The 135,977-nt window shown below is 52.2% G+C and overlaps 3 protein-coding genes across 7 annotated transcripts in view; all 3 read right to left on the bottom strand.

Annotated features, from left to right (window-relative positions):
- LOC308562254 (CDK2-associated and cullin domain-containing protein 1-like) overlaps positions 1–1,392 on the bottom strand; it is a 14,919-nt gene extending 13,527 nt beyond the window's left edge. Inside the window, exon 1 of the mRNA XM_081148186.1 lies at positions 1,303–1,392. Coding sequence (XP_081004312.1) covers positions 1,303–1,344 — 42 coding nt within the window. The 5' untranslated portion in view covers positions 1,345–1,392. The remainder of the gene's footprint in view (positions 1–1,302) is intronic.
- A 44,281-nt stretch (positions 1,393–45,673) lies between these two features.
- On the bottom strand, positions 45,674–60,048 carry PCMTD2 (protein-L-isoaspartate (D-aspartate) O-methyltransferase domain containing 2). Of its 5 annotated transcripts, none has more exons than XM_081148188.1 (6): positions 59,875–60,048; positions 57,287–57,623; positions 55,453–55,555; positions 54,162–54,333; positions 51,111–51,234; positions 45,674–48,660 (listed from the first exon to the last, which is right to left on the bottom strand). In XM_081148188.1, exons 2-6 carry the CDS (start codon positions 57,591–57,593, stop codon positions 48,284–48,286), a joined length of 1,083 nt encoding a protein of 360 aa, XP_081004314.1. In that variant the 5' UTR covers positions 57,594–57,623; positions 59,875–60,048; the 3' UTR covers positions 45,674–48,283. The 5 variants fall into 5 exon arrangements, with proteins under 5 accessions (XP_081004314.1, XP_081004316.1, XP_081004313.1 ...); XM_081148190.1 differs by having other exon boundaries at positions 45,674–48,721; XM_081148187.1 differs by lacking the exon at positions 59,875–60,048 and adding an exon at positions 58,349–58,435.
- Positions 60,049–68,695: 8,647 nt separating this feature from the next.
- MYT1 (myelin transcription factor 1) lies at positions 68,696–121,618 on the bottom strand. The gene is made up of 23 exons (XM_081149091.1): positions 121,389–121,618; positions 108,920–109,017; positions 101,809–101,863; positions 100,306–100,336; positions 95,803–95,865; positions 94,928–95,175; positions 92,957–93,661; positions 91,186–91,320; positions 90,560–90,650; positions 90,256–90,369; positions 89,182–89,396; positions 87,601–87,725; positions 86,814–87,074; positions 84,244–84,398; positions 83,206–83,268; positions 83,031–83,099; positions 78,842–78,904; positions 78,516–78,599; positions 74,793–75,014; positions 73,707–73,798; positions 73,007–73,110; positions 70,823–70,966; positions 68,696–70,527 (listed from the first exon to the last, which is right to left on the bottom strand). Exons 3-23 carry the CDS (start codon positions 101,861–101,863, stop codon positions 70,387–70,389), a joined length of 3,180 nt encoding a protein of 1,059 aa, XP_081005217.1. The 5' UTR covers positions 108,920–109,017; positions 121,389–121,618; the 3' UTR covers positions 68,696–70,386.
- Between the last annotated feature and the right edge of the window lie 14,359 nt (positions 121,619–135,977).

The following is a 135,977-nucleotide window of genomic DNA, read 5'->3' on the forward strand; positions in this document are numbered from 1 at the left end:
TCTGGTCTTCTGTTTCTGGCAGCCAGAAGCATCCTGATTAGAATTACTGATAAGTCAAAACAATTGAATTTGTTCATGTTTAAATGTTAACTCAATGTACAGGAACGGAAAACGCAAAGAGGAATGTTAACAAGTTGCTGATTCTCTTAATTCTTAACACAACTTTTTTTTTCTCTTTAAAAAATTATAAAAATAACATGTACATGGTTAAAAATTAAAACCATGCAAAAGGTTATACAATAAAAAGAACTGTCCCACGGCAGGCCCTCTGTCCCGTTCCAAAAGGTCCCACCCTACACTGGGAAAACTTCTGTATATTCTTCCTAAAAGCTTGCTTGCATATGTGGATATGCTTTTTTCCAGAAGAAAACACACTTGCTAATGGAGAAATATTACACCCTGCTCTGCATCTTACTTTTCCACATAATGTCTCTTGGGAACGATTTTTCTCTAAAATAACATAACACGTCATTATTTTTAACTGCGTATTTTTCAACTGTAAGTATCTTCCATAAATTACTTAAATAATGGCCCCTGGTGATAATGGAAATTTCTCCCAGTGTTCCGTTTTGTATGGCTTTTTTCTAGTTGTTTTGGTTTTTTTTCAGTGAAGTATATCTTATGGAGCATAAATAAATCATTTTGAAGATGGGTATAAGACATACAGCAATCTCTATGCTATAGAATACAGGATCAACCTACACACCCCAGTCCCTAATCTAATAAGCAAAGAGGAACTGGGATGATGGCTTCACTCCATTGGGATAACGAGCCCCTCCACTTGACAGGAACACTGACATTAAGATTCTGCAACTTGATATATTTAAAGGGAAGAGGGACTAATCGACAAAGTCAACAGACCACAAATTATACTCGAGGCATAATTCTCCAAGTGGAAGAAATCATCAGAACGCAAGTAAATTTTGTCGTTCCATTTTTTTATGAAATGACTTACTTGGCATTTATCATACTTCACATTTTTAGATACACGTCTTAATTCTTTTTCTGAGGACAAGAAATCTTTCTTATACATCTTTATTTTCCAAGCACAATATCTTCCATATGGCAGAAATAAAATAAATGCTCAACAGGTTACTGCTGACATTCATGCCTAATTGTGTATATAGCAATATTATTTATGGAACTTTAAAACAGAAAAGGGGTAAATAATTCTTCTATGGCAACACTTTCAAACATTCCTAAAATAGATTAATTTCCATTTCCACCATAACATATAGCAAAAGAAAAACAGAACATGCTTCGCTCTTGATGCTTAGACCAGTAAACCAAGCTCTAACTTACCATATAAATGAAAAGAGGCACAATGCTCTGCAATGCTCCCATACACTGTCCAAGAGCTATATTAAATCTTTCAATATAGAGATCTGGAGGGCTGGCCTGTGAGAAAGAACATAAATGTAGTAATTCCGGGAAACCAGGCCTACAGACCTTCTGTCAGTCTAAAATGCAAATGGCTCTTTCTACAAGCTTAGAATTCATGTAGGGAACTCTCCTTACTTCTAATTGGGCCTCCACATGCAGTACTTACCCGTTCGGGATACACTAGTGTTTTTTATTTTTCTTAGTCCCCCTAAATGCCTGCAAATTGAATGTTATCTCCACTTTTACCTATGAAGCAACTGGGGCTCAAAATATTTAGTCACTTGACTACAGTCCCACAGCTAATAAGCAGAAGAGCTAAGTCTCAAACTCTGGTTAATCTGAGTCCTTCCGCCTACTTACATTCCTCTTTCAGCGCCTTGAAACCTTTAGAACAAAGTTCAAATTTCCAACTGAGGGCACACTGTTTACCTCTGTGTTCATACCCGCTCCTCACGCACAGCCCAGCACAGCAAACATGTGGAACTGGCAGCAGTTACCCAAGTGTGACGTGCTCTCAGGCCTCCCTGACCGTATCTTCTGCCTGAAGTCTTTAACGCCCCCAACCAGCTTCGCCTGGCTAACTTCTGTGTGTCCTTCAAGATTCGTCACTTCCTCATAAATATCTGGGATATATGGCCTCCCAACTGGGCACTATGACACTATTCACTTCTCCCACTGGGTGGTCTCTGTCCCTAAACTTCAGGTCCCTGCAGGGCAAGATCTACATCTTGCCTTTGCAGCTTCAGTGCTGACCACAGAGCCTGGAACACAGTAGGTATATATAGAGGCACGTCTTGCAAGGACAGAGCCTTGCTTAAATCTAAACTTGTTGAAATCTAGCCCTAACCTAGCCTTGTTTAGATCTAAATTATTTTGCTATTGAACAAGGCTGTATGGCATTATGCAATTCATTTAGTCCTCTGAATTTCAATTTCCACACATAAAATAGGAAAAATACTAATTGTGCTATTTCTGAGATGAGTTTAGATTCAAAGAAAATAATGTGTAAGGGCTCACATGAAACCTGTTTATTTTATGAAGACTCTCTTCAGCCCTGTCTTGTGCGGGGGTGGTGCCAATCCCAACTCTTTTATCATGAAATTTTCCAAGTCTTTGTCAGATAATTGTATTTAAAGGTTCTCCCTAAATTGCTTTATCTCAGGTATGAAAACCCCACGGGCAGCCACCCCTGACTCCCCTTCCTGAAACGCCAGGCTGCCCGTGGTCCCTCCACCACGGCCACAGATTATTCTAGCCATCTTCTACAGCAGCTGGCAACTGACAAGTGTCTTATAGGATAGTCAATAAACTCCTACAAACATAACAAAAAGGTAAGACCACCCAATGAAAACATTGCCAAAAGCTTGAACGAGCAACTGACAAGAGAAAGTGTACAAATGCGTAACTAGCATAAAAAAGGTGTCCACTGCATCGGACACCAGGAAAGTGCACGTTAGGGTTGCCCAGCAGAAGGGCTCCATTTAAGGAGTTTATACACTGTTGTGGGTGACCGGCCAGAGGAGGGGAGAGGGTAAAGGGGGGTGAGTGGCGATGGAAGGCGGCTTGGCCTGGGGCAGCCGACACACTGTGCAGAGTGCAGACGATGTGCTGCACAATTGGGCACCTGAAACCTATATAACTTTATTAACCAATGTCACCCCAATAAATTCAATAAGAATGTAAAACATAATAAAAATTTTTAAAATAAGGAGTTTATACACTGTTGATGAGAGGGCTTATTGGTAGTCATGTTGGAAGATAGTTTGGTATTTTAAATAAAATATGAATATTTGTATATTCTATGACCCAGAATTTCCACTTCTAGGTATAAGTTCCAAGAAAATGATGACTGCATACACTAAGAGACATGCATGAGAATATCAATAGCAGTATTATGGTTTCAACCCCAAATATCCACCAACAGTAGAGCAGAGGAAGAATCGTATGTCCGTAAAGTAGAACAGCACTCAGCCATGGGAGCGAGTGGACCACAGCTGTGGGCAACAGTCTGGATTAACTGCACAAAGAATACTGGAGAAATTCATCACAAAAGAGTACCAGTTAGATTATTTCATTAATCCAGAGTTTAAAATAATCCCAATTGATCCCCAGTGTTGGCAATCAGGAGAGTGATTGCCTTTGGGGTGTTGTCACTTGGAGGTGTCTGGAGGGGCCCATAGGATGCTGGCAGTGTTTCATTTCGTGACCTAGGGGACGATTACGCAGGTGTGTTCATTTAGTGATTACTTTCTCTAAAAGTGCTTCCTGTCCACTTTTCTGCCCGTTTCAGTTGTCTGCTGCTACGGAACAAACCTCCCCAAACTCAGTGACTGGAAACAAGTAATCATTTATTGTTTCCACAGATCCATTATTGGGACAAAGCTTAGCATGCACAAGTTGTCCCTGTCCCCTGCTGTGCCCTGGCTTGAAGAGTTAGAGTGACTTGGACTTACCCGAGGACTCCTTCACTCCAGGTGTGGCAGGTAATGCTGGCTGTTGCCTGGATGTACAGGGTGCATTTCCATATGGCTTGTGGACTCTATTAGGGCCCAGTGGCTGGGTTCCAAGGCTCTGCACAACCACAGGGCAGGGCAGGTAGGCATGACATTTTATGACCCACTCACTTACGATCGCTTCCACCATATTGCAATGGTCAAGGCAATTGCAGAAGTTCCTCCGGTTTCAAGAGGAGGGGCACAGCCACTCCACCACTCAGCAGGAAGAATGTCAGTGTCACCATAGGAAGAGCATGTGAGATGGAATGTACCACTGTGGCTTTCTTGAGGAAATACAATATGCAGCTCTGTGTTATAGTTTTAAAAAGCATCACAGCAGCCCTGGCCGGTGTGACTCTGTTGATTGGGCGTCATCCTTGCATGGAAAGGTTGCCGGTTTGATTCCCGGTCAGGGCACATGCCCAGGTTGCAGGCTCAATCCCCAGTAGGGGGCGTGCAGGGGGCAGCTGATCGATGTTTCTCTCTCACATTGATGTTTCTCTCTCTGCCTCTCCCTTCTTCTCTCTCTCTAAAAATCAATAAAGATATATTTTTGAAAAAGTATCACAGCAAAGAACTGGCAAGCTAAAAAAGTATAAAATAGCAACCTCTGCTGGTAATTTGAAGTCGAGGGAGTCCCTAGGACAAACAATCATTGCAGGTACAACATGGTGACCTCCATGTCACCTTGGGTGTCCCCCCATCTCCCCAGCTTCTGGGAACGGGTGACTCTCATTGATACTGATGAAAGGGTTGGAATTGTCCACACCAGCTGTGCTCACAGGTTCGTGCCACCATGATCCCCTGGCGGAGATATGAAAACACAACTTTGCAAATCTTCCTGTTTACAGTGTGGCAGGCCTGGGGGAGGCCTGAGCCCCTTCCTTTCGGGCAGGTCCCCGCCCTGCGATGCTGCTGGTCTGAGGCCCTCAAGGAGAAGCACTGATTGGGGAGGTGTCCCTGGCGCTGGTCACCGGAATCCATCATCAGAGCAGCACCACAGTGATTAACAGGGAACCAGTAGAAATGCGGCTTCCTCCAGGAAGCCTGTCCTGATGCATCAAGGCCCTGTGGCCCCTGCACCACCCCCAGGTCCCCCACAGCGACCACTTCTGATCGCATGACCCACTGTGCGACCTTAGGTTGGGGAGCTGGGGAGGTGAGAGGCCACTTCACTTCTGTCTGTAGCCCCCACAGGGAGCCAAGCGCTTGACGTCCCCAGACACTCAGTCACTTCAGAGGGAGTGACAATAAATACAGTGTGGCAATTACTTCTGTGGGTACCAGAAAGCTATGGAAATAGCTAGTATGCCTCACAACATAGAATCCACAAAAGGCTAGAGAGGTGTGGGCTGAAATGAAAGAGATAATGCAGCGTTTCCAATTCAGGCTCAAAGGAAAAGGCGTTTGGAAGAGTCTGTGTTGAAGCTGATGTGGACATCTCGGGGTTTTAGTTAAATCTCAGGTGAGTACGAGCCAACAGTCTGAAGTAGCAGATGGAGCATCTGATAAACCAGGAGGGGAGAGTATTTATACTTAGTAGAGTCATATTATTTGCTACTTTTTGGTTTAAGGACAATAGCAATGTCTGAAGGAGAAGAGCCCAGTAGGAGCAGGTACCAGAGCCAGGTTACCTGGAAAGGGGGAGTCTTCTGTGTGCTCCCGTTGAAACTTACTTCTGGAAGGTATACTGATTTTTTTTTTTTTTAATTGAAGACCTGAAAACGTTTAAATGCAGGTTCCCTTTTTCTAGCTGGGAGGAAGCTATAGGCAGGTTCTCATTATCACGGCCACCATTGAACAGGGGCCTCCGCTGTCCAGGCCTCCTTTCGCCGGCTCCTATTTTCAGACGGATCTCTCTTGCACTGAAGGTTCTTGAGCTGAGCCTTAGTCCAGGGGAGGACGTTGTCGAGGGGAAGGGGGTTTAAATGAAAACCATTTACTTTTCCAGCCATTGGTATAGAGGTAACCGATGTCCTGTTACAGAGAAAAAAACCCTGACAAATATTTCAGGAAATATTGGCATTTAAATAACTAACATTTAAAATTGGAAAAAGGTGTCAGTTTCAGAAAAGAAATGAAGACTGGAATAAAAAGAAATGGGAAAATGCTGGCTGGTGGAGCCTCCCCTCTCTGAAGATGGATTGGGGAGATGCCAGCAAAGCCCAGAGAGAAGCTGGTGCTCTTTTCTCTGTTATGATGTAATCTATTCCTATTTTTCTTGTGTTTCCCGACCACTCATCTTCTGTTTTCCTTGCTGGGCATTTATTTAGGGGCCACCGACCCTCCAATCCCAGGCTCCGTTCTTCTTGCCCGTGGTCCCCTTGGAAGGAATCTTTTCTCGCATCATTAACCGTCACCCTGATGCAGCTCATTGTAGTGCAGGGTCAGGCCCACGTTTCCCTCATCCCACACCTCCCGCGATGCTGTGCCGTCCACTCCACCCCGCGGGTCTTATCAGGCACAGACACCCGCCTGACTGCGCCCCCTCATTGCTCAAGGCCCAGCTTGTGCATTACCGGGTTCAGAAAGCTGACCCACGGTTTTGCAACAGTCCCCTCTTATTTACATCATTGCCCCAATATTGTATCAATATCCATATCTAAGCATCATTTTAGATAGTTCCAGAGTTGGCTACACTGTAGATACATTTTCAGTCTATTCCAAACATTTCTGCTTTCCTTGGAACTTTCTCCTGGACTGAGTGATTTAGCTTAGTTTCCAAATATTTCAAAAATTTTCAGATAGCTTTCTCGTTAATTTTCAATTTATTTCTAATATGGTCAGAAAACTTGCTTTGCATGATCTCAGTTCTTCTCAGTCTGCTGAGGTTTTCACAGCACAGGATAAGGTCTCTCCTGGTCTGTGCTCTGTGTTCTTGTACATGCGTGTTCTGTGCGTGTCGGGCTGCGGGTTCTAGAAAAGCTAACCCGGTAAATGGCTGTTCGGGTCCTCTGTGTCTTGGTGACTGTTTTGTCTCCTTGTTCTGTAAGTTGTTGAAGGAAGAATGTCGAAATACTCAACAGCAATCGTTTACTTCTGTTATTTCTCCTTTCAGTCTATCAGCTTTTGCTTCGGGTATTTTGAAGCTGTCTTGTAAATATATACAGATTTGAGATTTTTGCTCATTTTGGATGAATTGGCCCTTTTGTCACTTAAGTACCTCACTTTTTGGACAGGTTCACAAAAATGAATTTGCAGTTTGTTTGGATTTTTCTTATTGTTACTGTGGGAGCAGCAGTCTCTCCAACTACATTCGATACAAAAGCCGACTTTATTTCTTGTATAGTCAATTTTAGGTAAACATATCTTTAAAAAATCTGGTAACAAAAATTCTGTTTTTAAAATTTTCACTATCTGGCGTAGATGTTAGAAGCAAGACTGGAGATTATTCGCGTTGTGTTTCCCTCAGTGACAGTGGCCAAACTCCGGGTAGGTTTCCTTTTCCTCCAGTGTAGCCCTGACTCCAAGTCCATTTCCCCCAACCAGTTATTGCAACACACAGGGCTCCTTTACCTAAAAATGTCACAACATGATTAACTTAGAAACCCAACTGCCCAGCACATAAAAAATATAATCTAGTGCACTAAAATTCAAACTATAAGAAATCAGTCAGGGTCAGTGCTGTCGGGTGACGTCCGAGGCAGAACTGGTCACTTCACAGACTTTCTGCTGCTGGGGATTCCAGCAGCCAGACCCCACCCACAATGCGATAGAGAGCACAGGACGCAGAAGGGCAGGAGCTGTCACTTCTCCGTTAAACGCGCGGTTCCAACAATGACACAAGGAAGCAGGATTGTCTCAGAGGAGCCTGGATGAATTTTTTTATCACATAAAACAGGACGAATTAATTTGAAATAGGCTCCCTTGGCTCCCCATTTCGAAACCTTGTGGGAGTTTTTAGATGCACTCCTGATAGAAGCCGGCTCGCCAGCACTCGGTTGCTACAGAGACGGTGTCCCTGCCAGGGCCCTCCATGGCGATGCCTGACGCCCTCTCGTTTGGGAAAGCCAGCCCTTTACAGTTACAAACGTGGGGTGTGGGGGAGAGACTATGAAGATGGTCCAACATTTTCCTACGTCTCATAGAAATGCTAACAATCTCCGTTGAATGAGGTTGGGTTACTCTCTCCCGAATGGGTGGTTTTTACCTGAAAATTTCTGTCAAATTGAGCTCCAACTGCACGCGGTAACTATGCTGGGGTGTTGATGGCGACTTCTAAAGTACCTCTGACCCCCTGGCCTGTGTGGCTCAGTGGTTGAGTGTCCACCCATGAACCAGGGCACATGCCGGGGATGCTGGGCTTGATCCCCAGTCGGGGGCGTGCAGGAGGCAGCCGATCCATGTTTCTGTCTCTCCCTGTCCCTGCCCAGGAAGCTTGGTGAGACCACCCTTCTATTTGTTTTGGTTTCCCATCAATGTGCTACTTTCCCCACATTTCCTGGGATTGGAAATAAAGGACATCGATGGTAACAGACCTGCCCTCCTTGCTTCAAGTCCCATCCACAGTGAACAGTTTCTGTTCAAATCAGAATTCTTGGGACAGAGCGTGTCTGTTGCTTTCTAATTTAATTTTGTTTTATAAATGGGGCTCCCTCTCCTTGGTTTCCCCCTTTTGCCCTTCTGTTCCCTGGAATCTCTGGATTCTCTCTCCCTCCCCTGCCTCATCTATACAGATGTTGCCCTAAAGTTTTAGACCTAGGCTGTAGAATAACTTAAAGCCCCACTGTTTCCTCTACAAATTATTAACTACACACAAAAAAGTATGATTTCTAGATGAAAGAAGGACATGGGGACAGAGAGTGACAAATCTTTCGCTTTTACTGCAAACACCTACATTTTCCTCGAGCATTGTCGTTTTCAACGTGGCTCTTAGCAAAGGTGTATTAGAGCTGGAAATCCCCACACATGGTGCAGAGAATTCAATTTTGCTGCTAAATCACAGCAACATTTTCCTCTACCTTTGAGGACAGATGGAGACCTCACCATACAATGGTCCATTTCATGACTTTCAAAAAGAAAATGTCAATTTTGTCACCTTGAAAATGGAACACCAAAGACACAGGTCCTGCATCCGCCAGGGAAGGTCAGCAAGGACAATAAAAATCACATCTTTATTAATGAATGTTTAAAAAGCGACATGGACAAAATAGACGCAGAAAGGACAGTGTTAGCAAGAATCTAGAACAAAGGCTGCACATTACATTTGAAGGAAAATGCATCACTCATTTTAAACCTGGAATTTTTAAAAATGGGCAAAAGCTTTGAACAGGCTCTTTACAGAAGAAATTGATAGGTGACAAAAGACAAAAAACAAAACAAAACAAAACAAAACCCTAAACAAATACAAAAAACACTTGAGGCAGTTCAGCATCGTTAGTCCTCAGGGAAATGCCCATTGTAACAACAGTGAGACATCACAGTCCGTCTGAGTGAACTAGGTCTTCCTGACCACCAGAGGGAAATGTCGGGTGGTGTGAGTCCCCAACATCCTCCAGATCTTAGAGGTCTGGACACTCACGTCCTGAAGGCAGGTGCAGGCAGGTGGGAAACAGAGTCTCCTTCCCCTGCTCTGAATTTCTTGGTTGGTCCTGACCCTGGAGAACCCAGGGCCCACCTGAGTCACTGTGACCCCAGCAGTGTCCCTGGACCTGACCGGGCAGTGGGGTGGAGATCTCACTCCTGTTTAAGATTTTGATTCTTCCAGGAGGTGCCTGGGGTAAGGCTAGGCCAAGCCATCTGAGCGTTTGCTCAGTACCTGAGGGCCCTGCCCAGTTTCCACAGGAGGGTGACTGCCCAGCAGACACTCACCTGGAGGCATCCAGAGCCCCAACCTCACCAAGTACCCAGGTCACGTTCCCAGCCCCGAGCTCATCCTGATTTGGAGGAGTTCGCCTTGCTGCACTGAAGGAAGATCTCAGGCTGTGGGAAGGTTTTCCAGACCCCGAGGTGGGGAAGTAACTCTGGCCTGATTCGGGGTGCAGCCAGTGGGTTGGCAGCGGTGCATGGGTCTCGGGACCCCAGCCATGCACCTGCTTCAGAACCTGCCAGGGCAACTCTGCAGGGGCTCCAGCCTCTGAGGGGGATGGAGCCTTACTCTGCTGTAGCTCAGGCCCTCTTTTGCATTTCCAACTCTGCCCAGGTGAAGCAGGCTGGAGGAAATGCGTCTCCTGGCTGGTGACAGAGACGGCAGCTTGCAGCCAGTTCCTGGCCGGTGACCTCAGGGTATCAGTGAGCCTTTCCAGCAAGTGAAGCGCATTTGGAATCCAGGTGTACAACACTGTTAAGTGTGAATGAACATAAAATACGAAGAATCGATTAAAATTGGTGTGTTTGTTGAAATCAACACGTTGAAAATATATTCATATAAACAGAATTTTAAAAAACACACTTCTAGTTTTGTATCATGTCATAGACAGGTGGTGTCATTTTACTCTTGGGTTTTAAAGTTTGCTTCTGTATGCTTGAAATATTCAGATACTGGGCACACTCGCGACAGCGGCTGCCCTCACACAGCACTGTCCCCTCCCGCCATCGCGGCAGCCTCTCCCGACCCTGTCCCACTCCCGCCATCGCGGCAGCCTCTCCCGACCCTGTCCCCTCCCGCCATCGGGGCAGCCTCTCCCGACCCTGTCCCACTCCCGCCATCGCGGCAGCCTCTCCCGATCCTGTCCCACTCCCGCCATCGCGGCAGCCTCTCCCGACACTGTCCCACTCCCGCCATCGGGGCAGCCTCTCCCGACCCTGTCCCCTCCCGCCATCGGGGCAGCCTCTCCCGACCCTGTCCCACTCCCGCCATCGCGGCAGCCTCTCCCGATCCTGTCCCACTCCCGCCATCGGGGCAGCCTCTCCCGATCCTGTCCCCTCCCGCCATCGGGGCAGCCTCTCCCGACACTGTCCCCTCCCGCCATCATGGCAGCCTCTCCCGATCCTGTCCCCTCCCGCCATCGGGGCAGCCTCTCCCGACACTGTCCCCTCCCGCCATCATGGCAGCCTCTCCCGATCCTGTCCCCTCCCGCCATCGGGGCAGCCTCTCCCGACACTGTCCCACTCCCGCCATCGCGGCAGCCTCTCCCGACCCTGTCCCCTCCCGCCATCGGGGCAGCCTCTCCCGACCCTGTCCCACTCCCGCCATCGCGGCAGCCTCTCCCGACCCTGTCCCACTCCCGCCATCGCGGCAGCCTCTCCCGACCCTGTCCCCTCCCGCCATCGGGGCAGCCTCTCCCGACCCTGTCCCACTCCCGCCATCGCGGCAGCCTCTCCCGATCCTGTCCCCTCCCGCCATCGGGGCAGCCTCTCCCGACACTGTCCCCTCCCGCCATCATGGCAGCCTCTCCCGATCCTGTCCCACTCCCGCCATCGCGGCAGCCTCTCCCGATCCTGTCCCACTCCCGCCATCGCGGCAGCCTCTCCCGATCCTGTCCCATTCCCGCCATCGGGGCAGCCTCTCCCGATCCTGTCCCCTCCCGCCATCATGGCAGCCTCTCCCGATCCTGTCCCACTCCCGCCATCGGGGCAGCCTCTCCCGATCCTGTCCCCTCCCGCCATCGCGGCAGCCTCTCCCGACCCTGTCCCCCTCCCGCCATCGGGGCAGCCTCTCCCGATCCTGTCCCACTCCCGCCATCGGGGCAGCCTCTCCCGACCTTGTCCCACTCCCGCCATCGGGGCAGCCTCTCCCGACCCTGTCCCCCTCCCGCCATCGGGGCAGCCTCTCCCGACCCTGTCCCCCTCCCGCCATCGGGGCAGCCTCTCCCGATCCTGTCCCCTCCCGCCATCGCGGCAGCCTCTCCCGACCCTGTCCCCCTCCCGCCATCGGGGCAGCCTCTCCCGATCCTGTCCCACTCCCGCCATCGCGGCAGCCTCTCCCGACACTGTCCCATTCCCGCCATCGGGGCAGCCTCTCCCGACCCTGTCCCATTCCCGCCATCGCGGCAGCCTCTCCCGATCCTGTCCCACTCCCGCCACAGCGGCAGCCTCTCCCGACCCTGTCCCCTCCCGCCATCATGGCAGCCTCTCCCGACCCTGTCCCCTCCCGCCATCATGGCAGCCTCTCCCGACCCTGTCCCCTCCCGCCACAGCGGCAGCCTCTCCCGATCCTGTCCCCTCCCGCCATCATGGCAGCCTCTCCCGACCCTGTCCCCTCCCGCCATCATGGCAGCCTCTCCCGATCCTGTCCCCTCCCGCCATCATGGCAGCCTCTCCCGATCCTGTCCCATTCCCGCCATCGGGGCAGCCTCTCCCGATCCTGTCCCATTCCCGCCATCGCGGCAGCCTCTCCCGACCCTGTCCCCTCCCGCCATCGGGGCAGCCTCTCCCGACCCTGTCCCCTCCCGCCATCGTGGCAGCCTCTCCCGACCCTGTCCCCTCCCGCCATCGGGGCAGCCTCTCCCGACCCTGTCCCCTCCCGCCATCGGGGCAGCCTCTCCCGACACTGTCCCCTCCCGCCATCGGGGCAGCCTCTCCCGACCCTGTCCCCTCCCGCCATCGGGGCAGCCTCTCCCGACCCTGTCCCCTCCCGCCATCGGGGCAGCCTCTCCCGATCCTGTCCCCTCCCGCCATCGCGGCAGCCTCTCCCGACCCTGTCCCCTCCCGCCATCGGGGCAGCCTCTCCCGACCCTGTCCCCTCCCGCCATCGGGGCAGCCTCTCCCGATCCTGTCCCCTCCCGCCATCGGGGCAGCCTCTCCCGACCCTGTCCCCTCCCGCCATCGCGGCAGCCTCTCCCGACCCTGTCCCCTCCCGCCATCGCGGCAGCCTCTCCCGACCCTGTCCCCTCCCGCCATCGGGGCAGCCTCTCCCGATCCTGTCCCCTCCCGCCATCGGGGCAGCCTCTCCCGACCCTGTCCCCTCCCGCCATCGCGGCAGCCTCTCCCGACCCTGTCCCCTCCCGCCATCATGGCAGCCTCTCCCGACCCTGTCCCCTCCCGCCATCGGGGCAGCCTCTCCCGACCCTGTCCCCTCCCGCCATCGCGGCAGCCTCTCCCGACACTGTCCCCTCCCGCCATCGGGGCAGCCTCTCCCGATCCTGTCCCCTCCCGCCATCGGGGCAGCCTCTCCCGATCCTGTCCCCTCCCGCCATCGGGGCAGCCTCTCCCGACCCTGTCCCCTCCCGCCATCGCGGCAGCCTCTCCCGACCCTGTCCCCTCCCGCCATCATGGCAGCCTCTCCCGACCCTGTCCCCTCCCGCCATCGGGGCAGCCTCTCCCGACCCTGTCCCCTCCCGCCATCGCGGCAGCCTCTCCCGACACTGTCCCCTCCCACCACAGCGGCTGCCTCTCGCTTTACTTCCCAACACTCCAGTAAGCGGCTGCCTCTCGACACAGCCCCACTCGCAACAGTGGGTGCTTCTCGATGCCCAGACGGTGACAGCGGCCGCCTCTCGCGATGCCGTCCAACTCTCGCGATAGTGGCTGCCTCTGGCCACACTGGCAGCCTTTCCCAATAGTGCCTGCTTCTCCCAACATTTTCTTTTCAGGATCCTGCCAACCCTCACGGTGATGGCTGCCTCTCCCAGCAGTGCCCGCCTTTTCTGGCACGTTCTGCTCTCAGGATCCTGCCCAACTCTCCCAATACTGGGAACCTCGTCCAGTAGTGCCCACCTCTCAAAATAGTTCCTGCCACTTGTGATACTGGCCGACTCTAGGGACCCTGGCAGAATCTCAGGACAATGAATGCCTCTCACAACAGTACCTGCCTTTCGAGATACCGGTTCCCTCTCGAGCTGATGGCTGCTTCTTGATGCAGCGCCTGATTAGGAAGCACTCTCTGGAATAGTAGCTGATGCTGTCCATAGTAGCTGCCTCTTGTGACATTGCACAGCCCTATGACCTTTGTCCTTGGACCCTTGAACTCTGACCTCTGACCTATGCATTTAGACCTCTCCCCTAAGACCCTGGAGTCATAGTGAGAGAGAAACGCACTTCACACTTAACACACACACAGCCAGGGAAGCACAAACATTTGGAGCTTGTGCAAGTTTGCCCTGGTACTTGTTGCCTCTCCAAGTACCTCCTGGGGAGGCCTGTACTGGATTAAGAATCAGAGTTTGCTGAGCACATTCATGTACACTGGGTGTCACTCATTTAAACAAGCATTTTTAGGATACTTGAGCATCTTCAATTTGAATACAATGATCTCTCTGCTAATTACAAAAGCATGACTTATTCATTAATATTAGGACTCTGCTTGGTCTGTGTGGTCTGAGAATGATTGTATTGGAAAGGAGTAAAGCTGCTTCCGTGCACAGAAAAAATTCAAAATTTTTACCCGTTCTGACTGGATTCTTCCCAGTCAGGGTAAACAAGCCAATCTCACCAAGTCTTTTTCGGGGTTTCCTTTGTGTCCTAGTGTCATTCTGTCTTCCTTTGGATACAGCTTTGACAACCATGTGGGCCTGGGTACAAGAACACCAAAAACATTTGGATGAGGAATGTAAGGGCAATTCGTTAATGTCATGTTCAATCCATCCTTCTTCTGGTCCCAGGGTTCAGGTTCCAAGCTTCTGAGAGGCAGTGGCCCTCACTGGCCTGGGTGTCCTTTCACCATCCCTGCAGGGTATGCCTAGAGGTAGCAAAGTCCCAGAATAGGCCTCTGGGTACCATCATATCAGTTATTTATCTCCTGTAAAATGCTTTGGGCAGGAAGATGGACCAAGAGAGGTCCATACAGGCCAATTTCCCTGTGTGAACCGCAAGGAGCATCCAGCTGGTCAGGAGGAACCAACACCCACAACTGATAGTGTGTTCGCTTCAGATATCACCTAGGAACTGCATGTGGGTTAACTCCTTAGTAATCTCTGCATTATTCATTTCCTAGTGTGAGCACATGCATTCACTACAGTGGATTGTCTAGATTTCACATCCTCAGTTAGAGCACTATTTCTGGACTACAGAGATCCCAGGGGTGAATCTTCTGGTTACCCATTCATCCTCAGTTATGTAGAAGCATTCCTCTTTACAAAATTGAACGTGAATCACACAGCTTTTAAATCTCCAGTCACACAAATGGGATCTATCCTGTCAAACCAGGTGGACTGATGACACCCTCTCTACCCAACCTGAGTCCCAGCAGGTGTACTCTTATAACTCACCTGGAGTTTGCACTGGACCCCCACACCATGATCGCCTGTGGTCTTTGCTCTACCTGCCTCACTTCTGTCTGCTCTGACACTCACAGATAGGGGTGCAACCCCTGGTCCTCCACCTGATCTCCCTGTTTGGGAAACAGCTCTGCTGAGCTGGGCTTTGAGGACAGGAGCCCAGTGGCTCAGCATGATGTCATTATGAGGAGGCCTTTCCTTCATCCATTCATGTGAATTCATCCAGTAACTGCAGTGAGGCCCTGGCAAGGTCCATTGTCCTACTCGACTATGCGGATGAAATTCAGTATGTCTGAAAACACAGAGAATGTTTCCCATTCACAGGCTCAGCTCTGAAATGGGACATGTTCCTAGCAGCATGGGGCCTAAAAACAAGCCAGTGGTGAACAGATTCAAGTTCAACCTCAGAGAACCATTAAATACCCTGCCTTTCATTCAACTGGCACCCTTCACATCTACTCTTCACCCTTATCTACTCCACTCTATTGTAAAATAGGCTCCCCAGACCCCACTGGCCTCTAGAGTCCAGCTAAGTTTGTCCAACCAGACATACTGGCAGGAGTCTGGGATGACATAGAAAGTTTCTTTCCCGCTCTGCTTTAGAGGATTCTCTGGAAGCTTCTGGGGCCTCTTTGGTGTGTTTTGGTGGATTCTCTGGAAGGGGACCTGAAGCTTCCAGAGAATCCACCACACCTGCAGTGGCTCCTGCTTAGAGGAGAGGCTTCAGCTTCACCAGGTAGAACACATCCTGTGCCTCCTTCATCCCTCAGTCCCTCCAGTCCCAGGGTCACTAGCAATCCCATCATTATGCAGATATCTGCCTTCAGTCACATCCTTTGTCTACTTTTCAGCTTTTTCCTCTCATGCACCATTACCTGTGCTAAATTTACTGTTGAAAACCACATAAAACGGCTGATATTGAATTGAATCTGTTTAACAAAAATTACAATCATGGCTGTTTTGGGCAGACATCCAGGGAGGTGGGGAGGGCTCTCTGTAAAAGAGGAAACAGGAGGCAAATCAAGTTCACTGTCATTTTGAGGTAGTTATTGTTTGAGAGATAGGAATGAAAGGTGCACACTGGGTTTTGATAGCTGAAGTTTGGAAGCCCATGCAGAGCACGTCCCTGGAGATCTCCAGGAGACCCGGAGAACATGGGGTTTTGGCTTCAAGGCTAGATTTCCTGGGATCAATTCCCATCTCATCTTCCACTGTGACTTAGGGTAAAGTACTTGGCTTTCTCAGCTGCAGGTTTCTGATCTGTAAGATGTGGCGGTTGGAAAGTTTCCATGGCTTATTGGGGGCTGAAAGATAGAAGCCATGTAAAACAGCTTCGTGCCTGGTGCCAAAATTCTTTACTATCTGGTGTTTGTCATCATGGTTACTACAGCTGTCCTGAGCAAGTCACGTAAAACGTGAGGTGGGATTCTCCACTTTGCCCCCTAAATGTTCTTATTCAGGTATGCGGCAAAGAAATCCTCAGAAAAATGAGGGCAGGAAAACAATTCTCAGCAAAAGGATTTAAAAGGTATATAAAATTTAACTTCAAAATAAAAATCTAAGGCCCTGGGTGGGTGTTCGGTTACTTAGAGCATCATCCCTCCACAGCAACGGTGCAAGTTGGATCCCTGGTCAGGGCACATACAAGAATCAACCAGTGAGCGCGTAAATAAGTCGAACAAAAATGGATGTTTCGCTCTCTCTCCTTCTCTCCCTCTGTCTCTCTCCCTAGATCTGCCTTCCTCCCTAAAAATTAATGAAAACTTATCCTCAGATGAGGATTAAAATAATAAATAAAATAAAAGTCTAAGAATAAAAGGGATTTTTGAGTAAAGAACTCGATGAAGGGTAAATGACAACTACTTTACGTTATTAACTTGTTGCTATACTTTCAACTGATACATGAGCTAGAATGGTTTCTACTCCATCACAGTGGTCCAGTCCTGAGAGAGTGCTCTTAGACAGTTGTAAGTGATCATTGAGTTCAACAGTGTGCTCTTTGGGCCATCATGTTGAATTTTGAATAAATATTTTGAATACTGCAAGAGAGTCAAAATGTTTCTGTAATTTTTTGTGTGGTTTTATTTATTTATGAATTTATTTTGCATTCTTTCATGAAAGTATTATTGAAAAATCTAGCTACTATGTTCATCTGGATCATAACACTTTCTCTATCATCCATGCTATTTTAATCCTCACACCTTGGTACATTTGTTCTTGTGCAAATACAAACTTATTCTTAGTAATTAATGTGCTCTTGCCACAAAATATATCGCTGTGTAATATAATAAATACTTGATACCATGAAGTCCAAACCTAACATTTCTGTGTTTCCTCTCTACAAAGCCATGAATGGCATGCTCTGCCATGACATCTCCACTGAAAACAAATTATCTAATGGTGGTTAGAGGAAAGAGCTGTCCTAACAAGGAAGAAAATCGTACCCAGAGAAGCCAAACCCACCATCACGACAGACCATTACATTTTAACATTTCATAGAAGAGAGAAGCTCTCTGCAAAGTGTTTCTCTTGTGTATTTATCCAAAGACTGAAACATCCTCAAAATAATGCTTGTATTTTACAAGACACAACGTGAAACTAATGCCTTTCTAATGAGAAGAGAAAATCAGTATTGGAACAGTGACGGTTTAAGGTTTCAAGTAGCAACTCATTGTGCACACCTGGGTGGAGCAGTTTGAAATGTATTCATATGAAGAGCAATTTGGGCAATGTTTTAAGCCTTCCCAAAATTACTAATAAAGATGTTATCCAAATAATGAATATTGGAACATGCGACTCAGAAAGAGACCATTATATGATCCAACTGGAAGATTTCAGCATCTACACAATATTAAGTCCACGATGAGTGTTAAGTCCACGATGTAAATTTAGGGCAAAGAGATAAAATGCATATATTTCTCTGTGAAAGAACCTACAGTCAAGACATAGGTACTAGCTTCTTCAAAGTCTTTTATAAAAGTGTATTTTAGTGTTGCAATGAGTTTTGTGTTGAATTGTTTAAGAGAAAAGGTGATGTAAACAATTGGAATGTTTTATACTTAGAGTATCTTGAAAAACATGGATTTGTAGCCCAAATTGCTTGTATTACATGAGAACCCACACAAGGTAACACGTGGTAAACCATGTTCTTACAGTTAATGCCTTTAGATGATAATAGACACTTGAAAATGGGTGCATTTTGCAGTGAAATTCAACTATGTATTATCAAATGTTCATTTGAGTAGGTTCTTAGAGCTAATGCATGGATTACTTCATGTCACCATGGAAATCCTTACATTTTCAGAAGCTCATAAGAAAGACTATGAAGAAGAAAGAAGTTTCAGTGTTTCATATCATTTAACTTGCCTAAAAGAGGTATAACATTTCTGTACACTGCAGGACAGATGCATACTCTACATATACGAAACACAACTTTTAGAGCGCAATCATGATTAAAAGTGAAACACATAGGCAATGTGTAATCCTTGAGTAACAGGAACCATCGCTAAAGTCCATTACATTATAAAACTTCATAAAACAGAGCATCGCCTTGCAAAGGACTAATCTTGTGTATTTACATAAAGAATGAAACATCCTCACAATAATGCTTATATTTAATAAGACATAATATGTAACTAATGCCTTTGTCATAGGAAGAGCAAACCTGCATTGGATCAGTGTATATTGAGGGTTTCAAGCGGCAGCTCATAATGCACACCTGGATAGGGCATTTATTCCTACAGTTCATGATTAGGAAAGTTTTAAGCCTACCCAAAACTATGAACAGAGATGTTATCCAGATAATGACTGTTAGAACTTGCCTCTCAGTGAGATGCGGTTATATGACACAACAGTCCAGAAGGTATCAGAATTCTTCACCATACTAAATGTGTGTTAAGTCCAGAATGGAAATTGACTGCAAAGGGATGAAATGCATGTATATGTCTTTGAAAGAACCCTCAGTCACCGCATTGGTACTTGCTCCTTCAAGGTCTTTTGAGAAAAGTGTATTTTTACTGCTGGAATGAGTTTTGTCTTGCATTGCTTTGCCTCTAGCAATGGTGATGTACAGTCTTCAATGTTATATACTTAGAGTATCTTTAAAAACAAGGATTTGTAGCACAAATAACTTGTAATCCAAGTAAACCCACACTAGGTATGAAGTATAGCATGTGTAGCTCTCCTTTCTTCTGTCCTTACAATCGCTTCTTGGAAGACAAGCAAGAGCAACGAAGTGTATTATGTAGAAACAATGACCTCTTCTCTTCTCCTGGCACTTTATAAAAGATTTCTGCCCACAAAATTCCAGGGAATAGCTAACCAAAGAAGGATAATTAATGATTATCTTAGCTTTTGCATATTGCTTCACTAGTTCTCCCACCTGCTTCCTCCTTAACCAAACACACTGTGGTTTTTGTCTTTCTATTCTCCCTGCAAAGATTCTCCATTGCTGTGAGCTTTGAGCTTTGTTTTGGACAGGAGCCCACTCGCAGTAGCCAGCAAACAGACTCCAAAACAGTCAAATTGGTCTCTGTGTGTTAATCTTGCATAAGACAGGTTTAACATTGGCATGCCCAGCGAGATCTAATTTTAAAATTTCTTCAGGTCACCGGTACTCCACAAATGGCCTGCTGGGGAACTTCCCGTCACAGGGGGGTATCCCCTGAAGAAGTTCCAGGGCCCCATGATGAGGAATTTTACTCTGCAGATAAAAAGCTGATGCCCTATGGCCATCTATCCATTTGGAGTCCCTCAGGACACAGCTGGAGGTAAGATATAATTTTAAGTTATTTCCTGGTTAGACTTGTCTCTGGATTCTCACCAATGAGGGCCTGACATGCCACTCTATTTGCGTGGGGTCCCTCCTTGGGTCGGGACACAGACGGAGGGATTTACTTGGTTCTGAAAATCTGTTCATGGGGGAGACTGATCACCTCCCCAGACCTATAGAGTTCCCAGTCAGGTTTTGTCAGGTGGGAATGTCAGAACCTCTGAAAGAGTGTAATGTGAATGTGTCTGTAGTCACATAGCTTTCGCTAGGGGATTTGAATGGGCCCTAATCTGCTTCCGTAGTCGGCCACAACGACATAAAGGTGACTGAGCTTTGGCTGACCAGGCCCGGGGTTTATACAGGTGCACTTTAGTCAAGGCTGAACTAATTCACCCCGAGGCACCAGACGGACAGGCACCTGAGAGGGTCCTTTCGGGGGCTTCCCCTTCCCTTTGTTTGTCTCCAGTGTTAATACCAGACACTCTGGAAGGGGCAGAAAGAAATTATTGTGATCTTGATGCCTAGTTCCCTTTTTCAGGACATTCTGTCTCACTCTGTATCCTTAATTTCAGATATATTAGAAGATATTTCTTGGCTTAGTCTGCCCTCCCTCTCTGTTGATTCCATTTTGTCCTGGGTCATAGACCTGGTGTTTCAGCGCAGTCTCTGTCTCTAGTCCCCCCTTGAGACTCAATTCTTTACTTTCTTTCTCCTTTTTTGTCTCATCCTGCACAAAGCCTGACTGATTTTCCCTTTTTTAGAATGACCAGACCCAGCTTTTGCCTTGTTTTGATGACGTCAAGAGTCTTTTCCGTTCTTTTTCTCTTGAGTGTGCTAATTGTCTTAATTAGTTTCACTATGGGTGGGGGAGGTTCAAAAATTAATACCCCCTCCAGTGCATGCTCGACCAGTGGGAGGACGCTGGTTTCAGTCAGTGGGAGATGGGGAGCCCCTCTCAGGACACATTCCAAAAAGTCTCTGTGAATTAGAGTGGCTGACATTTGGTGTCGAGGGGGCCTGGCATCGGTTCAATTGACCCCCGGGTGACAATACAGGTTTGGAATGTCATCATGGGTCAACCAGGACACCCAGATCAATTCTCATACATTGATATCTGGCTATACCTGACCCAGAACCCACCTCTTTGGCTCAGAAAGTGTGCCAAGGTCATGGGCATAAAAATCCTTGTCACTAGGACCGCTTTTCAAGAGGCAAAATCACATAAAGGAAGGTCTCCCCCTATCCTCCAATACACCGAGTCAGAGGACCCTCCACCACCCTACAACCCCAGTCATCCTTCCTTCGGACTCCTACCCTCTTCGCCGACTGACCCTTCAGTGCCTCCCTCCCTTCCTCAGACCCGCGATTCCACCTTAAGTGCCACGCAGGTGGTGCTGCTATCCTCTGGCCCTGTCCCCCCCCTGTCGGAGGCCCTGCTGGAAGACAGGGACTCAAGGGGAAAATCTCCTTTTCTTGTTCACATTCCCTTCTCATCTAGCGACCTATATAACTAGAAAGCCCAGAATCCCCCTTTCTAGGAAAAACCACAGGCCCTTATCGGGCTACTAGGGTCTGCGTTTCACACTCACCATCCCATTTGGGATGACTGTCAGCAGCTTATGGTTACCATGTTCACCTCTGAGAAACATGAAAGAATTGAACAGGAGGCTCACAAAGCAGTTTTAGTCCTGGGGGGTAGGGGGTTCCTTAGAAGAAAATGAAGATAGATTAGAACAATCTTTTTCCACAAACCGGCCAGAGTGAGATGCAAACAACTCCATAGGAAGGGGTGCATTGGACAATTTTCACCAGTACCTCCTAGCTGGCCCAAAAGGGGCTGCCCAAAAAACAATCAATCTGTCCATCCATTCCACTTAGAATCCAGGAGCCCATGGTGACTCTCGATATAGGGGGCACCCCAGGAAACTTCCTAGTAGGTACTGGGGCTACCCACTCTGTCCTCACCCCACCCTTAAGGCCACTCTCCACTATATCTAGGGGGCTACTGGAAACTCCAAACAATATCTTTGGACATTCCAATGAATTGTTGACCTAGTGAAGAATACAGACACTCGTTCTTTTTTTGTAATCCTGGACTGTCCCTATCCATTCCTGGAAGGGGCCTCCTCCTCAAACTTCGAGCCACCATCTCCATGGAGGACACTGCGCCTTAAGCCTCTCAGAACAGCAGGCCACCCGGATTTTAGTTACTCCTGTCCTCTCCAAGGAATATCTCTTACAGGACAGATTTCCTACCCGACCAGTCCAGATCCTTATCTATTGGAGCTACAGTGGCATTTCCCTGAGCTTTGGGCCAAAACAAATCCCCAGGGATTGGCTGAGCACCAGCCCCCGGCAGTCATTCAACCACCCTGCTAAGGATATGTCAATATCCTATGAGCCAGGAAGGAAGACGGGGAATAACCCCATACATCAACTGCCTAAGGCAGGCCAGAATTCTTGTTCCCTGCCTAACCCTATGGAACACTGCACTGTTACTGGTACGTAAGCCACAGACAAAGAACAATCATCCAGTACAAAACTTACGGGGGGGAAATCTTCAGGTAGAAACCATACACCTTACAGTACCCAACCAGCACACCCTCCTTAGCCTCTTACCACCTAGCCAACATCATTATTCAGTCCTTGACCTCAAGGATGCTTTCTTCTCCATCCTGCTTACTCCTGTTAGCCAACCCATTTTGGCCTTTGAGTGGCTAGATCCATCTACTGGATTCTCCAGCCAACTTCTTTGGACCCAGCAAGCTCAGGGGTTTAAGAATTCCCCTACATTATTAGATGAGGCACTAGCTGAGACCTCACTGACTTCTGGCAGAACCATCCCTCCTGTACCCTACTAGAGTACGTAGATGACTTACTCCTAGCTGCAGACTCACAAAGTGAATGCCGAGTGACCACTGTACACCTATTACAGCATCTACAAAGTTTAGGGTACCATGTCTGTGCCAAGAAGGCCCAACTCTGCACCACTGCTGCAACACACCTAGGCTACCAGCTCCAAGAAGGTAAGCAGACACTTTCAGACATCCGAACACAGGCCATCCTTCGGATCCACACCCCCACCACCAAAAGACAGATACCTGATATCTTAGGGGTGACCGGATACTGTTGACTATGGATCACGGTTTTGCATAACTAGCCAAGCCCTTACACACCCTGAAGGGGGAGCGGAGGAGAAACCCTAAATTGGACAGAGGCTTTTGAGAATTGAAAGCAGGCTCTTGTATCGGCCCCTACTCTAGCCCTGCCGGATTTATCTAAGACACTCCACTTATTCATTCACGAATCTAAAGGAATTGCCAAAGGGGTTTTAACTCAGGCCCTAGAGCCTTGGAGGAGGCCTGTAGCTTACTTGTCAAAAAGACTCCATCCAGTAGTGTCAGGATGGGCAGCCTGCATAAGAGCAGTTGCGGCTATTGATATTTTAGTCAAGGAGGCTGATAAACTTACTCTCAGACAGCAACTTACTCTCACTGCTTCTCACGTGGTTGAAACTCTTCTAAGGGGAACCCCTGAGAGATAGATCTCCAGCTCACGAGTGGTTCAGATTCAAACCTTCCTCCTAGACCAGCTGCGCTTCACCTTTAGCAAAATCCAGGCCCTAAATCCGGTGATTCTGATGCCCAATGATGATGGGGCCCTCCCAGTACATAACTGCGAGGACCTTCTAGATCTGACAGCCCGCCAGGCCTGACCTCACGGGTATACCCCTCACCAGCCCGGATTTAGAGCTCTACACAGAAGGGAGCAGTTTTATAGAGGAAGGAATCCGGTATGCCGGGGCTGCTGTAGTCACACAGGAGGAAACCATCTGGGCCCGGGCCCTATCACACGGCACCTCGGCCCAGAAGGCCGAATTCATTGCCCTAACATAGGCACTCAGATGGGCAAGGACACAACTGTCCACATATATAAGGACAGCCGATGTGCTTTAGCCACGGCTCACGTCCATCTAAATATTTATAAGGAAAGAGGACCCCTAACTTCAGGAGGGAAAGAATTGAAAAACAAAAATGAAGTATTAGCCCTCCTAGAAGCCATTTGGTTCCCTAAAAGACTTGCTCTAGTTCACTGCCCCGGAACCAGAAGGGGCAGTCCAAGGAGGCACGGGGACATTGGGCTGCCACCTAGCAGCGCAGGAAGCAGCGAAAGCCCCCATCCGGCCTCTAGACATTCTCCTGGCCTTGCCAGACCCAGTCTTACCTGAATCCCCCATTATTCTTCAGAAGAAATAAAATTAGCCATAACTAAGCAGGCTGCTAAGGACAGAAGGGTCGGCACCACTTACCCTCAGGCCAGCTATTTTTACCAGAGGCAATAGGAAAGGCCCTTGTCTCCCAACTACACCAGAGCACTCATCTAGGACAATTTAAATTATCAGAACTCCTAAGGGAAAAATATTTCTTCATTAATCAGAAAACCATAATAGAATCAGTCACCTCCAGGTGTTTAGCCTGTGCCCAGGTCAATGCCAGGCAAAGAAAACACCCTCTTCTAGGTGTACGAGCACGGGGATCCACACCTGGAGAGCATTGGGAGCTTGACTTTACAGAAGTCAAGCCCCTATTGGCCGGGAAAAAGTATCTCCTAGTCTTAGTAGATACATTTTTGGGTTGGGTTGAAGCTTTCCCCACCCAAAATGAAACTGCCCTAATGGTAGTCAGAAAGCTCCTATCCGAAATCATTCCTAGATTTGGCCTACCCATATCCCTAGGATCAGACAATGGACCGGTCTTCAGGGCGCAAATATTCCAACTCATAACAAAAGTCTTACACATTAATTGGAAACTCCACTGCTCCTATCGACCCCAGAGCTCAGGGCAGGTTGAGCATATGACTGCAACCCTAAAAGAAATCTTAACTAAATTTATACTAGAGACTGGTGAAAATTGGACCCCTAGCTCTCCCACAGGTGAGATGTACTCCTTACAAGGTGGGTTTCACCCCCTTCAAAATTATGTTTGGAAGGACACCCCGTCTTCCTCCCTGGGTACAGGCAGAACCATTAGCTGAAATCCATAACACCTCTCTACTCAAGTTTCTCCAAACTTTACAGGATACTCAGGCTAAAGCACATCAACAAGTTCCCAGGCTCTCGCTCTACCCTCCTTGGACTTGTACACCTTTCCAACCTGAGGACTCGGTGTGGGTTCAAACTCACCTGAAAGATGGACTACAGCCTACCTGGAAAGGACCCTTCCTCATCATTTTAACCACATCTACAACTGTCAAGGTCCAACACCTCTCTACCTGGATCCATCACTCCTGCCTCAAGGCAGCAGTCTTCAGATGGACATCCCAGCCAACTGGCAACCCACTCAAGATAAGACTAAAGAAGGGAGGGTTCTCCTTCTTAGCATCAATAACCCTCATTTGTCTAATTTGTTCCCTGGTACCTACATCTGAAATATCCTATTATTGGGAAGTTTGAAATGGAATTTCAGGAGCAATTCTAGCTAACCAGACAGACCCTAGCTGTAGCATAAACCTCACCATTCAAATTGATCTATGTACCCTTTTCAAAAATATCCTCCCTAAAATACCCTCAGCAGCCCATATTATAGTCCCAGTACTCCCGGGTGTGGGCACCCCTTCCTGGAGTGAAATTGACAATCTATTGATTTTATTTATGTCCAGGGACAGGCCCTGGACACCCCAGGTGCTCCAATCCCTCATAGTACTTCTGCCCTAGCTGGGGTTGGGAAACAATTGCTCCCTGGGTTAAGGACAGGGACATGTTTGTAAAAATTGGGAGAACCAGAAGACCCACCAAATGTACAGTAGGACAATGTAACCCTCTTCCCCTCCATCCCCAGGATAGAAGCCACTCCTCTTGGCTCACAGGCGGGACTTGGGGAATCTGGTTCTATCTAACTGGTTACAATACTGAGACTCTCCTCACCATCCAGAAAAGACCCAACCCCCAGGAAAAGTGGCCCATAGGGCCCATAGCCGAGCTAAAGCTTCCCATTCCTACAGCACCACCGAAACCCCCTGTCCTGACCCATCTAGAACAACAGCCTAAGGCTGCTAATCCAGCACCCTCAGAAGTGCCCCTACTCTCCCTCTCTACTGCTATGCCACCTACTCAATTCAGCACACCCTGACTTAGCATCTGACCGCTGGCTTTGCCTAGTCTACAAACCTCCCTACTATTCAGGCATAGGAGTATCTCTTCCCCTAACCCCGGACTCAGATTAGTCCAAGTGCCAGCAAGGCCCCCACCACCTCCCGCTAGGAGATATACAAGGCCCAGGGTTATGCCTCCTCACTGCAAATAAGTCCAATACCCCCAACCCATAGTCTAACCTCTGTAACACACCTTATACTTTAATTCATCTTTCCCCTCCTCTAGTCAGTACTTCTCAGCCCCAAATAATACATGGATTGCATGCAACACAGGCCTAACTCACTGTCTCAGTTCTGAGGAACTATAAGACCCCTGAAACCCTGTTTTCTGTTTCCTTGTATATGTCCTACACAGGTCTCTATTTACACTGGGTCAGAGGGGGACACTCTTATTTTCCCCCCTGAAAGTTTAACTCATTGGAAATAAACACCCTCCTTCTCTTCCCCATTTTAGCAGAACTCGGCATAGCCGTATCTGCAGCTATAAGCTCCGCTGCCCTAATCACCTCTGATCTCCACATCCTTGAACTCACTTAACAGGTTAAGACTGATCTTAGCCACTTAGAGGCCTCAATAGCTGCCCTTAATGAACAGGTAGATTCCCTGGCAGAAGTAGTTTTTCAAAACTGCACGGGGCTGGAACTCCTCTTCCTACAGCAAGGAGGCCTCTGTGCTACCTCAGGGGAAACCTGTTGCTTCTATGCTAATAACACTGGTATCATTCAACAACCTCTATCCCTCGTACAGAAAAATATTGAAGAGCGTAGAAGCTCTCAGTCCTGGCACCATCATATTTTTAATTGGTCCCCTTGCCTCACAACCCTCCTGCCCGTGATAGCTGGGCCCTTAGTCTTCCTTATACTCACCCTTAGCAGAGGCCCCTGCATCCTGAGCCACCTGGCATCCTTCATTAGAGACAGAATTCACTCTGTAAACCTCATGGTCCCCAGAACGGAGTATAATCTTTGTCTTTAGAAGAATGAAGGATTTTATTCTTATCACGTCTTACAAACAGGCGTGGGGAATGAAGTGTGGCAGGTACAGCTCTCCTGTCTTCTACCCTCACAGTCGCTACTTTGAAGATAAACAAGAGCAACAAAGTTTATTATATAGAAACAATGACCTCTCCCTTTCTCTGTCACTTTGTAAAAGATTTCTGCCCACAAAATTCCAGGGAATAGCCAACCAAAGGAGGTTAATTAGCACATATCTAAGCTTAGTATATTGCTTCGCTAGTTCCCCCACCTGCTCACCCCTTAACCAAACAGGATGTGGTTTTTGCTTTTTATTCTCCCTGCAAAGACTGTTGGAGGCTGTGAGTTTTGTTTTGGGTTGGAGCCTACGCCCAGTCGCTGGTTAATATGCTCCAAAAGATCAATTAGGTCTCTGTGTGAATTAATCTTGCATAAGACAGGTATAACAGGTAACTCTTCTTCAACTCTTCTTAAGTGCTCTTACACTTAAAGCATTTAGATGACAAAACTTACCAGAAAATACGGAAATTTTGAAGTGAAATTTACCTCTGTATGAACAAATGTTCACTTCAATAGGTTCCAGAGATCTAATGCATGAATTACTTCATGTCATCGAAGAAATCCTTACATTTATACAAGCTCATAAAAAAGACAGTAAAGAACAAAAAGTTTTCAGTGTTTCAATTAGTTTTGAGTTGCTTAAAACAGGTATAACGTTTCTACACAGTGCTGGAGAGTTGCTCTACATGCGTGAAACACCGCTTTTAGAGCACAGTCATGTTTAAAACAGAAACTTCTACTAACAGTGTAAACCACTCCTGCAAAGTCTTATGAAAAAGTGTATTTTGACTGGTGGAATGAGTTTTCACTTGCATTGTTTAACCTCTCACAATGGTGATGTACAGTTTTCAATATTTTGTACTTAGAGTGTCTTGAAAAAAATGGATTTGTATCACAAATTACTTCTAATCCATGGAAAGACCCACTAGGTAACTCTTGTTCAAACACACTTATTTAATGCATTTAGGTGATAAAACTAAGCAGAAAATAAGGGCATTTTGCAGAGAAATTCAACTTTGTAGGTACAAATGTTCATTTCAATAGGTTCCAGAGGGCCAATGCATGAATGACTTCATGTCATCCATAAATCCTTATTTTTGAACAAACTCATAAGAAAGACTGTGAAGAATATTTAGGTTTCAGTGTTTCAATTTGCTTTGAGTTGCCTAAAATAAGTATAACGTTTCTATACAGAGCTGGCAAGTTACACAGTCTCCATATATCAAAAACCGTATTTAGAGCACCATCATATTTAAAATGGAAACTGCTATAAAAAGTGTAAACCACAGAGAAACAGGCAACTTTCTTAAGACCATTACTTTCTAACACATGACAGAGCTGAGGAGCACTCTGCAAAGGACTTCTCTTGTGTGTTTACTGAAAGATTGAATGATCCTCAAAATAATGCCTGTATTTTACAAGACATAACAGGAAACCAAAGTGTTCATAATGAAATGAGCAAACCAGTATTGGAACAGTGTATGTTTAATATTTCAAGCAACAGTGTACACTTGGAATGAGCATCGTGAAATTAACTCATTCAAAGAGGAAATTTGGCAAAGATGTAAACACTCCCAAACTACCAACAGAGATGTTATCCAAATAATGAAGGTTGCAACAAGCTTCTTATTAGAGGCTGTTACATGACACAACCCTCCAGAAGATATCAGCATTCTACACAATATAAAATGTGTGTAAATTCCAGGATGGAAACTCACTTGAAAGGGATGAACTGCATGTGTTTCTCTTTGCAAGAACCTTCAGTCACTACATTGGTACCTGCTCCTTCAGAGTCTTTTGAAAAACTTGTATTTTGAAAAGGCAACCGGCTGAAATCAATCTGAAGCTGCAGCAGGACAGAGCCTGGGGGACGAGAACCAGAGGACAGGGTAGGGACGGAGGAGCTGGTGGTGGAGCAGAGACTAACTCCCGCAGAGTGAGCGCCTGACAGCGACACCTCAAGGGGAGTGACACCCTGGGCTACACTAGCCACCCTGCACCCTGAAGACTCTACAGGAGACTCTGGAGCAAGACCAGGCAACCACAAGGCTGCAAAACAGCTGACAAGAGGAGGTGGTCCACGGAGAGCCTCAGATCAGCCATCTACCTAAGGACACCAGAGCCAAACCTGGACGCGCCTCACATTGGGTGATACACAAGCACCTCCCAGGAGAACGGAAATCAGTACAAAAAACAGTGACCCGCAGACAACAAGTTGCCCAGAAGAAACCCACCTGATGACTGTCTTCATTTTTTTTCTTCTCTTTGTCCTTAGGAAGAAGAGAAAGGGGGGGAGGAGGGGAATCATTTGTTTTTTCTTCTTGTTAAATTTTATAATAATTTTTTTTAATTTTATTTTTAATTATTTCTTTTCTTATTTTATTTTTTTTTAAAGAATTTTGTTATGCTTAGCTTGTTTTTGTTTTGTTTCTTTTGTTTTGTTATTTGCTTTGTTTTGTTTTATCCTTGCTTCTAGTATCAAGACTTTCTTGACATCCCTGCTTGATGGCTGGGACTGTATCATTATAACCAAGTTTACTGCTGTTCTGTATAGTTTCCCCAAGTCTCTTATTGGACCCCTCCCTGCCCGGCTTTATCTCTCTCTCTCTCTCCTCTCCATCCATTGGCATAACTTTTTTTTCTTTTTTTTTCTTCTTCTTTTCCCTCTTGCTTTTGTTTTCCTCCCTTCTGTCTTCCTGTCTTTTAGTTAGATTGTTAGTTTCTCTTATTATCTTTAATGTATTTTTAGTTTTTCATTTTCAACTATTACCCTATTTCTATTCTCTCCCTTAATTGTTTGCTGGCCCTTCTTTCAGGATCTTTCTCTGCCTCTATTATCTCCCAGAGGCTTCTCCATTTTAATTTTGTGGGTTTTTAAAAAAATTTTAGTCACTATTAACAACAATATACGTCTCTCTCTCTAAGCTATACTTTTCTTTGTCTTTTTTTAAGCTGTTTTTTTTTTTCTCTAGAACTTCTGTTCTCCCTTCTTGCTCCCAGTTCTATTTTCACATGGGTTGTTTTCATTGTGACTGTCAAGATATTTTGTAAGATACCCCTTGTTTCCTGGAAGCTTAGTTGTCTATTGTCCTGCCTTGCCAGCAGCCGTACAACAGCTTACACGATGAGGTTGGGGCTGAGGCACAGTTAGCCAACCAGAGAGGAGAGTCCTCCCAAGGACTGGTCACCCAACCACAACAGGAGAACATAAAGAAACCACAAAAGGGACACCCACAAGAGGGACACGCCTAGAGCAAAGAGCTCAGAAGTACAAGGAAAACACACCTCTGGGCTCCACTGGTCTCACAATACAAAATCCCTCCCCACAACACTGGGAGACAGCAAATATACCTAATATATAGATACAAACACTTAGACCTACCAAAATGGGGAGACAAAGAAATAACCCCAAATTAAAGAAAAGGAAAAATCGCCAGAAAAAGACTTTGATGAGATGGAGTTAAGCAAGTTATCAGAAACAGAGTTCAGAGTATTGATGATGAATATGTTCAAGGAACTTAAAGAGAAAAACAAGGCAATAGAGGATAAGATTGAGGACTTTAGGGAAAACATGAAAAAAGAGATATATAACATACACAAAAATCAGACAGAGATAAAGAATGCTGTATCTGATATCAAGAATGCACTGGGAGGAATTAAAAGCAGGCTCAATGAAGCAGAGGATAGAATAAGTGACTTAGAAGACAACGTAGAAAAAAATCATTCAATCACAGCAGCAAAAAGAAAAAAACAAAAAGCGTGAGGACAGTCTAAGGGGGCTTTGGGAAAACATGAAGTGAAACAACATTCACATTATAGGAATGCCAGAGGGGGAGGAAAGAGAGCCAGGGATAGAGAACTTGGTGGAGGAAATAATGACAGAAAACTTCCCTAGGCTGGCGAAGGAGAGAGCCACACAAGTTCAGGAAGCACAGAGGGTTCCAAACAAGAGGGACCCAAAGAGACCCACTCCAAGACACATCATAATTAAAATGGCAAATGTCAAGGACAAAGAGAGACTATTAAGGGCTGCAAGAGAGAGACAAGCAGTGACCTACAAGGGAACCCCCATAAGGCTGACAGCTGATTTCTCAGCAGAGACCCTTCAGGCCAGAAGGGAGTGGCATGAAGTTCTGCAAGTAATGAAAAGCAAGAACATGCAACCAAGACTGCTTTATCCAGCAAGGCTATCGTTTAAAATTGAAGGTGAAATAAAGAGTTTCCCAGACAAAAAAAATGCTAAAGGAGTTCAAACCCGCATTGCAAGAAATGCTAAAAGGACTGCTCTAAGAAAAAGAAGGAATAGTGAGAGAAAGGTACATCAGCATAAAGGGGGAAAATGGCATTAAATAAGTTTATATCAATAGTAACCTTAAATGTAAATGTAATAAATGGTCCAATCAAGAGACAAAGGGTAGCTGAATGGATAAGAAAACAGGACCCAAATATATGCTGTGTACAAGAGACCCACCTGAGAGCAAAAGACTCACACAGGTTAAAAGTGAAGGGATGGAGTAAAATATTCCATGCAAATGGAAAGGAAAAGAAAGCTGGAGCAGCAATTCTTATTTCTGACAAAACAGACTTCAAAATAAAGACCATAACGAGAGACAAAGATGGTCACTACATATTACTAAAGGGATCAATCCAACAGGAGGAAATAACCCTTATGAACGTTTATGCACCCAATACAGGAGCACCTAAATATATAAAAAATTTCTTGGTGGACTTTAAGGGGGAGATTGACAGCAACACAATCATAGTGGGGGACTTCAACACCCCACTGTCAGCATTGGAAAGATCATCAAGACAAAAAATCAACAGGGAAACACAGACCTTAAATGACTCACTAGACCTAATGGATTTAATTGACATTTATAGAACATTTCACCCCAAAGCAGCAGAATACACATTCTTCTCAAGTGCACATAGAACATTCTCAAAAATAGACCCCATGTTAGGGCACAAGGCAAGTCTCTACAAATATAAGACGACTGAAATCATATCAAGCATCTTCTCGGATCACAATGCCATGAAACTAGAAATCAACCACTATAAAAAAAACTCAAAGATATTCAAACACATGGAGGCTAAATAGCATGTTATTAAACAATGAATGGGTTACCAAGGAGATCAAGGAAGAAATCAAACACTTCATGGAAAGTAATGAAAATGAACAAACAACAACCCAAAACTTATGGGACACGGCGAAAGCAGTCCTGAGAGGAAAATTCATAGCATTACAGGCCTATCTCAAGAAACAAGAAAAAGATCTAATGAACCACCTAACACAACAACTAAAAGAACTAGAACGAGAACAGCAAGAAAAGCCCCGAGGAAGTAGAAGGAAGGAAATAATAAAGATCAGAGCAGAAATTAATGACATAGAGACTAAAAAAATAATACAGAAATCAATGAAACCAAGAGCTGGTTCTTTGAAAAGGTAAATAAGATTGATGCACCTTTAGCCAGACTCACTAAGAAACAAAGAGAGAGGACCCAAATAAATAAAATCATAAATGAAAGAGGCGATATAACAACTGACCCAACAGAAATACAAAGGATTGTAAGAAAATATTATGAGGAACTATATGCCAACAAACTGGACAACATGGGGGAAATGGACAAACTCCTAGAAGCATACAACCTTCCAAAGCTGAATCAAGAAGAGGCAAAAAACCTGAATAGGCCGATAACAACTAATGAAATCGAAGCAGTAATCAAAAAACTCCCAGCAAACAAAGGTCCTGGACCAGAGGGATTTACAGGCGAGTTTTACCAAACATTCAAAGAATTAACACCTATTCTATTCAAACTATTTCAGAAAATTCAAGAGGAAAAACTCCCAAATAATCCCAAAACTAGACAAAGATACTACAAAGAAAGAAAATTACAGGCAAATATCCCTGATGAACATAGATGCTAAAATCCTCACTAAAATACTAGCAAACCGGATCCAGCAATACATTAAAAAGATCATACACCATGACCAAGTGGGATTCATCCCGGGGATGCAAGGCTGGTACAACATCCGCAAATCAATAAGTGTGATACATCACATAAACAAAACGAAGGGAAAAAATCATATGATCATATCAATAGGTGCAGAAAAAGCATTTGACAAAATCCAGCACCCATTTCTGATAAAAACTCTCAGCAAAGTGGGAATAGAGGGATCATACCTCAACATAATAAAGGCCATATATGACAGACCTACAGCCAACATCATACTCAATGGGCAGAAACTAAAACCATTTCCCCTTAAAAACAGGAACAAGACAGGGATGTCCACTTTCACCCTCTTATTCCATATAGTACTGGAAGTCCTCGCCACAGCCATCAGACAGGAGGAAAACATAAAAGGCATCCAAATTGGAAAGGAGGAAGTAAAACTGTCATTATTTGCAGATGACATGATACTGTACATAGAAAACCCTAAAGGCTCCATCAAAGTACTACTAGATTTGATAAACGAATTTGGAAGGTAGCTGGATACAAAATCAACATCTGGAAATCAATGGCATTCTTATACACCAACAATGAACTTTCAGAGAGAGAAACTAAAAAAGCAATACCATTTACCATTGCAACTAAAAAAATAAGATACTAGGAATAAACTTAACCAAGGATGTAAAAGACCTGTACTCAGAAAACTACGTGACACTGAAAAAAGAAACAGAGGAAGATTTAAACATCTGGAAGAACATATCATGCTCATGGATTGGAAGAATTAATATCATTAAACTGTCCATACTACCCAAAGCAATTTATAGATCCAATGCAATTGATATTAAAATACCTACAGCACATTTCACAGACCTAGAACAAATATTCCAAAAATTTATATGGAACTAAAAAGGACCCCCAATATCCACAGCCATCTAGAGAAAGGACAGAGTGGGAGGGATCACTTTGCTGGACATCAAACTGTATTACAAAGCCATTGTAATCAAAACAGCCTGGTATTGGTACAACAACAGGCATATAGATCAATGGAACAGAACAGAAGCCCCAGAAATAGACCCATGACATTATGGTCAGTTAATATTTGACAAAGGAGGCAAGAGTATCCAATGGAGTAAGGACAGTCTCTTCAATAAGTGGTGCTGGGAAAATTGGACAGATACATGCAAAAAAATGAAACTAGACCACCAACTTTCACCATACACAAAAATAAACTCAAAATGGATAAAAGGCTTAAACGTAAGTCATGAAACCATAAAAATCCTGGAAGAAAACATAGGCAGTAAAGTCACAGACATCCCACGTAGTGGAATTTTCACTGATACATCTCCTAGGGCAAGAGAAACAAAGGAAAAAATAAACACATGGGACTACATCAAACTAAAAAGCTTCTGCACAGCAAAAGAAAACAGCCTCAAAATACAAAGGAACCCCACGGTCTGGGAAAACATATTTGCCAAGGATGCATCTGATAAGGGGCTAATTTCCAAAGTGTACAAAGAACTCATAGCCCTCAGCATGAGGAAGACAACCCAATTAAGAAATGGGCAAAGGACCTGAACAGACACTTCTCCAAAGAGGACATACGGATGTCCAAGAGACACATGAGAAAATGCTCAGCGTCGCTAATCATCAGAGATGCAAATTAAAACCACAATGAGGTATCACTTCACAACTGCCAGAATGGCACCATCAACAAATCAACAAACAATATGTGCTGGCGAGGGTGTGGAGAAAGGGGAACCTGGTGCACTGCTGGTGGGAATGCAGACTGGGGCAGCCACTATGGAAAACAGTATGGAGTTTCCTCAAAAAATTAGAAATGGAGCTGCCTTTTGACCCAGTGATTCCGCTCCTAGGAATGCATCCTAAGAATCCTGAAACATTCATCAGAAAGGATATATGTACCCAGATGTTCATAGCAGCACAGTTTACAATAGCTAAGATCTGGAAACAGCCCAACTGCCCCTCAGTAGATGAGTGGATAAAAAAGCTGTGGGACATTCACACCATGGAATACTACACAGCTGTAAAGAAGAAGCTCGTGCCCTTTGGGACATTATGGAGGGACCTGGAGAATATTATGCGAAGTGAAATAAGCCAGGCAGAGAAAGACAAACATCACATGATCTCGCTTATATGTGGACTCTAAAGAAGTTAATAAAATGATGAACAGAATAGATTCAATGACATGGAAGCATGGATGAGACTGATGAATGTCAGAGGGATGGAGGAGGGCGGGTGGGTGGAGGGGGAGAGAGTAACCAAAGAATTTATATGCAGATATGCACAACCCAAGGACACGGACAATGGTGGGGAGAGGGACTGGGGAGGGGGAGGGGATGGGGTGGAATGGGTCATTGGGGAGAAAAAGGAACATTTGTAATATTTTGAACAAAAATTAAATTAAATTTAATTTAAATTTAAATTAAAGAGTGTAATTTGACTGGTGGAATGAGTTTTGCTTTCCATTGCTTAACCTCTCCCAATAGTGATCTATGGCCCTCAATGTTGTATACTTAGAGTATATGGAAAAACACGGATTTGTATCACAAATTACTTGTAATCCATGAAAACCTCCAATAGGTAACTCTTGTTCAAACATGCTCTTAACCTAATGCATTTAGATGAGAAAACTAAGCAGAAAATAAGGGCATTTTACAGTGAAATTCAACTGTTTAGGTACTAATGTTCATTCCAATAGGTTCCAGAGACTCAATGCATGAAATACTTCATGTCACCCATGAAATCCTTACAGTTGAACAAGCTCATAAGAAAGACTATGAAGAACATTAAGGTTTCAGGATGTCAATTTGCTTTGAGTTGCCTAAAAGAGGTATAACATTTTTATACAGTGCTGGCGAGTTACACAGTCTACATATGTGAAAAACCGTATTTAGAGCACCATCAAGTTTTAAACTGAAACTGCTACAAAAAGTGTAAACCACAGAGAAACTGGCAAATTTCTTAAGACCATCACCTTATAACACATGACAGAGCTGAGGAGCACTCTGCAAAGGACTTCTCTTGTGTGTTTACTGAAAGATTGAATGATCCTCAAAATAATGCTTGTATTTTACAAGACAAAACAGGAAATGAAAGTGTTCATAATGAAAGAGCAAACCATTACTGGAACAGTGTATGTTTAATATTTCAAGCAACAGCTCTTTGTGGACACTTGGAATGAGCATCATGAAATTAGTTCATACAAAATAGGAATTTGGCAAAGATGTAAACACTCCCAAACTACAACAGAGAAGTTATCCAAATAATGAATTTTGCCAACAAGCTCCTCATTAGAGACTGTTATAGGACACAACCCTCCAGAAGATATCAGCATTCTACACAATACAAAAAGCATGTAAATTCCAGGATGGAAACTCACTTGAAAGGGATGAACTGCATGTGTTTCTCTTTGCAAGAACCTTCAGTCACTACATTGGTACCTGCTCCTTCAAAGTCTTTTGAAAAAAGTGTATTTTGGCTGGTGGAATGAGTTTTGTCTTACAGTGTTTAACCTCTCCCAATGGTGATGTATGGCTTTCAATACAGTGTACTTAGAGTATGTTAAAAAACACGGATTTGTATCACAAATTACTTCTAATCCATGAAAACCTCCAATAGGTTACTCTTGTTCAAACATGCTCTTAACCTAATGCATTTAGATGATAAAACTAAGCAGAAAATAAGGGCATTTTGCAGTGAAATTCAACTGTGTAAGTACAAATGTTCATTTCAACATGTTCCAGAGACTCAATGCATGAAACACCTCATGTCACCCATGAAATCCTTACATTTGAACAAGCTCATGAGAAAAACTGTGAAGAACATTAAAGTTTCAGGGTTTCAATTCCCTTTGAGTTGCTGAAAAGAGGTATAACGTTTCTGTATAGTGCTGGAGAGTTACACAGTTTACATATGTGAAAAACCATATTTAGAGCACCATCGCGTTTAAAACTGAAAGTTCTACCAAAACTATAAACCACAGAGAAAAAGGCAACTGTCTTAAAACCATCACCTTATAACACATCACAGAGGCCAGGAGCACTCTGCACAGGACTTCTCTTGTGTGTTCACTCAGTGACTGAAACATCCTCATAACACTGCTTCTATTTAAGAAGACATAACATGTAAGTAATGCTTTTGTAATGGGAAGAGCAAATCAGCATAGGAACAGTGTAGGTTTATGGTTTCAAGTATTTCGTCACTGTGGACACCTGGATGGAACATGGTGAAAGTAATTCATAGGAAGCGGGATTGCAACAAAGTTTTAAGCTCACCCAAAACTTCCAACAGAAATGTTGTACAAATAATGAATGTTGGAACATGTTCCTCAGTGAGAGACCTTCATATGACACAAGTGTTCAGAAGATATCAGCATTCTTCACAATACTAAACGCGTGTTAAATTTACGATGGAAACTCACGTCAAAGGGATAAAATGCATGTATTTCTCCATGAAAGAGCCTACAACCATGAAATTTGTACTACCTTCTTCAAAGTCTTTTGAGAAATGTCTATTTTTTAGGGTTGGAATGAGTTTTGTCTTGCATTGTTTAATTAGAGCCAAGCTGATGTACACTATTAGAATGTTTTATAGTTAGAGTATTTTGAATAACATGGATTTGTAACCCTAATTCTTTCCATTTGATGAAAATCCACACTAGGTAACACGAGGAAGACAGAGTTTAAGAAAAACCCTCAAAAGCATGTCCAATAACAAAGAAAAGAAGATATAAGAAATGTGGTGAGAATGTTGGAAGACTGGACCAGGATTTCCAGCGTCCACATAACATCTGTGCTCGAGAGAAAGACCCGAGAACATGGAGAGAAGAAATTATCAAAGAGACTATCGAGTAAGATGACAAAAATATGCCCAGAGCTTAAAGGAGACCTTGATGTCTTACTTTAACTCAAAGGCCTAGCACCAAGGTGAATTAAAAGGTCTGTTACCTAGGACTAAAAATCAAAGCAAAACCCTCCTTTTCAGCTTCAGCCATTCACGGTGGATGGAATGTAAAACAAAAAGAGTAACCAATGAACTGACAAAAAATCCAACTCCTAGATCCAGATCCCAGAATGGTGGTTCCTGGGAGAAGGGGGCGGGGGAGGGAGAACTGGGTAAAGGGCTCAAATATAGGGTAACAGCCCAGGCGGGGTGGCTCAGCGGTTGAGCATCAACCTATGAACAAGGTGGTCGCAGTTCGATGCCTGGTCAGGGCACATGCTGGGTTTGGGGCTCAATCTCCCATAGGGGGCGTGAAGGAGGCAGCCCATCAGTGACTTTCTCTCGTCATTGATGTTTCTCTATCTTCTTCCCTCCCTCCCACCCTCTCCCTTCCTCTCTGTGAAATCAAGAAAATCATTTTAAAATACACATAAACAGGCAAAGAAGGTGAAGCGCACAACTAAGTATACAGATACTAAATTAATGATGAACAGTACCTGTTAGTAACCAATGTTACCTGCATAACTTTAATCTTTTCAAAAGCCCCAATAAAGGAATCGCAGCTGACCTGCAGAGAAGGAAATGTCCAAGCGACTTATGACTTATCAAGGACCCTGGCTGCCGCAGTGATACGAGGCCTTCAGGTTTCTAGTGGGAAAAGTACTTTAAACTCTGAATTCTGTCCCTGTCAAATCGTTAGTCCAATGTGAGGGCAGAAAAAGACACCTGAGAACAACTTATCAGGAAATTTATTTTTCAATCACCCTTTACTGAAAATTAGCTGAAGATGGTCTCGAACATAAGACATGTGTCGGGACAGAGGGCAAGACCTGTGACTCGGGACACCCTGGAGCCGACCCAGGGAAGCTACTGCAGGGGCTGTCGGGAGGACGGCCTCACCCCTGGCTCGGGGACACACCCCTGGGATGGGGACAGGGAGGAGGGCTACAAGCAGCAAGTCTTCACTGGGGACGCTTCAAACACTAGAACGACTAAAGGATGTGAAGGAAAGCAGGCGATGGGAGAAGAAAAGGAAGACAATTAGAAAACCCAAGAAAGCATGTCTGCAACCACAGAAGACTCAGAAATGTGGGGGAGGGGCCGCAGTCATAGCCCAGGCACCTTCCTGAAGAGGTGGGAGGTCTCACGATGCTATTGTACTGGAGAACAATACAGATACACCAATCGCAATGCACATTCTTTAAAGGGACTGATGACGACAATGACCCCTAGGAAATAAACCCAGATGATGATGTTTCTACCGTGGGGTGAGAGTGGGGGGAGGCGGGTCTCAGAACCTCCACCCTCTGCTGCAGGGCAGGAGCTGGCAGGTCCTCAGGGGCACTGCAGAGGGGAGTGCAGGGCTGGCAGCGGCTTCCTTTCATTTTCTGCTCTTTCCTCACTGTCCTATTTTGTTTCATGTGCATATTTTAGTTTGACAAAGAGACGACATGAGAACGATAACCTGGGTGGATTAAAGGTGACAGAGGACTGAGTGGAAGCTACTCTGCCACTCTCCCGGGACCAAACTGGAATGACAACTAAACTACAGAAAAACCATCCTGAAAAACCAACTGCAACTGAAGACAAGCTGGACGGCACCCCCATAACCAAGGAGGACAAGGGGAGATCACACAGAGACATGTAGGAAGTGGGGGAGCACGAGAGGGCTGGCTGGGCTCCCACAGGCAGCAGCTGAAGGTCCGGAGGGAGATCTCAGCTGTGGGGGGTTCCCACTGAGGACTCTGGGGCCTAAACCCCTGGAAGGGCTCCCCAGCCCAGAGCACCAGACCTGAGTCAGGTGCCCACATAACATCTGGCCCTGAAAGCAGCCGGGTTTCTGTCTGCCAGGGAGAGACGCCTGGAAATACAGGCCCCCTCTTCAAGAGCCAACGCACAAAGTTTCGTGGGCAGCCACTCACCTTGGGCTCCAGCAGAGGGAGGGCAGAGTGGACTGGAGCTGTGTGAGGAGAGCCTAGGGCTGTGGGCGCTGGAGATGGAGCTCAAAGGGCAGGCCTCTGGATTCCTGGGCCGAGTCATTCCCCCAGACTGCAGAGGCAGACATTTGCCTTCCCAGCAGCTTTTGCCTGAGAAGGAAGCCATTGCCCCACCCTGCAAGAAAACCTCTCCTCCTATGCCCCTGGAGTTTCTAAAGCATGAGGCTCATTAAGAGAATCAGGTTTATCAGCCTGCAGGCAGAGGCAGACCTCAGAGTGCTTTGAGTCTTTGCCTGATCTGCTTCTGGACCTGGGCCTTGGAAAAGAAGACTTTGGTGTGCATCTCAGACCTGTCCGAACACACTCAGCCCCAACAGAGGGGACTGCAAGCTGTGGGTTGCTGATAGCTCCAAACAGAGTACTCAAGGCCACTCACAAACAGTGTCTGGCATTGGCCAACATTAGAGACCCTCCACAAAGACAGCTTGTCCTAGCAGGCCAACCTCATGAACAGAAACAAATGCAAATAGGCAGCTATTATGGCAAGCTTCAGCGGCTAACTGACCCTAACACGGAACCCTAACGCAAAACCTAAACCAAACTTTCATCCTAACAGTAAACCTAACCCAACCCTAAACACTATCCCTAAACCTAAACTTATCCCTGGACATAAACCTAATTCTAAACCTAACCCTGACGCTAGAAATAACCATAACCCTAAGCCTAACCCTAACCCCTCGCCCTCGCCCTCGCCCTCGCCCTCGCCCGCGCCCTCACCCATTCCAAAGAATTGATGAATGAATGTTAGTCCTTTGCCAACATTTCCCAATCCTTAATGCTTTAAGAGTGATGTCCTTCTTTTACAAGTGGTCTTTATAGGGCCACAGTTGTGGCTCCAAAATATCCAAGCCCACCAAAACGTTTTACCTCCCCAAACCTCCTCAGTTCCTCAGATGCACACAGATAACTGGCTTTATAAAACCCACTCCTTGGACCCTTGAAATGCAAATACCTGGCCAAAAACTCTTATCTAGATAATCTTTTAAAATACTAAAATAAAATGCAAGTTGCTGGGGGCTGAGCCTTTTTGAAAGGAAAGAAAAAGTAAAAGGAGAACCTTAGCCATCTAAGTAAATCAATTTAACTTATTTCAACTATTCCTTTTTAAATTTCAAGCTGTTGATGTAGCATCTTATAATTTGTGGGAGGTGTGCTTTTTGAAACTGAAAGTTTGAAATGTGTTCATAAAACTCAATCTAAAGAGTAGCAATTGCCTACTTTAGAGGGTCACTAAAAGTCAAAGGTTTTAAAGAGTTAAGAATTTTAATGAATTGGGAAGAAATTGTATGCTTTGGGTAAGAGAATGTATAAGGCGTGGAAACATATTTTGAAGGGAAAATGAAGTGAGTTGTTCTAAAGCTGGTTGTTTCTGAATGGGTCAAAAGGTCTGAACTTAATAACAAACTCAAAGAATATAAAAAAGACAAGGGAAAATACACAAATTTATAATCGTAATAGATTTAACACACCTCTCATTCAGGGGCAGAGCCTACCTCTTTCAGAACCAATAGACGCCCACTAAAAATACAATAAGGATGAAAGAAACTTCAGTAACATGTCCTGCAAATGGAGTTCAACATTCCCAGATAATCCACTGTACCCAGCAGCTTTTCCTGAGCTCCTGCGCCCGGGTGTTATTCCCAAGGTGTCCACAAGACGGCAGCATTCAACATGCAGGCGATGCCCTCTACCCAGGAGATTTTCCTGAGCTCCTGCGCCCGGGTGTTATTCCCAAGGTGTCCACAAGACGGCAGCATTCAACATGCAGGCGATGCCCTCTACCCGGCCGCTTTTCCTGAGCTCCTGCGCCCGGGTGTTATTCCCAAGGTGCCCAGGAGACGGCAGCAGAGAAACACGCTTGGAATGTCTCTAAAGTGACCGTGGCCAGGGCGCGTGAACAAAGGCGCTGCACCCTCTGCGCCCCAAGGATGATGATCCCGGGAACTGAATCTGACCGGGGCCTCCTGGGTGAAACGCGCAGGGAATGCTGTTGGCCGAGGGGCTCCCCGGCTCTATCCCCACTTCACGGACAGAGGCCGAGGCCATGAAGGCAGCCAGTCCGCAGCCAGCTCCGTCAGGAACCTGGGTGTCCAGCCTCTGGGCCCCAAGGATGCACCGTCAGGCCGGGCACCAAGCAGCATCACGTGGGCTAAGACGTCACGTTGGCGTGATATTGTTGGGGGCAGAGATGTGGATCATACTGTTAACGGTGATTGATAAATCTTAAAAAATGAATGACTAAAATGACAAGAACGTATTTAAATGAAATCATGCATAACTTCAAAATTTATTCATATTTCCCTATAGCGTATAACAATAGGGAATTTTATCAGATTACGTTTTAAATAAAGATTTGCAGCCGCCTAACATTTCCTGGTTACATGCACTCAGCTGTTATTTTTAGGATGTACACTAGGTGGCAGCAGAGAAAAACTTTTCCTGGTGATCTTCATTCAGGTTGTTATTCCCAAAATGCCCAGGAGACGGCAGCAAAGAGCACTTCTCTGCCCTCAATGCATTAGAGTTGAGAATCCAGATCCTTGGTGTACCATCACTTTGATAAACATTCCTATTTTAAGCCTCTCACATATTCATCTTACCTACTGCTCCCATTTGGCAGATGTGGGAGGGACATTTGTTAACTCCATTTTACAGGTATTTAAACTGAAGGCTGATTCTAACATAGTTCAAAGTCCAGAGCGGAGGCCTGAATGGCCCAAGAGGGACCAGAAGGTCAAGGACCTGCAGAGTGTCCTGGATGTGCCGAGGAGCCCATAGTTTGGGCTGGATCTTGCTCATTCCATTGAAGAAAATCTGCACATAAACTGTGGTGCAGCCATGCGCTCACCCCAGCTGGTGTTTGGGGTGGGACTTGGGCCGCTGGGGAAGGGGGAAGGGGGCAGGTGGAGACGGAGGGGCTGGCCTGGCCTTCACAGGAGCACAACCAGCACCAGGTCCCTGTAACAGCAACTTCCCCACTTCTACTCCCTGCCTGTCCTCCAGCCATTTAAAACGTGTTCTTCCGTCCAGTGCCCCTCTCTGCTTCGGCCCACGTTCCCCTCCTATGAAATGTCAACTGACAAGAGCTTCCTAGCAGCTTGGCATGGAGTCTAGGGCAGCAGTTTCCTTTTTGGGGAGTGTCTGAGCCCCAGACAAGTGCAGAGCTGACTTCTGGTCCCACCACCTACCAGCTGTGTGACTTTAGGCAAAGAAATGGAAGCTCAATCCCCCCTCTGTGGGAGGGTAACGGTGCCCCCGGTGGTGTGAGGACTCAGGTGGCGCCTTCAGTCCTGCCCAGCGCATGACCGGCACTCCCTCTCCCTCCCTCTCCCCTTCTTGTCTTTCCTACCTTCCATGGACCCGCAAATCAGGAGTTTAGCAAACAGTCTCCTTTTAGCAGGATGAGCTCTCCTATTGGTGTCCAAAGAGCCAAAGTCCCCCTAGGTACTTGTTCCACAGTATGAACCACAGCCTCTCTGGTCTTCACACCCCTGCTCCCCTCCAAACCCGCGGTCCCTGCCTCAGCCCAGGGCAGCCCACCTCTCACCAGTCTGCTCACTGCGGATTCCTGTCCCCTCTCGCCCTACCCGACTTCCACACTGTGACCAGTTTGATTTTTCAAAATTAGGGACCTAATCTTGTCACTTATGTATAAAAATTACCAACAGCTTCCCCCCAGACTAGAGAGTCAAGTGTCTGTCGCCAACACAGTGCTGAGGCTCTTACGCCTGTTTCTCCCCCCCCCCCCACGTGTTTCCTATCCTGCCACCCAGTTCAGCCACCAGAAGCCCCAGCTGTCAGCATCGGCCTCTCTGGTTGGAGGACTTTCACTGAGATTGAGCTTTGAATGCAGTGAAGGTAATAGAGAATTTAGTTAATGATAATGTATCAATATTTAATTGTAACAATTCTGTAAAAAAAAAAATAAGTCAAATAAGAGAAACCTATTGCATCAAACAGGAAAACTAGAGCAAATGGGTGATTTCCTAGGAAAAATATGTAATAAAATGGAACCTAAAATAAGGGAAATACAAATCGCCCACCCGGGCCTCTCCCCTGCTGCTGCTTGTCCTCCTGTCGTCCTGGGGTCTTCCCTTCAGGAGGGAAGGAAGCGGACAGAGAGCCACTGCCCAGCACACCCCGCCCAGCGAGGACACCACGCAGAGGGAGTCCCAGGGGTGACTGACTGTGATGCGTCAGCTAAGACCATCTGATCGCAACGTACTGGACAGGCTTATTTAAGTAAAATGTTAGTATTTTTTAATGGCAGAAATGAACACTTGCAAGTTTAAGAGTGGGCTTGGACGGGGCAGGTGCAGGTTCTCCCACAGTGGGACCAAGTCCCTCTCCAGCTCTCTACCTACAGGCCCGGTTCCTCGCTGTGAGCTGCCCTAGAGCAAGGGAACTTGGGAGGCCTCCAGCCAACAGCTAGGGAGGAACTGAGGTCCTCAACCTGACGTCACCTGAGGAATACAATCCCACCAGCAACCACATCGACGAGCCTGGAAGCAGATCCTCCCTGCTATGGGTTGAGTATCTGTCCCCCAAAATCCATGTCGAAACCTAACACCCCATGGGGAGTATTAGGAAGTGGGGCTGTTGGGAGGTCATTAGTTCATGAAGGTGGAGCTCTCATGAAGAAATTAGTGCCCAGGAACCTGAGAAAGCACCATCCTGGAGGTCACCTACCTGCAGCTTGTGTGCAGATGCCAAGCGGCCAGCGAGGGTGATCCCAGGAGTGCAGCTCGCAGCTCCCCCACATGACAGTCACTCTCTGCCAGTACACGGCCCTCAACAATCCTAAGGAGCAGGAAGGAAAGAGGCCCTTGCTTCACTCAGGGTCCAAAACAGTCTGTGGCCAGGTGGAGGGTGGTGTCCTCACCCTTCAACCCATCACAACACACACACAACCACAGCTCGATTCTTCTAAAGGACTTTTATTTCCTCCAAGTCTTCCCTAACCCTATGGGGCAACCAGCTGCCACTGAGGGGAAGCTCCATCCCCACAATATAAAAATATAGGTTTTTGAAGAAAAAGAACTCCATCCATTGCCCTCCTGTCACATGAGGTTAGGGGCAAGGCCAAGCTGGGCATAGACTTCAAACGGGACTCAGCGGGTGCCTTGGTCCTGGACCCCCAGCCTCCAGCTCATGAGAAATAAACTCCCGGTGTTGATATGCCAGCAAGTCTCTGGTCTCTTGCAGTTGTCAGGACCGACGGACACTCTTGCACTCAAGCCTCAGGCACCACAGCCCCAGCCAGCAGCGTGACCACAGGACCCAGCTAAGCTGCACCCAGGTTTCTGCACTTTTTTGTTCCCCCAAAACCACACAGTAGGATCTTAAAGCTGTGACAGTGTTAGGAGGTAGGGCCTCAGGCCCTGGAGCATCACGATAGGCTTGGGGCTGTCGCAGCCACTGAGGGGCCCTTTCCCGACCCTCCTGGCACTCACAGACTTTTAGCCTCCAGAATGTGAGGAATAAACTTGTTTAGAAGTCACCCAAAATATCAGAATGACGTTTTGTTATAGCAGCCCAGATGGACTAAAACAGCCATGTGTGGGGAAAACTGGACTTCGAAATGAAAAAGACATTTTTGCAATAGCACCTCAAACACTGAAGTCCTGCCCCTGCCCCCTGCCCCTCAACCCCAATCCTAAACCCTGGCCCTGGACCAACCCCAAACCAGCCCTAACGCTAAGCCCCCTCCTTTGCTGCTGGTAAGAGGTGCAAGTATCTTTCAACATTTCATGTTATGGAAAAACTGTGCCAGAAATCGAAACATAGACACTCGTCACATACCAGAATTAAGCAATGAAACAAAGTGAGAAAGAGAAAACATTCTAAGAAAGAAAAACATTTATTTTTTAAGATTTTGGGGGGGGAAATGTGGTCAAGCATGTCCACCCTGCACAGGAAGCAGAAGCGAAGCCAAGAAGGCCGCGCCTCAGCCGCCTCGACACCTTGTGCTCACTCAGGTGCATCGGCTCCTTTAAATCTGCTTCCAACTTGTTAACCCCTGAAAGGTCCAGACTGGCAAAAGCATATTCACACACAGGTGGTTTTTACATTACACACTTAGGATTACAAGTCTGAGCTTTGTTTTGTACACCTCCATGGCTTTACTACTTTCAAGACAAAAGTCACATATAAAAATACAGACAACTCTAAACAACAGTGCACAGCATGTGGAACGAGGTGTGGAGCTCGGGCTTGCCGGCGGCTCATCTGTCTGAAGACGGCGACCGCAGTGCACGGGAAACCCCCTCGCAAGTCTCCGTCATGTTTACAAGATAGACACCAAATATTTCATATATATTATGTTTTTTAACCAAATTCTGGTTTAAAAATCACAACTAAGAACAAGTAAATACAAACTGCTAGGCAAGATTTTACACATACATAGGAAAAACATGTCTTATGCATTGTTTTTGTTTTCTTTTTTAAATATGTTTGGTTTTTTTAATGATTTCAGAGAGAGAAGGGAGAGGGACAGATAGAAACATCAGTGATGAGAGAGAAACATCGATCGGCTGCACATCCCCTCCTGGGACTGAGCCCAAAACCCAGGCACGTGCCCTGACCAGAAATCAAACCTTGACCTCCAGGTTCATGGGTCAACGCTCAACCATTTGAGCCACACTGGCCGGGCATGCACTGCCTTTTCATAAGGCAAACGTGGTTTAAAATAAATGAAATCCATATACAATCATAGGGGAAAAATTTAGTCAAGCAACGTAACAGAACAGATTTCAAAGATACCATTTATTTAACGTCATGTCCAAAAATGCCCACATTTTGCACAGGCCTCTACATATCAAATAGAATGATGTCGCCCTGCAGTTAGCGAGTCAACACACCCTGTTCTCCTCTCTGACAGACGATCTGAGTTACAGGCAGTTCAACAACAGCCAGGAAGGGCCTTCTCAACAGCAGCTTAAATGTACAAGCCTAGGACAAAACGCATGCTTTCCCAGCGACTCCAGCACATAGCATCCTGTGACAGAAATGACCCGGTCACTAAACACAGCAAAAAGGTAAGAAAAAAAAAATAACCAAAACTCAGTTAACTGGTTGAAACCACAGAGACACTGAACCTCAGCCAACACCCCAGAGGCTACTGGATAAAACTCATCCTGAATCTGGACGGGGATCTGACTTCAGCGCTGAGTTTGGGTTTACTGTTGTAACATTTAATACTACTCTTTTCTTTGAGTAAAAAAAAAGGAAAAGGTGTTTTGGAATCAGTGATGTAACTTCAAAACAGCCTGCCAAGACCCTCCTCTGGACCAGAGCCTGATCAGACGGAAGCCCTGACAGGAGGCCCGGTGCTCGGTCCCCGTGAGTAAACTGCTCTAATGCAGTGGAGCTAGCAAAATACAGAGATTTGTTAAGAAAAATTACAAAACAGGTATTTTTCTCCAGAATTACAAAAGATAAAATCTGAGTCAGTACTCTAATGGGATTACAGAAAATACCACCTCAAGTTAAGAAAAGCACAGGCCGCCTAAGAGGCCTCTGTCCAGGCCACAGCCCCACCTGCTCTGAGGACAAGCCCGTCACCCTCAGACCCGTGACCGCATGAGGACCACAGCCATCCCCATGGCCGGGTGAAGTTTAACAGTTTATTACCAACACACGACACTCAATTCATTCTTCAGGCTATTCTTCCAGGGATTACTAGACATTTGGTTCTTTTATTTCTTGATTGATTGACTTTAGAGAGAGGAAGGGAGAGACACTGGTCTGTGGTTCCACTTACTTGCGCTCTCACTGGCTGATTTCTGTATGTACCCTGACTGGGATCGAACCCGCAACCCTGGTGTACTGGGTCGACTTTCTAACCAACTGAGTTACCCGGCCAGGGGGACATTAGTTCTTTTGAAGATAAAAGTGTTGGGGAAAAAATTCCTTGGAATTCTTTTGGAATTCCTAAAAGATACCTGGCAGCTTCACACTTTTATTCCTGCTCCCTCAACACAATTAGAAAAAACTACAACTGACGACTCCCGTAGTTACTCCAATTACTTTACAAGATGGCTTTTCCAGAATGCACCCGCTCTGGAAAACTGGGTTTAGAGGATGTCAGGGCCACGAGTTAAGAGGCTGACAAACGTCAAATTCAAACGTGGAAACAGGTGTGTCGCACCCAGAAAGAACTTCACACACCACAGGCCACGCTTCCCTTCACGCTCTGAGCAACAGGGCGAGTGCCAGCCGCAGTGTCCCTCTAACGCAGACCTGTCTCGGGCAGAGCTGGGCGTAACCTCTTGCCCTAGGAAACTCGGTCCCTTTCAATGAAACATTCTCCCACGCACTTACATCTGTCAGATTATATTTAAAGAAATCTACCATTTAATGAAAATTTTACAAGATGATGAAGATCGACCGGAAGAGCTGTGCAGACAGGGGGCCTCCGCTGGCTACAGCCTGCGCCGTGCCCGGCTCACTTGTCCCTGTAGTAGAGCAGGTAGCCCTTCAGGGGGTCAGGCAGGGGCAGGCGCAGGACCTTCTCCCGCAGGACATTCACCGGGGGCTCCGGCCTCGCCTCCACCCGGCTTTGCTCCTCCTCCCGCTGCTCCACGTCCAACCCTTCACAGCTGGTGTCCTCAGCGGGGTTGGAAATCCGACTGGCAAACACCTCTTTGTCCAAAAAGACGATGGTTTCCATTCGACGGCGGCGAACTCTCCTTCGCTTGAACCTGGGAGTGGTCTTCAGTCCGCCCCCACTTCTGCTCACTGCCTCCTGGTGGATGGCCTTCTTAATGGCACCCCGAATGGCGATGCGAGCCAAGTCCTGGAGGCTGCGGACCGCCAGGGGGGCTGCGGCCAAAGGACAGGAGTCAGTGTCTGGGATGACAACACAGGCCTAACCACCCGAGAACTGTGTGTGACAAACAGCACAGAACATGAGCTTTTTCAGGAGACACTTCAAACGCATAACCTGAACTTAGACAGGAGAGGGGGCCCCGCTGCTCTGTCATTCGCAGCCACCTGGTCACTCTGGTCACTGCGTCTACTTGCGATTCTCTTGCATCCAGTGCCATCCAGCACTCTCCTGTCTACTTGACTGTTTTCACTGTACTCTACAAACTATTGCCTTTGTTGTTAAAGTAGAGAAAACTAGATCCACAATATTTTAAAGAACAAAAAGTCCACAGCACACCCAAGAAAAGTAAAACCTGATGATTAAAGCTCTGTTTAATGTAGGCCCTGTGTGTGGCCCGGGAGGGCTTTCGTTAGAGGGAAAGGACCTAGGGATCAACTGTTTCAATCCATTAAACTCAAAATCAGCATCACTTTTTCTCTCTAGTACCTAAGTAGCCCAAAAATTATAACCCACAGTAGGGGGGCTCTTACAGTCACTTTTATTGACCAAATCGTGGGGGGAGGGGGCCTACGCAGAATCTCAACAAATGCCCACTGATCCAGGGGAACCCTAGAAGCTCCTGCGATCCCACTGTCAGCACCAACTCTTCTCTCAGCTCAACTGTCCTCCTCCAGGAAGGGCTCCAGGGCTCACCCTGTTGCTCGCTGCTGCTCCTAAGGCAGCTGAAACGAGTCCTTCATAGGCCACCAGACTTCCCATTGCCAGCGCCAGCCTCCCTGAGAGGCCATGTGGGGAGGTCTCTCACTGGCCCCTCCTCCACCCAGCCCTAGGGGTGTTTCCTAAGATTCTGATTTTCACCCTTACTCCTCTCCAATGCTCATTCCTTGGTTTGACATCTATTCTGGGGCTTTATTGAGCAGAAACCGGCCAGCAGCTCCCAGGACTCAAGCCCAGTCTTGACCAGGGTCCAGAGCCTCCCACAAATCCACATCTATAACAGCCTCCGACATCCTTCCTCAGAGGTCCCTTGTGCCTGCCCTGGATCCTCTCCTGTATAGGCCAGTGTCTTACTGCCCATCTTCATCTCTGGCCTAGAAAACCCCAATCACCCTCTAACTTGCTCCTGCCTGCACTGTCCCTCGCTCGTCCAGACAGCTGGCCCCGTACACCCACACAACCTCACGAGGCACCACCTCCCTGTGTGACATGACTAGTCCAGAAGATACAGTTACGAACACCTGGACTGTTGCTCAGTTCAGGAGCCCTAAACTGCATCACACTATTATTTATCTGACATTCACTTTGAACCAGGCCTCGAAACCCACATCCAGGGTGCCCTCCATGTGGCCATGACTCTCATCTAGGCTCGATCAAGCCTCCTAGACACCCCATTGTCCTCTCACCTCCCAACTCTGCTAGGGCTCCGGAAGGTGGTGCCTTCCCCAACCGCGGACAGCATCTGCTCAGTTATTCTGTGGGATTTTCAGGGAGCAGAGGGTAATCCTGAGTGCAGACACACACATCTCTTATCTGAAACCCTGGATAGCTCTCCAATTCTGTGCAGGGCCCCCCCCCCACGCCTCCTCTGTGCACCTGGGAACCGGCGCATCCCAGTGACAGCCTCAGGCCCTTGCCTCCCTCTCTTCTCTCCTTAGGGAATTCCTCCCAGCCTCGACAACCAGGCGCAAACATCTCACTCTCTACACACCTGACCCTCCTACGGCTGCTCGTTACCACAGCTCCTCACCATGTTGACATCTTGTGACCTGCACTTAGCATCACTTTGATAAATGATCCCTCTCATACATTAAAAGACAATTCTGGGAAGAATTCACCAACATGATTGACTATCTTGGTGGTGAGATTAAAAGTGATTTTTTTTTTCTTCCTTTCATTTCCCAAATTTTCTGAATGATCAGAAAGCAGAGTGCATGCTGAATGCTTTTATTTTAAATAAAGACATCTGTGATCCTCCTTCCTGTATAAATTTTTTGTTGAAATTATAAAACAATGTTTGGTTGAATGCTGAGCTCTTTGCTGGGTCTACACCCTGTGGAGTAAGGGGAACAGGCCTGGCAGGAAGGCTCCACTGCACACCTGCCCCCAGTGGAGTGGCTGACACAGGGCCATGCAGTGCCCAGAGCAGAGTGACCCAGGAGCGCCAGCCAGAGGTGCCGGGACACAGGCTCCACACAGCAGACTTAACTCCCTTCCAGGTGGCTCTTCTGCATCCCATGGCACCACCATCAGCAGCTTGCTGTGGATTTAAAACAAGGCTAAAAGAACCTACAATAAGCTGGAGATGAACTATAACTTTCTAAATACCTAAAAATCACTTGGAAAATTTTTAGGTTATAGTGGGTAGAAAATGCTCTTTCATATTAAAGGTTCCTTCTAACGAGATGACAAAAATCTGAAGAGCGGGTTCAGTCTCTGTACTCACGTAACTGGACAAGTCTAGATTTCCCTGACTCCGAGCGGCGTGGCTGGACCAGAGGGGCAAAGGAGACGGCCAGGATCTTCTTGGTCTCCCAGGCAGACGGGCCGGTGCGTGTTATCTTCGTCAACTACTCAGAGAAAAAGTGAGAACACTCAAAGACCTGGCTACCAGCAGGTTAAATGTAAACACAACCACTCCTATATACAACCTAAGAGCACTCAGACACACGAGTCATGGGAGAGCCGGAGTCAGCGGTACCGACCCGATGGGATGTGACAGAAACTACATACAACGTATCAGTTATGCAAGTGTGTAGTCTGAACATATTCACGCTCCCAAACCTAACTTATGTTTACAGGAAGTACCTACGATAGAGGAAAAAGCTAAATGGCAACAAGAGGAAATGATCAGATCAGGAGTGTGGATTCATAGGGGGTGGAAGTCAGGGCTCTAAGAGACAGCCACAAGGCACAAAATGACAATGCCCTAGCCGGTCAGACCTCCTTATATCAAGTGGGTCCCACAACCAACACACCAAGCGACAGCTACAGTTACAGAATCACAGCTACTTGCTGGGAGTGTAGGGCCTATCGTCACTCTGGGAGATGCGCAGTGAAGTCCAATGAGCTGCCCAGGACCCCTGGAGGCAGGGGCTAGCTGCGGTGTCAGTCTCACAACATTCCCTTGAGTTAGCTTCAGGGGCAGCACAACCACCTAACCAGACAACACGACCCTCCCGTGGGTCCTGTGGGCCTCTTCAGCTCTCGTGGCCCAAAAGGGTCACAGGACTATTTCTGATCAGCTCTGACATGCTAGGATTACATGCCCTCTTATCTAAAATTATCTAAACCGGCAAATCCTCTCTAAACTAAGACTCTAGGCCATGAATCTTATAAAATACGAGAACAAAGCAGCCACGCACCCAATGGACGTCAACAAGTCGCCTGCATTCTTGTCAAACAGCAAAGGCATTTCTCAAAAGGATCTCTAGTTATAATGAACATCAAATATTTAAATATAATTTAAAAAAACCAATGTGTGGGCCCTTAAAACTATAAACCCCTATTACATGTTCTGGATGAGAATAATGTTGAAAATATTCTACAGTCCTCAAGTTAATCCAGCTGTAGCACAATTCCAATAAAAGGGCCTATGTATTTTTGCACAACAAAGATCCCTACAATCATTCGTAAGTAAAGACAACTTAAACACTATCCTGACAGTAAGGAGCAGGAATGGGAAGTCTTGTCCTGTCATCACCGACCTGTGAAAAGAGCAGGAATCGGACAGCAGGACATCACACTCTGCACATCTCTAGTGGAATAAAAAGCAAAATAGCACACACACCCCCAAACAATCTTGAACTGGTTACAGAAATCAGATTGCCGGTGATCAGAGTGATGCCATGTGTTGTAGATCAACATCGTGCTGGGCACTGGGGCAGATGCTCCGGGAGGGACGACAAGGCTGATGTGGCTGGCAGGGGGCAGAAACCACCACCCCCCACAGGGGAAAGGGCAGGAAGAAGAACACAGGGAGCACCTCACAGACACACAACCCCTAACCCAAGCTGGAGGAAACTCTGCAAGACAAATGATCTCAGTTCTTCAACAAATAAGTTTCAAAGAAAAAGAAAAAAATCTACAGATTAAAAACACTCAGGTGACATGCCAACCAGCTGCGGCGCACACACCTCACAGGGGCCCCATCACACAGACGGCTCTGAAGGACTTGGAGACAATGAGGAAAACGTAAAGGCTAGTTGACAGTCAAAGATGTTAAGAAATTACTATTAATTTTTTAGGCTGATGATGGTTTTTTGATTATGTTTTAAAAACAGAGCCCTTACCTTATACAGATACACACTAAAATGTTTATGAATAATTTTTTACTTGGGAAATTCGCTAACTCTTTATGTAGCAGTCAATGACAGTGTGTCCAATCACAGCACCAGGCAGCGCACGGGCTAACACCTCAGCGGCTGCCAGGCAAGGCCTGAGAACAACGATGCTGCACTGACCTACTTAGAATCACACTTGTGGACTCCTCTGAGTAAACCAGGGAACTTCTGAAACCTGCACAGGTACCTTCTTAACAAGGGCATAAACCTGAGACAGGCACGAGGACCACACTCAGCCAGGAGAGCGGGAGCATCAGTTGTCCTGAACGTTCACTAATTTCCTAAAATGGATGATTACTTTTCTAACAAAATGAATTAAATGCAAACATTTAAAAATTACAGAAAATTGCAAAAAAATGCACAATCTCCTAATTTAAAAATTTTGTTAACCCTCACCCAAGGATACTTTTTCCATTGACTTTTTTTTAAGAGCGTGGAAGAGAGGGGAGAGGAGGAGGTGGGGGAGACGAGGGGGGGGGGGGAGGGAGGGAGGGAGGGAGGGGGAGGGAGAGAAACATAGATATGAGAGAAGAATTGAATGGTTGCCTCCTGCACGCGCCATGACAGGCCCCAGGGATAGAACCTGCAACCCAAGTACGTGCCCTTACCCCAGAGGGAATCAAACCTGTGACCCTTCAGTGCGCAGGCTGATGCTCCAACCATTGAGCCACACTGGCCAGGGCTCCTGATTTTTATCGTTTCTGTTTCCCCTAGTTCTTTGTGACAGTGAGTCATCCTTCCCAATGGCCAATTCACATTGTTTTTCCCAGTGAAACACAGTTCTGAAAACAAACTGAAACACGCTCGACCAAACAGCAGACTTGGGCAAGATCCCACCAAGCAAAGGATTCCTGTGAAATACCATCACAGTGTTTCACCATTAGACCACCAATTAGAATAGTGTTGCTCTAATGACTTTTATACAGAGTAGTTCTAATAACACAACAGCACAGCGGTGGGGGGTGAGGGGAGAGTGCACAGTGAGGCTCTGAGATGCCTATTTGACCCAGGACCTGTCTTTGCCTGGAGCCTCATTTGTGAAACACAGGAAGTTGTTACAGGAGTTACAAGAAAAAAATACGTGTCAACTACCTGGGACAGACCTTGGCAAACAGTTGCATGCCTAGAGACGTCAGTTAGGAAGGGGGTCTAACCTTCTCTTCCAGGGGCATGACCAGGATGCCCCCCACCTTGAGAAGACTCTTCATGTAGTCCTCATGCTCCTTCTGAACGCCGGCCCCGCAGTACACCCGGTCGTACTGAGAGCAATCGGGAGAAATCTCCAAGCAATTGCCAGTAACAAAGGAAGGCTCACAGAAGTCAAACCTGAAAGTAAAAAATGTGTTCATTCCACAACAACGTACCTTGTAACAGGTCTACACAGTAAATGTCTGCTAACCACAAGTTGTCCATACTCATTTCACAATCCCACAGCGATGGATACAACTCACTGAGCCAGACTTCAAAAGGAATTACAGTATCAATAATTAAACCCTAGAAATTCCAAACAAAATATCACAAGTGAACATCATAAGCATGACCCAAGCTTAAACCATCCAACCTCCAGGCATCATGATCTTTGCTCTGCATTTACAATTCATTATTTTGCTCAAAGTCACTACACAACAGTGAGATGAGGGTAAGTAAAAAAATTTGGTTTTAAGCCCTAAAGAAAGAATCTTCGTACCTTGTTTAAAAATGGAAAGAGCTAGTTACAAATATTGCTCACAAATTCTGTTTTAAAAACAATCAGGTGATAAATGTCTATATCAGAAACATGAAAACTGAACAACATGAACATTCTGTCTCCCTCTTATGATGTCAGTGAAAACTGCCTTTGCCTAGGTGTCAGTTAACAAACCTAAAGCCCTTAAAACCCCAATATATATAAAGTTTTTTTATTGATTTTTAGAGAGAGAAACATTGATTTGTTGCTCCACTTACTGATGCATCATTGGTTCACTCTTGTATATGCCCCGAACCTGCAAACTTGGCGTATGGGGGTGATGCTCTAACCACCTGAGCCACACCAGCCAAGGCCCCAGCATACTTTTTTTAAAAAAAAAAAAATATATATATATACACATATATATATATATATATATATCTTTATCAATTTCAGTGAGAGGAAGGGAGAGGTAGAGAGAGAGGAAGAAACATCAATGATGAGAGAGTCATTGATCAGCTGCTGCCCGCAACCCGGACATGTGCCCCAACCGGGAACCGAACCCCAATCGCCTGTATCCTAGGTCGACGCTCAATCGCTGAGCCACGCCCGGCCGGGCTAGGCCAGGATACTTTTAAATAATTAGAACATATCTACGCACACCCTGGTCTCCTGCCAAACCAAACTCATGTCTTCTGGTCCAAGAACACTGGAGATGGCTTTCTCCCGTCTCATCAAGCTTATGCTGCAACTTCGCCCAGGGATAGGCATGACCTTACCTGTCGAAGCTGTCGCTGGTCCTGATGAAGAAGTCGAGCTTCTGCTCTGCATACTCAATCACGTCCGGATGGAGCTCCACACCATGGTTCACCCCAAAAGGCCCTACAAGGGTTCAGAACAAGAAAACTCTCCAAACTGGAGCAACAGCTCCTCCTCTTCCTTCTCTTGTACCGACTGCACCGGCCCTGACCTCGCGTGAGCAATTGCAGAAATCCACAAGGCTTCCTGGTCTCACCACACAACACTGGCCTACATCACTGAGCTAACCTTTACATGCAGCGTAGCCTCTGCTCACATCACTCATTTCTATGAGTTACTGACTCCACAGCTTTCCAAAGTCTGAGCCTCCCTGCTCGCCAACTTCTAAAGAATTATTTGAAGATGTAAAAGAGTCACAGTCTCACCCAGCCGGCGTGGCTCAGCAGTGGAACATCAACCTAGGATCCAGGAGGTCATCAGTTCAATTCCCAGTCAAGGCACATGCCCGGGTAGTGGGCTCCATCCCCAGTGTGGGGCATGCATGAGGCAGCCGATCACTGATGTTTCTCTCTCTCTCTCCCTTCCTCTCTCTCTGAAATCAATAAAGACATTAAAAAAAAAAAAAGTCAAGGTCTAAAACAGGACCTCAAGGTCTTGCTAATAACTGAAGAAGGAACATGTATTTGCAAATAAAACTTGACACAGGACTCTTACCCCGACGGTCCCGCCAAACACTCAGATGTGGGCACTTTAATAATCCTCGCAAAACAGGTTTTAATCACCATTGAAATAAAACTACAGTTCCAAGTCACAATGAAACATTTTTTATATCGAAGGAATTTGTCTGTGAGAGGTTACCTGATGTGTGTTCCCTGCATGTAAACCTTCCTCTAGGTAGCTGAGGTGAACTGTGTGTGGGAATCCTCTGACATGAAGGTCAGAAACAGGCAACACCATCTGTGTGATGGAGGGAGCGAGTGCTCCTCTCCGGAGTGGGTGGATACTATGGATGGGGCAGGGTGTGGGGGGGGGGGTCTCGGGCCCCAACAACTCTGCATCTTGCTCTGGGTGTGCTCACAGGGAAGTGGATGCATATGTACTAGTTCTCCAAGCTCCACACTTCACACCTGCCCAGTGCCTCCGTTTCTATATCCAAAGTGACTTCTTTCACAACAAATGACATCTTTGTTCTCCAGACTCACTGTAACACAAGGGCCTGGGCAATCCCAGCAAGGGACAGGTTGCCTTTTCTATCCTGCGAGGCTGCCAGTTTTGGACAGGAAGCCCAGGACCAGGTCCTGTTTCTGGCGCAATAATTTTTTTTTTCCAGACAAGCTTCTGGCCATGAAAGTTGTTACTACACCTTCCCCCACTATCACATTTTACACAAGGTAGGAATTAAATGAATCCTCAGTTAACTGATACTGCTGTTGCTAAATGGCTACAAATAACTTGTGAAATCCCTCTCATCCTGGAATTCACCTAAAAATAACCTTACAGGTATTAATTCTTCTAGTTTTCAAATCACAAAACAAAAACTATTTGAGAGAACTTTAAACCCCTGGGGACTTTAGAGTTAATTATTCTCAATTTAGAGAGAAACAGGGCAGGCTGAAGGAGGTATGAGTCACGAACTCAGGTAAGGTCCAGGAGGAGGGTGTGCTGCACACCTGCTGGAGGTACAGGTGGGAGGGGACAGGGAACAGGAGGGGGTCCCTAGGGCCCTCCTTCACCACCCCACCCAGTGACGATTGGTAAATGATACCAGGTAACCCTCAGAAGGCTGAGGGTAGTCAGGTCCCTACGAAGGACACTGCCAGCTGCCTCTTTTGTCCTGCAAACTCTCCAGATTACCTAAAATGAGCCCCACCATGGAGCTAAGGTAGCCGGTGCCACTGCCCAGGTTCAGGAAGGAGAGCCCAGGCTGCAGGTCCAGGGCTTCCATCACCTCCGAGTAGATGCATGGAGCGGACAGGTGGATGTTTCCATGCTTCCACGCCAAGTCTTTATAAGCATTTTCTTTAAATTCTTCAAGATAATAATCTGCACGGTCGATCGCTCGGAAGGCCTGCTCCACCAGCTCAGTCCGGATGTACTGCGCTTCCTTCAAATTGTCTATCAGCTCATCGTTGTCTTCGCCAGCACTCACAGCACCTCCCATCTTTGAAACCACACTCGCGCAACACTGCAACTAAAAATTTTTAAAAAGAGCCATTTACATGAAAGGTAAGAGCAGAACAATGAAAGTGCTGAACACATACCAAATTCAAATTCTGAATTCTGAAAATAATACAGATGGAATATATTTTGTCAACAGCCACCTGTTCCATCCCCAAGGATACCAAATTCAGAAGAAAAAAAAACTCGATTTGTATCCATCCAAAAAGTCTGTAGTTTATAGCATCGACTGAATTCAAATTAACTTGAGACACCTAAGACATATTTAACAACTTTAAAATATATTAAGCTAAAAAAATATATAAATAAAATATATTAAACTGTGAATTCCATACTTTCATCAACAATCTACAGAGTCAAGATTTTAGGATTAAATTTATCTTGAACACAGATCTGCCTTAACAGGAATATATCCACTTATGGCAAAATCATTGAACGTCAACACATCAGCAGAGCAGACGATTTGAAAACTCATCCTAACAGCAACTGCTCTTTGAGTATTTCAAGTACTGCAGGGTTTTTTGTAAATCTTTAAAGCAAAAAACACTGAAATTTAGGAAAACAACAAATACTAAAACGTATTCATTGTTTATGAACACATGGTGTCCTGTATTTTATCTGGCAACCCCTCACCCCTCATACACACAGGACGCCGAGCCCAGCGACGCAGAGGATCTGCTCATTTGGATATTCTGATGTGCACAGTTCAGGCAAAAGGAACATCCACAAAACTCTTACCCGATAGAACATATTGAGACAAACCCATTATTGTAACAAACACAAAATCTGTTCCAAGGCAACAGTTTGTGGGTAGGAGGAGCTGCCACTCCAACCCCTACAGACTCTGAAGTCCCCTACGCGGCCCCCAGCGCCTAACAGCACGAACGGCCTGCGCCCTCCTCCCGCCCTCCATCCAACCAGCGCCCTCCTCCCGCCCTCCTCCCGCCCTCCATCCAACCAGCGCCCTCCTCCCGCCCTCCATCCAACCAGCGCCCTCCTCCCGCCCTCCATCCAACCAGCGCCCTCCTCCCGCCCTCCATCCAACCAGCGCCCGCCGCCCTCCGGCCCAACCCAGGGCCCTTCACCTCACTCCCGGGGAAGCGCCCGGCACGCCCCGCTCCCCCGCCTACACGGCCGCCTCCTCCGACTCCGACCGACTCCGCGCGACCGCCTCAGGCCCGCCGGCGCCCGGAAGGACGCGGCGACCTCACGAGCTCACGCCCGCTCCCCGCAGCCCCCGGGTTCTCACGGCGCGAACCTGAGGCGGCGCTGGGCGCAGACCCCGCCCCTCACCCCCGGAGGCTCGGCGGGAGGGCGCCTCCCAGCTGCTCCGGGGCCACGGGCGCGCGGCGGGCGCTCCAGGCGGGGGCAGGTCGTCGCCGCGGGGCTCTGCCCGCATGGGCGGCCGCATGGGACACCCCGCGAACGAGGTCGGGCTTCCTCTTGGACGAGCCGCTTAGATTTGAGCCGAGTCCGGGGCGGTCACCGTAGGGTTTGGGTCGCTGGTGAAAAGGGGCTGCGCGGGCTGCGCCGGGGTCTGTCGGGAAAGGCCCGGAGCCGCCGCGGCCGCCGCCCCACCCCGCCCTCCGGGCCGGGTTCTCTCGCGCCCCCCCAACTCGGCCTCGCCTTGAAAGCTCGGTCCACACGCACGGCGGGTTCCCGGGGCCGCACCTCCGCGCGCCGCTCGCTCCCGCTGCCCGGCGCCGCCAGGCGGACGGGGCCGCGCCCTCGGACCGCCGCGCGCAGCACGCGAGCCCGCCCGGCCGGAGCCGACGTTCGCCCACGAAAGGCGGCCCTCAGCGCCCTGACCTCGGCACCCTGCTCGCCGGGCAGCACCCTGGCCGCAGACCACGTCCGTCCGTCCGTCCGAAACGCCGGACGAGTAGCCCGTCTGCGCCCCTGGCGGCCGCCCGCGGCTCTGCAGGGCCGAGCGGGCCCCGCCGCGGCCGCCACGCGGCTGCGCGCCCCCTGCCAGCCCGCACCGCCCGCCGCTGGCCCCGCGGGACCGGCCCTCACGGCCAGAAGCACCCGCGGGCCCAAAGCCGCCCCTCCCACCCCATCGGCCCACCCCACTCGAGCCCGAACCCCGGGACGCGGCCCATCTCCGGACGCCGCGCTGGACGGCGCTTCGCGACGCGCCTCCCAATGGACACGAGCACCCCGAGCCCCGGGCGTGCGGGCCACTCGCGGAGGGGCTGCTCCGACGGGCGGGGCAACGCCATTCGCGGGAAGACGAGCCCGAGAGGCCCCGACCCCGCACTTGCCTGACGACTAACTGCGGCCGCTTCCCGCTTGTCACTCAGGGGCCGGCGGCGGCCGAGGCTGTGAGGACGCGCTCGGGGGCCGGGGGCGGCGGCGGCTCCACCTCGGGCTCGGCCGGCCCGCGGCCTGTGTGCGGCGCGCCGACCTCCGCCGCCGTAAACATCCGCTGCCCCACGGCGCCTGCGCGGGCAACGGCCCGACTGCGCGTGCGCCCGGGCGGCTCGTGGACCCCGCCCCGCCCCCGGCCGCCCGGGCCCCGCACCGCCCCCGGCCCCGCACCGCCGCACCGCCCCCGGCCGCCCCGGCCCCGCACCGCCCTGGGGGCGGAGGAGCGAGCCCGAGACGCGGGGCTGCCTTGCATCCTTCAGGGTTGCGGGTTCGAAGCGCGGCGGGGCGGGAGTCTCGCCTCGGCGCCCCGCTGCCAGCCAGGCCCCCTCCGTGAGCACGGCAGGGGCCCACAGCCGGACGGCCCCTGGCGGCGGTGGCTGCTGTGCCTCGGGTGGCGCGGACGCGACGTTCAAGTCAGGGCGCGGGACACGCGGGTCAGCCCGGAGCCCGGCTGCGGCCCCTCCCGCCGCCCGCGAGCCCGGCGTTGGCACCGGCCGGGCAGCCGTGAGCCCACGTGCTTCCGCGCGTGGAGCCCTTTTGCGGTAGGGACCCTTGAGGACATCGCAGATGGCACCCGTCCCGGCAGCCTCGCCTGAAGAAACGAGGGTGAATGTCACCACGTCTGGGCTCCTGGCTGCCGAGCACGTGCAGGAAGAATTGGGGCCGGCGGGCGGGGCCTGGGGTCCGGGCTGCGGGCTCCATCAGTGGCTCTCTCATCATTGATGTTTCTGTCTCTCTCCTTTCCTCTCTCTGAAATCAATAAAGATATATTTTTTTAAAAAAAAGAATTGGGGCTGGCAGGTGTCGCTGGTTGGTTGAGCATGGACCTCTGACCCGGGGGTCACGGATGGATTGGGGCCCCGCACACGCCCAGGAGGTCACGGATGGATTGGGGCCCCGCACACGCCCAGGAGGTCACGGATGGATTGGGGCCCCGCACACGCCCAGGTCGCTGGCTCAGGCCCCAGTGGGGCGCAGGCGGCAGCCCATCAATGTTTCTCTCATGAATGTTTCTCTCTCTCTCCCCCCTCCTCTCTCTGAAACAAATAAAAACATTTTTTTAAAGATTAGGGTGGGGGGCTGGCTACTGCGATTCAGTCCCCGCAGCCATGAGCACATGGCACAGAGGGAGAGGAAGGAGAGGGGCGTCTTGCCAGAGGGGGGGCCTCCTGCTATAGCGGGGAGGCTGGGGCGCCCCCCCTGCAGGATTCCTGCCTTAGGGGACAGCTGTGCATTTTGACATGGGGGAGAGTGGAGTCTGGTCAAGAGGGCCTACTGGTAAAGTTTCTCTGGGTCCTACAAGGCAAAGAGAACTTTTTTGAATAATTATGAAAAGGAGCGATATGCAGGTGTGAACTCCAGAGCTACACAGGAGCACATGGTGTGTGTAAGGGGGTGTCCACTTTGTTCGTCTCAAGGTGAGTCAGGGCTACCCTGGTGACATCGGCCAACTTAAGCTTCAGTGGCCTGGCAGGTGGACCCGCACAGGCTGCCTGCGAAGCCCTCGCTTACGAGAGTCATTGAGGTACCTCTGCCGGACATCAGTCAAGATCATGCTGGGTTGTCTTCAAGGTATAATACCAAGGCTTCCTTTGAGTGAGGTAACCCACTTTTTTAGTTTTTTTAATTGTGGAAACATAAATAACATAAAATTTACTGTTTTAACTATTAGTTACATGCACAGTTCAGTGGCGTTAAGCACATTCACCACCATCATCTTCAGAGCTTGCTTTATCATCTGCAGCTGAAACTCTGACCAAGATGCAGTGGCCGGAGCTGGACTGGCTCTCGCGCCTGAAACAGTAGACACAGTATGGGAAGCAGCAGTTCTTAGGACACTGGATATTATGCAACAAAGCTCAGTGGCTCCTGAGGAATGAAAAACCAGCAGGCAGAGCCTAACAATTGTCCCTTCCTCCTGCTGGCACAGCTTCCAGACTACAATGCAGAGCGGAACCCAAGCAGGGCCGGGAGGTCTCCCTGAGTTGAGGAAATAAAACTGAGGATGCAGGGAGACCAGGGCAGATAACAGTCCCAAAGCGGACTGGTCATGGGGAAGTCTCGAGATCCGAAGGTTCCCGCAAGGATCCAGTGGAGAACTAATCAGCACCTGCAAAAACGATCCGAGGTACCACTGGCCGCAGTCCCAGCAGGTAGGGAGTCGTGCCTGTCCCCACCAGCCAGGCTGGAAAACTTGTGGTCCATGGGACATTAGACGGAGCACACGGCTCTTCCCTCAGCTGTGAGGAACAGCCACTGACCCCAGCCAACAAGTCAAAGAAAGATTTGGAAGGATCACATTGTTCCTAGTAACTGTGTCCTAGAACAAAGCTCAACAGTATTTACTATAAGAATACAAAATCTTCAATACTCCACAAGGTAAAATTCGCAGCGTCTGTCAGCCAGTCTGAAATCGTCCAGCGTACAAAGGAGGAGGGAAGTACGACTCCGAGGACAGCATCCGGAGCTGACGGAGACCTTAGTGTTTGCAGGCAGACGTTAAGGCCTGCACAGCATGTTACCACAGTGAATACCGTAGGCATCCGCGTGCCTGACGATAGAGGAGGTACAGTAAAAGTATGTCCTGAGAGACAGAGGGGGCACACGTGAGAGGGCACGTGCTGCGAGGGGCGCCTCCAGGACGGCGTGGCTCGGCGAGTCAGGGTCAGGCGGCGAGCGGTGTGGAGGCCAGGACGTGCTGGACGATTGGTAAACGCTGTACACTTAGGCTACACTCAACGCATTTAAAAAATTTCTCTCAAGTAATAAAGCAACCTTGGCTTACTTTAACTTTTTTACTTCATAAACTTCAAAATTTTTTTAAACTTTTTGACTCTTGTTGATAACAGCTTAACACACAACACAATGTATAGCTGTACAAAAATATTTTCTTTATATTCTTATTCTATTTTCTATTTTTAAAATTTTATTTATTTCTGCATTTTAAACTTTTTTTGGTAAAAACTAAGACACGAACACACACATGAGCCTAGGCCTACGCAGGGTCAGGACCACCAGTGTCGCTGCCTCCCACTCCACGCCCTGCCCACCGGGAGGTCTGGGGGGGGGCGTGTGGCCTGTCCTGTCCCGTGACAACAGCGCCTCCTCCTGGAACACGTCCCGAAGGACCTGCCTGAGGCTCTTCTTGAGGAAAGAGGTGTCCTCTTGTCATAAATATGCCCACAGTGGCTGACTTCGTTTCTTTTTTCCAATCACAGATTTGCTTGTAAGCAGATAGTGCACCATGAACATTCTTCTCTACTTTTGAGAGCTTTTCAGTGTTGGGGTCTATGCTTCCAAACTTTTCAAGGAGCTCCTGAGGTCTGCAAAAGCTCCTGCTAAGCCCTTCACTGTGAATTTTCCAGGGGGTCTTATTTTCCTTCTCTGGCAGGTTCCTTTCTCTTGTCTCTTCTCCAGCTCTGCATTGCTGTTCCAGTTCCAGCAGTTCCCCATGGCCAGCCCCTCAGGAACCAGCTCCAGGAGCCCCCCATGTCACCCTCATGCTCACCCAGGCGAAGTCATTGGCCGTCTCCCCACAGCCTTGACTTCTGCAGCCACCTCATCCTCAGCAAATCCTTCGACGTCACGGGGCTACAACCTCATGCGGCAATAGGGGTCTTTCAGCTCCGTGATAACCTTGTGGGACTGCCGCTGCCCACGCGCTCCATCACTGACCACAACATAACTATGTGAGGTGTGACCGCAAACCATTAACCAATTTGAATTTGAAATTAAAAACAATACCATTCACATTAGCACAGAAAAAGGAAATACTTAGGCATAAATCTAACAAAGCACAAAATCTATATGAGAAAAACTACAAAATTCTGATGAGAGAAATAAAAGATCTAGGTAAGTGGACAGATGTTCCCTGTCCATGGGCAGGGAGACTTAGTATAGTTAAAATGTCAGCTGTTCCCAATTCAAGCTGTAGAGTCAACACAGGCCAATCAAAATCCTAGCAAGTTATTGATGGGTATCAACAAAACAATTCTAAGGTAATATGGAGAGGCAAAAACAGAACAAACGAACACAGAACAAACCCAAAATCCAGACTAACTAGCACAACATTGAAAACAAACAAAGTTGGAGGACTGACACGACCCAGCTTTCAGAGCTGCTGTAACTACAGGAACGGGACAGTGCAGCATCGGTGGGGGAGCCGACAAACATCAGTGGAACAGAACAGAGCACAGAAGTAGACTCACAGATAGTCAGCTGGGCTTTGACAAAGGAGCAAAGGCAACTCAGCGGGAAAAGGACAGTCTCTCCGACAATCTGTACTTGGACAACTGGACATCCACATGTGCAAAAACAAGTCTAAACACAAACCTCACAATATTCCCATGAAAGTTGTAGAAAGTTACATAGAAGGTGGCTGACCTGGGCATGGCAATGATATTTTGCGTACATCACCAAACACGTGGTCCATGAAAGAAAACTGTGGACTTTAGTTAGTAACGTATCAATCTCGGCACATTTATTATAACAATGTTCCACACTAACAAAAGATGCTGATAATAAGACTGTACTATCTCTGCAATTTTTCTGTAAACCTAAAACTGCTTTCAAAAGTACAGACTATTAATTTTTTTAATGATAAAATAAAAGCCAGAAGAAGAAGCCAACTCATACAATGTTGACATGAAAGGGGAGTTTCCAGGCAAAAAGCAAGTGACACCAGATGGAAAGATAGGTCTATACAAAGGTATGAAGGGCACTGGAAAGGATGGTCATGTGGGGAATATGTGTGTGTGTGTGTGTGTGTGTGTGTGTGTGTGTGTGTGTGATTATTTCCTCGGTGTGTCAGTCCTGGCTGATGACGCCACTTCTTGTTTTATTTACCACAGTGCTGTCTTACTGTTTTTACCATGGGAAAGTATTGCTTTTGCAATGACAGTAACTCCAGTATGTTTTATCAGCTAAGAGTTTTATGCACAGCACCTGTTTTTGAGGAGGAGCTCCGTTTCTAAACCTGAGACAGTGATCAGGAAGCTGAGTCAGGGCTGCAGATGGGGACTCCTCCGGCTGCTGGAGTGGAGTCAGACAAACAAGCCCCCTGGGTCATGGGGGCTCCTTCCATGTCAGCCAGGAAGCACTGCCAAGCTCACCCTCACTGCCTTTTGCAGAGGAAGTGGGAGGAAGTGGGCAGCCTGGTCCCTGGCCGCCCTTTCTGACAGATGTCTCCAGTGGAGGAGGAAGGTCTCATGCCCACTCGGTGTCCTGAGCCTCTGAGTGAGATTTTTGCCTGCAGATGAATGAACCACCACTGGGCTGGGGAAGCAGAGCAGCCTCTCGAATGGATGGCCTTGTACCTGAACCTTCTCTCCTGCCTCTGACAGGTGTGTAAAGTAGCCAAGGAGGGGCCACTCCTGGAAGCGTGGGGCCACAATGATAACAAGGTTGGATATTCAGCACAAGGTGGCACCACAACACAGCTGTTGTGATGGGAGCATCCAAACTAGGTTCTCTGAACAAGCGGACAAATATTTCTTCCTCTTTTTAAGGCCTTTGCAGCCACAGTGGTCACCCACAGCGTTCAGACTCGCACCAGGCCTCTCTGCTGTGCGTGCTGCATGGGCGACTGCCGCTTCATATCCCCCTGAACGTGTTGGCGAGCTCTAACATTCGTATTCGTATGTGTAAACTGATTCATAAGATAAAAATAAAAATAACTTCTCATCTTAAAACAGACCACCTTATTAAAAGTTAGCAACGCATGGGCATGGGGAAGGAGTTCGAGACGGTTGATTTTATGTGTCCACTTGGCTGGGCCACGGTGCCAGATGGTTGGTCAAACATCAATCTAGACATTGCCATGAGGGCACGTGTTGTTTTTTTAATGTGATTAACATTTAAATCAGTAAAATTTGAGTAAAGTGAATTCTCCTCCGTAATGTGGGTGGGCCTCATGCAAGTAGCTGAGGCCCTAAGAGCACAGATGGGACCTCAGGGAAGAAGGGACTCAGCCCCAGAGAGCCCTTGGATGTGAGGCTGCAGCACCCACTCCCCCTGGGCCCAGCCTGCTGGCCTGCTCAGCCTCCTGGCCCGCCTACAGAATTCAGACTTAGCCCCTACAATCGCATGGGCCAGTCGTTAAAATAAATCTATCCTCTATGTGATTGGTTCTGTTTCTCTGGAAAAACCTGACTATTGCAGGGCCCTTGCAAAGAAGTGGCATCAGACCAGGGTCCAGAGATCTGCAGGACACCAATTTCTTAGGATGTAGGTCCCAAGGTTAGAGGTCTCCTCTCTTTTCACCAGCCCCCCAACCACTCCTCATTATTTCTTGTGACTGAGGAGAGGAAAAGCTTCAGGGAAGAGCATGAGTGAGTGATCACCTCAGCAAGGTGGGGCGTGAACTCCAGCACTTCCGACTGCAGCTGCTGGTGGCCAAGACGTCGCTCAGGGAGGGGGTAGCAGCAGATGTATGCACTCTGCAAGCACCAGGTAGATGGCAGCGAGACCTGTGCGTGTTTACAGGAGGGTCCTGGGTGGCAACTGTGGTTAAACATCAGGTGGCTGGCGACCTGCCAGGAGCAGACCGAGGTGCCAGGAGTAGCAGCTGGTACAGATGAGAGGAGGAGGCGGGTTCAGGGGTGTCCTCAAGGTGGTGCATGATCTGGGGTCTGGGCTCCCCCTCCTTCAGCAGCATGTACTGTGGACCCCTTTGCAAGGAAGGAAACTGAGGCACAGAGGCTGGAAGTGATCTGCTGAAGGTTCTCAGGTATGAGATGGGCCCAGACTAAAATCCAGAGCTGTCACCTGTCTCTGCATCAGAAACCAGGAGCCCCCATGAGGGGGATCTCGCCCAGCACCCCTGACTCGCCCATGTGCCATCCCTCAGACCTGGCAGCTGCCCCGTACAGACCAACTTCCTGGTCCCCACCCCCCAACAAAGCGTACATTTTGTGTGTGGCTGGCTCCCCTCCTTGGGGTCTCTGAGGCTCTGTACTTGACTGATGAGGGGAGACTAGAGACCCTGTAGGAATGGTCTGTCTGGACCACTCCATGGTGCTGGGCATCTCCCCAAACCACACAGGCTCTGACCCTCAGCCTTGGCCATTGAGGGTTCTGTGTAACATTCCATTCACAAGGTTTGTTTGCTTGGACTATGTTCGAAAGTCACCAGTCCTGGCCCCGGGCTCTAGCATGCAGGGTGACAGTAGCAGCTTGTGGGAGGGTGCTGTGCTGTGTGATGCACCCTGGACCACCCACACCTGTCCCACCTGTGGTCCCTTAACACTGGCTGCCAGGAGGCCTTTGAATGCCCACCCACCTAGAGGCCTTTGGCAGAGGCACACACATTCCCAGCTTCACCTACACATCCACAGGCTCCCCCACTCAGAAACTGATGGTGCCCCTATTCGTGTCCCCTGCTGTGCCGCTGGCTCCAGGCAGCCCAGGAGGGAGCCAAACTCTAGGGCCCCTTGCATGGGGACCCCAAGCAGCATGTGCCACAGGTCCAGGGATACGACCGATCTTCCAGGGCCTTTCCCCAGGGCCCTCCCCCAACTTTGGCCTGACCATGGGGGCACCCTGCTCAGCTCCATAGGCAGGAGGGCCAGAGGAGCCCTGGGGGATGTGTCTCCACCTCAAGGAGTCCTCAGGGTCCCTAAACAGAGCCACCGTCCCTGGGGAATGGTCGGAGCATCCTAGGAGGCAATGGCATTTACCTGGGAGCTCCTCCAAGACTGGGTCAACCCTGCCCCCCACTCCCCAGCCCACTCTCAAGCCCTCCAGGATGAAGTCACGTCAGCCTGCCGAGGGACACTTTAGAGTCAGGCTTGCTCACATCCAAGCATTCACATATGATGGACATGGGTACAGCCCAGTCCCCCGTCCCCCATCCCCACGGGGCTTCAGCAAAGGAGGCCTCCAGGAGTCCTCTTCAAACCTCCTACACAGGTTCCACACGCCTTCTTCTCTGGTCCCCAAAGTCAGCAGCTGGAGCTCTCCAGACACACAGAATGTGTCCTGGACCCTGTCGCCTCAGACAGGGGTTGATAATGAACCCCAGAATTCCTAAAGCATTTCCTTCGTTCACATGTAAGATGGGAGCTCCAAGTTGGTATGCAAAGGCCAGATTCCCAGGGAGGCCAAAGTGAGCTGACAGGTTGGGTGCAACTAGAAGCCCCAAACCTAAGTCTAACCCTGGGGCAGCTAGAGCTACACCTGTCAGAAAAGTGTGAAACAGCGAGGCCAAGAACTTAAGCCAAAAAAAAAGGAATCTGTTGCCTCATATAACTGGGAATTGCAAGGGTAGATAGCCTTCAGGTATGGGTGGATTCAGGAGCTCTGAAAAGACCATTAGAGAGCTCTCTCTTTCCCCCCTCCCACCTCCACCTTTCTCTCCATTTCTCAGCCCTGCCTCCATAAGGTCCAAATTCTCTCCTACTGCAGGCTTTTTCCTTGTGGCCAGGAGAAATGGCCCAGGGCAGCACCCATTCCCCTCCTCCCCATTAACAGCCTCAACAGGAAGATTTCTCCCTGACCCCATGAGAAAACAGTGGTTTGCCCATCCTGGTTGTGTGGGCAGAGAGGGTGCAGTGCCTTAGATCTTCTAGAATCACGCCTCAGGGGAAGATGCCGGTTCCATGTGTGGCAGCAGGAAGAAGCCTGAGATGAAAGACTCTACACCCACCCTCGCTCCCCAGGAAGGTGATGGAGGGCTGCACCCAGGAAGGCAACTCGGCTCTCAGGCGCAGGTGGCGTCCTCACAACACACGCTCCCACCACAGTCAGAGTGGACTTTTATTAGGAAATCACCCTGCAAACACGCCGAGAAGCACTGTGCTGTGGGCTCGGCGCATTTCCTGAGGAAGGAGGGTCACAGTATCAGAGCTGCGGAGGAACTGGGGGCCAGCAGGCTGCCAACTGCTCAAGTGGTGGCGGCCAGCACTCCTCCCAGGGACGGGACGCGGCCATCGTGATCCGCACGTGGTCGCGAGGACGCGACAGGACACACAGCTGCGCTGCACGAAAATAAACAATAAATACAGAGTCCCGCCTGCTGCTGTCTGGGCCTGAAACACAAGGAACCGAATGGGATAAAGAAAACCAAGACTTTCTTTCCACTGGACCAAGGGAAAACATCCCCAAATTATCAAAATTTCTCAGTTACAAAATACTTTTTAAAAATTCCATTATTAAAAGAATAAATAACAAAATATATAAAAAATAACTTGGTTGCATCAAAATTATAACTAGAAGTTATAGCGAGACTTTGTGTGTGGCCCTGTTCACGGTCAATTAGTTAATTCTGCTTTGATTTCATTTGTTTCTCTCTCATGGTGTCCTGATGTGTGGGGCAGTTCAAACAGTATAAAATTAATAAATAAAAATGTCAAATAAATAGCAAACGTTAACATAAAAGAGGCAGTGAATAGAAATACTTACATCTTGACAAAATTAAGTAATTTACAGAATAATTAAACTAACTACTTTTTTATGTCTTCCAGAAAGAGCAATTTCTCTACTTTTAAATACTAACTTGGAATTGCAGTCACAATCAATTTGGACTCTATTTACATGTAGAAACATTGTGTTTTTAACACATTAAATTAAAATTTACCTTTTCTCGCATCTTGAATAGATCTAAAAGGAAGTGAAACCTTGGTGGTCTCCAATTAAGAATTTGTCCCCTGGCCTCTGTGATGCCATCTCTACCTTGCTCAAGCTCAGCCATGACCCAGGTAATGCAGCAGAGACAGGTTCTAGGCCTGGGTCACACACAGAGAGTCCAGGGCCCTGGCCCCGCGTCAGACCTGGATCTAGAGCTGCAGCCCCAAGAAGGAGCTTTAGCCCAAGCTGCTCATGTCTGTGCATGTTAGAGAAGGAGCTGCCCCGGACATGAGGTGCTTTCTTGAGGAGCCAGAGGCTGACTTTCAGGGGCGTCCCAGGTTGGACTCCAGCTGCAGCTCACCCTCACTACCCGCAGGAGCAGTGCTTTGTTCCGTTCTTAACACAAAACTGAATTAACTGAAAACAAAAAACACATTTGCCACACTGGCCCCACTGAGCAGACGGGCCGGGCGTGTGCTCCCGGCTGACCCCACAGCACTCCCAGCTCCACAGACACAGGATCACTGTGGAGCAAACTCCAAACTTCCCTGAGAACCACTGGATGCTTCGAGCTGCTCTTCAGATTATTTTCAGAAAACAAAAATAAATCAATTTGTAATACTTCACGCTCAGCCCTCGCTAGGGGAGGTTGAGGCCTCAGACCCGACAAGTACATCGAGGGAGGCTGATTTCCAGGCCGCCCTTTAGATAAACCTGCCCGAGGCTGCCCGGCTGCCACCTAGAAGTCACTGTGACTTGGGAATCTCCATGGGAGGGCAGGGCGAGGGAGGTAAACAACAGAGCCCAGCTGGGGTCCCTGGCGCCCCCTCCGCAGGCAGGGCCTAGACCTGGATGCCCCTCACGGCCTGCTTGATGCTCTCCAGGAGGTCCTTGTTCTCGGGGTTCCGGTAGCACTCCTTGTTGGAGTACATGTCGGTGAGGGTGCTCACGTAGGCGTCGAAATTCTGTTCACATATTGGCTCCTGGAGAACAGAACCAGTCTAGCGAGCCTGCCTTGCCACAGCCCACGACCCACAGCCCACGCACTTCGGAAACTATGGAAATCAATGGGGACAAGGCCACGCCCACCCAGTGCCCACTGCTCCGCCTTCAGGCTCAGTCACCCACGAGGGCTTGGCTGTGGGTCATGAGCAACACGGAGGGCTGGGTCTGTGTGGCAGCAGCCTGGCCGGGCAGCACCCCAGGGACAGAGGGGTGTGCTCGTTGCCCCCCCTTGTCCTGGGGCAGGTGAGTGCCCTAGGACCACATGCCGCTCACCAAGTGTGGAAGGCGGATGTCAGCGAGACTTTGGATGAGAGCCTGGCTCAGGCCCGACAGCTCCAGGAGGAGGGCTTCGTTCTGCTCCTCGATGAGCCTGTTCTCCTGCTCGATGGTCCTCAGGCTCTTCTCCATGGAGCAGATCTGCACCGGCGAGACAGGAGGGCCCTGTCCCTCACGTCCTCCAGGACCATCTCAACACTCTTGGGGAGAGTGGAAAGGCAGGGGCCCTACCCCTGGGGGGTCCTGCCACAGTGAGGGACTGGCAGTGCCCTGGTCCCTGGGTGGAGGAGGGGAGATGGTGATTGAGCCGGGGGTAGTGGAGGCCATGGCTTCCTGTGCCGTGTCTTCTTTATAGGGGTGGGAGGAGCACGGGGTCCAAGGCACCTGAGCTCAAACCCTGGGCAACACTCACTTTGTATTCCACGTCTGTAATGGGGATTCTGTACCCAGTGGGGTGTCCCCCACCACAAAGACCAACAACATGTCTAACATGGAAGTGGAAAGCAGGCAGAGCAGGCAGCTGGGTGGAGTGGCCAATGACTCCTCCGGGCACCTGACAGTGCCCTGGGGTTTCCAGCAGGACACCGGAGGCAACTCCCAAGGGGGCTCCACAGTGGAGCCTCAGAGGGCAGTGATGACAGGGCTGCCAGCCATGGGCAGTGCTGTCTGCTCTGGGTGGCTCAGGCCACCAGGTGAGTCTCAGCATAACCCTGTGCATAGGTATACGGCCCGCGTGGGGAAGGGGGGAGCCTGACCTGGGACCTAGCCTGGAGAAGATGTGCTTGGGGGCGGCCCCCGGCCTGACCGCACCTCGAAGGAGCCTGGGCAGAGGCCAGTTCACCGTGTCAGTGACACACTGAGCTGTCCCCTGTTGTGGAACAGTGAGCTGCCTGTTAGCAGGCTATGTACCCGACAGAGTGCTTTCCTCCAACCAGGAGGCTCTGTGACGAGTGGCTGGGAGCATCGTGCTTCTTCGCCTGGTGACAAGCCTCTGGCTTTAAAGGTGTGAGTGGGCTGGGGGTCTGCCTTCTCTTTGCCTGAGACTTCTGCAGAGCACATGGCCCAAAATGGGGGCCTTCCCAAAGGATACTGAACACTGTCTTTAAAAAGGTGGGTGCTGGCAAATTAAGAGAAGTCAGAGGTGCTACCTGTGGGGTTCGACACCAGAGGGCCTGTGGTCTTTGAGAGGGGAAGGGCCAGGGAGGGACAGACACAGCACAGCGATGTGTCTTTGGCGCCAGAGATGGCCTGACGCTCGTTCTCTGCGTCTCTTCCCATGAACCTGGGGAAGATGCTGCTGGTAAGGAAGCCCCTCCCTGCTCTCCAGGGCTGATGTGCCTTTATACAGGCCTCTGACTCACGGGTAGTTGGCAAAAGCCCTCTGCCGGCGAGGAAAGAGCGGTATCAGACATGCCAGGCGGCAGCCTCAGGACAGGGGCCCCACCTTCCTACCGGTCCTCTCTGCCCTCAGGTCCTGCAGGACCTGGTCCCCTCCTATCCCTTTGTCCCTTCAGCCATAGGGACACGACTAAGTGTGGCCCCACTCCTGTACCCCAGCTCTGCTCTGGGCCCCACTCAGCAGTCAAGGGCAGGCCATGGTCTTCTTTTCAAAATAAGACCGTTACTGCTTTTTCATGATTACAAGCCCTCATTTGGAGGAATCAGAGAAATATGACACATACACTTAAAGTCCTTGGCAACCCTATCGCTCAGCAACAGCAGCTCTTTCTGGGTCACACTCCTGCTAATTGCTTTCTCGTAGAAACGCATTCATCTTACAACCACCAGGTGCAGTGGATTGGTATTGTGCCCAGTCCACTCGAGAACATGAAGGGGCACATGACTAAGAGGTCGTCAGGTCACTCAGCCTGGTTGTGGTCACCCACCCTGACGGGAACACCCACCCTGAAGGGACCACCCACCCTGACGGGACCACTCACCATGATGGGGACACCCGCCCTGACGGGGTCCCCCAGCTACCACCAGAGCACTTGCCCTGGTTGAGCTGCCAGCACAGACAGGCCGAGCTTGTCAGGGTGGCCCTGAGCACTGTGCCCATCGGCTCAGCCCGACAGTGACCTTGATGTGGGCTCAGCTCTCCCCCCCACAGAAGAGGAGGCCAAGGACCAAGGACGAAAGGACTTGCTGAGCTGGGGACCCGCGGGCAGGCGGGCGGCCCACCTGCGACTGCAGCTGCGCCATGGCGGCCTCCGCCTCTGAGTTGGCCTCGTTCAGGTCCCGAATCTCCTGGTCCAGCTGCCTGATGTCTTCGTCGCTCTCCAGCACTGCCCCGGGGAGAAGCCTCGGTCACGGAGCCCAGCCTTCCCCAGCCACAAGTGGGGGTGTGGCAAGGCCTGCTCCCTGCATGGACCTGGGGCCCCTTTCCAAAAAGAGGTGCCCAGCCTGCTTTCTGAGCTCCCCGCCCACATTTCGTGCTGGGGTGGCCGGTCTCGGACCACTACCCGCGTGTCTGTGTTTGCCTGAGGCCCTGGGTCATAGGTGGGAAAGTCCAAATCTCGTTGGCAGGTATTAGTTTCCAAGATCAACACGGGAGTGTTTTCAGATGACACTGAATTTCCTCAGCCTCTCTCCATTGAGGTTGTGTTCTCTGCTCCAAAAACCCCGAGGACACAGCCTCCAGGGCTGCCAGCAGGCTTCTCTGATGCCAGAACTCACGTGTGTCCTTGCCAGAGCCAGAGAGCTGGGAGCCCAGACACGGGCCCCCAGAGGTCAGAGCCAAGGTCGGGAGAGCCACTGGCTCAGGTCAAGGGGTCTGTCTCCACCACGACGGGTTCTGCGTCCCAAACCCAAGCCCTACAGGTACTGCTCGCGCACCCAGGGTGAAGGGTCCCGTGCAGACGCCGCTGGAGGTCATCCTTACCGTCACTGGTCTTAAACTTCATGCCGAGAACTTCATCCCCTGAGAGTTTTCCCTTCTTTCCAGCAAAGGTCGCTCTGGGACAGCCGGACAAGCTGAGAGCAAAGGTCACGCATCAAAAACCAGTCCAAGGTGACACATCCCATTGAGAGCCACGTCCTCACCACGGCAGCCTGCTAGGGTCCTGGATGGAACTTTCTAGCTCATGTCCTTTTGTCCCGCACCCTGGGGACAGTCTTCCAGCTCCCTCATTCCTTACCCAGTGCCCCGGCCACTGCCCTGAAGACCCGTCCGCCCGTGTCCTGAGGAGGAGGGGCAGGCCAGCACACCCTCCCTGCTGCGATTCCCGGTGCCGACCAGGCTGACCCCCTCAGCGTTTCACTCGCTCTTCTGTTGTAATCTCTCTCCCCACCTTCCCTCTCACGTCGACTGCAGGACAGGAACTGTCGCTCTTGCCTCTGCCCTATCTCCAGAGCCTGGTTCTCAGTGCACTCCAGGAAACACCATGGAATTAATGAGTCCATTGACCTTACAGGTGGTAGATGAGGCAAGGACAAGAAAGACAGCTTCCAACAGGACCAAGTGGTGGCCCTGCGCATCTTGCTGTCACTTGGCACAGAGAGGAAGAGGGTTGGCGAGGTGAGGTTCGCCTCGCCCTCGGGCAGGTCTCAGGAGGCAGGTGAGCACGCAGGGGCCACTGCCAGGGCCAGGAGGGGTCCTGTCACCAGGCCCCTTTGCAAGACAGGCAGAGGCCTGGCCCCAAACTTCAAAGAATGTGAGGGGCAGGGCACAGGTTGTAGCAGACAAAGCTCTTCATGAGAAGCTGGCAGCCTGCTGCCGGAGGGCCTCCTCTGGATGTGGAGGGGAGGCTTCTGATAACAGACATATAGGTAACACGGGTCACAAGCACTATCTACTGGCACCAGCAGGCTTCCTCCCCCTCCCCAGTCAGCTACCAGTCCTGGCCTTGGTCTTCCCTCGAGAAAGTGTGGATCACCCGAGCCCCTGGTGGATCCCCCAGGAGCCTTGTGCAGAGCCCCATAGCCAGGCTCCCATGGGGCACACGGTTGGGGGGAAGGGGGCATTTACCTCCGGTGAGTGAGGAAGCTCCCATTGGCATGGCCAGAACCGTCACAGCCGGGAGTTGGGCAGGCGGGCCCTTCACTCTTCAGCGGCTTCCAGGAGAAGGGGGAGCCGTTGAGGGAGCCCTCCTTCTGCCTGCGGGAGGCCAGCGGGCAGCCCGACGCACTCCTGTGAGAGGCGTATTTGCCACTGATGTGACCAAGCCCCACGCAGCCTGGAACTGGGCACCTGGGCACAAACAGTTCAGAGGTGAGCAAGGGGTGCTGGAGGAAAAGCTCGGGGACCCCCTCAAGTCGGGCCCTGCAACCTGCTGGGTGCTCCTGGACAAACACCCACTCTTGCAGCCCCAGGGAGGTGACTGGAGCAGGAATCATGTCCCCTCTCCAGCCTTGGCTTCTTGCCCCCCTGCATGACCAGAGGGTCCCTCGCAGACCTGAGCATGATGTCCTGGGCCCTGGAGTGGTTCTCAGGGGCCTCTGGGACCTTGTTGCCAATGTGACCTCTGTGCCACTCAGCCATGAAAGTGTTGGCTGAGACCACCCAGAGACTACTTGCTGGGAACTTGCTCCAAGCACCAGGTCTGGGTGGCCTAGGAGTCACAAGAGGTCAGAAATTACCCTCAGCCAGGCAGCTTGGGGACAGCAGGGGACAGCCACCCCACAGCATCCCAGAAGGAGGCTGGTCATGGCATGATGCCCGTGGATGTCCCAGCTTTGCCACATCTAGAATGTGTGTTCTGGAAGGACGAGTGCGAGGCCACAGAGCTCAGGTGGGAAAGGTGTGACTCGGACATCCACAATGACTCAGCCCAAGGCCTGCGGTCCCCTTTGCTCAGGTTGTTCAAGGAGAGGAAGGGATCCCTACGGATCCCAAACGCCACAGGACAGTTGAAACAACTTGAGAAAGGTTCAGAGTGACTGCCCCCCACACTGCTATTAGAGTCCATGTGGTCACATGAAACGGTGATGCAGCAAGTCCTGGGGTCCCTCCTCGTGGCCTTCGGGAGGGGCCTGGACTCAAGCTCACTGTGGTGCCTCTGAGCACTGACAGCTCAGGACTGTGGAATCAACATGTAACAGAGGACAAGATCCTCCATCAGCAAGTTTCTAGTCTTCAGTCTTCTCCCTCCAGCAAACGAAACTCATTTAACTTGATGTTTGTCACCCACTTTCCATGTGCTGCAGACCCAGCAACACACAGGACCCAAGAGGGGACACATTGCCCTAGTTTTCAGGGAGGTTCCTGGGGTCCAAAAAATCAGAGGTAGGAAGCCCTCAACAGGGCCAGGGCCGTCCCAGGGGCTCCTGCTGCAATGGGGGGTGGGGGGCCAGCTGCGCTGCCCGGTGACAAGGCCATCCAGGCTCATGGCCCCCACACCCTGGCCTCAGTCAGAGGCAGCCACCACAGACAGTACCAGCCTATCTGCCCCCCTCTGCCAGCTCTAATATCTTTGTTGGTCATCCTACCCACACGGGCCTCAGGCCTGTGGGGTGTCCACTGAGCCAGTCCAAGGTCATCTCAGTCCATAGTCCAGAGCAGAGAAAGCAGGGGGCTTGGGGAGGTTCCATTTTACACCCACCCTCCAAACCTGGACACCTCCCAGCTGGGGGGTCTTGGGGGATGCCTGCACCAGGTGCTCTGAGGTGCTCTAAGGTGCCCGTGAGGCCCCAAAATGACTCCACTCTCCGCAGCTACAGCCCATGGTCGGACCTGAAGTCTTCTTCCTCACTTTCTGTGCAAACCCCTCCCCCATCTGGAGGGCTGCAGGGCTTCCCTGGAATTGCATTCCCAGGGAGTGCTTTCTTTCCATCCACCCGCTGTCCAGTCTTCAGAGCTGTCAGGTGACCTTATGTTAACACGTGTGTGGGATGCCAACTTGTGTGGCTTCTGTGCTCCCCAGGCAACCTGTGCTGGGGCACAGGAGTGATGTGCCACCGCACCCCAGGGTCACAGGAGCATCTCTTCTGTCAGATGCCACTGCAGCCAGGAACAACAGGGCATTCAGCTCCGAGCCCCAGGAACCTCCACAGATTTTTATGGCCAGTTATTCAGACATGGCCAAAAGGATTTACCACAAAGTGCTGATGGGACTTAATCTTAAACAATGTAGGCACTGGGCAGCCCGCCCGTCCAGACGCAAGCGAGCGCTCAGGAGATGCCACCACTCAGCAGGACTGAGCGCACTGCCACCATTCCTACTGTAGTGAGCACTTGGGCAAAGATGCCACTTGGTAATGAACACGTTCAAGTGTATGGCTGGGGGAGGCCTATGAAGGGAGGCTCTAGCGAGTGGCTCCCTCCTTGCCTTGGAGCCACTAGGGACTCACCCATCCTATAGATGCAGAACTGTTTCTAAAAGTCACAGTCTCCAGTTGGCTGCAGAAATCTTGTTTGTTTGTTTTGTTTTTTAAACAAAGTAGACAGCACATTAAGAGGAGGAAACCATTTCTCCCAGTTAACTTGAAAAATGCTGATGTTGGTTTGAATCATTTGCAAACACAGCACAATACGCTCACAACAGCTGACCAGCAGGACCAGGCCTTCCATCCACATGATCACAGGCAAACCCTGGACTCTCAGAAGAAAACACTCTGAGCCACCCTCGCAGTTAGTAGGCAGCATTCCAACAGCAACCTATTTTGCATTTTTGATTTAGCATTAATTACATTGTTACTATATAATTTAAATAAAGAGAATAGTGACAGCCTATTACATGAAACAGCTGATGGGGACCCCCTTTGAAGGGTGTCATGCTGATCAATTAGGCCCTTCCTCTGTGGCCAAGCATAGCTGGCCCAGGTTGCTCCCCTCTGCAGGGGAGGCTGTGACTGGCTTCCAGGCAAGAGGGTCAGAGCAGGCCTGCTTCCCCCTTGTGTTGACCTGACCACCTGATGACCTGGCCAACTGACCACCTGACCACCCTATGGCCATGCCCTGACCAAGACAGCCCTGGGTGCTGGGCCATGAGAGAGCCACAGCCATTCCCTTTCTCCACTCCTCACTTGCCAGGAGGACCCATTCCTGCTTTGCCACATCAGCTCTCAAATTCCTGGGCAAATTGCATGATGGGTCACCCTGTTTGCACTTGTGGCCTTGCCTTGCCCCCACCTGCTAGTAAGGACCTAAGGGGACAAGTTCCCTTCTGGAAAGATTAGCTTACAATGGTATAAGCCCCCACTGAGTGGGGCACACATAGGGTCAGAGTGCATGCACAAGCCCCCAGTGACAGGTCAGATACCCCTAGTGAGGTCAGTAGAGGGTTCCAGGGACTTCCATCAGGTGAGGCACAGGATGTGCTCTCTCCTCCCCACAGCCGTGTTCAGGATGAGCCTCCAGGGATGTCACACTGGCTCCCTGGAAAGGTGTGTGAATGTGCAGGTGTATGAGGGTTTGTTATCTTTCTAACCACAGCCTCCTCCTCGACTCCTGCACCTGACCTTTCCCACCAGACTGAAGTTGTGCAGAGACTGATGCCCACAAGCGCCCTATGGGGCTGCCCCACACCTTGAGCCTGTTCCCAAGTGGCCCCCAAGTGCACAATTAGCAGGTCACTTTGCCTCTCAGCCCATGGGCCTGGGCTGCAACACACATGGCTCGCGCCTTCGTAGGCGTCCACAGGCAGGTGTTGTCACGGGTCAGCCGTGTTCATGGAAAGGGGGTTGAGAAGGAGCGTTTTAGTTCTAGGACACAGGACAGGCACAGCCCCGCAAAGCAAGGGCCCTGACTCACTTCATCAGCTCCGGGTCTTCCTTGTCGTCCTTCAGCGGTGCCACCTTGGCTCCACTTTTCTTGGCACGAGGGCAGCCTGATAAGCTGGTTTCGAAAGAGGAAAAATACAGCCGTGGTCCCGACAGCAGCTGCTCACCCTCCTCTCGAGCCTGGGGTCAGCAGCCCCGGAGATCCACGGCAGGGGCCGTCACCAGGAGCCCCAGTTCTGGGCGCAGAGGGCAGCCCAGCTTGGTGGCCGGCAACATTAATGTCTTATTTGGAGCTTTACACCTTCACCTGAGGAAGAAGCCCCACCCCATTGGCACCCCAGGACATGGCAGGCTCACCTCCTGTGTGAAGCATAGTTCCCCGTTATGTGGCCAGAGCCGTCACAGCCAGGCGTGGGGCACCTGCAAAGGACATGGGAGCTGGGACCAGAGCCAGTGAAGCTGCACGGCCTCAGAAGGACACCCTATGCGCCCAGCCCCCTGCAGACCCACCTGCCCACCCAGGTGAAGTGTCACAGTCGGCGGTGCCTGTCCTGGCGGGCCTTCTGCCACAACCTCCGACCTTCACAACTTTGCCACTCGGTCTCCCAAGGGGGCCGGGAAGGCCAAGAGGAGAGCACATCCCCACCACAGGGACTCTCTGAGCCCGGCCTTCTGCAGGGTTTTGGACTACAACAGAAGGTTCCAGAACACATACAGGCCTTCACTTTACACGAGTGGTCAGGAAGGCAAACCTAACACCTAAGATGGATTGTCTTGGTGGCGTCACTGGGAGGAAGAGGGCTTCTCTCAAGGAGGGCTGCACATGTGAGCACGTGAACACAAGCTTACTGAGCACCTGCACCCACACCCACAGAGCTGGCACCTCGGGGTGTGTCCTCACCTAGGGAGGGTGGCAGGTACCGGCGCAGGAGAGGAGTGGAAGCACGACACAGAAGCCCTGAGTAAAATGCGTGTGTTCCTGCTGCTGTCAGAGTGGGAGCTAAGCCTGCTCTGCACATGCGTCTGCAGGAAGCCCCTCCAGAGTCAGGTGCCACGTCATGTCTTGTCCCTTGTGAGGTGCGGCCGGGACCCTGGGGACCAGGCAGGACTGTGGTGCTTGCATTTGGAGAGCCGTTACTCACAGAGCACTCTCCTACTGTTCCTGGTTTAACCAGCACACACAGAGAGAACCCTGGCACCCCAAGTGGTCCGGGAAGATTGTGGGGACTAGTGCCCACTGGAAGAGTACAGGGCCTCTGCCTCCAAACAACAGAGGTGCCCAGGTGCCTGCACTGTGTCCAAGGCCCTTCCTTGGGGCCTCCTGCACCAGCACATGCAGCATCTGGAGTCTGGGGCAGGACAGGAAGCTGGGATGCCAGAGGACTTCCCACAGTCTCTGGGCCACCTCCTAGAACCCAGCAGTCCGGCACTGCCTGTCCCCATTAGAGAAACCTCGAGGCTGGCAACCAACATGGGGGGCTCAATGCCCAGGGACCTCCTCTGTCCTCTCCCTGCCCAGCTCCTTCTCCAGCCCCAGGGACATTCTGGGGCCCCTCCTCATCACTGCCCCGGGGCCACACATCAAATGCCTCCCTGGTGTGGCAGCTGACCAATGGGTCAAATCACCCTCTGACCAAGTTTTGGGGTAACTCAAACCCCATTGAGGTTATGATGGCTCCTGCCCCAGGCACGTGTGGTCACACTTCAACCCACGCAAGTCTGGAACAAAGAAGTTTTTGCATTTTACTAGAAGCTACCCCCACTTTCATCTGGCAGGCATCACCCTTTCCCACAAACCCCGGCTGCTGGCACTCCTGCTCTGACACCTCGTGTCTCTGCATCGTCTGAGGTCCCAGGCACCAGTAGCTCGGGCACTGGGTCCTTCAGGCACATTGGGGGAGCCTCACATGGCTCTCTGTGCTGAGGCCACAGCCTGTGACACCCCGCTGCCCTTTCCTCAGGTGAGGGTGGCCTGCCAAGTGCTCCCTGGAGGCCAGTGCAGAGTGGGGTGAGGTCGCAGCTGCTCAGGGGGCACCTGGTTCTTCTTAGCCTCGGGGCAGAAGCACAGAGCCCAGGCTCAGCGGGGTGGGTGTCCCAGGCCCTGATGGCCCCGGTGCAGCTCTGGGTAATAGGTGATGGCCCTGCCAGGCCCCCCAATGGGCCTGAGTCTCGGGTGGGGGAGGTGACTTATGGAGAACACGCACATGCTGGGACTGGCAGGGGGGACTGTTCTGCACTCCTTGCTGAGACCAAATTCAACAGCTTTTCCCAGAGCTGCATCCAAGAGAGGATGGTGTCCAAGTGGCTGGAGAATCAGCTGTTCAGGTCAAGCACCTGCAGCATCAGCCATTCTTGGGGCCCTGAGTACCCACAGGGTCAGCTGCAGGGACGCTCCCACCATTTGCTTTTTAGTGGGTTGTCGGGGCAGGAGGAAGAGCCCTATGTCTAAGGGACACACTACAGCTTGGCAACATACAGGCTCTCACCTCCAAGCCTTATCCCTGTCCCCACCCTCTGTGCAGAGCCCCCATCACACCCTTGCGCCCCAACTCCCCACACAGAGTGAGCTGAGCAACCGTGTCCCAGCCCTTAACCACATTGGGTACATGAAAGGGAAGAGCAGATGCCCTTGGGATTTAGTTAAAACACAGAAAACAAATCATACAGGGCTGTGGTTGTGTCCCGGTGTCAGTAGGGAGGCCACCAGAAAAGCCTCATTGGCAAGGCAGAGGCACAGGAGTCAGCCTGAACCCCTGCCACAGGGCCGGTCAGGAGCAGCCCATGACAGACACCCACTGGACAGAAGGAGGGGGGAGACGGGGGAGCTTCAAGCACCAGGAAGGTGCTGGGACCTGGCCCACCTACCCCTGTGGCCTGAGTGAGGCAAGTAGTGGGCTCCATGCGAAGACCCTGTGCAGAGAGAAGGGCTTCTGGAAAAGTCAGGGGCACCTTGGCCACAGTCCCAGGCCCTCCTGAGGCTGAAGACTGACTTGTTTTCACACAAGGAAGACTTTCTGTTGCTATTTCTAAATATGTTTTGGGTTAAAGTTCTTCACAGGCTTTTATTTTTAGAGGATGCAACCCTCCCAACAGCCACGTTTCTGACATTTTCCATCCCGTAGCCCTGAGCACCCATGGTCACAGCTCTAAAAATCATTCAGGCCCTCAAACTAGAAGTCCACAAAAACCAATTACAGGTGGGAAAGGCAGTAGAATTGAAAAGAAAACAGGGGGAAGGAGAGTGAAAATAATGGAAAGATAAAAGACAGGCAAGAGGGAGTTGAGGAAGGGGGTTCCAACAGGGCTGAGCGTTTCAGCTGGATTTCTGGGGCTGGACACCATGGTGCGTCCAGTGAGCTGAGGAAACACCTGTGTTACAGCTGTCACTCCCCGAAAGACGATCTGGTGGCAAACCCACCAGCCCTGTCTGCAGGAACAGAGGCCTCCCTGGTAACAAGGGGAAACGAGACACTTCTCCCAGGTGCTGGGGCAGACGTGCCTCCTCACAGCACTCTGGGAGATCTCGAGTTTTCTGCCCCGTTTCTAAATCAGCTCAGGTCCTTGGAACCCTTCAGGAACAACAGCTCCTCAGCTCAGAGGCACCAGGGCCCTGGCTTTTGTCTGGCCACAGAGTGGAATGAACCAGAGAAATCTGTCTGGATTCAGGGCCTCCCAACACAGAGGCCTAAGGGAGGGAGGAACACTCTTGCAGAGGGGGTGGCCTGAGGGGCCAGAGTGACACCTCTTCTCCCTCCATGGCTTAGCCTGGGAGCCCAAGACCAGCATGTCACAGCTCAACTGAAGGCATGAAAACCAAAGGCAAGGACAGTCCCCGACTCTAGCTCCAAGAGGACACCAATACCTGGGAAACCTCTGGGTGCATCGAGAAGGGCTGTCAAGCAGGTGCTGGTGCCCATGGGGCCTGCCTGGCTGTGCGTTAGGGGCAGTGAGGAACAGAGGCAGAAAGAGGAGGGGCTCGGCAGAGAGAAAGGACAAGCAAGGAAGAGAGGCACATCTAAACACCAGGGGCCAAGGCAGCAGCTGGAGGGATTGCAGAGAAGGGAGGGCAGAGACTTTTCTCTTTCATCAGCACAAGCTGCACAGCCTGCAGTGGGCTGAGCCACAGCGAGACTTACAAGGAGAGGTCAGTTCTGGGCTGCTCCCGACCCCAAGTGCAGGGAGAGAGCAGGCCCTCAGTCAGGGCCCTCAGACAGGGACAGAATGGGCCGGGCCACCGGGGGCCAGAGGCGGGTCCTGCTGCCCTTGGAAAGGCGCCAGGGCCGAGGGCAGTACAGGAGCCTGCAGCGGCCCGGGCCAGCGGGGACAGACAGGCGGCAGCACTCCGAGCAGGGAGACACAAGCAGCAGCGGCCCCAGCCAAGCAGAACCAGCCCCTCCACTGCCCTGCCTCTCTGCCCCATTCCACAGGCGGGGCCAGCCTGGGACCGGAGCCCTGGAGAAGGCCGATTTGGGCTGGAGCCTCATGGAAGGGGACAGCAAAGCCAGGGAGCCACCCAAGAGATGGGCGGCCAGGAGGGCAGACATACTTGAGGTCAGCAGAATGGGCAGCCATGAGGTTTCTGAGGCTCTTGTCAGCAAGAGGGCAACCAGAGAGGCTGAAAAAGAAGAGATGGGGGTAAGCCACAGAGGGGAGCAGAGCAGGAGAGGAGGAAGACCCACCACGCAGCACCCCGGCCAGGCCGGCCCGAGCGGGGGACGAACCTGCGGTGGGAGGCATAGTTCCCAGTGATGTGGCCGCTGCCGTCACAGCCGGGGGTGGGACAGCTGAACAGAGGAAAAACAGCGTCAGAACAGAGAGCAAGGCTCGCCTGCCAGGCCTGCCCCGGCTGAGCCTGCACAGGGACGGTGGTGGCACCTGCTCCTGGGTCACCCACTGGCCAAGGGGCAACTCCTCCACTCAGCCTCAGAGCGCAGCCTCGGCCTCGGATGGCAACTCGCCCACATGACTGAACTCGAGAAGGAAAATGGAACCGAACCAAACCAACTCTCAGCTTGAAGTTAGGATGCCCCAAGCAGACGTGTTGCAAGCACACACTTGTGGGTGCCGTGAACACGCAGGGAGTGCCTTTCTAAAGAGCGTGGGCTTCCCTGAGGACAAGGCCCCAGACTGGAGCCCGGATCTAGCCACCCTGGGGAGCCAGCCACAGAGCAGGAGGCTCAGGACAAGAAGAGGAACCTCGGGCACAAACTAAGCACAGGCAAGACTGGATCACCTGTGGTGCAGGTGCTAGGTACGGCCTCACACGGTCCTCTAAGAGAGGTGGTTCTCAGTGGAGGTTGACCAGAAGGCTGTGTGGTGACATCTGGCTAAGAATGGCTTACATCCACTAGCAGCTTTCCTGCTCTCCAATGACATCTGATTAGCCCTCTAGGACTAGCTGGAAGGGCTAGCCAGGCTGCCAGTGCTAAGGGCACAGAGTCCTGAGACAGACGCACATCAGGCCTGGCTCTGTGACCAGGGCAGGCCGCTGCGGCTCAGGGGAGGTCAGCTTCCCTCAGCTCTCATCCTGCCATGTGGGTTGTTCTTAATCACATCGGAGGATTATGTGAGCCCAGCACAGTGCAGAGGTGCGGGAGGCCTGTTCCCCCCATGGCCCAGCCGAGCCCATCCCGCCCACTGAGGGCAGCAGGAGGCCCCAGATGCGTTGGACCCTACGTCCCAGGCCTAGCCCAGGCTGCGGTCCTTCCCAGACTGCGGAGGTTCTCCCGAGAGTCCTGGCAGCCAAGGCGGGGACTTACGTGAGCAGCTCCTTCTTTATGTCCTTGGAGAGAAACTTCAGCTTAAAGCTGGTCAGGGTGACTTCCCCCGGGTACTTCCGCTCCTCGGGACTCTCCCCCGACACCTCCTGGTCATCTGCTTCAGAGGAAGCAAAAGAATGGGCTGCTGGCTCTGACTGCAAAAGACCAGCAGGGAGAGGTTTTAACGCCGGCGGGGGCGGCGCCCGGCCCAGGGGCGGGGGGCACCTGTCAGAGCGGCGTCCACAGAGGTGTTTTCTGGAGTCTCCTGTCTTCTGGATAAGGGAGGAAGATTACCCCCCAAAGACACAGAAGGCAGCACCCCAATCTCAACCAGAGCTGCCCCAGGAACAGGGGGCCTCCTGACACCCTCCGTGTCCTTGGCACACCGGCCACCTCCTAAACACGAGAGGAGGGATGTGCTCAGTACACAGTGGCCACCAAAAAGTACCTGTCGAAATGCCGTGATGATGAGGTGACAGGAGAATAACAGCACACAAAGTGCAAGGGAACTGGTCCCCGACCCCCTGGCCACCGCCCTACGTCCCACTGGCGCAGTGCCTGGGCCACAGCCAGCACTTAATAAGCTTTTTGAACTTGAATGCTGGGTCCGGAGGTGCTCAGTCACCACCCAAGGGCAGGGTGCTATGGACGGGGTGACCAAGCACCCAGCCTTTGAGGTTGGGGGGCAGTCTATAAGAGTCAGGAAGGTCAGCGCCCTGCAAGTTGGTCCATAACAGGCAGTTTCAGTGGCTCACAGCTCACATCCCAGCATCGGCACTTGCTTTATGTCCCAAGCAAATGTTCAACCGCCTGGGACCAAGGCTCCCCTTTGAAACTGGAGCTAAGGGCAGCCCCTCACAGGACTTCTGGGGATCAAAGTTGGAAATGCCCTGGAGCACACAGCCAGCATCAGGACTGCCTGAGATCAGTCACTGCTATTGACTCATTCACCTGATCAAGTTGCAAGCTATTAACCAATGTCACCCCAATAAATTTAATTCAAAAAAAGAAGCTGTGCTTCAGGATGGATGGGGCTCCCAGAAGCACCAACCTGGAGAGCATCCCAGAGGCCTGTGGGCATGGACACTGAGTATGGGCTGCAGCCGGAGGCTGGGGGAGCAGCCCCCCCGGACAGGGCAGAGCTGGCAGGAGGTCTGAGTCAGGAATCCAGGGCCGTGGTACAGAGACCGAGAAGGCCTGGCTCAGGAAGTGTTGCTGAGGGTGACCCAATGGGCGGTGAGGTCCCCATGCCTAGGGGAGGCAGCTGGAGAGAGGAAGGGGCTGGGTGTGAGCTGAGGCCTCTGCCTGGAGGGTGGACTGTCGGCTACAGGGTAGAGCGTGGGAACAGGCTTCAGTGAGCGAGAGCCTGGTGACAGTCCTGGGAGAGGGCAAGGGTGCTCAAAGAGGAGAGGGGCAAGCAGCCCAGGGAGGGGACCAGCCTGAGGTGGTGGCTGAAGAAGGAGCCAAAGGGGGCCGGTGAGGGCGAGGTCGCCAGGGGGGCAGTGAAGCTAAGTCCTGGGAGCAAGACAGGAACAAGGATGACAGCAGATGCGAAGGCCCCGCCTCCACTGGCAGCCCCCCACAGGAAGGCCCCACCAACTGGGCACGGTTTTGCCAACCAGGGGGAAGGCGGCAAGTACAGCCCTGGGCAGGCGGGTCTCGGGCAGCCGCCCTCCGTCGGGGCTCAGGCTCAGGTGCCTCTTCTCTGAGGCCTAACGCCAAGGCACAGCCATGTGACTGAGCCACAGGGTCTCGGCCTGGACCCGAGCCTGCTCCTCTGTAAAGTGGGGGTGCATACGTCGCGCGTAGATGAAGCTGGCTCACCAGCAAGATGGAACCAGAGAGGAGACCTCCCCACTCCCTGCTCCACAGGGCCTGCCCTCCTGGTGTGTTGAGGGGGCTGGCGGGGAAGGAGGAGGAGGGAGGGGACCTGCAGACCTGTGCACACTGTGCAGAGGCTGCCTGGAGCCCGCGACAGCCTCAGAGTTGGGCTTTGCTGTTCAGGATGCACAGCTCTTTGGGAAAAGCCCCCAATCAGCCCCCATCTCAAGTTGGTGGAGTGACTAGGCAGAAACTGTCCACTGTCCCCAGACCACAGCCCATCACAGACACCCGACTTTTTGCTTTTTACCAGGTGGTGCTTGTCTTGGGACTCAGGCCACTCCCCAGCATGGGGGCTCCGAGGCCAGGAGTTCTCTCCTGCCTTTATCCAAGGAGCCAGGTGGCTGGAGCATCCTAGGGACCATAGAAAGGGCTGCTGGGGTTTGGGGTGCCCCTATTTGGAAAGCGGGTTGGCTGGAAGCCCACAAAACGAAGTCATCCCTGGTGGGGCCTGAGAGAAGCCCTCTCCTCCCCAGGCTCTCAGAGGCCCCATGTGTGCTGACCACTGTGTCCTAAGAAGAGAGACCACCTCTCTCACAGGGACAAACACAGAGCCCCACCCAGTAGTGAAAACCCTTCACAGGGGAGGGTGAGTCCTGGCTGCCCTGAGGGTGCAGAACCCTGTGTGCAAAGGGACAGGACCCCCAGAGGCTCTGTCCAGAGAAGCAGCCTCAGTCTGCGGCACCCACCTCCTCAGGCTCCCCCTCTCGCTGGCGGCTGGGCTTGGTGTAGTCCAGAGGCCGGTCCCACTCATCCTGGCGGGAGACCTGGTTGGATTGGGGCGAGGTCATGGAGCTGCCAGGGGTGCTGGTGCTGCTCTGGCGCTGGGAGGCATCTGGAGACTTCACTCCAGGGCTGCGGCTAGGGAAAGCGCCTTCCGGCCGGCGATGTTTGGGCATACTCAGGTCCAGGGTCCCGTTTTCATCCACCTCGACCTCGGCATCCACTGCCTGCAACGCAAGGGCCATCTGTGTTTGGGACCCCACGTCCTCCCACATGGGCCTTGAGGCACTGAAGGCAGCTTTGCAGAGCACCCCAAACGCGGTTCCCTCGAAAGGAAGCAGAACGAAACCGAATAGAAGGGCCTCTGAGAAGCGAGTCCTGAGGCCCAGACGGAGGAAGCTCTACCTCCCTCCTTCCAGTCCCCCGGACCACAGACCAGACCCTTGAGGGCATGAGCTCGGTCGGACGAGAACATGTGCATAAGCCTCAGACTCAGGGAGACACGGGAACACACGTGTGCCAGCCACGTGGCCCCTCTATAGGCACACCACACAGAGTCTCAAAAGGCACCCATCCACGCTCTCTGCTCACCAGGGGCCATAGCTGGGGAAGAAAAGGGAGAAAAAGTGATAATCTCCAGATAAACCCTGGATGATCCTGAGAATATCTCGCTCAGAGGCTTGTGGTCTGGGCTGTAAATTCCTCCAAATGAACTCCGCCTCAGAAGCGACTCCCTGCAGGGGGCACACCAACCTTGCTGGGCACGTCCTGTGGCTTCGTGCTGAGGTTCTCGGGCATTTCCCAGCAGCGCGTGGAGAGGTTCAGGATGGCGGTGGCGGCCATGTGCGCAGCCTCGGCGTCGTGCGCGTAGTCGAAGCCTACAGAAGAGGGCGGGGAGCAGGCGCTGTGCCTGGGGGAAGGGGCCTTTGGGAAAGGTCTGGCTGCAAAGAGGGAACACCAGGCTGATGTACAACTTGAACAGCAGGTGGCACACAGACACATAAGGGACTTTAGGGTGGCTGGGGGTGCACAGGGCAAAGCTACAGGGAAGGTGGGCTTGGGGCGAGGTCGTTCAGGTTGCTCACATGTCCACACACCCAGCTCCTACTTGCACTCCTGTCTGGGATTGAGGAGGTTATTTCTGGCCTGACCAAAATTTGTGCAGAAAGAACAAAACCCTCCAAAGACATTCCAGCATCCCTGATATTTTAAACAAAAACAAATATCCATCTGTGAATCATTATTGAAAGACTAAAGAATTCTGTAAATAGGATGGCTGTTTGGAATATCACACAAGTAGGACAATTGTGTCAATCATGTCAAAAGGCTGATTTTGATGTCCCCATAAAAGGCTCTGCTTTAGTAAAGTAACATTATTGCTCAAATAAACATAAGGCATAAAATGTTATCTTTTCTAGTAATTGTGCCGTAGCCATAAAATCACTCTCAGGTATGAGATTTCTGAGTAATGACAATATCCCCGGAAAATTTCCAGACCTACAGCAAGCTCCATGTGAGTGTGTGGTGCTGGTGGGTGCCTGTGCGTGAAGGCGGAAACACCTCAGTCCTAACAGATGGGAGAGGTGTTCATGCTTCAGCTGCAGTTGTATCAGTTCGCATTTTTATTATTAACAGGTAGGAAACCCATCACTACTGCATTGGGGCCCATTTCCACCAGGAGATGCCAGTTCCAGCCTCAGGTACAGTGGGGTGCTTTCCACTTCGTATGCACTTCCAGGGCTAACAGACTGGCAGCCCACAAATCAGTGTAATAAGGGACAAAAAGACAGGAAGGGTTGTTCCTGAAGGTTCAATTTTGTTAGTACAAGTACCTAGAACATTTGTTGCTAGTATTACAAATAACACATCGTGTCCAGCAAGATGCTCCCCAGCAGGAGGGGAAATGGCTCCTGTCGGGGTACCAGGCTCAACACAGCAGTTGTCTGACCTACCCGACACCAAACAGAGACACAGACACACGCACGAACACACATGCGCATGCACACACGTACACGTGTGCCCTGCCCCTCTGTGTCGGAACAAACAGGCTGGGAGAAGATGGCCAGGAGAGGGAGATTTTGCAGGGTGGGCCACATCAGCAAAGCCATTCTCAAGCCTTTGGACACGCACACCACAAAGGGCCTAGTTTTGTTTCACAAATAGCGAGGGCACACACGGAGTTTGACGGTGAAGAGGGAGGGTAGGCACTGAGACAGCTGAGGCCCTGATCCCACCCCATCAGCAGATGGGCAGATTCCCCTAGTGCTCCTGGCCAGGGCCCTTCCTCCACCACTCCTCACTCTATACCCCCAGGAGCAATTCTACCCAACTTACATTTAAAGGCTTTAGGTGAGGTTTCGCTGGTCTGAATCTTTGGGGCAAGCATGCGTTTGCCAAAAACCTGAGCATCAAAACTTGCGTAGTCGAAGGTGACCTTGGAGAACTTCTCCAGTTCCTTGGCCAGGTTGGCCCTGGGTGTGGCAGGGGCCACACTGGGCCGGTAGCTTCCGTATGGAGGGACTTCGAGCTGCTTCACAAAGCACATGGGTCTGGGGTGCAGGACAGAGGCAGAACCATGAGGACAGGACCCAGGGACCCTGTGCTACTCATCCCCATTGCTTCACCTGACAGCCTGCACAGGGCCCCACAGAACCCAGGTGGACAAACACCCTGGGAGACCTTCCCCATGTCCTACCACTGACAGTTGCCTGGGGCCTGATCTGTATGAGGAAGACTGGCATGTCCCCTTGCAGACAGCACCAGCCAGAGGAGGGGGGACGTGAGACTTTCTCCCAGGACTTAGAACAGATTTCCAACAGGTCAGCGACAGTTAGTATGAGCCCGTGGCCAGGAGCTGGGCAGCAGCCACTCCACAGCAGAACTAGTGGTGGGACGGCGTAGAGTTCCTGGGGAGAAGGGTCTGAGGCATGTTTCTGAAACCAGTCTCAAAGCTAGCCCCACTCAGCTCTTCAGTGGGCAGGGAAGGTTGAGATGGCCCCTGAAGGGGCTGCAGCAGGGTCAGGGATAGGCAGGAGAAGGCCACCGCAGGGGTTTCATTCATTGTTACTGAAGCTCTTCAAGAAGTTCAGATGTTTAAATGCGTAAGAGGCAGCAGGAAGACCCCAGCCCAGACAACACAGGATCCCGGGCAGGAAGACCACCTGGGAGGAGACTGCCAACTGTGACAGGTGTGGAGGGGCTTCTGTTCCCATCAGCTCAGAGAGAAGATCTGGGAGACTTCCACCCTGCCTCTGCAGCAGACTGGAGGCTGTCCCGTGTGCCCCTGAAGCTGCCCTCCATCCTGGCCCTGGGAAGCCCCACAGCTGCTTGAAGCATCAGCTCCCACACCCGCCCACAAGCACATGCAGCCAGAGGCAGCCCTTCCGGAGCTGCGGTCCTTGCACTCACCTGAGGATCCGATCGGAACTAGAGCCAGTCTTGGAAGGATCTCCTGTCTGTGGCTGTTGCTTCTCGTGAGATTTGGCTAATTTTTCTGCAGCAGCAATGGGACACCCGGACAAGCTAGAGAAAGACAAGGGGACAGCTGAGCCCTCTCCTCCAGGCTCTGTCTGTCGAGCCGGGGGCACAGGCGGGCACCTGCGAGGAGCCCAGGGAAGCCCAACGACATACAGAGGTCTGCCCGCCATGCACCAGCCCTGGGCCACGCAGGCCCAGCGCCCCTGCCTCCCTCCACGCCCAGCTGGGTGAGTACCTTCTGTGTGTGTTCCGGTTGCTGTTCACGTGGCCCTGGCCCGTGCAGCCGGGGGTGGGGCACTTGAGTACATTCTCGTGCATGGCCAAGACTGTAAGGGGAGGGCGGGGGGGTGAGCACGGCAGGAGGGGGCGGGAGCCCGTCCAAAGGCCGCAGCTTCGTGGGGTGGGCACATAGCACCTGGGAGCAGAGGTCTGGTGGCTCCAGCCCCCAAGCCTCAGCCCAGGCATGGCGCACACACCCACCATGCCCCCTGCTTGCCTGGGGCAGAAACGGATTCAGCTTTACAACCTCTGGCTGCCAACCTCTTGGTCACAGCTACTGCCTCCAGCCCAGAGGACAGGACAGGCTTCCTCCTGAGCCTTCAGCACAAGCGCAGCCTCTCCACAGCCGGCTGCCTCGTGTCCCTTGGGTATGCCCAAACCATGCCCGACTTCTGGGGGCCCTGATCCAAGTTGCCATCTCAAGGAGGATGACTGAGCATGCTCCATGTCCCCAGCCTTGTAGGGCTCAAGTTTGGGCATTGGGACAGTACCAATCCAAAGGACAGAGCCCCGAGTGGCCACTCCCCCACATGGACACCGTCCGAACATCAGAGGTCCCCTGAGCTATGCAGAGCTACTCACTCTCCGGAGGGATCCTGTCCTTGTGGGGGCACCCAGACAGGCTGCGGTGGTGAGGGTACAGCCCCGTCACGTGGCCAGTTCCGTCACAGCCCGGTGTTGGACACTTGATCTCCCGTTTCTCTGCTCTTGAGGAATCTAAACAGACATGACACACCAGTCGGAAGGTGGCCAGGAAGCCATGTGGCGGGTGACGAGCAGCAAGGGGGCGGGACAGTTCACCCTTCTCTGGCCATCCAGAGAGGAGACTGGCCAGGCTGCCCAAGTGCCCAGAGGGGCCTGGGCTGGACAGTGAGGTGACTCTGGAGAAACTGGTCCACACCAGCTGTCTGCCCAGAGACGAGAAGACCAGAGATGGACAAAACTGCCCCAGACAGCAGGGTGCACAGTGATCTGAAGGGCAGCCCACATAGGGGCTGGCACCACTTCCTCTCCCAGCAGCTCGAGTGGGGGCAAACCTTCCCGGAGCCCCACCCTTGAGGTCCAGCCTCTGCATAGGAAGGTGAAGGTAATGTGACAAGCCCCCTGCAAATCTAAAGGCAGCCTTTAGATTTGACAACATGAGAACAAAGTGAAGAGACTTACCCAACGTCACATGACAAACAAGCGCCTGGGCAGACATTTAAGCCCAAATCTCAGTTACTGGGCTTATCTAGCCTCTGCAAGCCCAGAGAGGTCACTAGTGAGTGTGGGGGACCAAAGGGGACACCTGAGAGGACACTGATGATCTCCAACATAGCCTATGCCCTTGAGAAACTCCTGGACAGAGCCGTCCCCTCTGGGAGAACCCAGACACCACAGAGCCACACACACAGGGACGGCTCACAAATCCCTCCCAGCACCTGCTTTCTGAGCTGGCCTCTGTGCAGGGCACCCATGTCTGCACCTCAGCATCAGCTCCACATGGCCTGCGTGGCGCTGCCTGACGCTCCTAGCTCGGCCACCTGCGTCTGTCCCACGGGTCCATGCCCTCAACTTTAGCCCTGAAAGCAGGACACTACATCTGATCTCCTAATGTCCATCCCATAGGTATGAGTGCCTGAACACTTGGGCCTGGAGCTGTCCCTCTGTCTGTGTCCCCAGTCACTCTCCTCTCCAACACTGTCCCTGATCTGTGGGCCCCAAGCCCACCCCCAACTGACACCCTACATCATCCCTGAGTCTACGTCACCTTCACGTGTGTCTCCTTGTGTTCATGTCCTCTCAAGGCCTATGCATGAGCCTGTGCTGGCCTGAATGTGAGCCCCCAAACTGCTATCCCTCAAGTCTGTGCCGCCCTGAAAGGGTCTCCCCTTGACAGCTATCCTCAGGTTGCAATAATGTCCCCCTCTGTGTACTCTCAGCTGTGGCCCTGAATATCTTCCCCTGAGCTGGTTTCATGAGTGAGTGTTTCCAGAAAACATGGCCCTGTGTGTCCCTCCATGATCCAGGTGCGTCCCCCAGGTCTGTCTGTGCCCTCCACAACCCAAGTGGGTCCCCCAGGCTGTGGCTGGGCCACTGAATTGGGTCACTGTCCCTCCCACCCTCCTCCTCTCAGCTAGTGCCTCAGCTCTGTCTTTCTCTCCGATGACCCTCTGTGAGCCGTGGGAGCCCTTTCTTCAGGTTCAATGACCAGACTCTGTGGTCGTGTGCCTGTTTGTCCCTCATCTGCACCTGCCGCCCTCCCAGCAGGAAAGGGCGTCAGGCCATGTCTCTCCTGGCCCTGTATCTGCACACCTGGGCATCCTGGGTGAAGGACTGGAGGATGCGTGTGCAGAGCGGGCACCAGCCCTACCTTTGCTGCAGTAGGTCTTCCGCGTGGCATCCAGGGGCCTGGCCGCCTTCAGCGGCTCGCCTGGGCCCTGCTCCGCAGGCTGGCACAGGGCATGCACCTGCTCGGCCTTCAGGGCGATGGCCTGCTCCAGGAGGCCCAGGTTCCCCCGGGTCATCACGTCGTACATCTCAGACTCGTCCGGGACCTCGTCCCTGCTGTCCTCAGAGTGCAGCTCAACTGTGATGGAGCCCTCCGGCTCAGGGCTGCGGGGCTCGGGGGCCTTCTGGGGGAGGGCCTGGGGGGCGCCCTCCTGGCAGGTCACATCGGGAGTGTCCTCCTCCCCCTCCTCGGGACCCAGGGACACACTGGGCTGGCTGGACTCCTCGCTGGTCACACCCTCCAGGGACTGGGGACACAGCTCCCGGGAGCACGCACGGGCGACCCCGATGACTCCCTCCGCGCCCCCCGGCTGGATGAAGACACCCTCCTCCCCTTCGTCGCTGGTGGCCCCTTCTTCCACTTCCTCCTGAACCAGGGGCTGGACACCGGGGCCCGGCATGGCGTCTTGGCCCAGGCCCTCCCCGACCAGTGCCTCTTCTGCAACTTGGCCCAGGTTCAGGAGAGAAGCTGCGATGATCTCCTGACAGCTGCTGCAGCTGCCTGTGGAGGAGCCTGTGGGGCTGCCCATGGGGTCGGAACCACAAGGAGGCTGGATGGGGCTGCTTCCTGCACAAGACCAAAAAAGCCACGTGGAGGGGTGCACAGGAAGGGGGGGTGTCCAGGCCCCTGCCCCGCCACCTGCCACAGCCGGGGAACACAAACCCCTAGAAATGGGGACACGGTGAGGTCGTTTTAGTCACAGCCCCTGCCTAGGTCGGGAGATCACATTGAACTTATTTTAGGAGTAGACGGAGTAACGACTACTCTGTTTTTAAAGCAATTGCGGTACTTTCTCAAATCATTTCACCAAAGCGAGCCCAAAGAATACATCAGATTTTTAAAAATTGTTTCAAAATCAAAAAGCAGTAAACAAATTTATACTTTTTAAAGGACTCAGCCCTAACCAGTTTGGCTCAGTGATTAGAGCATCGGCCCCCAGACTGAAGGGTCCCGGGTTCAATTCCTGCCAAGGGCACAGTTGCAGGCTTGATCCCTGGCCCCAGTCAGGGCACATGCAGGAAGCAACCAATCAATGCATTTCTATCACATCGATGTTTCTCTCTCTCTCTCCCTTCCACTGTCTCTGAAAAGAAATGGAAAAATATCCTCGGGTGAGGGTAAAAACATAAAAAATAAAAATAAAAAAAATAAAGGACCCAAATTTAAACATTTTCACCACCATGACTAAGATGTAGGGTGCACAGCCCTGTGGAGTCTTCCACAAGGTCTTGGCAGCCCAAGAGGCCAGCCCTGCAGTCCATGCTCCAGGGGACCGAGCAGGGAGACTGACACCGGACCCCAAACTCCCTCCTTTGTAATTAGTGCTTCCTACCTGGAGCCCAGGAGGCCACACACACTTCAGGCACAGCCAGAGCCTCAGAGGGAGACAAGTGTGGATATGCTCCAAAATTTAAAATAATCCGCCTCAGACCCAGAAGTTCAGGGGTGCTGAGGGGTTTGGACCCGGGGCCTTCACACCAGCATTTGCCAAGGGCTGGGTGCCCCACAGGAAAGACGGTGCAAGCAGGCATCCTTCTCATTCTCGCCAGACGCCAAGCAGACCCCCGCCCCAGCCCCAGGCAGCTCTTCCCAAGGGCCAGACACACAGCCATGTCCATGTGTCCGTCATCTCTCGTCACACGCACAGTCACACACACAGTGTCTGCACAGATGCAGCCGCCGGCCCTCTCCAGGAAGCCCAGCCGGTGTGGGACAGGACATCGCTTGTTCTCAGGAAGGGCGTTCTTGGCGGGGCCTCCCGGCTCACGGGCTGCGACTCTCCAGGGACACACTGAGCATCCTTTATTCGAGGCAGAAAGAACAACAAAGCACCTTCAGCTGGCCCTGGGCGATGAATCTCCTCCTGTCCTGACATCTCAGCTTCGTCTTCCTCCAGAGTTCCTTCCGACGCATCGGAAACAGAGGCGTCCTTCACCTCGGCATCCTCACTGCCGTCACTGTCTACACCATAGCCCTCATCCAGAGCCAGCCTCAGGGGGTGTGACTTCCGCTTGGACACCAGGTGCTGGGCCTTGGCGCCCTCCAGCTTCCTCTTCTTGGCCAGAGGGCAGCTCTGCAAACTGGAGGAGGGGACCGGGTCGTGGCCACCCCGTCAATACTGCCCGGGCCCCCTCCCACCCTTCACCCTGTTTCTCTTGGTATCTCATTGCCATCCTTCCGCTAGAAGCCCCAAACTCACTGGCAGGCTGGTTCCAGACTTGAGTGAACTGTCCTGACTGTGCTTTAAATGGCATTTTCAGCTTCTGTCAGAAGACCCCCGAGGGTGGGGCCGGCGCCCGCTGCTCTGCTCTGCACCCACCCAGGCCCACCCCTGTCCACCTGCACACCCTTCATACCCTTACCCACCCTCTGAAACTTGGATGGCAGTGGGGGTCCCTGAGGTCCAGCAGACCCCTCGGGATGACTCAGATCATCCCAATGCACCCCAGGTCTGTTCCAAGCTCTGCTGCTCAACTCACACAGCCTCACAGCAGCCTGTCAGGGAGACCTCGCACCCACGCCATGGCAACACTCAGCCTCAGCTGTGAAGGCCCCTCAGTAACAAGTCGAGTGGGAGGACACTGCAGCACAGCACTCGTGAGCAAACGTGGATCCACAAAAGGCCCAGGGCACTAGGTGGGCTCCAACACCCCAGCAGCCCACCCCCCTTCCCAGGAATAGTGGTGAGGGCCCTCAGGCCTCCTTACCTTCGGTGCCTGGAGTACTTGCCGCGGATGTGTCCTGAGCCCGTGCATCCTGGGGTGGGGCAGCTGGGGAGACAAGTGGAGTGGTCATTCAGGGGAGGGGCCCTACCCAGACCCTCACCCTGGGGAGCAGAAGATTGTCTCCAAACTGTCCATCTCAGAATGGATGCTTGCAGTTGGCTAAAAATTAATGAAATAATTCCCCCCACTTAAATAAATGAACAGTTCATTACAGTTTTATGAATGTGTTTAATTAGAGATCCCTATGTCTGAGATAAGACTCCCAGCACTGGCATCTCCTAGGAGGCTCTCTTTCCACACATGAATCTTTTCCATCGCAGGCAAAGTGTCCCAAGGGGACGGGACACTCTGAGGCACCCCAGGACCAGTGCCTGAGGCCGGCCCAAGGGCAAAGCACAGACACTGGGACTCTCCAGCATCACTGATGTCCCGCAGCTCTGAGCCGTGGTCTCTGCAGCCTTCGCCCAGTATGCCCTCGCCTGGCACACTGGGCCAACACAGGAAGGACCGTACAAACACGTAGATATGGCCAAGACACCTGCCCCAGGCTGGAGGCACCCAAACCTGGTACGGCAAAACCAGGAGGACCTGCCCTGAGACCTCAGTGGGGGTGATGCTGGGCCTCTCACAGCCCCCCTGCCTCAGGGCTGGTGAGTAAATGTGGGTGGGCAAGAGCCCCAGGAGCTCCTCACCCTTCACTATCATCTCTTCCCACAGGACCAAACCATGGGCAGCTCCAGAAACTTCTGATCATGAACACAGACCATAGCACCCAACCCACTTCCCCAGGAGCTGGCTCCCCAGGGCAGCAAGGGGGCCTGTGTGGAGTGTGGGGTCAGTGTCCTGTGGGCTGTTGGACACATCCACAGACCAGTGACTGCAAAGAGCTGTTATCACCCTATTTTAGGAAGCAGCAAACTGATACTCAGCAAGATGGAGAACCTGTGGGAGGTCACCTAAAGGAGGGGGGCTGAGCCTCTCCTGGAAAGGCGTCACCCCAAGGTGCCCCTGTCCAGATGAGAAGGCTTTATTTTTAACAGGAGCAGCAACAAGTTCCCACCCTGGATCAGACATTCCCAGAGCCGTGAAGGAAGGAGCGTCCAGGCCACTGACACCTCAGGCCTCTGGAACCCAGAGAGGGGCCCACCCTTGACCTCCTTCCAGATGCCCCCAGTGATTTCTAACCTGACTGATCCCAGGCATGAGTGCAGAGAGCTGTGGGGCCCAACTGGCCAGGAGGCCACACCTACTGACCGGTCAGGGAGAAACAGAACAGTATGTGGAGGCAAAGCCCCACCCGGAGCTCAGCAGTGGCCTTTGGGGGATCAGGGTGTCTGGTGGGAAGACTGCCTGCAGCCCCCATGTTGGGGCCTCATGGATGATCTCAGTGCTGATTTTCATTGTTTTTAAAAGAAGACAGAAGGAGCGATAGAGGGAGGGAGGGAGGGAAGACACTCCACTTTTTACTGTGGATTTCTTCTGTGGACACAGAGCTGTGGCCACTGTCCCCTGGTCTGCATGTCCGTCCAGTCTGTGCCCTACACTTGCTTCACACTCTCAAGAACTAGTTTTGAGACTTTCCACAAAAACTCCTTGTTATGGGGGATTTGAAGCTGAGGTCCCAATTAGTCGATTAATCACTGAGCTAATCAGGCAATTAGGTGACAGCTGCCGGGGAGGCCTGTGGGGTACTGGCACTGCCCCCAGCACGTCACCTGCTCTAAGACACACCTCCGCCCACCAATTCAGAAGAGACCTGGCTGCCAGCCCAGCCTGTGTGGAGAGCTGGGAGGGCTACTAGGAGAGGCGGCTGGGATGGGTGGGCTCGGGAGGGCCTGGCGTGGTCAGCACTGAGCAGATCCTGGAGACCGAGGGTCTGGCTGCGAACAGTGCATTCTGGCAACAGATGGGCCCAGACTAAAACCCAAAAAAAGTGTCTGGCACCTTTTTACCGGCTCGAAGGTAAAAACCACCAGACCCCTGTGTTTTCTCTTAGACACTTAAATTCGGCTGTGGAGGCAGAAGGAGCTGAGGGCTCACTTGTCCCAGCTTCTCTGCAGCTCACCTCATCACAACCCCATGCTGCTCCCCAGACAACAAGGGGCTGTGCTTGAGCTAGTGAAGAGACAGCTCGGGAGAGGTGACACAGAGTCTGGGACAATGGGGCCCAAGTCCCTTACCCACGGAGTGAGTCCTGCATGCAGCTCCTTACATAGAACACAGCAAAGAGCTTTCTCTGTGGTCACACTCCCTGTGCCGGCACCCACAGGGGAAGTCTGACCGGAACGGGGCTTGTCTGCTTGTACCTGGGAGAAAGTCCTGTCTTGCTTGTCTGCCCATTCCTGTGGCACGGATATGCTCACAGTGGGCGACGTGCACAGAGCTGAGCCACCAGAGGCCACAGGTCACATCCCCGCAGGCAGCTCATGGCCACAGGCAACAACGGCTCCCATCTCGTGGGATGCGTGTGGCGCTTTGGCACAGTCTGCTCCACTTCACATAAGTACTGGTTCTCAGAAACGTGCAGAGCTGCTGAAGATGCTGTTGCTAGGATGCTACACATAGTTTCCTTAGTTTACACATAGGAAACTAGACAGGTGCTGCTGTTACCAAGTCCATAGGTTGACCCGTAAGACTAAAGAAGGTAGACAAGGCCCGGTGCTCACACAGCCTCTCTCATGTTGGCTGTCCTCTCGTAGAATGTTTCAAAGCCAATCTATTTTGAGTCACTTTTTCTTCGAGCCTCAAAGTTACGAGAGAATATCCAACCCTTTGGGTTTGCCTTTCCAACTCCTTCCATAATTTCATCTAGTGCCAAAATTAACTGCCATTACCAAAGCCAGAGCTTCCCAAGGACTGAGCCCAGGGCCCATTGTCACATGGCCCAGGCGAGGAAGTGGCGCCTCCTCCTGGAAGCTTCCCCACCTGTGACCAGGGCCCTTAGAGATCACATGTTGTTGCTCAGGGGTGCTGGTCCGACTGCTGCCATCCTCACCCCACCACCCTTGACCAGGGCCGGGCTTTGAGCTGTAGGGCATGGGATTCCGCTCTTCTGGTTAGATGACCTTTACCCCACTCATCCTCAGTTTCATAAATGGGACAAGAGCACCAGCAGGCACAGCCTCCGTGAGGGTCCCTGACATCAAGACCGTACTGGCCGGCCACCACAAAGCCTGCCCAAGCCTGGGCTCTGAGCTTCTGTCCAAACTCCCACGCCCCTTCCCTTCCAAATCCAAGGCACAGCCCCAGAGCTGGAAGGACTCTGGGACACTTTGAGGGCCTCCCTTTCTACTGAGTGGCAAAAGCCAATAGCTCAACAACCATCTAGAGAAGAATAAAGTGGCCCTGGCCCCTGGGTTGTTCTGTTTAGTGAGAATCTCCACCCCTAAGAATTACAGTCCAGCTGAGGCCCTGGGGCCCTGGCATCATGTGGAGAGCTGCTCAGGAAAGAGCGGCATTAACCCTCAGGAACCTGTATGTTCTCTGTCTCCACCCAGAGTCTGGGAGCTCACAGAGACTTCCATCGAGGTGTGCTTGTCAGCCTGGCCCACAGCATGGGCACCTCATGCTGCGGCACACCTACCTGCTGTCTTGGGGGCTGGGCACCATGGTGTCCTCAGCACCAGAGCTGCTGTGGGGCAGGAGCCCCTCCACCCCTCCACGGATGAGCCTCGGGCACGTTGTCTCATAGGAAATTCGTGAAAGTTAAATGGGGCACCCATTGCCTGCATGGCATATTGGGGACCCTTAGCAAGTGTCACCTCCCCTCCTTCTCTCGTGTTTTGAGCTCTAAGAGGATGGCACCGGAGATCCCGGGAAGAGGCCTGCAGAGTCTGCAGTCTGCAGGCAACGTGGGGTGGTGCTGGGACGGCCCAGCATAGGGATTGGGGTGGTTTTGCCTCTAGCCGTCCCCCACCCCAAAGACTTTGGCAAGGCCCAAGGCAGCCAGCAGGTGAGGGCACTGCAGCCTCGGGGAGGTAGGCCTGGCCCCTCCTGCTCTGACCGACATGTCACTGCAGTGGGCTGTCCTCCTTTCTTCCTCAGGACACTCGTGCCCTGTGAGACGTGGCCTGGAATCTGCAGTCACAGAGCTCTGCCACACAAGATCACAACACACAGAACCACCATCTGCATTTCTGAGTCAGTCGAAGACTTGGGGCCAGGAACATCCTGTCCCAGTTCTGGCCAAATGGGGCCTAAGACCATCAGACAAAGAAGCCTGTAACAGCCCACTAAGACCAGCAGATGCTGGTGGTGGCCAGGTGTGCACACGTCTGTGACCCTGACGTGAGGTGGCTGTGTGGTGGGATCAGGGCAGAGGCAGGGTGACGACAGCTGACATGTGGCAAGGAGAGAGGGGCACCATTAGGGAAAGGGGACCCCAGGGTGCAGCTGGTCAGTTCCAAGTGCCCAGTGTGGGGACATTTAGGGCCTGCAAGACCACAGGTATGACCATGCTCAGTGCTAGCAGGAAGTCTTTCTTACCTAAGGTCAGCACCTGCAGGCTCTGGGAGTGCTGGTGAGAGAAACAGGAAACACTGAGTCAGTATTGAAAAGGCACAGAGGAGAAAAGGTGGGGCCAGTCTTCTCCTGACCTTCTAGCATGCCTTAGGGTCTAATGGAGCAAGCCGCCTCCTCCAACCCCATGAGGGGCTGGTGGCTTTGCAGAGGGATAGATGGATTCCCCCCCACACACACACAGGCTCTCTGGGCCCTCAGGGCCAGGGCGGTATCTCTTTCTCTAATTGCACATAGAATTTGGTTTCTGGCAGGAAACCTGACCCAGCAGATAAAGCTGGACAAACAGAGGAGCAGATGGGCTGAACGGCTGGGGCTCAGCGATGGGCCCACTGAGGGCCAAACACACCGGGGTCCCACTGGGCAGGCAGCACACCTGAGAAGCTTGGTGTTCCCCTCACCTGTGTGTGCCCTGTGGTATTAGGGGGGTGAGGTTGGCCAAGGGACAGGGCTCAGTCCTTGCAGAGCCCCTCTCCCTCCTCACCCCACTGCCAGTTCAACCCAGCCACCTCCCAGTCCCCACCAGCACCCAGACTGACATCCTGGGAGGTGGAGGCTGGTGACGGAAAATTGGCCGCCTGTCACTTCCAAACAGAATGGCCCCCTGACACTTTTGCATTCCCTGCCCCGTGGAGCTGGGTCTGTCTCCTCATCTCTGCCTAGCATGCTTTGTCTGGGCCTGAGGCCCTGCAGCTGCCCCTCAGGCACCCTGAGACTACCAGAGCCTTATGCCCCAGGCCCCAGGGCAGGGGAGGAAAAGGCCAGGCCTGGGCACTGCTGTGGGCTCTGGGCTCCTGAGGAACACTGTTGGAGACAGTGACATCTACAGCTTCAGCCGCTGGGACTGGGGTGGAGCCAGCTGTGGATGCTGGGAGGGGAGGGGAGGGGAGGGGAGGGGAGGGGAGGGGAGGGGAGGGGAGGGGGAGGGGAGGGGAGGGGAGGGGAGGGGGAGGGGGAGGGGAGGGGAGGGGAGGGGAGGGGAGGGGAGGGGAGGGGAGGGGAGGGGAGGGGGAGGGGGGAGGGGAGGGGAGGGGAGGGGAGGGGAGGGGAGGGGAGGGGAGGGGAGGGGAGGGGAGGGGGAGGGGGAGGGGAGGGGAGGGGGAGGGGAGGGGAGGGGAGGGGAGGGGGAGGGGAGGGGAGGGGAGGGGGAGGGGAGGGGAGGGGAGGGGAGGGGAGGGGGAGGGGAGGGGAGGGGAGGGGAGGGGAGGGGAGGGGAGGGGAGGGGAGGGGAGGGGAGGGGAGGGGAGGGGAGGGGAGGGGAGGGGAGGGGAGGGGAGGGGAGGGGAGGGGAGGGGGAGGGGAGGGGAGGGGAGGGGAGGGGAGGGGAGGGGAGGGGAGGGGAGGGGAGGGGAGGGGAGGGGAGGGGAGGGGAGGGGAGGGGAGGGGAGGGGAGGGGAGGGGAGGGGAGGGGAGGGGAGGGGAGGGGAGGGGAGGGGAGGGGAGGGGAGGGGAGGGGAGGGCAGCACTCACCTCGCAGGGCCTTGGATCGCGTGCGAGCTCGAGTGTCCTCATTCTCTAAGCTCATCTGCAAGGAGAAACAACTGTTATGTTCACGGGAAGGCAGGGCCGCCCGGACCTGCGGCCGTCTCAGCTCAGACTTTGCTGGTGATGGCAAGTCTGTGACACAGAACTACCGGGAACGGCTCACGGGGCAGGAAAGGCCTGGGGCCTGAAACAGCAGGCCAGCCCCAGGGTCCCCCATGCCTTGTGCCTGCCCCCCACCCCTGCCCCCTGAGGAGGAAGGGGCCTGTCCCACCTGCTGCTCACCGGGCACAGGTGCTCAGGCACTAGGGCAGGTCGTTCGTCACAGACTCTGACAACACCATGCCCAGAGCCCAGCTTCCCATGGGAGTTATGTGAGGGTCGTCCGGTCAGAAACAAGTGGCTGGGACCCAGATGGACCATCCGGGAAGCATCCAGAGGTGAGACAGCTTCAAACTCCATTGTGTGCTGTCCCAGGAACAGTCCAAGGAGAGGTGGCCTGAGCTCGGGGACCTTCCCTAATGTGAGGCAGGACGCTCTGTGTGTGTTCCTAAGGGCACCAGGGCTGCCAGGACACGACCACCCAAGGGACTGAGCCCAAGTCACACAAGTCGCTGTGAATGTTGTAATGTTCTAATAGTCCCATTAACAATGTAAAGAGAAACAGCTAAGATTAATGTTACCCTAAAGTAAGTTAGCCCAATCTATCCAAAACATTATCATTTCAACAATAATCGGTGTAAAAATTGTGAATGGGACTTTGTTCTGTGATAGCTCAGAAAACTTGCATGCCTCCAGGGTTCACAGCACATCTGAGTGTGACCAGCCACATGCCAGGTGCCCATGGCCACTGCGCTGACATGAGGCTCTAGAGGCGAGAGGTGGGTCAGTGAGAGCCAGGCTGGGACAGATCAACCGGACCCACTGGCCACCCTCAGTGTCACTTCTTCCAGGAGTCCCTCCTTGAACCACTTCTTGGGCGACACTGCCCACACAGTCCTCCAAGGAGTTGAGGGAGAGCCCTCAGGAGCTACAGGTCATCACACAGGATCGTTGGCCTGAGGCACTCATGACACATCTGATCAGGCAGGTGATGAGGCAGGAGGTGGGTGGTCGGCAGGAGCCCTGACATGCTCCATGTCTCCAAGGGAGAGAAGCCTCTGCCTGGTCTCCTACACCCCAGGAGGCGCCAGGAGAGCAGGGCTCACCACCTGTGCCCATGGTCAGGAAGAGGAGGAAGCTGTGCCACCTGTCTCAGACCACACTGTGGCCATCAGAGGGGCAGCAGACAGTGGGGAAGGAGTGGCAGGAGAGAGGAAGCCAGGCCGGCAGGAGGGTATGTCTAGGGTACCACCCAGGAAGACAGAAGGAGGGATCCCCCCAATTAGTGAGATAGAATTTGCAGAGCAAACCTCCCCCCAAGCAGCACTAACATAGGATGATTTGTGTGATTTGTTAAGGAGGAAAAGTCAAAACCAGGGGTGACTTATGCAGCCGGCCGGGGTCCAGGCCGAGGAGCCAGGGTCCGAGGTGCACCTATCACAGCCATCCAGCAGCGAGACACAATGGCCACCATTTCTATTTTGGAAATGAGGTTCCCTGTGACCAACAGCTGACGTTGAAAGTGAAGAGAGGAGCAGGCTTCAAAGGGGCTTCATTACCGCCATGAGCCTTCAGACGCATCTGTGGGCCCAGGCGCCTGCCTTCCCTGCAGGATGCACCATGACGCTGATGCTGCCAACTGCTGGGCGCCTGCTTGCGGATGAAATGCGATCTATAGCTCTTTTTTTGTCAGGTTTCCCAAGGAAACTGGCAAGCAGTCTGCTACGTTAAAGCGTGCCTTGGCAATTTGGATTTCCTGCAGATAAATTATTCAAAGAGCAGAGAACAGAGAGGGTGGCAGGGGTGGGTCGTGGGCGCTGCCTCCAAACCGTGAGCCCTCTGTCGAGCACCTTCCCTTTGCAATTTATCTGGTCAGTCAGTGAGAAATTCTCTTCGGTGCATGTAGCTTTGATTTTAAGGGGGAAAACTGCTCGACGGGATGAAAGACAAGTTAGCTCTTTAACGTGAGAGTGGATTTGTAAGAGCCAAAGACTTGGGATATTAGCAACGAGGCTGATTTCTGAGCTGTCTGAAGCCGGCAGTCCTGGCAGTCTCGGACACAGGGACAAAGCTGCGATAAAACCAGTGAGCTCCATGGTTTTCCCTCTCAGTGGACGTGCAGCACTTCAGAGGTGGATTCTCAGCTGTCCTCATGCCCTGGAACCCTGCTCCGCGTCCCAGACAGAGCCCAGCACCACCCAGTAGCTCCCACCCCGCAAAGACAAGGAGACACATTCCAATTTTTCATTCATTTCTTGCTTAAAAATCCTTTGTTTGTTACAGGCACAAATCCACAAATAACTGAACAGCCTCTAGCCTTGTGGGTAAAAAGGCCCCTGCGTCACAACTGAGCCACCTCCAGCCCACTCCTGTAACACCAGCCCATTCTGCCACGCGGAGCGTCTCCCTCCCCTGTGCTCCTTAAACGGGCTCTGTGCTCAGCCAGCGTTCCACTGGTTTTGTCTTCAATAGGAAAGCTGGGGAGGAGAATCACTTACACACGCCACCCCTGCGAACCAGCCAGGTGGCCTCCGGTCCTCCATTCGCCTGCTTCACTGACACCATTGACATGGGTCTCCCACGGGGCTGCTCCTGCTCCTTCCACGTGCGGTTGTTGGTAAAGTCGAGAGTAGCCCTGTGAGCTCTTTCTAGGTACAGATGGTTCTCACTACAACTTGCATATCACTGTTGCCCAAATTGGGTTCCCTGGGTTGGACATTTACAACTGGGAACCAAACAATTCCCTGTGGTCAGCAGCCTCCAAACCTGTGGATTCATCTGGACTCTGAGGCCATGGAGGGGAGAAGTGCACTCAGACCCAGCCAGTGGCACAGTGGCCAGGAAGGAGGCACTCTGCCCAGGAGTGCTCAGCCTAGGCACCACAGGCTTTATGCCAATCTTCACTTTTACCCCGAGGTCAGTTCTGCCCACACCCTAAGTTCTGTCCTTCACAGCGCAGGAGCCTCCCTGCCATTCTGCACAGACAGCTGAGGCCTGGCCCCGAGAAGCCCCAGACAAGCTGCCTCCTGGCCCCTGCAAGATATCCTGGCCCGAGCAGCGCCACCCTCAGTAACAGAGGGTCCCTCACTCCAGGGAAGGGGGGAGTCAGGGGAGAGCTCAAGAGGAAGGGGGCTGCTCAGACCCAGGAGCCTTAGTAGGGAGGGGAGGATGAGTGGATTAGTGGAAACCTGAGGACATTTAGGCTGCCTCAGGATGGGAGATGTTCAGAGCTGGGGAGCAAGGAGCACCCTTGGGTGGCAGCTCCTCTCTACAGTCAGGCCTGTGCCCTCCTGCTCTGCCCTGCGCATGCTCATTTCCCTCACAGCCCTCAATTCCATCTCAGATAAACTCCTTCATTCCAGTTTCAAGTCCATCGTGTCCTGCAGAGCGAGGTGCCATGGCCTCATTCACTGCTCAGCACACGTTATGTGAGGATGGACGGATGGACAGACAAGCGGGAAAGTCAGAAATGTCTCTGAGACCCTGGACTGGAGAAGACAGCTGAGCACACACCAGAGCCCCAAGCTGGGTGAGGGTTCCAGAACCCTGAGACCACAGGGACATTCACTCGGCCCTGGGCTGCAGGTTAGGGCTTCATTTTATTCAGAATTCATTCCAACAGCTGCAAAGTTGCAGAATTACAATGGACTTAGGACAATTTTTTAAAGCCACAAGATTATATGGATTATAGTGTCCCTGGAGCAGACTTAGAGGGAGAGGCGGGAGCATCCACTGACTCCCAGGAGACCACAGGCAGCCCTACCTGAAGGAAGTGGTGGCATGGAGTGAAGGGGGCAGTGGGACATAACCGGAGGTGGCCAGGAGCTGACCATCACCTGCCCTATTGGCTCTGAAGTACCCACCCAGTGACCCCTTTCTCCAGGGGAGGGCGCGCTCTGTTCTCTCATGGTGCTCACCTGAGGGTGCGCCTGCTCACACTGGCTGCTAGGAAGCCCCTGAGCAGAGACCACTGCATCTGATCCCACCCACTCCTGGGCAGGACTCCAATTCAGGACTCAAGAGCAGCGTTTCAGGATGCTTCTTGCTCCTCTCCCGTGGAATCCTTCAGAGCCCTCCTGCCTCACCCTGCACAGCCTCCCCGGCTTCCCTTTCTTCTGAACACACGCCTGTGCAGGTCAGGGTCTGCCTCAGAGCCACCTCTGCTTCGGGACCTGCAGGTTCTGCTACCTCCGGAACCCCCAGCAGACCCCGGCTTTCCATTCTCTGATCTCTGAGGCTTAACCACTCGCACACACCCGTGCACCCCTGGTTACCTGCAGTGACAGCTCTGTTCCCCTTTGGGGCATCCCACTGCGTGTCTGACATTCTCCTGGCATTTCACCCATTGTTCTACCTCCTGGCACCTGAAGACACCAGCCTCCGTTTTGGGTTGCAGAGAGAACACCCACAGAGCATTACTGACCACGTGTCCCAGGAGAGGTTCTCCAGGCACCTCTAAGCATGGGACCATGGCTCACTCCAACTTTAAGTTAAAACTTACAGCTACGTAGCCCTGGCCGGCATAGCTCAGTAGTTAGACCATCGGCCTGTGCACTGGAGGGTCGCGGGTTCGATTCCCTGTGTCTCTCTCACATCGGTGTTTCTCTCTCCCCGCCCCCTCCCATCTGCTCCCTCTAAAATCAATGGGAAAAAATCCTCACTCCTCAAGTGAGGATTAAAAAAAATTATAGCTACATAATGACACCAATAAAGCGACCACGTCTGCGTCCCTGTTTAAACTCCACAATAAATGGAATTTGTACCTGCCCAGAGGTAGAAATTGGGCCATGTTAAGTGAAGTGGCACCTCCCTCCCCCATCAGGAACCCCAAGGCCTGCCTGAACGTCCTGCAGTCAACCTTCTGACTGCTTATCTCTAGCCATCCACTGGGTAGCATGTGGCTCAGGGCCCCAGTGTTTCATTCTTCAAGGTCACGTAGAGGTATGAGGACCTACAGTCAACGCCCACTCCTTGTCTCTTTAGGGCTAAACAAGCGCACACTCACAGACACCCCACTCAGCACTCCCCCAAACACAACCACCTGGTCTTTTCCTAGGGCCCCTTCCAAACCCACCTATGAGCTGTCCACTTGCCTGGTGCTGAACCCAGAGCCGCTGTGCGTGTGAAAGGGTCCCACACAGGATCCCGCCGCCCTCCGGACACTGAGCTCCTCGCCCACCTCCTATCTGAGGCCAGTGCTGCCAGTGCCGTGTGATTCTCTACTGTCCCGAGGCCAGCACAACTGTGCTGCATGAGGCCTTCTCAGTCCCCCCGCCTGAAGCTACCGCCTGCACCAGGTCCCCAGTTCTGGGAACCGACCCTTCCACAAGCCAGAACTGCAACTCAGGCCCTACCTGCCCAAAACAGAGTGAAAAGTCTCTCTTGTGAAACGGTCGATGCTGCCGGAGAACCTGACCGTGGCCCACAGACTGGTCCGTGGTAGGTCCCACGCCCGCAAGCTCCTCACACTGGAGCCAGGGAGATAGCACCTCCCTCCCATCCCTCACGCAGCCCCATCAATGCGGGTGGCCCAGAGCCCTCGGCCTCAGACGAGGTCCAGGCAGCCTTCTGTGGCTTCACAGATACTGTTTTTTTAACAAATGGAGGGTCTGTGGCAACCCTGCGAGGAGCAAGTCTATTGGCAATATTTTCCTACAGTATTTGCTCAGTTTGTGTCCCTGTGTCACTTTTTGGCAATTCTCACAATATTTAAAACGTTTTCATTATTAATATATTTGTTGTAGTGACCTGTGGTCAGGGATCTTTATGTTACTATTGTAATTGTTTGGGGCGCCATGAGCCATGCCCATATAAGGCAGCAAACTTAATAAATGTTCTTTGCATTCTGACTAAGAAGCAAAAATTTGTGTGACTCACTTTATTGCAATATTTGCTTTATTGTGGAGGCCTGGGCCTGCAGTATCTCTGAGGCTGCCTGTCACTTTTCTGGTCATGGGATCTCTGTTTAGCTGCTCGGGGCTGGGATGAAGCAAGTAAGGCATTTACCTGGGTGCAAATTTAAGGGGGAAACAAAAACTCAGCAATCGCAATTAAATAATAGTTATTGCAATATTTTAAGACATCAAAATTAATGTAAAAAAATCCATGATGAACAAAATGCTAAAAATTTAAATAAAGGTAGGATTGGTGTTACCGACTTTTCCTTTTGCCTCGGGCTCCAGATGGCTCGGCACAGCACCGATAATCCCATAGGAATAAAAGTTCAGACAGGGGTGCTAGCACAGAGCCATTAAAATGCACATCCCAGCCACAGATTCAAAAGAAAGATGTTGGGCTTTGAGAGTAAAATACAAGCACCCTCGGATGAGGTTGTCACCTAAAACTCTGAGGTCCTGCCCATCTACACCCTGGGACATCACATCTTGGTGGCCGTGCCTTGGGTCACAGCTTGAATCCTTGACAGAGGGCGACTCTGTATCTAGAAAATGAGATCAGAATCTAAGATCTGGGAAGGGAGGCCCACCAAGCCTGTTGTCACCTGCCCTCCTATCTCCAAGGGTCATCTGAGCCTGGGGACCCAGTTCTGCCCAGAGAATGTCATGGGAAGTTCTAGAATTAGAGGTGTGGCGTGGCTGTCAGCGCATGTGATGTCCTGGGTTTTGGCACAGCCCAGGGAAGGGCGCCTGAGTCACCGTCGTGAATTTTAGGCCAGCACAAACCATCTGCCTCCACTTGGGAAGATCGAAACAAGCAAGATTAGACAGTTCCTAGGGATCCCCAGCCTGCCCAGGTCAGACGACAGTGACTGAGGCAAGTTAGGCAGCCCGGCCCCCGTGCCCTGCTGTGGGTCAGCTCTGCCCAGCTTTCTCCCTCTCCTTTTAAAGGGACCAGATTGCTGATGGTCCCAACCTGCACTTTGCTTAATCTAGACTGGTGATGACCAGCCCAGACGTCACCTGTGTGCTGCATGCCTGGAGTGGGAGGGACCTTTGCCCAGGCCCCGGGCCAGGGTGGGGCGGCCCTCCCAGTACCTCACCTTGCCTCGTGTGTCCAGGAGCCTCGAGGTGCTGCAGCTGCTGGCCTTGTCTCCGTGTGTCCACCTCTGACTCAGCAGCTCACCCCGGAACTCATTTTCTGAGGGTCAGAAAAGGAATTAGTGAGTCCAGCTGCGCATCCCAAGGGCAGAAGCAGGGGAACATGGGTCCTGTTTGCTCAGCCATCTATGTGGTCCCCGTTTTCTGGAATCCACCAAAAGACACGCAAGGGACAAGAAAAGGGGCCCTTGTAGGAACGTCATTCTCCTGATTGGGACACCCCTGCACCTCACCCAGGGTGTCCACGGGACACACTGTGGGTTCCAGCCAGGGCTGGTACAAGTCACTGTTCCCCCCGCCCTGGTTCCTGGCATCTTTCCTCTGCAGAAGCTTCGAGTTAATATTTAATTCCTCACAGAAGTTCACAGGTCCCCGCAGAGGCTGAGGCATCAGCTGGACGTGACAAAGAAATGCATTGTGTACCTATTCCCTGCTCGGCACTCCCTGTTTCCATGACAACCAGCTTTCCAGAGCCGGCAGCGTTCAAAGGAAGGTCATTAGTAACCAACAATAAAAACAGGAAATGAAAATTCCTGCGTTCTGCTCTCTGCTTCTCCTTGAAAAGAGGTTTGGATTCTGCTGAAGGCAAGTCAGGCCCACCGTTGTCATACCCATGGTCCCCTCTCATGCTTGCCAGGCACCCCCAAAGGTGGTCTTTCTGGAATTCCACCTCTCCTGCCCCAAGCACCCCCATGGTTCCTGGCGACAGCGTCCTCGTGTCTGGAAACACCCCCATGCCCTCAGAGGGTCTCCTGTGACCTCCAAGAGCACAACACAGAGAGAAGCAGACTGGTCGTCAAGGAAACACCTAATGCAAGGTCTTCAAAGGAATGGTTTGGTACCGTGTGCCCCCCTCGCTGAGCCATGGGCCACCTGCAGGGGACCCCTGTGAAGACTGGCCTCGACCAAAGAGGTATGAACTGTGTGACTCTTGGTTCCTAGGTCCTCACAGGTCACAAGCACACTCAAAATGGGGCCAAGCCCACACAGGTATTCAGATTTCCAAACCCATAACAGGCATGTGGGGGACAGCCTTTGGGACTCACACGGGCCCTGAGTTCACAGGTGGAGGCACAAAGAGGAAGCAGACAGACTCATACACAGAAGCGATGAAAGACACTCAGGGTGAATCAAGAGGCATAGGGTGTGTCTCGCAGCTGAGGACAGAGGCGAGAGCACACGGGGCTCACTTTCCACACACACCTTCCAGGAGAGGCGACCCCACAGTCCTCTGTGCACTGGCTGGTTTGCGAGACTCCAGTGGAATTTCTTGTCACTGTGACATATGTAAACCTGTGAGGTGACTGGGGCATGTGTCACTGACAGCTGGAGGGGAAAACATAAGAGCCTAAGATCTGTGGTGCTGCCTGACCTGTGTGGCTCAGCAGCTGAGCATCGGCCTAGGATCCAGGAGATAGCGGTTTGATTCCTGGTCAGGGCACATGCCCAGGCTGCGGGCTCGATCCCCGGTAAGGGGCGTGCAGGAGGCAGCCGGTCAATGACTCATCATTGATGTTTCTATCTCTCTCTCTCCCTTTTCCTCTCTCTGAAATCAATAAATATGTATATTTTTTTAAAAAAAAAAAGATTTGCAGTGCTGGCAGGACTGTTTCCCCCCTTGGCACCCCAGCAGGGGGCCCTAGACACACACACCCCTGTGCGACCCCCTCGAGGTCCCTCCTGCTTCCCAAAGCAGCCCAGTGGGGTGAACAGAGCAGGTCTCTGATGGGAGACAACCAGAAAAGCAGGTGTTTCCCATTCTCACCTGGCCCCATTCCCTGTGTTCCCCACACCTGTTCAGGCAAAGCAGAGGGTAGTGAGAGCATTGTCACCTGAAATGCCCACTGCTGCCTCCTCTGGGCCCAGGAGCAGGGTGGCACCTCAGTGACCTGGAGCTCACACCCCTGGTGTGTACCATCAAACAGGGCACCCCCAAGACCAGATCCTTATTCATGAACCCGCTCTACCCTGATGTGAGTCCTTCCTTTTCCTGGGAACTTTTTGACAGCAGACTATAGTCACTGCTGGAAGTCATAGCTCCCCCTGTGCTGGGAAATAACTAGGGCCCTAGGGTCACCCTGGGACCACCTGTGGCCAGGCCACATGCAGACCAGACCCATCCTGTCTGACCACAGAGGCAGCACATGAAGCCCCCACACGCCTGACTCAGAGCTCCCAGGCTGGAGGAAGGCCCTGCTGGGGCCCCATCAGGATGTGCCTCGAAGAAGTCACCTGCTCTGGGCACACTGGGTGGTGGGGCAGAGCTGCCCCCATATCTGGCCTGAGTGTGCCCCTCTTCATCTGGGATGCAAAAGGAAAGCGACGCCTGGGGATTTAGAGCTTTCGTGGGAAGCGCCCTCTCAGGGCCTGGTGCACGGTGAATGTGTGAAGATGGCACTGCCTTATTATCAGGAATCTGGAGCACGGAGCAGGTTTTCCTCAAGACAAGCCCTCCTGTGGGTTCTTAGGTGTCTAGTGAGCTCATCTGAACTCCTGTGCACAGAGGCAGCAGACAAGCTGCTTGGGAACAAGTGGTGTGGAGGTGCTGGCTGGGACCTCTCGGGGTCTGGCACCACAGTCCTGCCTGTCCCCACAGGGGCCCCCCGGCAGGCAGAGACGCTCAGGGAAGCAGCACAGGCCGTGGAAAGGAGGCTCCTCCTGCGCTGGCCCAGCCGGTCCTCTTCCCAGTGGCCCCACCTTCTCCACTCAGCAGGCCAACCCCCAGGCCCGGACTCAGCAGTTCCCAGAAACAGCAGAACAAAGCCCTGGACCCCAAGCGTGCAGGGTCCCCTTGGGAGGCCCGTCAGCCCAGCTCTCCTCAGTCCCTCTCTGTCCCCTCCATGTGGGCTTGATGCCCCCACTTCCCGTTATCAATTGGAGGGTCCCCGGGTCTTCCATGACACCTCACACTCCTCTCAACTTAACCCTTCCTGGGGCTTTTCAACTCTTCAATAAGCTTGAGGCGTCACATTTAAAATCATGGTCCGTGTGGACTGCACACCCAGCGACATCTACCTCACCCCCAACACAATCACGTTTCTTAAGAGACCCAAACTGGCTGACTCTACACCTCGCTCCCACGGCAGTTGGCCTCCACCTACAGCCCTCCCAAAGCAGCTATCCCTGAAGGGTCACCGTCATGTCCATGTCACATCCCCACAGTGCACCCCCTGAACCTGAGCCCCCCTCTGCAGCCTGTGGGCTCCTCCTGGCTGCTGGCCATCCCATCAACTCCTCTTCTGACTCTGGTCCCTGCTCCTAACATCTGCTCCTCACAAGACTGAGCTTTCCTCTCCCAGGGACACTGGGATTGTCTTGCACCTCAGATCCTGCCACTGTTGTGTTGTGAATCTCACCAAAATCTGGCCACTTCTGTTTCTCCAGCTGTTTTGTTTTGTTTGCAAAAACTGACAAACTAATTCTAATATTTATATGACAGTTCAAGGAAAATAGAAGAGCCAAACAATGAAGTTGGGCCCTCTCACACCATACACAAAAATTAACTCACAGCGGATCACAGATCTCAGTGTAAGAGCTAAAAGTCTTAGAAAACATCGAAGTACATCTTCCTGGCTCTGACTTAGGCAATGGTCTCTTAGAGGTGACACCAAAAGCACAGGTAATAAAAAGGAAAAGTGGATAAATTGGACTGCATCAAAGTTTATGACTTTTGTATGTCAAACACCACCAATAAGGTGAAAAGACAACCCATAAACTGGGGGGGAAAATATTTGCAAATCATGTATCTGATGAGGGACTGGTATTCAGAACACATAAAGGATGCTTACAACCCCATAATTAGACAACCCAATTTGAATAGACACTTGTCCAAAGACAACATGTAAATGTCAGTATACACACGAAAAGAAGCGCAACATCGAGTCATTAGGGAAATGCAAATTAAAACCACAAACTCACTAAAGTGACTATAATTTAAAAAAACAAAACAGACAGTAACAAGTGTTGGAGAGAACCTAGGGAAACTGGGGCATAGATGTGCTGCTGACGGGATGAAAAACGGCACAGCTACCTGGAAAATAGCCTGGTGGTTCCTCAAAATACCAAGCACAGAGTCACCACACAGCCCACAGTGGCCCAACAATTGCACCCTTAGGTACAGGCCCAAGGGAAATGAAAACATATGTCCACACAAAGCCTTGGGCACAGCCCTGCTTCACATCTTTATTCATAGCAGCCAAAAGGTGGAAACAACCCAGATGTCCATCAACTGCTGAATGGATGAGACAAAATACCGCTGGTCCCCAGCCAGGCGGCTCAGGTGGTTGGAGCACCGTCCAAGATGCCAAGGTTGTGGGTTCCACCCCGGTCACGGCACATGCAAGAAGCAACCAACGATGCGTAGACAAGTCAACAACAGATCGGTGTTTCTCTCTCTCTCTCCTCTTTCTCCCTTCCTCTCTTTCTAAAATCAATCAATAATTTTTTTTAAAAAGGCTGAATTGTTCTTGGCACTAAAAAGAAATAAAGTGCTCCTGCATGGTGCCGTGTGGGACCCGCATGCAGGGCGGGCTCAGCAGAGGCAGAGAAGAAACACTACCCAGAAATGGCGAATCCGCAGAAACCCAGGTGTATCAGAGGTTTGGGGGTTTGGAAGTCAAGTGGGGAGTGACTGCTGATGGCACTGGGCTTCCTTCTGGAGGGAGGGAAGCCCTGTGAAGTCAGTGTGGGGACTGTGCAGGGCCAGGGACGTGCTGAGGCCACTGAGATGCTCGCCTCATTGGGGCGCCTCAGAGGAGGGGGTGGGGGTGCCTCAGAGGAGGGGGTGGGGGTGCCTCAGAGGAGGGGGTGGGGGTGCCTCAGAGGATGGGGGACTGGGGGAGTGCCTCAGAGAACGTGGAGCTAGCATTGATCAGCTTCCACTGGTCAGCAGGGACTTTTGCACATCAACATAATGATTATAACCCACTGGATAAAATAAATCATGTCTACACAGATATGAGTAAAAATGAATAAATTGGTAGTTTAAGGAGGAATGAAACATTTCCGTAGTTTCAAAGTACCCTCCCCCAAATGCTTATTAAGTGCAAAGAGAAAGACTGTCACTGCCTTAGGAGCTGTGGGATGGCACCATCTCACCCACTGACCAAAGCAGGGGCATCAGGATCAGGGAGAAGAGCGTCACACCTGGGTGTCCCCAGTTAACCCACATCTAGTCATGGGGACAGCTGACAAACCCAAACTGAAGTTCTACAGAAAGCTGACCAGTACCCTTCAGGAGGGTGAGGGTGAAGACTGACGAAGGCAGTGAGATGCAGCAACCAAGGGCGCGGTGGCCCTGAGCCTGCCCTTGAGACAGACTGTGCAGGTGAGGGCGATGCTGGAGGACACACCTGAGCAGGTGTTCTCAGTGATGGGCATGGACTTGGCAAATGTTCTCTCAAATGGTTGAGGAAAAGCAGCTCCGTCCTGTATTTGAAATGTTTCTGTGAGTTTGAGATTGTTTCAAAAAATATTTTTGAAAGTAATGGGATACAAGGATATGATTTTGGTCATAGTGGTGTGTCAGTGGAGGTCTCTGTGCGGAGAGACTGAAGCTGGGGCCCGGGGGTGGGGGGTCCTCGGGCCCCTGCAGGTGCACGTCTCCACTTCGGCAGTCCCGGGACTGTTCCTGGAAACCCAGGGTGGCTAAATGTCTGGGCCGAGGCTGCCTCCAACCAGCCCTGCTTGCTTTCCTCGGGATGGCCTGCTCTGTCCGGGCCTCCTGGGTGGCGCTGCCCTCCAGAGAGTCTGACAGCCCAGAAAATGAAAAAGGGAGTGGCAGCGGTGCCCTGGACAGCGGGTGCCTGGGCCCCAGGCAGGGCGGCAGGAGGGCCCGCATTTGCCCCCCTCCGCTCTCCCTGCAGCCCCAGGCCTCCCAGGCAGGGTGCCCGCTCACCGCCGCCCTTCTCTGCTCCACGCCTGAAACTCACAGCTGCAGGGGGCTCTGCTCCTGGTCCGGGTGGGCTCTCGAGGCAGGGTTGGCATCCCACCCCAGACCAGGTTCTGGCAGGAAACACAGACAGGGCCACGTGACAAATGAGGCACATTTTGCTCTCTCCTTCCTTTCTTCTTAAGCCGGATTCAGTGAGGGTAAAATGAAGACTTGCTGAGCAGAGCAAAGGCGGACCTGCCTTTGCTGAGCTTGGTGAAAACGGGGGGGGGGGGGGGGGGGGGGGCGGGGGGCTGGCAGCTCCACCCCGCACATTCCTCTCCTTATTTTGCTTCTAAACCAGCCTCGCTGGAACTTTCTGTATCCACTAAAAGCCAAACGCAAGCCCTTTACCTTAATCTCTGCAGCAGCAGCTCTCCGCAGAGAAAATGATACCGATGCAACTTCCAGCCCGTGCACTTTCTTTCCATTTACATGCAAATAGTGACCTTTCACCCAGGCAGCCTCACAGAGTGTTTCCTTAAAAATGCAAATAGCACGTTGCAGGCAGTTACTGTGGCTGAGTCTTTCTTATATTATTATTATTATTATTATTATTTCTTTTAACCTTACCAAGCCTGCAGAAAAAACAGCTAAAGTGCTCGGCAGTAATAGAGACTTTACAAACCAAATCATCAGCTGCTCTCCAGGCGGCCTGTCGGAGCCCGCCAGCCCGGAGGGGGCCCCAGCGGGACGGGACCCGGACGGGAGGCGGCTGTCATCCCCCCAGGCCCAGCCTGCGGGAAAGGCACAATAGTGCCCAGCTGTTTCAGTCTGAGTCGCCCAGGCCAGGTCTCCAACCCAGGCAGGTGCCCGGAACACAGGCTGCAGGAGCTCCACACAGATACATGGGACTTCACAGAGAACTTCCCACGCAAAGTGGAGTTCCACGCTCGGTGTCCACTCTGCCTCCAATCCCCACCTCCATCGGCCAGCTCACATGCTCTCCCCGAGAGGAGGAGCCGGTGGGGAGGCAACCCTCCCTGCCAATAGGAAAGGCTAGAAGAATAGGCTAGGAGAACCAGGGGGAACCCAAGGGAGATGGACAGGGCTACCATATTTGCATACCGTATATGGGGTGAGGGGCTCCCTCCACCTCCGCATGACCCACCCCCCTGACCAAGCCAGGCCACAGGCCAGGCAGGAGCTGGGAAGACATCTACTCCGTCACCTGCACCCGCCCACAGATCCCAGGGCCCCTGTAATTGCCAGCCACCCATCCTCTGTGTCTGTGGCCCCCCAAGCCCAGAGCTTCGGTCACCCCAAATGCTCACGAAAAGGAGGGTGGTGGCCAGACAGGCGGAGACACTCTTCAGAGCAGGTGCATCAGAGTTGCCTGTCTCAACCCTGGGGTGCAGACAGGGGAGCACAGAGGAGAAAGAGGCAGCCTGACAGACTGGGATGGCACACCCGCAGCCTGAGGGCGGTGCCCTGGGCTGGCCCGGTGCTGGGCAGTATTGCTGGGTGGCCTGAAGGGAGCCACTTCAACCCAGTCTGCACCTCTCACCTGGGAAGCTAATTGGTCTCCCAGCCTCGGTGTCTGTCTAGAAAACAAGAATGACCCAGCATCCATCCACCCACCGGGCACACTGATGGGAATTAAATGGGTCCGCACCACCCCAGGCACAGGGGTTGACATGACAGTGTCAGATGTGCCTGTTTCATGGGTGGCGGTCCAGCCTCAATGAGAACAATGTCCTAAGTCCTTCCAATTTCAAGTCCGTCTTTGCTGCCCAAAAGCAGGCCAGGGTAGAAGGTGTGAGAAAGTGCACAATTCATGTGCAAACCGGCGACCAACAGGCGAGCTCATTGTTCTGCTAAGCCTGGTAACTGAATAGGCGCTTTGAACACGAGTCCAGGGACCCTGGGACAGTGACTGCCCAGGAAACCCAGGGCTGGGAGGGCCCTTGTTCCGAACGCACGACTTACGTCACAGGTGAGGCACACCACCTCGGAGACGCCTCGTGGAGAACAGGCAGCACCTTCAGTGGGAGCCCTGGGCTGCCCTCGGAGGACAAGGGCTGACGCCGGTTACTCTCAGGATTCAACGACCCTGTAGGTGTAAAGGCTGAAGGGCTGTGGCAGGTCAGCTCAGCAGGATGCACAGGGAACCTGGGAAGCATCTGGGCCCTCAGAGCTGTGGGTCTGCCTCACGATGACCCAGGGTCTTACCCCCGAGCCATTAGCCCCTGCGGGTCTGAGGTCTGGGAGCCCCACAGACACTCTTGGACCTTGTCAAGCAGGCACCTCTGCATGACAGTGTCCAAGCTCCGGTCCCAGCAGAGAGAAATTGGGAGGTCGGCCATGGTCCAGTGATGGGCCTGCTGGTGGGAGCAGCCGCCTGGCCTTGGAGCTCCGGGGAGCCTGTCCCTCAGTCTGCTCCTCTAATGCACAGTTTTTAGACAACAAAATGGGGAAAAAGGAGAGGACCCAGATGGCTTCTGCTAGAGCCTTCAGACCAACATCCAACTGGATCCAGGTGTGAAGCCAGCGTGAGGGTGGGTGGGAGCCCAGCAGGCTGCTCCATCGGCAGATCAGTCCATAGGGGAAGCCCACGATCCTGACTCTAGATCGTCACATGTGCACAGGCGCACCTTGGCCAGCACCCTGACCGACACAGAATGCCAGTTTTCAAGGACCTATCACACACCAGCCCCGCTCTGGCCATGGTCACAAACCAACCCCGCAGTGCACCACACATGACAGACCAACTCCAAGCTACCCCCGGAAACTGACCCCTGAAGTTGCCGGAAGCACCTGAAGGTGGGGCTGCAGAAGCTGCGCCCCAGGGTGGCAGGACAGGTGGCCGTGAGGCCCAAATACCTGCCCCTGGGCTGGGCTGCCTCTCCCCTCCAGCTGCTGCACTAACCCTGACAGAGGCAGGCATGCTCACAGCCATCGTCTGAGTTATTTTCATCCCTGGTTGGTTTGGCTCAGTGGTTAGAGCATCAGCCTGTAGTCTGAAGGGTCCTGGATTCGATTCCGGCCGAGGGCACGTAGCTCAGTTTCAGGCTCGATCCCGGGCCCTGGTCAAGGCACCTGCAGGAGGCAGCCAGTTGGTGTCTCTCTCACATCGATGTTTCTCCCTCTCTCCCCCCTTCCACTCTCTCTGAAAAGCAGTGGAAAAAATATCCTCGGGTGAGGATTACAAAAATTGCATTTTTATGGGCAAATTTAAAAACAGAAAAGGGATGAAGCAAAGGGTGCAGCCCTGTTGGCACAGGAAAAACACACGTGTTCCTGGCAGTGCGTCCAGGAGGCGGGAAGGGCTCCAACGTGCACCTGGTTCGCTCCAGCAACACTGCTGACAAAAAGGAAGCGCCGGGAGCTGTGCTTCCCCAGCATACACCACAGATCTGTCCCCTCTAATGCAAGCTTACGGAGTCTGAGTGCAAAAGCATTTCAAGTCAGGTGAAAACCTCTCTCTCTCTTTTTGTTTTGAGCTTTTAAAGCAACATTTGGAGAAATTCAGTGTCCATGAAAGATAGAAAGTACTCTGAGGACCTGGAGACTCCTCCCCCCACCTGGACCCCAGCAGCACCCTGGCGGGGCTGCACGGGGAGTGGTCCTGAGAGAATGGGCTGTGGGGTCTTCGGGAGCAGAGAGCCTCTGGGGCAGCTGCTCTTATCCCTCTGGGAAATAGTATTTTTCAGGCTGACTAATCTCCTAATGACTCCCGCTCCCAAAGACCATTTTCCTGTAAACTCTCACCACAAAATTCCCGTTAAAATTACATCTATAGACACTCAACTCCTGGTTTATTCATGAGCGAGTTCACAAGGAAAGCACACAGGCAAGGATCTGGGAGCTCGGATGGGAGGGAGGCCCCGGCCCCGGCCCCGGCCCCTGCCCGCACCACTTCACTCTCCTGCACAACTTTCTACAAGATGAAAGTCGACAGCAAGAGGACCTGGGCGGGCCCTCCAGGGCCAGGCCGGCTCAGCGTTGATCTTCCCAGCAAGCCTGAGTGACTGTCATGCAGTCTGACTGGCTGCCCAGTGCCCTACCTGCCCGCAGATCAGGTGACCAGTGGCGCCCCCGCCCCTGGGCCAGTCCCCGGCCTCCCATCACTCCATCACTCTGAGCTGGCATGCTGATCCAGGCATTCGTTCACCCAGGCGGGGTTTGAGCTTTGCACCACAGCACGTGGCATATAGAGCCCATCCAGGCGGAGCTCGGCCCCCACCAGCATGCCCACCACCATCAGGGCAGCTATGGGAGGCCAGGGGGAAGTCTCTGGCATTCTGGCACTTGTCAGTCTGCAGACACTTTGTCCTGCTGTTGTGCCCAGTGCTGGGCTGTGCAAACCAGCATTCCCAACTGTGTGGCTATTGCCCAGGCGTGGGCACCATCCAGAGGGAAGTAGGCTTGGCTCTGCCGCCTGCACACTCCAGGCGACCGACTGCCCCCTACCATGCTCACACAGAGTCACCATGTCCTGGTGGGCACACTGAGTGACTCCAGGCCAACGGAGGGCAGTCGGAAAAAGGAGGGGCCCAGGCACCGGGCAGCACCAGGGAGAGCACCCAAAACAGCCTGGCCAACCTCCAGTCAGAACCAGCCAGAACTGGCCAGAACCAGTGCTACTCTGAGTCAGGGGCAAGCACCTCTGCTGGCCTCTCTCTGCCATCTCTGAGCACTGACAGGCTCTCCAGTAAAAGCTGCTGTGACACCTGGGGCAGAGCAAACTTTCAGCACCGTAGGCTCTGCCCACAACGAGGGGGTCACCTCTGACCAGCTCCTCTGCTGTCTGGCAGCAGGAGCAGTCAGGGAATGAGTGGCTCTGTCTTTGCCAGAATCTTCCAAGAAGGTATATTGGCTCCAAGTGCTTGGGGCTGCCTCTAGACTGAGGCAATCCTAGGGTCCCGCAGGCCCCTCGGGCCAGAAGCAGCTCCCTGACCTGCATGAGCTCCCAAGGGAGCTGGAACCCAGGTGGTTCCTGGTTCAGCTCTCCATGGCCCCAGGGAGGTCCAGTGCTGCCCAAGGGCCAGGGAATGCTCTAGGGGTTCCGTCTCCAGCTCCAGGGGCACAGGGTTCGTGCAGCTGCCTCCTCTTCGCAAACAAGCTGCCCCTGAGCCCTGACGGGCCCCCTCTGCTCAGTGAACAACCAGGGAGCTAGGCAGTGTCCTGCCCCGTGGGTGACACCCCCGGCTGGCACCGCAAATCCCAACCCCTGCTCTCCCACTCTTTTGTTTACCATTAATTAATGGAGCATATGGAAGAAGGTAATAATCACAGCCAAGGACCAATGGGAGGGGGGCCCTGGTGGCAGGATACCCCCCAGGGCCAGAGCAAGCACACCGGTCACACCTCACTGAGGGCTCACCACCTGGGGTTTGTCCAACACCCCCCTGCCTTTTGTTCACTCAGCCACTAGCCTCAGAGACCTTCGCAGGTTTCTCTGAATTTTTTTTTTTTAACCACTATGGCAAAATTTCCCACCTCCCTCTCCCAAAGGGTAAGGATAATAATTGATGTCATTATCACCATTACGGGGACAGTCTGAGAGACCAAGACCAGAGGCACCTCGCAGATGTTTTGTTTCAGGAATTAAACAAACTTGACTGGCCAGCGACGTCCACTGATGACATGAAGCTGAGACGAGAGCAGTCGGCAGTGACAGGAAGAGAGAGGAGGTGGACTCCTGCATGAGGACCCCACACACACAAGGGCCACCAGGCTCGTCTGCTCTCCTGGTTCACAAAGAAGAAAGTGAATCCAGGGCACAAAACAAAGTCCCTGGCCCAGACACGTCACCCTGCAGGCCAGGGCATGACATTACTCAAAGCTCTCACCAACTGCGTGGCCAACCGTGATTTTTAGTTTTAAATACGCAACTCCAGTTACCCTGACACATACACACCGGCTCTCGGACCCCATTGCATCGCGAGAAACAAACCAAGAAGAATGGCTACTCAGTCCTGAACGTCTCCACAGACACGCCACCTAGACGTCGCTCCCTAACTTTAGAAATACGTGACACGCAAAGACAAAACGCTCACATGACCATCTCCACTCCGCGACTCGGGGGGGGCACACAAGGTGCAGGCTCTGAGCCCCGTTCCAGAGAGGTTTCTGCCTAAGGAGCCAGCGTCTTCCCCAGGTCACAGACGCAGGGTCCCACAGCTGTAGGTATATTTCTGTTCCTCCTCCAGAAATGTACATAAAGTTTCTCTTCTCGATACAAGGTCCCCCAAGTGTCTTTTCTGGCGGATGCACAGCGTGATCACCAGACTCAGAGAGGCCAAGCGCGTGAGCAAGCCAAGGGGGGTCGGAGAGAGAGGGGGGAACAGCCACGGGCAGACCCGGGAGAAGAAAGCCTCAGTCCAACAGAGCAGCCCCAAAGAGCCATCCCCAGACCTGCTCTTCCTGCAGAGAAAGCCTTCGTCTCAGCAGTTGACTGCTCCCTGTCCCCCTCCGAGGGGAGAAGCCAAGCACCCGGTGTCTGCCTTTGTCAGAGAAAGAACGTAACATCGACTTACCTTTCCCCACAGCTATTGTCTGTTCTCTTTCAAAATGACATCACGGAAAGCAGTCATGAAATTTACATGGGGGGTGCAGGGTGGCCGGGAGGAGGGGCAGGCAGCTGCTCCGCGCGTCACATGTGGGGGAGCCTGTGTGCGGGTCTCAATTAAATATCTTCTCCCCTCAGTGTGCGAACTCCTAAGCCAGCTAAAGGCGACGTCTCATTTACTTAATGACTGCTCTCATTAGCGGCGGTGGCACGGGCTGGCAGAGAGGCTCCTTTGTAAATACGCTACCCATGAACCCTTGGGGCTCAATATATCTGTTTACTCTCCGAGGTGAAATAAATTTACAGTATAGCATCAGCAAGATGGATCTGCTGACCCGGGAACTGAGAGGCGCCGGGCTGGCAGGGCCCCGGCTCCTGCTTCGACCCTCCGCCAGCACAAGGCACCTGCATTTGCCCACACTGATTTTAATTAATATGCAGCATGATTGGGGTTTTTATGCAAAATACACCAAAGGGCAGAGAGCGTCACAACTGCCACGCTCACCCCCCTCTGCTTTCTCCAGCAGTGGTTCAGTCCAATAATTCCTAATAGCAGCCACCGGAATGACAGATGCCCTGGGTTAGCACGGCTGCAGAGAAAGCACTTTACAATATTTATTGGTGGTTAAGAATATGACCCACCATCATAAAGAACAGACAGCAGAATTTATCACTCAGGTGGACCAGGAGGCCCACAGGGGCTCGTCTGCATATTCAAGTACCAGTCACTTAAATGGATATGCATATATATATATTTTAAATATATCTTTATTGATTTCAGAGAGAGGAAGGGAGAGGGAGAGAGAGGGATAGAAACATCAGTGATGAGAGAGTCATTGATCGAGCCCACAACTCGGGCATGTGCCCTGACCGGGAATCGAACCCCGATCGCCTGGATCCTAGGTCCACGCTCAACCGCTGAGCCACGCCCGGCCGGGCTGCATATATATTATTAAAGTACATAAATAGTACCTATGGCCATGGACAAAAAATAAATTCATATGCACAAAGAACCGACCAGGAAAAGATAGTCGCCTTTCATCACACAGTCTCTTTCTGAGTTACGTTTTAAAATAATAAAAACCCTCTCAAAGACTGTGGGTACCTCCCGAAGCCCTAAACTGTTACATTCACCCCAGCCGCAGGGAAGCACACTGCTCAAGTTCTCTGCTCTTTTTGAGTCTTTTTAAAACTGCCTGCAAGGAGCCACCCAATGAAAATCAAGGGGAGGAAAACCCATGGCGCACACAATGGAAGTGCCCACCCCCTCTCTGGGCACCCAATTGTCTGCTTTCTCATCTGATCGCTTTGTGATTTTTTTCCATACTCAGAGATAAATGTAGGAATTTCCTCAGTGTACCCAGGAGCCCAGGTATTCTTCCTTACTACCCAAATTCCCTTTTCTTACTGAAAAATCAGGCAAAGAGTTCTCTATTATATTATCATAATCGGGTTGTTAGGAACTGTCCCACGATTTTCAGACACTTCCCGAGGACGGACTGTCGTGGGCCAGCTGAGAGCCGTGAACCCCCGGCTCAGAAGTAGCGTGGAGATTTCAGGGCAGCAAATAGCGCTTCTCAGTAAGTTACTCAGGAACACATCGCCCCAACTTAATTAGCACTAAAGGGCTCAGGCCACCAAAAGTATGAATAAAGCAGAACTAAAACATTTAGAATTCTCTAAGAAAGCATGTGTTGAAAACCAGCTAAAACTCTTCCACAAGCAATTATTTTTAACATGCAGTGTTCTGTTTACAGTAAACCAATGAGCTTCACCCTATAAGTAGATATGTTCGGTTCTTATACACACACAATATTCTCATCAAATAAAATACACAATATACAAATAAAATACATGATATGCAATACGCAATCTCTCAGATTGAGCAAAAGGAAGTAAGTGCACACCTTCACTGGTCAGACTGAGGATGAAGTGTTAATTAGCCAAAGGAGAGTGGTTTGAGGTTTCCCACAGCGTCCATTCTTTCGGACGCTCATGTCCATTAGCACAGAAGGACACAGTCAGTTGAGAGCTCTCCTGAAAAGCCATTTTCTGTCTCCTCTGGACGCTGTGAGTGCTGGGATATTTTACATCCAAACCTTTGGCATTCAGAAATTCTATTTAAGTCTTATCGGCAGGCTGCAGGCTCGGGCAGCCCTGAGCACCATTGTTTGAGGTGGAGATAGACTCCAAGGGGGGCTGGCGCTGAATCAGCGGGTTCCCCACAAAGCTCCTCTCTCAGGAAAGCACTTAATTCAGATACGTAACAGTCAAACTTAGGAAACAGCAACAGACAGAGGTAACAACAGGGAGAGGTCAGTTTGTACAACAAAAGGCCTGGCTTGCAGCAGCATTATTTTTTCAGGTAACAGAAGTTCTTTCAGCGCAGCCTACGTCTCAGCGCTCCGCGCCCCTGAACCCCGAGCAGTGCGGCCGTGGGGACTGGGCCTCCCAGGGTGCTGGCCGCCGGCCGGAGCCCGGAAGGGACGCCCTGGGAGCTGTTTCAGAAGATAGGTTTTGACAAGCACAGGTTCCCAATCTCGAGCTGGCTCGTCAAGAGAACAAAGGAGGAGTTGTCCTGATCGGAGAGGAGCAGGGAGGGACTTCAGGCCGCGCCGGTCAGCACTTCGGACAGCGCCGCCCCACCAGCCTTTGTCCCTGCAGGCCCGGCGGCCGGTGACCGCGGCCAGCAGCCCGGGGCTGTCTTACACCGGGAACAGCACTCAGGACGTTTTACATCCTAAGACACTTTCTTTCCCAGAGCGAAGCACTGAGCAGATTGTTCCTTTAAGCTTTATAGGGAAGTCACGTGTGACTTAAGATTGGGAACATCCACAGGGAAACCACCTCTGTCTTCTGGAGGGTCCCCGAACTCCACCCCGGGGGAAGGAGGGAGATTTGCAAAGCCAAACTGTGGCAGGAGCCCTGCTGGGGAACAGGCTTCAGGATCGCTTAGCTGGAAAGAGCATTTCGGATACGGTGTAATTCCTTGCGCACATCTGCATGCAGACATTCCATGTGTCTGTTCACTTGCTTCATAAAAACTCTTTCAAGTAATTTTGGTCTTAACTTTCTGCATGTGTAATTGGCCCCACCTTCTCCAGTGACCAGCTGGGGGTGAGGGTTTTCTTGTGTGTTTTTTCTGAAGCTTCCCTGCAGATGGACGCCCGCCTTAAAGCTGCAGATGACAATTAGGGCCCTTGTGTGTGGAGCCGAGGTGGTCAGCATTAATATTGTATATGAACAGCTGAGGGTGAGGGGGGGCGGCCCCAGGCAGGCGCTGGCAGATGGAGCAAACAAAACCCAGAGCCACTCTTACCAACACCCTGGGCTGACTTTGTGTGCCTGTCTCGTGCACACACACACACTCTAGGCCATATTGTGAGACTGCTTCACGCTGAGATATCAAACACACCAACCCTCTGACACTGCATGAACACATGTACACATACAAACACACGCATTGGGGAGGATCTGTGGGGTTCACACAGTAACTCTCGCTCCAACACTGTGTTAACAGTACACACAGAGAGGAACACAGCAGCAGGCCCCAGCCAGAGCCCCTCTAGTTCAGGTGAACATCTCCCGTCACACACACAGGACATGAGAGGCTCACATGCCTTCTCTCCACCCCACCTCTTCCCAGGGCCTGGCAGCCCTGCCAGCACCCACACCCTCGCTCCCTGCCCTCTCTGCCTCCAACCTTCTGAGGCCAGCCGAAGATGGGCGGCTTTGACAGGTTTTGCAAACTCTCGACCAGCTGCAGGGGAGGTGGCAGGCTGGTTTCCATGGGCCTGGCTTCTTTCAGGAAGGAGCCTGCCTGTCACCTCCTCTGCTGGCCAGAAAAGAGCACTGAGTGCTGACCGGGGACGCACAGCTAATTAGTCTCTTTGGCATCTTGGCAGAAACATGTGAACAGGCCCAGGGAGGAGTGCAAGGGGCTGGGGGTGGGTACATACCCAGGAAGGTCCCGCAGAGAGTCATCCTGGCTGGGCAGATAAACCTCCACTCCAAGCCTGTACACACCGTCACTTCAAGCTGAAAAAAGTTGCTGCACAAACTTCTATGTAGTCGGGCCCTGGATAGCCCCCTTCTCGTCCAGCCAATCAGAGCAGAGAACAGACAGTCACAAATTAATGCCTTGCCAATGAAGCTCCCTTCCCCACACAATGGGCCCAGCCCAGACAATGGCCCCGCCTGCAGGTGGGCAAGAGAACACTGCCCCTCACACTACGGAACTAACCAGTGAGCCAGGGATGGGTCCTCCAGAGGAGGCTCTCCCCTCCCCTCGCGCCCCTTCCTTCCCTGAGCTCCTCCTCCCGCCCCTCCCCCTTCCCCTTCCCCCTTCCCCTGGCCCCTCCCCCTTCGCCTTCCTCCTCCCACTTTCCCTCTCTTCCTAATTCCACCCAGACCAAGTCAGGTCAGATACCTGGTGGGAGACCAGTGGGATGGGGTAGGGTAGGATCAGGTGTGGGGAGCCCTGGCCTGTCCCCAACACAATCACTGACTGCTTAGGGGGCAGGCCCCTGGGGCTCTTGAACTATGGACTCCCCACCACCTAGTTAGGGAGCCTTAGCATTGGGGTGGGGGAAGGTGAAGGGAGGACCAGGAACCCACCTCTCAAGGATGGAGGGTCAGGAGGGAGGAACTTGAGCTTGGACTCCAGCAGCTCAGTCCAGGCCAGGGGTTGGGAGGGGGGTGGCCTTTCTAGGACAAGTCCTCTTGCCTCACCCCCTGTCCCTGACTCTTCATTACCCACAGGGGCCCTTTTATGCAAAGCTTGGCCATCCCCAGAACTGGCTGGACACTCCCAGCTTAGAGCCTGGCTCTTGCTTACCCTGAGACAACTCAAGTTTCACCTCCTGGGGAGGTCTCCATCCCATCCTGTTCTGGATACTCACCTGCCTGTGTGCAGGTGTCTGCGGCTGACAGGTGGGGGATACTCAGGCTGCTGAGGGTCTGGATGTGGGATGAAAGCAAAATGGGCCTGAGACATCGGGTGGGGGCAGTACCACTCACTAAGGGGGAGGGAGCAGGTGTGTGGGAATCGATGTGGGTTCCAGTCTGAAGCTCAGGGCCCAGATAAGGCTAAAAATAAAAGGTGGGTCTTCTGATTAGCAGACAGCGTAGTGAGAGTGGGAAGTTGGTGAGGGTCCAGGGAGAGAAGGGCAGAGCAGGCAGGTGGGGGGGTAGGAGGGGCAGATGAGGGGCAGAAGAGAGGCAGATAAGGGGAGGGGCATGTGGCTACAGACACTGCTGGGACAGGGTGGGAGGTCCCCTCTGGTCAATCACTGTCCTTTGTCTGCAGTGGCCAGTGGCTTACAGAGAGCTGACCTTGGGAGAGTTATCCAACCCTTCTGTGACTCAGTTTCCTCGTCTTCAAAGTGAGGGCAGCAGGGCCAGCCTCCCTGTGTCCCAGACAGGGTGGCACTGACTGGCTTTGTGCTGAGTCATTACCACTGGTCCCCATCACACACCCCAGCGGTCCCAACCTCAGAGACCCCAGGAAGCCCTCCCCGCACCACAGGTACCAGGTGCCTGCAGTTAGCAATTCAGCTCCCTCCACCTCATCCAACTCCCTAACCTTGGGGAAAATGCATCCTTTGGATGGAGTTAATTAAGATTGATTATTTAAAGTAACAATGGGGGAATCTATGAATGCTTGTGCTGTTTCCTTTAATAAAATCAAATGGCCTCCTAATCCATCACATGACAAAACCACTTGAACAAGTTCAGAGTCAGGTGAGACAAAGTCATCTGTCCTCTGAGGGGCTGCAGAGGGGTCCTCAAGGCTTCTCCACCCCCCACTCACAGTGCTCAGGGACCAGCAGGACCAGCACACAATCCCGTCCTCTCCATGCAGGCTGGTATCAGGGCGCTGCCTGCCTAGAGTGAGGGGTCACAGTGCAAGCTGAGGGTGAGCTGCTCCCAGGTGTGGGGCCCAGGAAGCTGAGCACCGCGTCAGATAGCCCCAGCCCTCCTCCCCCAACCTGGCCATTTTGGAGTGGAGGAGGCCAGACAGGTCCAGACCTGAGGGAGAAGCCCCACCTGAGAGTTCTAAGAGAGTCCAGGACAGTGAGCAGGAACCAGATGCCTCCTGAGGGCCAGGACAGAGAAGGGAGAGAGAGCAGCTGACCTGGTAGAGGAAAGAGAGAGACAGAGAAAAGACCTGAGTGACAGGCAGTGGCAGGGAGGAGCTGGAGGCAAGGGTCAAGGGAACAGACACAGAGTTGGACACAAACAGGCAGAGAAGAGACAGAGGTGGGGACAAAGGAGAGACCAAGGCAGAGAGGTGAGGCAGAAATCAGACAGGCTTGGACAGACAGATGGACAGAGAAGTGAGGAAAGTAGAGAAAAGGAGACAAAGGACAGGAAACAGTGCTGGGTGGGAGTCTCCCTGAATTTGTCCTTTCTGTGGCCTTGCGCCCTGCAGGGGTCGCTCATCTGTGTGCATGTGTGGTGTGTATGTATTTGCACACGTGTGGGAGGGCAGAGGGCTCAGCACCTTCCCTGCTCCAGGGTCTGTTTAAATGGCTTTGGAATGCTCCTCCCAGAACAGATGGCCTGGAAGATAAAGCCACCTGGAGCCTGGACAGAGTGAGGCCGAGGGTGGTTGCCATGGCAGCCAGGCTGCTTATTAGTGGCCATGAGACTGCTGCCCACAAATGTCAAGACAGCTCATGGGGAAGGGAGCCCTCCAGCAGAGCCCCCAGAGGAAGCACCCTCGCCTAAACATCGGCCCCCAGCAGCAACAACAAAACCTGGTGGAGCCAGTGGGCACCGGCTGGCTGAAAGCTTGGGTCTGGGGACAACAGTGGTTTGGTCACATGGGGAGAAGGCTGAAGGCTTGGGTCTGGGGACAACAGTGGTTTGGTCACATGGGGAGAAACACTCCCTTCCAATACTCAGTCTCAAGTTGCCGGAGGTGGAGCTCAGAACAGCTGACCCTGGGGTGTTCCAGCTGCATTCAGCATTGGAGACCAAGAGCCAGCCCAGGGCCAACAACACACTGGATGAGTGAAGGAGGGAAGAAAAGACCCAAGTCAGCCGGTCTCAGGCACAGTGCCCTGGGGTGAGGGTGGAGGTGTCAGGGCCCTCCCATCTCAGCTGGTGCCCCAGAGCCCAAAAGGGGTAAAGGGCAGCTGGAGCCCTCATTGGAGCAGTAGTGGGGGACAGATCCATCCGGGCACCAGGTCACCTGTCATCCCAGCAAGCACACGAACCCCTGAGGGAGCCAGGCAGGATGTCCCAGGTGGTCCCTTGACCCAGCAGTCCAGCCCCTGAGGAGGAAGAGACATCACTCCTATGCCAGGCACTGTGAAGTCCCCTGCAGGCCAGCAGTGTTACTCCTGACTTGCAATCCTGGCTCAGAGAGCCATGAGCCCACAGATCCCAGGACAGAGCTGGGACCGGAGCCCAGAAATCTGGGGCCAAATCTTGGATCTCGGCCTTCGGCACCATGAAGAGGCTTTGGGTGCTTCCTCAAGGGGAACTCACTGGGAAAGGGCTCTCCGTGCAGGAGTCAGAGTCTCTGGGCGAGGAAAGGTCCCACCCTAGGCTGAGTGAGCCTAGGGCTTCCCAACTATCCAGTGGGCCTGACCAGGCCAAGCCTAGCAGCTCTGTCCTGTCTAGGGCCCCAAGGCCATACCTTTCCTTGGACCCCAACCAAGCCTTCATAGGTTAGAACAGCTTGGAACCTTCCAAACCCTGTGCAATCTCCCCACCCCCAACACACACACACACACACACACACAACTAGAGCCCTGAACCTGCTGGATGAGGCTATAATGAGCCCATCAATAGCCCTGACCTCTCCATGCCCCAACTCTGCCATTCATGAGTGTGAGGAAGGAAGGAAGGAAGGAAGGAAGGAAGGAAGGAAGGAAGGAAGGAGGGAGGGAGGGAGGGAGGGAGGGAGGGAGGGAGGGAGGGAGGGAGGGAAGGAAGGAAGGAAGGAAGGAAGGAAGGAAGGAAGGAAGGAAGGAAGGAAGGAAGGAAGGAAGGAAGGAAGGAAAGGTAGATGGATGGGTGGGTGGATGGATGGATGGATGGATGGATGGATGGATGAGTGGATGGATGAGTGGATGGGTGGATGGATGGATGGGTGGATGGATGGATGGATGAGTGGATGGATGGATGGATGGATGGATGGGTAGATGGGTGGATGGGTGGGTGGATGGGTGGGTGGATGGGTGGGTGGATGGGTGGATGGATGGATGGATGGATGGATGGATGGATGGATGGATGAGTAGATGGATGGATGAGTGGATGGATGGATGAGTGGATGGATGGATGAGTGGATGGATGGATGGGTAGGTGCATGGGTGGATGGGTGGGGGTGGGATATGGGTGGATGAGTGAATGGATGGGGATGGGTGTATCCCTTTGCTGGTTTAGACTGGTACATGTGGATGGGGCTACATCTGACATGAACACGGGATACAGGTCATTGGGGGACACCAGTATAACAATCCACAATGCCCCTAGGGCTCAGAACCCTGCATGTCCCTACCTACCTGACCCAACCTCACAAACACCTGGAGCCCTGGACACATCCAGGCAAGGCAACCTCATGGCCAACCAGAGGTCTGAAAGATGACATCAACCCCAGCCCCACACACTGGACATCCTGGGTCTGGAAGGAAAGAGAGACAGGCCGACAGAACACAGCTACCCCTGGTCCCAGGAGCACAGGCTGGGGCAGGAGATGAGGAGGAGGCTGCCGGGTGAAGGCCCAGAGCTGGCTGGGAGGTGAGTGCCGTGAGCCCAGAGCCTTCCCCTACCTTCTCATGGTAATCAGGCCTTGAGGACATTAGAACTGTGAGACTCCTCTGAACCACTAGGCTCCCGGCCTGTAAGAAAGCAAAGAATGCCAAAGCAGCATTCCCCAAGCAGGGGTGTCAGCGTTCACATTTGGAAACTCAACCTTCTTTACAGCTGAGCTGTTCACACGAGATCGCTGGATCGAGTAAAACACTCCAGATGCATGGAGCCCTGCCTGGCTGAGCACCACCCTGCTTGGAGGGAGCCCCAAAAGTCTTCACAGGAGACTTTTGTGAAAGTACAGCCTGGGTCTGAGGGTCCTCCTGTGGCTGCAGGGATGCCCACCTGTCCACCTCCAGCAGGCACAGGGCCCAGTTCCTCCTTACACAGCCCTGCAGCCCAATTACAGACGAGGAACTGAGGCTCAGACAGCCACTAAGAGTGACAAGGCTCCAGGGACAGCTAATGGCAGACCAAGGGCTCCCCAAAGGCCCCACACGCCAGAGCCCACCGTCCCCCACTGGCATGGGCACGAGGCAGCAGCTCTGAGGAGGCAGCAGGAGAATGAGACCCATTTCCAAGTGGCCATTGTCACACCACCTGTGCTTCTGTGCCCCACCCCCACTCCTCAGCTGCACCAGGCAGGGGCACCTGTATGCAAATCCCCCAGAGGGCACAGGGGAGGGAGGGCTGAGCAGACCAGACATGGCAGGGTGCTGGAGAGGAGGGCAGGGGGACGGGGTGGCCACAGGCCCCACCCTGGAAGGAATAAGCAGGATCATGGGAGGAGGGCCTTCGAGCCCCACTCTGAGCTGGGGAATGGCTGAGGGACAGGATATTCAGCATGTGGGATGGCGTGGACCTGGACACAGCAGTCACTGCGTGAACTTGAAGCTGCTGGCTCATCTGTTCACTTAGCTGCAAAGTCTCCTTGGAAACACAACAATGGCTCGTCTGAGTTCTCGTAAAACAAGAGTGAAGATCATGGTGGTGTCAGGAGGAAGAGTGGTGGCCAGTCACTGAGCCCCTGGAAGGTGCCCTCTTACAGTTATCGCAGTGAATCGTCACTGCGTTTCAGGTAAGACCGAGTCTACCTGTTTCATGGACTTGGGCCACAGTGGAGCCAGGGCACTGGTTCCCGTCCTGAATCGGCCAAAACTCACTGGAAGCTTGAAAACCATGCCAGGGACCCTCAGCGTCACACAAAGCACAAGCAGAGCATGGGACAGACGCCCTGTGCACACTGTACAAACCGGGCGTGGGAGGTGGGGGCCACGCAACGCCCTAGGGTCAGATTGGAGGCACCAGAGACTCAGCTGTATGTCCAGGGTAAACAGATGGACCCCACACACCCTATCCTGCACCTTACTGCTTGTTTGCAGCCTGACTGAGGGGGACCCAGACACATGGGGTACATTCTGACACTTGCTTCTCAAACCAAGAAAACTCCAGACAGTGCGTTAGGCTCCAACGGCCAAGGCAGCCACACACTCCCAAAATTTCCCTTCATGCAACTGAACACTCGTCACTGGTGTTTGCAAAGTGGATTTTCCAGTGCCACAAAAAAGGCAAATGCAAATGGAAGAGGCCTGGTGACCCAGCTTCACCCTGCAAGGGCATGGGTGAGAAGCTCCTGGCAGCCAGCAGCACCGCAGGCAGAGGGGCAGGGCTGGGCCCTGCCGCCGAGCTCAGGCCACACCTCCTCAGGGGAGAGGCTGCCATGCCCTCTTCCTGGCTGGACTCCAAAGCCCATTCTGGGCCCATCCTCAGACCAGGCCCTGCCACCTGGGGGTCCCACAGCCTGCCGGAGGCTCATGCGCATGATTGTCTCCAAGCGACAGCGGCAGCAGGGGCTGCACTGGGGAGCTGTTTGTGTGAGTGCGTGTCTCTGTGGTTACACGTGTACCTCCTGTACAGTGTATGTGCACGATTATGTGTGCACATCTGTGTGTGCACATCTGTGTACATGTATGTGCATGCATGTCTATGTGTGTGTTTACTTGTGCACGTGTACATTGCACATCCATGTGTTTGCACATATGTGCATCAGTGTGTTCCCATGCACACCTGTGCACACACACCATCCCTGTCCCCACGAAGGGCACTAGGCTGGGGAAAGCACCAGAGCTCAGGTCTAGCCCCTCACCCACCGGAGGGCATGTGGACCAGCCTATCAGCCGCCATGCACCTGGACTTGGCCAATGCCTAGTCCTGCCACCCACCCCCACTGGTGTCTGCATCCTTCCCAGCCCAGGCCCATCACATCCCCCTCCTCAGACTATGAGGCCTTCCTCCAGGTGGGCTGTGTGTCCCCAGACCACGGCCTCTTGGGTCTCCGGCTCCCACAGGCCCTGGCACGTGCTGGCCACACAGGAATACTCCTGGCTGCCCCTCGCTGAGGGAACAGGCTGCATCCGCCCGACCCTCAGCTGGTCAGCGGCGCCCCCTGCTCCGCACTGCCCGTGGGGTGTTCCCTCTCCCACCAGGCTGTGAGGCAGGCCTCTGGGGCCCCGTGTGACCTGGCGTGAGTACCTGTCAGCGCCTGCTGTGTCTCCCCACAGACCTGAACCAGAGGGTCTCAAGCCACAACCACAGCCGCCTGCAGCCATCTACGTCCTGTGGCCAGTGGCCTGAAGTGTCCTTATCTTGTTGCCTCTCTGGTGGTTTTTCACGTTTATCCCGGAATGTGGAGGCGTTCTGTTGGAAACAGCTTCATCAGAAAATGAGAACCTGTCATGGGAACAACAAGCACCAGGAGGGAACATTCTGGCCATTAAGCAGCACGTGAGGCCCCCCACCTTCCTCTGGTCTCAGCGCGCAGAGTCCCAGGGGAGCTGGGGTGGGAACAGGGAGCAGCCCTTCTCAGGGCCAGAAGGAGGTTTGGGTGAAGTGACTGTTTCCAAGTGAAGTCACCCCGGACTTGAGATGGTGCCCTTCAGTGAGACATGGACACACCTCCTGTTTTGCACTCACAGTGACAGGAGTCCATAGTTCCCAACAGCTCTGCGGTGGTACCACCATTCCCAATGTAATCTTACTGGGTGATGAGGTCCCCAAGTCTGGAGTCCTCTGCCTTATAACCCTCAGCGTCCCTTCCTTATGGGACCCTAGGTGGACCCACTTGCTCAGCAGTAGCTGTAGGGACACAGGGCATGAACACTTGCATGTGCTCAGGCCAAGAGTGATGGGGCCCAGCAGAGATGGCCACCCACATGGACACAGACAGCCATAGCACAGCAGGGGCTGGACATGGGTGTGAGTTTCACAAGTAGAGGCAGGCTGGTTCCCTTATGCCCTACCACTGAGGGTCAAACACCCCAGAGCCCACCCCAGACCACTTTAGCTGTCTACCTGGCTTAGTCCCGGTGACCTACAAGCGCATGGGAGGGGTCTCCACTAAATCAAGTGCGCCCTTTCCTTGGCTGGAGAATGGGGGGGCCCTCCTTCTGCCCATGCCCAGCACCTCCCTGTACCCACCTGGCAGCAGCTACCACCCCATCCTGTGTGCCCCCCCCATTGGGCCCCATCCTTCAGGATAAAGGCCCAGGCCTCCACCTGCCCCTGCCACCCCTGAGCTCAGCCACAGTGGGGCCTGCTCCCTCCCACTTCCCAGGCTTTGCCCAAGCAGCTCCTTCCCAGGCCCCTCCTGCTAAGCTCTTTCTGAAAAGCTTCCAGATGAGGTCAGGGCCCCCTCCTCCTGGAAGCCTTTATCACAGGTGGAATTTCACAAGTCATTGTGTCACCGTTTGTCCAGCATCCAGCTCCTCAGGGACAGGATGACTCGCTCAGGGCGGCTGAGCTTCAGAGCAGAGTGGATGGAGAAGGAAGGGAGGACATGGCTAGGACTGTGCCAACCGCACGTCTAAGAGGCTGCGTGGGTGGGGTCTCCCAAGGATGCTGGGAGAACAGGCGTTCTTTGAGAGCTGGGAAGGAGGGGGCAGGGCCCGGAAGGCTTGGTGGGGGGAGGGTCCTACAAAAGGGCTCTGTCTACAAAGTTGGGCCCTGCACCTGCCCTATACCCCCTCCATCCTCTCACCCAGAGGAGGGGCCTGGGCCTCCCCCAGGGAGCCTGCAGCACACCAGGTCACCTCCTCCATGTGGCCCTGGAGCTGGTTCAGATGGCCTTTGCCACACACAGGGGCACAGGGCTTGACACCCACTCACCCTGGTGTGCAGGGTGCAGAGACCAGAGCCCCAAACAGAGGCTGAGAAGCGGGCACATTCCTTCCCCAGAAAACTGCTATGGATTGCTTCGCCCACCCCTCAGACCACAGAAGTGGGAGCAGGAATGTCACAGGCAGCTCACCTAGTGCCCTCATCTCCCTGAGGACAGGGATTTAATTCCCCTCTCCTCCTAGCCTCCCAACCAGGAAGGTCAGAGAGGCCCACGAGGGGCAGGGAAGTGGGAGAGAGGGAGAGGAGGGGTAGGAGAGGGAGGTGCTCAGAGGGAATTTGCACCCAGCACCCTGGCTCAGGGGCTGAGCTTCTCACCAGCATCCTGTCTTTGTCTCCTCCACAAGCAAACCAAGGCCCAGGTGTCTCTGGGTCTCTCTTCTGGGCTGCTCACCCTCCCCTCCTAGGACCCTGGAGAGAAGGTGAGCCCTGAGCTAGATCTCTAGGCTGGGTGAGTCAGCAGCAGCTGCCAGGCTAGGGGACAAAGAGGGGATGGGGCAGGTGGGGGACATGAGTGCATTCAGTTGCCTGCAGCAGCCTGGCTGCTAATTCTCCCTAATTGCTTTAAAGTTGTACTAATTGAACTGATTGAAAACAGAGTCTGGGGAGGGGGTGGAATGAGGGAAGGGGAGGATGTTGTCCTGGAAGTCACAGCCCATCCCCCAGCCGAGCTGAAGCCCCTCAGCTGCCCAGGATCTCAGCCAGGGTGGCTCTCTGTCTCCTGACCTCAGGTCTAGCCAGAGCCCCCTGCCAGATTTGGAATTGGGCCTGGTTGGGACCCGACTCAAACTCAGAGCCTGTCCAACCCAAGGGTAGGACACAGGCAGGAGCTGACAATCCACCCCACCAAGCCCAGGGCTCAGCACAAGGGGTCCTGGTCCTGGGGCCACCAGACTCCCACAGCCTTGTATGCAGTTATGACAAGTCTGTTCCCCCACCTGGAGACCCAAAAAGCAGGCCTTGGCCAGACCTTCTGCAGGACCCCAAGAGAAGGGCCAGCAAACATTTGGGCAGGGGAGTGAGTGGGTATGAAGGACCCTTCACCAGCTCAATATACAGACATGAGTATGGGTTTGTGTTTCTCCAAAAGTAAGCCTCCGAACCATCTATTAGCACAGAGTCTGTGATCTCCTTCCTAAGCCCCCTCCTCCAACCTTAGTACTCAGTGGTACAAAACCAATAAGGGCTCACTCAGCACCAAGAGGGCTGTGCTGCCCCAACCCAGGTAGAGAGCAGCTGAGTTCCACCAGGTGCTGCTTCAGTGGTGGCCAGAAGGTGTCACTGTGGAACACGGGTCCTGCACAGCCCTGTTAACTGGCTCCTGGATCTGTGGTTTCTCTGCTGTCTCCATCCCCACAGGCTGCAGTGAGGACAGGGATCATGACTCTCATCAGCTGAAGCATGGCACACATCCAAAGCCTGGGGGCAAATGCATTACCTCCCTGTGTCCCCTCACAAATCTCCAGGCCCTGTGTTGAACCTGGTCTTTCCTCTTGGGCTAGGGGGACTGGCAGTTTTTCCTATCAGCCACCTTCCATCTGGACGCTCCCAGTGCATCAGACTGGCTGTAATAATGTTTGACCTAAAATTGAAGGAGCTGGTGGGATGGGAATGGCCTCTC

This window comes from Miniopterus schreibersii, assembly GCF_964146895.1.
Source record: "Miniopterus schreibersii genome assembly, chromosome: 10".
In the NCBI taxonomy this organism is placed as follows: domain Eukaryota; kingdom Metazoa; phylum Chordata; class Mammalia; order Chiroptera; family Miniopteridae; genus Miniopterus; species Miniopterus schreibersii.

What these genes read in the sequence shown, in the direction of transcription:
- PCMTD2 (XM_081148187.1), bottom strand. An exon ending in CATGGTGGGGCTCATTTTAG is followed by an intron (nt 55,556 to 57,286) that starts GTAATCTGGAGA and finishes GAACCCTTGTAG; the next exon opens with GGCCTTTTGGGGTGAACCAT. An exon ending in ATCTAGACTTGTCCAGTTAC is followed by an intron (nt 48,661 to 51,110) that starts GTGAGTACAGAG and finishes CTTTGGCCGCAG; the next exon opens with CCCCCCTGGCGGTCCGCAGC.
- MYT1 (XM_081149091.1), bottom strand. Translation starts at nt 101,863, where the DNA reads ATGAGCTTAGAGAATGAGGACACTCGAGCTCGCACGCGATCCAAGGCC. An exon ending in CACAGGACGTGCCCAGCAAG is followed by an intron (nt 87,075 to 87,600) that starts GTTGGTGTGCCC and finishes CTTGCGTTGCAG; the next exon opens with GCAGTGGATGCCGAGGTCGA. An exon ending in ATAAAGAAGGAGCTGCTCAC is followed by an intron (nt 83,269 to 84,243) that starts GTAAGTCCCCGC and finishes TCCTCTGTTCAG; the next exon opens with CTGTCCCACCCCCGGCTGTG.